Raw genomic sequence first — 127023 nt, forward strand, 5'->3', positions numbered from 1 at the left:
AGGTGCAGGTGTGGATGTGCCTGCGGCGCAGGCGTGCAGCTGGAGGGCGCCGCGCCGCAGAAGGAGCTGTGCTCTTCCGACTCCTATCCGGTGGGTGTGAATGGAAGCTGGGAACGGAAAGGAAGTGGAAGCTGGAGGCAGTCACCTGATGCAGCGAGAAGCCGGGAAGAGCATGGCGTCTGAAACCGGGCAGGGTGTTCCTGAACATGGCAGTCCACCCCACAGGCATTTCACTTTTTTAGTTCTTCCTCTACAGAACTTAGATGGACACAAAATTTCGTGGATACATGCGGCCCTACATTCTACGTATCTGACAATTTTTGTAGAATTTTTGGTGAACATTTCGATCGCCAATTCGAAGTTAAATATAGAACGGAGGGTGGACGGTATTTGAAATACCGTCCACCCCGTGAAAATTTCTCCTTTTCATTTCTTCATCTGCAGAATTTATTTGGAAATGAAATTTGGTGGAGACACGATTCCAATCATTATCCATCCCTGTCCATTTTTGTAGAATTTTTTGTGAGTATTTGGGTCGCCGATTTGAAGTCCGAAATCGAAGAACATTGGGGTGGTCTGTTTTTCAGACAACGACCACCCCCTCTTTTAAGCTCTTCATCATGTACGGTGCTTATTTGAGCATGAAATTCCAAGGGATGAGGCACCTATGTTCTCCCATCATCTTCCAACGATTTTTGCAGAGCTTCCGGTGGAGCGCGATCGCCGATCGGGTCGCAGTTGCAGACGAGTGGTGGGTGGCCATGGCTCCGGCGGTGCCGGGCAGCAGTAGACTGGGGGAGGCATCGCAGACGAGTGGGTGGTCGATCTTTGGTGGAGTAAAGCCAAGTGATTCCAGCACTTGTGCGGCTATGGCGGCGCGCGTCGCGTTTCTGTTCCCACCATGCCAGCCTCTGCGCGAGCGCACCAGCTGCACGGCTACTGTGTCCAGGCAGTGCCTGCGGTCTGCCGTCCTCGCCGACGGCGCGCTCGCGATCGGTCACGACGGCGAGGCATCACCGCACTGGCACACATTGTTCCCGGTCATATACGCTCTCTTCCTCCTCCCGCTACCCAGTTTCCTCCCTCGATTCAGCTTTAGCTCCAGTCCTCCACTGTCCGCTCGGCCTGCTTGCTGCCGAGAGCTTGCACGGCCGCTGGCGAACTGATTTGACCATGGAATTGGATTTTGGCACAACGATGATGGGATGCCGAAATCCTACTCCTACTGATGTTTTTTCTAGATTTGTTGGTGGAGATTTCGATTCGAGGGATGAGAACGATGGAACCAGGGGGTGGACGGTATCCGTCCACCCCACGGGCATTTCTCCATTTTAGTTCTTCATCTACATAATTTATTTGTCCATGAAATTTCGTAGAGGCATGCAGCCCTGCACTGTCCATCTCTAACCATTTTTTTAGAATTCTTTTGTGAACATTCAGATCGCCAATTTGAAGTTCATTGTAGAAAGGGGGTGGACGGTATTTGAAATACCGTCCACCCCACGGACATTTCTCTTTTTTAATTTCATCATCTACAGTATTTATTTGGCCACGAAATTTCGGGGATGCACGCGACCAATCATTCTCCATCTCTATCCATTTTTTGTAGAATTTTCGGTGAGTATTTGGGTCGCCAATTTGAAGTCCAAAATAGAAGAACACGGGGTGGTCTCTGCTCTGTATTTCAGAAAACGATCACCCCACGACCACTTCTCGTTTCTAAGCTCTTCATTCATATACAGAGCTTATCTGGGAATGAAACTCCATGCATGGGTCGACGCATCCCTGCTCGGCCATCATCTTCCAACCATTTTTTTGCAGAGCTTCCGGTGGTGATCGGTGACGAGCGGTGGCCATGGCTTCGGCTGTGGCGGGCTGAAGGAGGCCGGGAGAGGGTTTGCAGACGAGTGGTCGATCTTTGGAGGAGTAAAGCAAAATGATTCCAGCATTTCATTCAGGTGATGGTGGATTTTACATGCCCAATCAATTCATAAGGAAGTGTCAGATGATGATCAGCATGAATGTTTTTGGCGAGGAACTGGAGGTTCACGTTGGAAGGAAGGAGCTAACGGTCCGACGATTCTTCTGTTTGGAAACGAAAGGATCGAGCCTGACATGCATGGAGTTGGCTCCTCGCGGTGTGAGTGCCGCCGGGAGAATGGCGGCGAGTTATCCGCGGCCGGCTGCGCCCGACGATCTCGGCGGCCGGCGGCGATCGTGTGCACGACGTCGGCTCGGCATTACGCGGACGGGTGGGCCATCTGAGAGCAACGGCCCCACATGACAGCGTACCCTCCTCTTTTTTTTTTTGAAAAACAGGCAGTAGCACTGCCAAATCATATAAGAAGGAGAAGCAGAGGTTCAAACAAAGCTAGTTAACTATTACATAAATCTGAAAAACTCAAGCTAACTGAAACTAAAACTGAAAAAAGAAAACTAATCATAGAGATTACAGTACACTCGGTACCCCCGTAGCAGATTGCCGCAAGCCGATTTCCTCCTTGATGAGAGCCACAACTCGAGTTGCAGGCAGTGAAGCTCCCTCGAAAATCCTTCGATTTCTCTCCTTCCAAATATTTCAAACTGTATACATTAGTAGAGCAGCTGCGACCCTGCGTTCCTTCTTTGGCAAATGCATTAGCAAATTCCTCCACCAATCTTCAATCTGCAGCCCTTGCTCAGGCACTCGCACAAGCCCTCCTGACCAGTCCTCCATGAGTGTCCAAACCTCTCTCGCATAAACACATCCTAGACAAAGATGAATCCCCGTCTCCTGTTCCTGATCGCATAATTTGCACACCGGGTCACAAGGCCAATTCCTTTTGATCAATTTGTCAGCCGTGAGAATCTTGGTTTGTATTAAAAGCCAAGAAAAAAACTTGTGTTTCCCTTCAGCTTGTGCCTTCCATAAGTCATTCCCATTATAAGTACTATAGGAACCATTGAATTGAGCCAGGTATGCCGATTTGGAAGTGTAAATCCCATCTGCAGTCCAACGCCATCGAATTTCATCAGTTCCGTCAGTCAGCTGCACTTGCTGAACCAAGTCCCAAAGTATCACAAACTCTGCCATTTCTTGCACCGTGGTCATACGCCATAGCCCTCTTGTCCACTTCTGATCTTGTAGTTCTTCTTTTACCTTTCTATGCTTTCTCCATGCTAGCTTATACAGCCCAGGAGCTATGTCAATTGGTGCTCGTCCATCTAGCCAAGAGGAGTGCCAGAAAGATGCTTTGCACCCGTCTCCGATTCACGTTGGAAGGAAGGAGCTAACGGTCCGACGATTCTTCTGTTTGGAAACGAAAGGATCGAGCCTGACATGCATGGAGTTGGCTCCTCGAGGTGTGAGTGCGGCCGGGAGAATGGCGGCGAGTCATCCGCGGCCGGCTGCGCCCGACGATCTCGGCTATCACGGGTATCTTGGTCGGAGGAGGAAAAAAAAAATGGAATTGTCCATGGGCTACCCTCCAAACAAAGACAGAGGAAACAAACAAAGAAAATCCTTGGGCTAAATACAAAAAGGTGGCTGCAGAAAGCATGGAAAAGAGTGAGTCAGTGAGACCGATCAGTGACAAAAAGGAGACTAATCCATCCAATAATTCCGAAAGGCGGCCCTGGCAGGGTCGCTGCCATGATGAGCAGGACTAAGCATGGAACGGGACCTGGCCACCATGATTCGCCATCGTCATTGTCGGGCCTCTGATCCTCCTTTGGCCTGCAGCACTTGCCAATGGTGGCCCTCCGTAGAAAGCAGGAACCTCCCAGCCATCCGTTCGCCGGCTGCTACCGGCAGTATAGTGCAGATAGCAGCGCTACTGCTGCAATCTGCATCATGGGATATCGAGAGATGGATCGCGACAACGACGATTCGTCAATGATGGATCGGGCTGCCGATGTGGATCCATCGATCGAGCTTACTTTGACGTTCCTCTTTTCGATCCTCCGTTCGATTATTTCAGCTTGGCTGGGGGTGAGATCTTTGGTGGGCTAAAAGCGAATGATTGGAGCACTTTGGGCGATCATAGGTTTCGCAGGACCAGTCTGCAACTCTGCACAGTATACTAAGCAAGTGTCAAGTCAGGCAGTAACATGTGTTTTCAGAGTGCAATCCCTGTCGTATGTCTATTCGTTAGCCGGGTCAGAAACTAGGGTAAATTAGTCTCATTTCTTTTTTTTCCTTTTGAGATTCTAGTAATAGGTTATTGCACAGTGAAGGCATGGCGATGATAAACCTGCAAACTCGCGATTCAGTCAGGAAGTGGAATGTGGTGTGTAGGGATGAAGTGGGAGTGCAGGAAATGGCTCTGAACCCAACGACATCTAGTTAGTAGCATCCGGTGGCGATCCAAGTGTATGCTGTCGGTTGCACGTCAAGCTTGGTAGTTGGTAGACCTTGCGATCTCTCAAATCCTTGCCGTGGCCAAAACAAAACACTCCTGAAACATTGAACGAAAGCAAGCGCTGGCTGCAGGTTCAGAAAGAAGGACGGTAGGGAACTGCAGATCGCGGCAAGGAGCACCCTGACGATTTCTGCAGCTTGCCTGCGTCCAGAGTTCCAGACGCCTGAACACCTCACGCGGTCACGGCTGCCGCCGCCGTCGGCTCGCTCGCTAATTCCTACCGAGGCAGCAAGCTTCACCAGCGCCTGTGCACCCGCGCGCCCAATGCTACCCATTTTCAGTGGAGACTAGCGCCCGTCGGCACCAGACATTTCACTTTTTTAGTTCTTACTCTACAGAACTTATTTGGCCACAAAATTTCGTGGATACATGCGGCAATACATTCTCCATGTCTGACCATTTTTGTAGAATTTTTGGTGAACATTTCGATCGCCAATTCGAAGTTCAATATGGAACGGAGGGTGGACGGTATTTGAAATACCGTCCACCCCGTGGAAATTTCACTTTTTTATTTCTTCATCTACAGAATTTATTTGGAAACGAAATTTGGTGGAGATACGCTTCCGTTCATTCTCCATCTCTGTCCATTTTTTTAGAATTTTCTGTGAGTATTTGGGTTGCCGATTAGAAGTCCGAAATGGAAGAACATTGGGGTGGTCTGTATTTCAGAGTTCAGACAACGACCACCCCCTCTTTTAAGCTCTTCATCTGTACTTATTTGAGCACGAAATCCCAAGGGATGAGGCTCCTCTATTCTCCCATCATCTTCCAACGATTTTTGCAGAGCTTTCGGCGGCGATCGGGTTGCAGTTGCAGACGAGTGGTGGGTGGCCATGGCTCTGGCTGTGCCGGGCAGCAGGAGGCCTGGGGAGGAATCGCAGAAGAGCGGGTGATCGATCTTTGGTGGGCAAAAGCCAAGTGATTCCAGGTCCAGCACTTGTGCGGCTATGGCGGCGCGCGTCGCGTGTCTGTTCTCAACCATGCCAGCCTCTGCGCGAGCGCACCAGCACGGGGCACGGCTACTGTGTCCAGACTCCGGACGCGCGCGGTCACGCCTGCTTGCGGTCTGCCGTCCTCGCCATCGGCGCGCTCTCGATCGGTCACGACGGCGAGGCATCACCGCTCCGGCGCTTGCTCCGGCCACCACCGCGCGCGCACAATGTTCCCGGCCATATGCGCTCTCTTCCTCCTCCAGCTACCCAGTTTCCTCCCTCGATTCAGCTTCAGCTCCAGTCCTGCGCTGCCCCCGCTCGGCCTGCTTGCTGCCGAGAGCTTGCACGGCCGCTGGCGAACTGATTTGACCATGGAATTGTAATTGGGCACAACGATGATGGGACGCCGAAATCCTACTCCTACTGATGTTTTTCTAGATTTCTTGGTGGAGATTTCGATTGGATGGGTGAGATTTGCGCCCGCCAGTGCCGGAACAATGGAACCAAGGGGTGGATGGTGTTTGAAATACCGTCCACCCCACGGGCATTTCTCCATTTTAGTTCTTCCTCTACATAATTTATTTGTCCATGAAATTTCTTGGAGGCATGCGGCCCTGTACTGTACATCTCTGATCATTTTTGTAGAATTTTTTTGTGAACATTTAGATCACCAGTTTGAAGTTCAATATAGAACGGGGGTGGACGGTATTTGAAATACCGTCCACCCCACGGACATTTCTCTTTTTTTTATTTCATCATCTACAGTATTTATTTGGCGACGAAATTTCGTGGATGCACGCGACCAATCATTCTCCATCTCTATCCATTTTTTGTAGAATTTTCGGTGAGTATTTGGGTCGCCGATTTGAAGTCCAAAATAGAAGAACACGGGGTGGTCTCTGCTATGTATTTCAGATAACGATCACCCCACGACCACTTCTCGTTCCTAAGCTCTTCATTCATGTACAGAGCTTATCTGGGTATGAAACTCCATGCATGGGACGACGCATCGCCCATCATCTCCCAACCATGGTGACTAGCGGTGGGCGGTGGCCATGGCTCCGGCAGTCCGGCTGTGCCGGGCTGCAGGACGCCGGGAGAGGGTTTGCAGACGAGTGGTCCATCTTTGGAGGAGTAAAGCAAAATTATTCCAGCACTTTCAGGTGATGGTGGATTTCACATGGCCAATCAATTCATAACTCATAAGGAAGGAAGTGTCAGATGATGATCAGCATGAATGTTTTTGGCGAGGAACTGGAGATTCACGTTGGAAGGAAGGAGCTAACGGTCCGACGATTCTTCTGTTTCGAAACGAAAGGAACGAGCCTGACATGCATAGAGTTGGCTCCTCGCGGTGTGAGTCGGCGGCCGAAAGGATAGCGGCGGTCACCCACAGCCGGGTGCGCCCGACGATCTCGGCGGACGGCGGCGATCGTGTGCCCGACGTCCGATCTGCGTTACGCGGACGGGTGGGCCATCTGAGAGCAACGGCCCCACACGACAGCGTACTCTCCTCTTTTTTTTTGAGGAGCGTGCCCTCCTTATCGGTCGTTTGTTTGCAGGCCCAAGCTAGTTGTGCAGCCCATGTTGAGGGGAGGACTGCTAACGGGCTCCAAACTGGTTTGTTGGGCCAAAAGTTACAATTGGCTGGCTCCAAGCGATGACAAACGCTCTGTTCCATTTTTTTTTTCAGGTGTCACTATATGTTCCAGTGCCTTCGTTTAAAAAAAACAATAAAAGAAATGTTCCATTGTCTGAATCGACGATGCCTTGAATTTCTTCCAATCATGGCCACATGCATGCCTCAACGGCTGCCGATCGAGCACGTCTCGTGTCCTTAGAGCTGGGTCGGTAAATCAGAATCATTTCTTTCGAGATTCTGGTAATAGATTGCTGTGCTGTACAGTGAAAGGCATAGGCATGACGATGGTAAACCTAACGATGTTCCATCATTTGCGATTCAGTCAGGATCTATCTGACTGTTTGGTAGCCTCCAATCCTTGTTTCGTCCGTCGCATTGTTTAGCTTTAGCACGTAATTCAGTAATTCATCTTTCAGTATGACGGTAGAGGAGTTACGGCTAGAACAATATTCCTGAAACACTGAACGGAGGGAAAGTAAAGCAAGCGATGCGGATTCAGAAAGAAAACGGGATAGGACAGAAAGATTGCGGCACGGAGCAAGTCTAAATGAAGTGTTTAGATGCCAAAAAAATTTTGGCATCCGTGTTTAGATGCCAAATTTTTTTGGCAAAAACATCACATCAAACATTCGGATACATGCATGAAATACTAAATGAATTTATTTATAATTTTTTTTGCACGAATGGGTTGTAAATCGCGAGACAAATCTAATGAGTCTACTTAATCCATAATTTGTAACAGTGATGTCATTCGCTAATTATAGATTAATTATAGATTAAGTAGACTCATTAGATTCATCCCGCGATTTACAATCTATTTGTGTAAAAATTTTTATAAATAGATTTTATTTAGTAAACCGAAATAGTAAGATTCCATTCCAAACACACGGGTTCCCGCGTCGCCTCGCTATCACGGGCAGGATTCACAATTTTGGCGGGATTTCACCGAATTTCGGTGAAATTTTTCGTTTTCGGACTACACCGGGAAGCGAATTTCGGTCCGGAAAATGTGTGATTTCGATTTCAAATTCAAAAATATGAAAGTCAAATTTTGGTAAAAAAAACCAAATTCGGAACAGTAAAAACGAAATTGTGAACCTGATCACGGGTCACGGCCTTCGCGCTGCATCCCTCGCGAGCTCCCTTGGAGTTTGTGTTGTGTGCGCTGCCGCCGTGAGCATCTGGAAGCTCGGCCGGACTGCCACATCCCGAACCCGAGGCCGACGAAGCTCATCGCCGGGTGGTCCCTGCAGGCGAGCTGCAGGGCCTCGTCGAACGACTGCGCCCAGCCCAGGTAGCTGTAGTTGGTCCTGTCCTGTGCCGCGCCCGCTTCGTTCTCCTCGGCGGCCATGGTGATCGAGCGCGTGGAGTCGGCCAGGGCCTCAAGGTTGGCGCGGATCGCATTTGCCTGCCGGATTTTGATGCTGCTGGCAGCTTTAAAATCTGACTTGCGCGGATCCCAAGCTGCGACGACTACAGTAACAAATTGAAATACTGGCCCTGTTCGTTGTGCTGGTGTTGGAAGCTGCTGCTGGAGTGGTGTGAGAAAAAATTACTGTTGGCTGGCTGGTGACAAGAGGCTGCTGCTGAAGTTGTGTGAGAGAAAAACACTACTGGTTGGCTGGAAGCTGCTGGAGCAAAAATTATCTGTCAACGGAAGTCCACACGCTCCACTGTTGGATTGGAGCTAGCAATGCAAAGCCAGGACAGAAGTGGCCTCGCTCTCTGCCGCCTCTTCGGCGACGGGTGGTGCGTGCTGCCGGGCCGAGGTTGGGTGCCGCCGCGCAGTTGCGGCGGTGCCTGCCCGTACGAGAGATCCGGTGAGCACCTTGATCTGCCCCCATCTTGACCATGGAGACCGACGCGCGTCTCGCCTTCCCAAACATGGCAGCAGCCTCTTGGCACGCGCACTAGCTCAATCGTCTGTTCCTAGACGCCAGACAAGAACGCCTGCCACGGTCTGCGGTGGCAGCCAGCTTTCCTCGCCGTCGGGGAGCTAGCTAGCTCACGGTCACGACGAGCCAGCAGCTCCACCGGCGCCGGAATGCTGGCACCAGCACTACTAGAAAAATCTAGAGCTCTTAGTACCGGTTGAAAACAAGCTTTAATACCGGTTCTCCAACCGGTGCTAGTAAAGTGAGACCAATGGTGTCTGGCTATGTCACCGGGTAAATCACCCGGTACCTAAAACCTCTTTTGGTATCGGTTGGAAGGCCGCTACGCCCGTTCCCCCTCTCGTCCTCTCCCGTTCCGTTCCTTGCACTCTCTTTTGTTCCCCTCCCATCCTCCACTAGCAATATAGAGATTCATTTGAAAGAATCAACCACCAAATATTGAATCGATTCAAACAAAATACTCATGGATCCGACAAATCATTCAAAGAATCGTTCACAAAATAGATACAATTCATACAATCTCATAAAATAGATACAATCCATGGTGAAGAGCCCCGTCGCCGACGAGTTCGACCTCTCCGGCCTCGCCCTCCGGTCCGTCATGACCGCTGCCGCGCCGCTGGCCCCGGACCTCCTCACCTTGTTCCAGAACAAGTTCCCGGGGGTGCAGGTGGAGGAGGCGTACCGGCTGACGGAGCACAGCTGCATCACGCTGACCCACGCCGGTGGCGGCGACCCGCACAAGGGCCCCGTCCAGATCGCCAAGAAGAACTCGGTCGGGTTCATCCTACCCAACCTAGAGGTGAAGTTCATCGACACGAACACGGGCCGGTCCCTGCCCAAGAACACGCCCGGGGGAGGTCTGCGTCCGGAGCCAGGCCGTGATGCAGGGCTACTACAGGCAGAAGGAGGAGACGGAGCGCACCATCGATGGCAAGGGGTGGCTCCACACCGGCGACATCGGGTACATCGACGACGACGGCCTGCGCGCCCCTCCGCAGCGGCGGCGGCGGCGGCCCGTGCGCCCCTCCGCGGCGGCCAGAGATAAGGTGGGAGAGATGAGAGGTACAAAATGAGAGATGAGAGATGAGAGATGAGAGAGATGAGAGAATGAGGGATGGGAGAGATGAGAGGTACAGAATGAGTGGCCAGGGACTTAAAATATCAAGGAGCGAGAGTGGGCGACGGCTATTGGTATCGGCCGGTTATTTCAACCGGTGCTAATAGCCATGTTTTTAGTCCCGATGCATGTTATCACCCGGTACTAAATTATCTTTCCTTCATTGGTCCCAGGGCAGTGGTACCGCCCGGTGCTGATACTTAATCATTGGTATCAAATTTCGCTATGACCCGGTATCAAAAGTTCTCTCTAGACACCTTGAGCCATCGGTCCAGGCTAAAAGTAACGACTGCAAATGCAGCCGGTACTGATACTCATATCAGTACCGGTTGCAATTGCAACTGGTACTTTTAGACTGGACCAAAGGCATGTTTTCTAGTAGTGCAGCCACCAGGGGTGGACGGTACTTGAAAATTGAAATACCGTCCAAGCGTTCACCCCACGGAAATTTCTCTTTTTTTGGTTCTTCGTCTACAGAAGAATATTGGGGAAAGTTAAATCTCACTTGAGTAATTTGGAGGCACTCATCACTCGAATTTTTTTCTTCCTCATATACACCTTCTTCTCTAACTCCGGCGAGCAATTCCGGCGAGGTTAGGGTTCGGGTTAGGGTTCCGGGTTGCTGGGGGGCGTGCTGCTCACCACCGGCCTTAGAAGGAGGGACGGGGGTGGCAGGCCGGCCCGGCGGTGGTGGTGGGCGCGGGGGCGGCGAGGCCGGTGGCGCCACCGGCCTGGGCGGCGGAGGACGCCGGTTGGGCGGGGTCGGGCTGGGGCGATGGCTGCGGGAGGCGGCGGCGCGGCGGCGGGAGGGGCCTGCGCGGCGGCCGGCGCGGGCGTGCTAGGGCTGCACCGGAGCTCCGGCGTGCGGGCTGCGTGCGCAGGAGCTCCGGCGCAGCCCTAGCGCGCCCGCGCCGGGGGGTGGCGGCGGGGCTTGGCGACGGGCGGGGCTAGGCGGCGTGGAAGGGGAGAAGCTGGAGGTAGAAGATGAAGGGAGGTAGAAGATGAAGGAGAGCCCTTGGATTTTAATCCAGTGGTCCAAAAAATTGAGTGAGAAGATGTAATATTTCACTCAAGTGAGGGATAGACACTCCCCAAGATGGCCGAGAATTTCTTGGAGACATGCGGATCTACATGCTCCATCTCTGTACATTTTTATGGAATTTTTGGTGAAGATCTGCACCGCGATTTGTAGCTCCAATATAGAACGCACCCCCATGGACATTTATCTTTTTCAGTTCTTCCGCTACATAATTTATTTGGGTTTGAAATTTCGTGGAGACATGCGCCCTTAGAGCAACTCCAACCCACCCCTCTTCCGACCTCCTATACTTCATTTAGGAGAGAGAAACGAAAAAAATGCCTCCAACCCATCTCTCATCGGGTTCCTAAGGATAAGAGACCTCTCATCCGAGAGCTCCAACCTCCTACATCTAGGAGCCCCGGTTTGGACCTCCATCCGAGGCGAGGAGCAACGGCCGCCCCCTTCCCGCGCTAGCACGGACACCACTCATGCCAGGCGCGCCTCCTCTCCCGTCGTCTCCATCCAATTTTTTAGTGCACAAAGTGGATCTAGGGTGAGAGCGGAGGGTCGGCGGTGGTGGCGGCTGGCTGCGCCTGCCTGTAACACCCGGTTTATAAAAGGACATAAACCGAGCAATCATATACGTGCCAGGATCAAGTCACACATATATACAACAGAATGAACAGTATATCACAGCACATATCATGTAAAAAGATATAATAAAGTGAGTACGAATGTTATTTATTACATTAATGACAAAATCTCTGATACAGTGGAAGCGTAAAATACATATACGAAGTCTCTCGGAAGCTGGGCACCACAGGGACGTCGACTGGGAGACGAACGCCTAGAAGTCCTGGTACTCCTGCTAGCTCCGGGTGAACTCCCTTGCGTCGGCAAGAACTGAACAGCAGTAGAGTATCCCCAAAAGAATAAGAGGAAAAAGTGTAGAGGAGGCAAGGTACGAGTACACAACTCGTACTCAACAAGTATAACACAAACTATGAGGCTCGAAGGTTGGCTGACTCGACTGCATTAGCTTTTAATCTTGGCAAAATTTTATTAAAGCTAATTACTATAAGTGGATGAATTACCGTAAACCCAGTTGCATAGTAATTAATCAAATTTTATTTATGATACTACTAAGAACCAAACCAAACCAACCACCCGAGGAAACCCTCATAACCAAAGGAAGATAACCCCACTAATCAAAAGGAGGATCTGGGCCGCTCATGACCGTGAGCACGGCTAGTATACCAGTTTTACACTCTACAGAGGTTGCACATCTTTACCCACAAGTCGTGAGCTACGCTAGTTGTTCATCACACTTCCTTAGGTGAGATGGCTAGCAAACTCACTACGAAGCCTTTACAAAGAATCTCGTTGGTAAGGAATAACCGCGAGGGTGGATCAGCGACTATGGAGCAGGTCTAGTGGGCGTCAAGACACAGGTGCACAGACCAAGCACAGACGAGGCCACTCAGTACGAGGGTCATAGAAGCTTACCTCCCCTGCCCCACAGGTAAGTTACTCCAAACCAAAAAGACCTAATTATTACACCAAGACCGTCTCATTCCAGTCTTGTGGTTGCGCAGTTGTCCCAGGTTGTCGCTCTAATGACGTACGGTCCTTATGGAGAGTAGCTAGCACAAAACATAGTGCGAGCCCCCTAAACCAAATTTCTAGAAAAACTAATTTTTAACGAGTCGTGAGCCACTCAAACGGGCCACTCCCAGAATTAAGTTGCATATACCATTAATCAAATTAATTAAAAAGGACCAAGTGTGTTATAGCGTGGCAACCTAGCACAACTAATCAAAATGTAGCCCAAGGGATATATAAAGGATATAAAGTGGCTAGGAAAGTCCTTATGGGCATACAGTATTAAAATGCAGTATGAAAATATATTTAAAAGTGACAGGTGGTGTTCATGTTATACTTGCCTTCCTCAAAGTTCTCCTGCTGCTCAAACTGCTCTGAAGACAGTGGCTGCTCCGGGTACTGGTACTCCTCCGAAGGATCAACGTCTACTCACGATCGCAACGCCAAAACAAGTCCAGCACATACACATACATGCAAATAAAGGCAAACACTAAGAAATAGTACAACAATACATAAAAACAACAAACAAAACTAAGCTAGAACTATTCTACGCGTTACAACGATCGCGTGGACATAAATAACGCCTAAAACGGAGCTAGAACGTGAAAACTACGCTTAAAACAAGATCTAGAGGCTTAACTGTAAGAAAAACAGAGTTTCTGGGGGGTTTTCTGCAAAAACCAGGGACTAAAATGTAAAAACCGAAAAGATATAGGGGCTAACGCGTGAAAAGGTCAGGGGTGGACGGTGGGTTCTATATTTAAAAAGCTCAGGGGCCTAAACATAAAAAAACAGGGGCGGTTTGGAATTATTTTTGAAAGCTTCTGGACCGCGGGTTGATTTCGATGAAAGACAGGGATTCTTTAACAAATGCGCCAGGCCGAATCGGTATCTACGCGCGTGGGCCGTTGGATCTTGATCTAGTGGCTCAGATCTGATGGAAACTCGATCTAATCTTGCGCATCCACTCTTGATCGGACAGCTCAGTGCTAGGGTTGCGAGGGGGCGGCGGCGCGAGTCGCCGAGCTTGAGTCTCCGCGGCGGCGCTTCACCGTAAGCTCGTCGGAGAGGGCGGCCTAGGCGCTACAGGGGGTCTTTTGGCCTAGGGTTTGGTGCAAAAGGAAGCGCTCGACATGCGTAAACCACTGGGGCACTCAAGGAGGTGGTACGGGGCTGGGACAAAGGTCCTCGCCGACAAGGGCAGCTCGGCGCGGCCGGAGTTCACCGGCGTGAGTCGTGTAGGCTATTCTGGGCACGGGTCAGGGCCTACAAACTAGCGCAAAAGGATCCGTGGCTCGGGAGGTGCTCACCAGGGCGCGAAATTGGGTAGGGCGGCCGTGCAAGGGCGGCGGCGTCGATGGCGAGCGGCGGCGCACGGACGGAGATCGAGGAGGAGGCGATGCAGAGGGAGCCCGGGTGCCTGGACCCCTCGGATCGACGTGCGGTGCTCCTGCGAAGCCGGTGGGGGGGTCAGAGGGACCCGAGGGCCGACGGCGGCGAGAAATCGGGGTGGCGGAAGTGCTCACCGGCGGCGGCGCTCCTGGCGGAATTTGACGAGATCCGGGCTGGGGTCGAGGGACAATGCTGCGGAGAGACTCCAGGCGGCGAGGGAGTGCTGCTGCGCTGCTTGGCCGGGGCTCCGGTGTGGCAGAGCGGTGTGGCCGCAGCGACGCAGGGTCCTTTTCACGGCGGAGCGGTGCGGGCACGGCGAATTAGGTTTTGGGGCGGCGCTGGCGTGGAGAATGAAGTACAGAGGGGTGCGGGCGGTACTTATAGGGCGGCGGAGCGTCCTTGGCGTGCGCGCCCGGGATGGAAACCTCGCCGGGGATCTCGGCGTGACAGTTGCGCGAGCGGAGGGCGCGGAGGGGATGAAGCTGCCAGGTGGGGTCGCTTGGTCAGTGAACGGAGGGACGACGCGCAGCGAGCGCGCGGGCGAACGGAGTGCGGGAAAGGGCCGGTGCACGAGAGCTGGGCCGAGTGCGGCGCTGGGTCAGCGCGGTGGAAGCTGGGCCGTGGGTGTGGGCCGCGCGGGAAGGGGCGCTGGGCCGCGCAGGTGGCTGGGCCGGTGCAGTAGAGAGGAAGAGGAGGAGGAGGCGGACTGGGCTGAGCAGAGGGGTTGGGCTGGAAACTGGGTTTGGGTTTTCTATTTTCTTTCCTCTTTTCTATTTCAAACCAAACTCAAACTCTTTGAATTCAAACTTGAATTTGAATTCAACCCTAGCACTCAAACAAATAAAACAATGCACCAGCATGAATGCAACAACGAGTTTAACCTAAAAAAAATTAATTACTTGTGAGAGAAAATTAATTTAAATGCAAGTCTAAGCATATAAAACCTTAGAGAATTAAATAAAACCAATTAAATTTATTATTAAATGCTGAAGTTTAAATTAGGGTGTTACACTGCCCCACACTCCACATCGTTTTTTGCGCGCCTAGGATGGATGTCGAGAGGTCTGGGACGGAGGGAGGGGCCGATTCCGGCCACCCCGCGGGCTCTGCGCCGCCCGCCATGGTTCGCGTCACAGGGAGGAGGAGGAGGAAGAGAGGTCAGCGAGGGAGGCCGTGGAGGGACCTGTGCTATGATGTGGCGCTGCCTGCTGTACCATTCGTGAAGGGGAGGCGCTGCCTGCTGTGCCATTTGCGGAAGTATTTAACAGGCCATACCATCCAACCGTCGATTGACCGACTAATATGGTCAATTGACCGATTGATACCGTCAATTGAACTCACCCCCTCAACTGACCGATTGATACCGTCAATGACCAATTGATACAGTCAATGACCAATTGATACCGTCAACGTGGCTTGGCTTGAATTTGGATCACAACTCAACATTTAATTAAGTTATTCTGGTGATGCTTCATACTAAATTATATATTTTATTGGATGACAAGAGTACATGAGAAGGGTAGAACCAAACTAGTTAAATAACTAATACATGTCACCGTCACATGGAAATATAGTCGTTGTGAATAGTACCATCCAAAACACGATCCTCGGAAAATGGGCCGTTCGAAAAATAGTTGTTTGAAGTCTAGTCATTGCAAAATAAACCGTACAAAAATAAAATGGTAATTCAAAATAATCCTCGTGGTAGTTACTTGATATGAATAAAGAATGAGGGAGTTGGAGATATAAGAGTACGTATAAGAGGTCTGTTGGAGTTCATTGTGAAATAAGAGAGAAACAGGATGAGAGACTCTCATATGAGTGGAATAGGAGGCCAAAAATAGGAGGTGGGTTGGAGTTGCTGTTACATCCTTCTTATCTGTACATTTTTGTAGAATTTTCGGTGAACATTTGGATCGTCGATTTTAGCTCATAGTATACAACGGGGGTGCTCGGTGTTTCAGATAACAACCACGCACCCCAGGAGGCCAGCAGGCCATTGCACTTCTCTCCGATCCTAAATTTAGAACTCAGAATCTGGGTGACATGAAAGAATCGAATTCGAGTCGGCATGCATCTGTCCCTGCTGCATGAGCCCTCACCTCAAGAGAAGACAAGAAGCAACCAGGACAGGATCACAGGAGTGCTGACGACCCGACTGCTGCCTGCCCGTATAGGACACGGATGCATGGTGTAACATCCCTGACCGCTGGGCCCCGCCTGTCATCTCCTCGTTTCCTCTCGAAGCTCTCGGACCGCTCCCGTGCTCAAATCGGCCACGGCACCGCTCGTGCCGCGCGTCCTCGCCAGTGCCGTCCGCATCCCTCTCACTCGCTCGCTCGTTCGCCGCTACGCGTACGCGCTCGCCCTCCGGCCGCTCTAGCGCGCGCCGTCGCCCATGCCGTCACCACGCGCCTGCGCGCCGCGGCGCCGCTGCCTGCGCCGCGCCGGCCGGCCACGCGGGTCGCGCGCCCCAACTCCGCCTGGCCGTGCCGGTGCTCGCTCCGCCTCCCTACGCCGCGGCAGCGCTTGTGCGCAGCACGCCGCCGCTCGCGCCGTACGCCATGGCCGCCGCCCCCACTTGAGCCGTCGTGGAGCTTCCCCTTCCAGCCTTCCTCGACCCTGACTAACCACGGGAACGGATTCCCCTTGATTCCGCGAAACTCCCGAGCCCCGCCGCCACCGCCCAAGGCCATCGGCCCGCCACCGCCGCCGCACCTATTGCCGCCGGCCGCCCCTGCGCCGTGGAGCCGCCTCTCCACCTCATTCCGGCCCGATTCGATTCCCAAACTAGCTCCACCTCGCCTCCCTGAATCTCCCAGACCCGGCCGTCGCCTCCTAGCGCCGCCGGACCGCCGCCGCCAGCGAGCAGAGCCGCCGCCGACCGCCAGCTGCCGCTGCCCCGCCGCCTCCGGCCGTCCCAGCCCGCGCCAAGACCGCCCCGAGGTAGCTCTCGACCTCCTCTAGCTTTTCCCCCACCCTAGCCCTCGCCGCCGGCGAGCGAGCTCGCCGGAATCCGGCTGCCAAGCGCCGTCCTCCCCTGTTTCTCAGACCAGGGGCTTCGTGCGTGAATAGGTAAAAGTGCAGGGGGTTTTCTGCGAAGTCTATGACTCATTTGAATAGTTCTTAATAGTGCCATGCAATTCTAGAAAAGTTCAGGGACTTTGATGTAAAGTGTCTTTTCCTTTATTGCATATATTAGTTGTTAACTTCTAAAATTCGTATAAAATCATAGAAAAATTAGAAAAATACAAACTAAAATTTGTTGGATTCCTTGTTCTATGATCTACAACTTTCCTTACAGGTTGATCTTCAATTTCTAAATAGTTTTTGCTCTAATTTAAATATTACTTTAAGTGGTTGTAAACTTTGAAAATTCATAGTAAATCATGGAAAAATCATAAAAAGCAAAATAAAGATGTTTTGGAATCCTTATAAGTAGGTCCACACAGTAGATATAAAATCTTATATGCTTTAGTAGAAAAATATTATTTTAGATATTTATCTATGTTTGTTAGGGTTAAATTCATATCATAGCTATGTTGCTCCTTTTATGGTAGGTTAGTCATGTGATGCATGTGCTGTGGTAGAAGTTTCAGATTTATTAGTGCACATGTGCATGAGTTATTGATTTAAACTTATTTAGTGCTTAATAAATAGTTATGAATAATAGAAAGGTGTAAAAATAGAAAATGTGTTAAACTTGTTTAATGCCTAGTAAATTATAGTTTGATCCATAAGTGATGAAACTTGTTTTGTTATGCTCCTCATGCCTAGATCTATGCTTTGGGTAGATAATATGCTATGTTTTAATTTAATGTTTTGTTGGAAATCAATAATGGCTTGTTAATGTTTCATGCGGTTAATTTGTATTAATTCCTTAAATGACATGGTAGCAATTCAAATGCCTTGGTAATTTTATGGTAAACCAATTATAATGTTTATAGTTTATGGTAAGAATTTGGTGTATGATGGATGCATGCTACTTGAGTTATCTTATAACTTTGTAATGTATCTGTTGGTTAATCCAATTAGGTTGACGTGCAGTCCTATACTTGTTGTTTCTAATTGTTTTGGTGTATGGCAATATGATCTTGCTTTGGCTTGTTAGAACTAGTTTCCATTAAGTGTCTAATCTGATAGTGAAACAATTTGATCATGTCTAGCTTATTGGTTGTATGAGGTGCTTGTCTTGCTTGCCCTTTTTGATGCATCCTCTATTGTTTTTCCATGCATTTATGCATATGCATTGTTGCACTTCATTTAGGTACGCTAGATGTACACGTATGGACGTGAAGCACACGGTGTTGGAGCTAAACCCCAAGACAGTGTTTGGTGGACATCTCCAGAAGATGGGAGGACCAGCTAGAGCAGCTGAAGACCCGGCCCAAGGTCGGAAGGGCCCAAGGCCTTGCTAGGAATAACACTAACTTAGTGTTACTCACAGACAAGCCCCGGAGCATAACCTATTATTTTAATTTATAAAATATTATATATATTTACTTGATTATGCATTAAGTTTCTAGGCATTGAATGAAACCCTAGTTGTATGATCCCTAGGTTCCATTGGTCGAAATACTAGTATGTGTAGGTCGGTAGCCTTACCATGCTAAAAATAGAATTCGGTAGAAGTCGAGTAATTTCCTATTACTCACGAGATACAGGATGTCTTTATGATTTGATTATATGGAATATTGGAATATGGAGGAAAGGAAAGGAATTGGAGACCGGGCATGAACTGTCTAGCCCCGTCTGTGTCGATTGAGGACCGTACCGTTGTTGACCCTGCTGATCATGTTTGAATTGTACTAACCGCATGCCGGGAGTAGGAGATAGTCGAAACCGGTAAGCCTAGTACTGCCTCGTTTCGAAAGTACAGAACTTCATCACCACCCCTTAGGGCGAGTCGAGTAGTCGCGGAGAATTGGGATGCATGTATTTACTTTTGGTGGTCTCTCGTTGAGCTCGGCTGACTATATGTAGATGGGGCGGTTCTGTAGTTCGAAGTGGGGAGGGGAATGGTTGGCTCATATAGTTCGACGGGGCATATGCGTGCTTTGTTTGTTAGGTCTACCTTGCAAGGTTAAATCGAATCGATTCGCCGTCAGTCGCTCTCGGACATGAGTACCTTGATCTCCGAGTCACATCGTAGTAATGAGATGGAATATGAATGATATATGATGATGATTACTGTGAATTATTATTTAGTGCTCCACCATGTTTGCTCTAGTTGTTATGCAAATGTTAGCTGATGGTTAGGTTAAAGATAATCTTGAGCTAAAATATTGAAAGTAAGGACTCACTTTTAGCTGATTTTCCGCAAAGCAAACCAACAGCCAAAAGCCTTACATGTCTAGATAATGGGCTACGTATACCCATAGTCGGATAAGTCTTGCTGAGTATTAGTATACTCAGGATTTGTTGTTTACCTTGTTTAAGGTATAGAAGCTAACCAGGATTAACATCGGTGGGCTCGATGTGACGTCCTCACGTTTTCGTAGTTGTCGTTTTGTTTTATTGGTTCTTAATTAAACTTTCTTCTCTCAGGTTATATTTTCTTCCGCTGCTATCATTTATTTTATGTAAATTCTAAAGTTAAAACTATTTTTGTAAATATTTATGTTGATATTTATTTTATAAAGTTGTATCATGCTGGTACCGTCTACGCTCGCCGTCGTGCGAGACTTCTGGTGTGTTTCGGTCGGCCTGTGGGTTGGAAACAGACTGTCAGGCTACACTTAATTAAGCTAATACGCCTGATGTGTTCAAATGATGATCATTACGCTTAATTAAGCATTTTAACTTAGCGGTTCTGTCACACATGGTATGTCTTTCTTGCCAAACAACGCAGCTTCAGAGTTCAGATCAGTCTCCAATATAATTCTCCATGCGTATGTACAGCAGCATGATGCCTGTCGTCAACGTGTACTTTGACAGTGTCGATATTGATTGTATGGACGATATATGTGCATCCAAATTAATGGCAGTTTTCATTTAGTTTGGCAGCTCTACTTGATTGTGAAAGAGAAAGGCGTACTGAATGATGATTATTGTGACATCTTATGCTTTCTACTATCCAAATTATGGCAGCTAGCTACAAGGAGTACTACTGGACGCTGATTAGTGGCTAGGGATTTCCTGTTAAGTATTCTACAGTAAGAGGTGAAGCGCATGTCCCAAGGACACATGCAGCCTACACATCATGCATGCATGATGCACCAATATGGCCGTTGTACAAAGGGAGCAGAACTAGAAACAGAAAGAGAAGAAGAGACAAAATTAAAAAACTGCAAGAATAGTAGCTTGAGACTTGAGTTGTCATCCTTTGAGGCTATGTATGATACAAGTCAGTACCATAGTTGAAATCATATTTGAAAAGCACTTTCATGTGATGTGGATTAATTTATGGTCATGATCGAGCTATATCACATAGTAGATGCCGATGGCCAAAATGCAGCATTGGCGGCTGCAATGAATCAAACCGTGCGTTATATATTATTCCATTTTGAAATGGAAAGAGCACGAGAAAGCATCCTTTTGAGAAACAAAAATGGATGATTCTATGGAGACAAATAAACTTACTAGAGGTCTGACAAGTGACCATGCCATGCAGCAAAAATATGTATCCTTTTTTCTGAAACAAGGAGTAGATGCAGAGAGCAAAACTGCAAAAGGGGATGATGAAATAAGGAGTAGATACAGAGAGCAAAACTGCAAATGTGTTCGACATAGCAAGAGAATCTTTAGGGATTTGGAGGCATTGGGAACATCGTTATATTCCGCTAGCTCTAGCACGCATTAACATATAGCTAAGTCTCCAAAGGTGTACTAAGCATCTCGAGTTCTCGACACAAAAAATAATAAGCACGGTACAGCATGCATTTGGGGAAGCTAGAGTTCATCAAGGCTAAAGGCTTCCAACAGGAAGCAGCTCAGACCTAGCTGATTGAATAGCAACAGCAAGGTTACACAAACATCAATGCATCGGTGTCAATGCCTGAACAATATAACTTCTATATCCCACTCCTATTCTGACATACAAATACTAATAAAATATTCCAAAGAAATCAGGCTTCAAGTACTAAATTATACTACACCCTTTATGTTTCCAAGAAGTGGACAAGATCTGCAAGCATCTCTGGCTTTTACGTTCTCTGGAGGAGTAACATCCCAATAATTAGATACTATGGTTTCGTAAAAGCTAGGAAATTATGCATGACAAGCGCTTGTAGATTGTGTTCTATGTACAAATTCATGGTTAGTTGCAAACAGCACACAAACTAGTATATATCAAACGGTTATCTTGATCATTTTCTTAAGCAAGACCAAAGCATGAACAGTTTCTTTAACACATCTTAATTAGCTTAATTTCACTGCTGGTTCTCTAGAATGACTCGAGAAATATTTCACCAATGCAAAGAAGATAAGAATGCGCATGCCATAAAGTGGAATAGGTGAATAATTTAATTCAATAATACTAGGAGAGGAAGCATTAGAACAAACCCCACTTGCACAATGCACAGTGTAGTTGGGTTGCCTCTAGATCTACATGTGCTGCAGGTATAGCAAAAAAAAAACATGATGTTCATTTCTTTCACCGTGGTTCGACGCATGGTTAATTACTATTGAAAACTCCATTGCTCTACAAAGAGAACACAATAGAGGAATAATGGTTCTTAATAAACTACTTGGACATAAATAAATCCTTGATATGTCCTTATTCGTCTAAGCTAAAGCCTCATGGTAATGTAGATACAGAGCTGAGAAGGGAGTTCTAGAGTATAGAAGTAAACAAAAGTTTCAGAAAAAGAAAAAAAAAGAGCAGTTGGGTTTCCAGAACTTTGTAGGAAACAAAGAGAGAGATACTGACTGAAGCAAATAAAGGATTTAAAGCTGGATATATACACACCTCCAACCATCAGAGATTCAGAGGAAGGATTAGCATGCATGGGATGGGAGGGAAGCAGATGTATATATGGCCTCTAATCAGGTGATGATGATGGCAACTTTTTCCTCCCTCTCCCAGGAGTCATCAAAGGCTAATTATTGCCAGGGAAAGAGAGGGAGAGAAGATCCCCCACATGAGCTAGCCATGGGTATGTGTGCAACTGGCCACTGGTCAGTCATGCAGTCATGCCCACCCATCATTACACCAATCTGCATCTCATGCAACCTCTTCACCATGCCACACCCAGCCACAAGATCTACCCACATATACGACCAACAAAAAACTGCAGATAAGGGGGAAAACAAGCGCAATATCATATTTATTCAGCAGATTAATTAGCTTGCTCGATTCAGATGTGGAAGCTGCAGCAAGACGAGCTCTGATGGGGGCAGAGGGCATGGGGAGGCAGGGAGCCCATCCTTTTGGGGGGAATGAAGCCTGGTCCGAGATCTACACCCGTCTCCTCTCACCCCTGCCCATCTCCTCTTCATCTCCAAGAGAGAGGAAGCGATCGAGATGGAGGAGAAAGGGGCAGGTCAGAGAAAGAGCGGCGCCCCCGAGCCAGACAACATTCCCCTCAAAGACGAAAAGGCTCCCTGATCTCTCTCTCTATCTCTAGCTAGCCAACTTTTCCTTGATCTCTCTCACATCTTCTTGATCCTACCTGCTGTACTCCTCATCTCCTCTCATCACTTCTCTCTCAGCTTTATTTCCTGGCCTTTTTGGGGTATGAGCGAGATGAAGGGGGGAAGAGGAGGGTGTGTATATATGGAGGACGGAGTAGCTAGGCATGCTGAATGGCCACAGGACGAAGGGAAATTGCCCAGGAGGCACGGCTGGTTCCTAGGGGGAGCTGTCTGGCCGGGCGGCAGTACCGCGCCTGTGCTGGACGACTGGGGAAGAGAAGAGAAGAGGTGGACCTCTGTCCTGCCCACAAGAATTGCTACCTTCACCTACCCACCCCGGCCTACTCTCCCTGCTTTTCCTCATCTGCAGTGTGACAACCTAGATGTGCCAAACTTTTTGTACTAGCACCACCGTACCACTGCCATTTTGCTTGGGCATGGTTTAGTTGCGAAATTCAAAATTCCAAATCTATCACATCAAAAGAGAATTTTATACGCATAGAGTATTAAATCTAGATTAAATAAAAAATAAATTACATAGTTTGCTTGTAAATTGCGATACAAATTTAATAAGTCTAATTAGGCTATGATTAGACATTAAATTGCTACATCAATATATTGTTAGAGAAGAGAACGAAGGGGATAGAGATTTATATATAGATATAGTAGACATCGATAAAACATAGTAAATTAAGTAAATTTACAATGCGAGCAAACAAAAGGGTGAATTTACCTTGAATTTGTTAAGAACATTGTAATGTATATATTTTGATGTATGGTATTAATATTAAAAAAATTGACTCCAAGCAATCTAAGTAGGCATTGTTTTGGAGGCAATTGTTGAGGTACCAATTTAATTATAATCCAATCTTGATATTTCTCTCCCCCTAAAAACCCTTGTCGTTGGAATTTGGAATAGATACAATAACAACAGTTTACTATGTATCACTCTATAACTTTTGTGTCCTAACTTCTGATCGACAAAATAGATTATTTCAGTTCTCTTTTTCATGTTCTTTTTTCTTAAAAAATGATCCCAAGGAGCAAAAACACAAAAATTGTAAGCTAGCTAGCTAGCCTGTTTCCCTCCTGCTTAACAATCAGATTTGTGCCTGTTGAATTCTTTGTGTCCCTTCAATTGGTTGGAGTCCAAGCAGCAAAATTGTTGCGCAAGCATAAACAACATGGGTAGAGATCAGATGTATATAGTAGAGGTTTTAGTCGTACACATACCCCATATAGTTTGAGTTTTTTTCCCTACAAATCAAGGAGTCAGTAGTGCAACTATTTATTTAATCCTTTTTTAAAAAAATTATTGATTCTGAAAATAATGGCCCTCATCTTTAGAAGCATAAACGGCATGCCCTGAAAGCCAAGTCATTGTCTAGGCGATCAAATACACAGCCCTAGTCAAGATTGAAAAAGGCATTCTTTTTTATAAATTTTATAAAATAAGATCCAAAAAGGGCACCTCTATGCACCTTTTCTCAGCCTAGAAGAAAGGCCTCCGGTGCTCCTACGACTACTACATTTCTTTCAACACCCATGCTGCCCCCACATGTCAGGCTCAAAGCCAGCAATTATATACTAGCACGCAGGAGAACATGCACCCACGACACCCGAAACGCCTTTCCCCTCCCTCCTTTTTCATCGTTCATCCGGTTTCCTTCCTGTTCAGACACAAGTTCAAATTTGTTGAAGCACATGATTGCTTGAGAGAGAGAGAGAGAGAGAGAGAGAGAGAGAGAGAGAGAGAGAGAGAGAGAGAGAGAGAGAGAGAAGGGGTACTCATCAGTCGTACGGGGCGTGGGGGCCTGGCCGGCTGGTCTTGCCTGCTTGTTGGCAAGAAGACGAGGCCGGACTAGTAGACATGACGGATCAGGGATTCAGAGCAGCAGCAGGAGGACACCATGGCCGCTAGCAATACACTCCTCCTTCCTCCTCAGGCAGATGCAGCGGCGCAATGAAAACAGCACCCGGCTCTCCGTCCTCAGCTGGCCGACCGATGTGATTGTGACCACGAGGCAGTCGTCGTCGTCGTCCATGCCGCGCGCGCGCGGCCGCCGGGCCCCGTACGTCGCCGCCGCCCCAAAGAATCAAGACTCTTCTTCTTCTACGCAAGTCCGCACGCATACGCGTCCACTGGCGCGCGCATCTCCCTCATCCTGACTTCTGACGACGCGCCGAAAATTTTGATGACGACGAGCTGAGAGAGAGAGCGCGCGCCTGCTGAGACTGATGTGTGCATGCTACGTGACCCTGCCTGCAGGCTGTGTTCAGCTGCTGGTCATCATTCTAGCACTGCTTGTGGCTGCTGAGTTGACGATTCCTTCCATGATCAGGTAGGAGTATCTACGTCAATATATGTTTCTACTTTCAGAGGGGGGAAAACAGAAATAGCGTGTGCAGCTCCTGAAACATCAAACATTTGTTCTTGTAAAAGCTTGGTAGCAGAGGATGCAGAATTCAGGTAGCAATGACCCAACCAACTCATGAACAAACGTTGCAATAATATGCATATAACGTGTGCATGTAGTTTTAAAAAAAAATTGAAGCCTGTAAATATTATACGACATAATGATACTGAAATGATGATTATGCTAGTACTACTTATTTATTCATCAGGATGAGAGGGGATGGGATATCTAGACATGCATGCTTTCGAGAATGTCTGCACTACATGTTGTTTGGCATAATCAGAAGAAGAGGTTCATAGAGAAGAGAGTTGGCATAGGCCCATACCGGTTACCGGGGGAGGACTAATAATTGTCATGTGGCCCCAAGATCCGTGCGTGATGTGTAAGCTCAAGAGCCAGACATGTTTGCAACTTCTTCTCCTTTTTTCCGTTTTGGAAATCCAATTAATAAAAACTAGCCTATCAACCCGTGCTCCCGCACGGGCTAATTAAAATTAATATAAAAATAAGGTTAATAATTATAATTACGTATCTCACGCTCTTTTTCATCGATTAAATATTCTAACACATACACTAAAATATATATTTATTATTATTATTTAGTTACAAGAGATTTCATTTTGCATCCCACCTCCACATGTATTCGATATATATATTTAGTTGAACTATTTGTTTGTGAATTGGTAGTCTTATCTTTTCCATCATACATAAATACATGGTGACACATCGTGGGTAGTATTTTATATAAACAATAATATTATTAATGATATAAATTATAATTTAGATTTTTATATTGATACTTTAATGTTTTATTATAATTATATAATTTAAATTCAGATATAGGAGTAATTTAACTTCTAATAATGATATAATTGGATAATTTGTATGCAAATTTAGGGGGCTATTTGTATTATAATGGCATAGGTGGGTAATTTAGATACATATTTAGGGGATTACTTTAATCTATTTTCATAATAGCAGAGTTGGGTAATTTATAGGAAAGATAACAGATCTGATGACTATTATAATTAGAATTGTTAGATTGATGGTCAGAAGTTTCTGATTTTTGTGAGAATTTATAGGATTTCTTTATTTTTTTAGAGTGTCCACATAGAATCCTAAGTGGCTTCATGTGGAGACTTCAAATGAGCCTCCAATTATGATTTTTGTGAGAATTTAGAGCAACTCCAACAGATTGATTTTCTCCTTTTTTCTTTCCACTTTTTAGCCATGAAGGGGATTTAGGGGAAAAATTTTAGCTCCAACAGATTGATTTTCTCTTTTCCCCTTTCCTCTTTCCCCTATATTTCCCTCCCCTCTCCCCTTTTTAAAGGGGAATTCCATCTTCTCTCTTTCTATCTATTATTTCCTAGCCACAAGATCCACATGCATGAGAAGATCCTGACCACTCATGAATTAAAGGGGAAAGAGAAAAATTAATCTGTTGGAGCACATCTCTCCAATAAACTAAAATTGTGATGGAGGATTCCCCTATAAGATGAGAAAGGGAAAATGATAAAATCAATCTGTTGGAGTTGCTCTTATAGGATTTTTTTTATTTTTTTAAAGTGTCCAACTAGGATCCTAGGTGGCTTTATGTGGAGACTTCAAAGAAGCCTCCAATTAGTAATATTAAGAAGCAGTAAACTAATAACGACGCAATGACTCAAGCCGCGTGCTTGTTGCCATGAGACACGGGCGGTACACTGTTTGCTATAGCCGCCACAGCATCAAGCAAGCGATGTATAGGAGGGGATGGAGCTCTCGTTCTCGCCTCTCGCGTCGTGCTCAGAAACAGCCTCCAGCCTCCTGCTTGTTTCCCACCCACGCACAGTCCTTGTCGCCGACAGAGATTGGCCGACTGCTGGTGTTGGAGAGAGAGATGGATGGCCACACTAGCAACGGTGAAAAAACGGCGCATGCAGCCGCCCCATCTGCCGGCCAGCAGCCAAAGATGCAGCCGCAGCTTCATGTGTACATGCGGCACTAGTCAAGGTAGCAGGTAATTTAACGTGCACGACCAAGACTACTTGCGATCGGGTTCTTTTTTTTTCTCTCGCAAAAAGTGTGGTCAAGGCATCCAACTCTGCCACGACGACATTTCATTCAGATTCAACTGTTGTGCCGACTCTGGTCTGCTGGCGACTCGCTGCCGACACACCAATTAACTAACATCTGATTCTGATATGATCTCTGCCGACCCACCAATATTAGCGATTATGACATTGAGTACGTAAGTTAAGGGTGCAAATTGGTGATCTTAGATGCACCTCCAACATTCTATAGTTCAAAATTAATTTTATACTAATTTTTTAGAATGAAATATGATTTTAAAAAATAGTATAAAATTTTGAATTAAAAAAATTAGAGGTGCACATAAAAATCACTAATTAACACCTCTATCGTAAGCTCCAACACTGCATATCCCTAACCCTAACCGTTGTGCAATTACCAATGTCCTGCGGCACAACGAATACACGTCACTGAATTACTTGCTGGTCATCGTTCGTAGCACCAAACATTCCTGAGCTCTGAGCACTTCATGTTTTTTTTTAAAAAAAAAGTATCTGCAACACACGAGAAAGAGCTTGTAAACGGTTGTCTTCCTGGGCTGGGCTTGGGCCTGCGTCTCCAGATGATGACGTGACAATTCGATTCGGCTCCGGTGTGGGCTTCTTGCTGGGATTGAAATGCGGCCTGGTGCTGAAAACTGACAGCGAGTGAACTGAAACCATTTTTTTTTAAGGACAAACTGAAATCCTACTAGTCAAACCTCTCCTATCTCCCAGGCACTCTAATCCACAACGCAACCCAGTAGAGGATGCAGACGGTCGGAAATGATCGGTAAAAAATTTCACCACTTTCACTTTCACAATTTTTATCGAAAACAAAAATGATATGATATTATTGGAAACGAAAACAGCATCGGTATCACGGTAATTTCGAAAACGAAAATATACGATCGGGACAACATCGATAACGATCGAAACCTACCAAAAAGATATTTTCAAAAATGATAAATATGTCAAATCATAGAGCACAGCTCTAACCATATGACTTGACACATTTCGTGCACAAATACTTATAGTTAAGATGTTAATCCGAATATCCATCTATCCATGACATGTATCTCATTTCATCGGTGGAGAATCTAGCCCGACAATACAGAGGGGGCTCATGTAGGAGAGGAGAAGGAGAGGAGAGGAGAGAGAAAGGAAAATGGAAAAAAAAAAAAAAGAGGAAAAAGGGGAAAGGGAGAGGGAGAGTGTGTGTTGGCGATATTCGCGCGGCCACTGCGGCCTGGTCGGCGCGCCGCGCGTCGCTGCGGACGACGCACTCGGAGCGAGGAGAAAAAGAGAGACGGGACAACGGTTGGATCGGGTGTCGGGTCAGGAAAAGGTTTCGGGGAAATAGGGTTTGGACAGGAAGGATTGAGCTCAACAACGAATAAAATTTTGAAAATTATTTTTTTAGCGTGTGATTTGATTTGGTAAATTTTTGGTATGTTACAGACTCCCAGCTGGGGAGCGCACCCGCCGGGGTTCGAGCCCGGGCACCTGCACGCTGGCGCGCGGACCCTCTGGGGCGCGTTCCCAGGCCGCCTCTGGTGGCACCGGCTGGCCCCTCTGTGGCCTTGCCTAGTGAAAAAAAAATCATAGTACTATAAATTCAGGTTGTTAGGTTGTGATTCAAGGTTCAGGGCAGATGAGTCCAGACTCTCTACAAATATAGATATGATATTCTAACAATATAGATAGCAGGGAGCTGGCATTGTACGTGAATACGGTATTTCTATCGGTAAAATATGGTACAATATTTCGAAAATATGATAATTCTCGATAATTGTTTTTATTTTTGTTTAACCTTAAAGTCGATAAAATCTCAAAAACAATTCTCGAAAATTGGAAATTACCATTTTCATTTTCATCCACCAGAAGCATCCGACCGTCCCCCAAAGCCAGGGAAAGCAAGCAGAGGAACCCAACCCAAACCCCTCCTCCAAGCAGGCAAGCACTCAACCCCGACCCCGAGCAATCGCGTCGCCGCTCGCGCCCCTAATCCATCCATCCACCCGGACCCAGCCCTACCCCCTACTTCCTTTCCCCCCCTCCGTCCGTGAACGAATCAATCCCCCCGGCCCCGCGAATCCTTCTTCCGCCGCAAGCCGGAGGCAAAATCGGGTTCCTCGGCCGCCGCCCGGCGCGGAGCAGCAGCGGCGGCGCCAGCGGCGCGATGAGGTCGTCGGACTCGTCGCGGTTCGTGCAGGAGCTCGTGCTCTACGCCGCCAGCGCCGCGCTCAGCTGCCTCGTCCTCTTCGCCGGCCTCCGCCAGCTCGACCCCAACCGCGCCGCCTCCCAGAAGGCCGCGCAGCAGAAGAAGGAGATCGCCAGGCGCCTCGGCCGCCCGCTCGTCTCCACCACGCCCTACGAGGTTCGTTCCTTGCCTTCTCCCCCCGATCCGCATCCGCCCCCATCTAGGGTTCAACCTCAACCGCTGCTCCGCTCCAATCCGTCGCCCCGTCCCACAAAGCCCCCAAATCAAACCCAGCCCGATCCCTTAATGCTTGCTTCCCCGTCGCAGGATGTGATTGCGTGCGACGTCATCAACCCCGACAGCATCGACGTCGAGTTCGACTCCATCGGCGGCCTCGACCACGTCAACAGCGCTCTACGAGCTCGTCATCCTGCCCCTGCGCCGCCCGGAGCTCTTCGCCTTCGGCAAGCTCCTCAGCCCCAGAAGGGCGTGCTCCTCTATGGCCCGCCCGGCACCGGGAAGACAATGCTCGCCAAGGCCATCGCCAGGGAGTCCGGCGCAGTCTTCATCAATGTCAGGATTTCCAATCTCATGAGCAAGTGGTTTGGGGATGCGCAGAAGCTCGGTAAGGCGACGGTTCTAGTGTTAACCGTACGCACTATTCTTGTTTTATCTGTCCACTTCAAACTTGCTAGTTTAAGAATAGATGCCAGTTTTGCTGTTTTATTTTTTCCGGTGGGTATGTGATGTGCTGATGTCGGCATGTTATTGCTGTGGCAGTTGCGGCTATGTTTAGCCTTGCCCACAAGCTCCAGCCTGCTATTATCTTCATCGATGAGGTTGATAGTTTCTTGGGGCAGCGACGCACAACAGACCATGAAGCCATGACTAATATGAAGACGGAGTTCATGTCCCTCTGGGATGGCTTCACCACTGATCGTGAGTGCTCTTATTCATCACCTGCTGCCATGAAAGCATCGCATAGATTAATCTTATGGATGCATATAGAACTAAATACTTACCCTGTGAAGATTCTTTATGAATGCACAAGAAGCATAATCACAATTTAGTAGTAAACTGTTACTCCCTCCATATCACTTTTAGATGTCGTTTTGGACATGATTTACAATACCAAGGCGTGATTAATTAGAAGGTAGTATTCCCTGTCTGCCCATATTAAATTGACTCTTCTGCCAACTTTGATCAGAAATTCGTTCTGATCTAAATGGCTAGAGTGGACTGCCCCGATGTAGGAGGCCGACGGTTCGATTCCTTCAACCACTATTTTTGCTGCGCGTGGAGATTTGCTTGACACAGGAATTTTTTATTCGCATGCACAATGCTGGTGACCAGCTTGGGCAGGCGAGCAGCCGGAGCCGAGGAGGCGAGCAGCATGCATGGCTTCATTTCCCCATGCGCTTTTTCTTTCCGAGGGCGGCGGGCTGGCGGCAGAGCTTCGTTCCCAGCAGGATGTGCTTCGCTGGTAGGGGTAAAGTCGTCCAACGGCACCTCGAAAGAGTAGAACGACTTCTATTTCTACCTATCTATAAACAGCCTAAAACGACATGTAAAACTGATATGGAGGGAGTACTATATAAATAAATTTGATAACCAAAACTATCTAAGGTTATTTCCTTAAGAAAAATAATTATGCCTAATTGTCATGTTATTTACGAGCCTCCTGAAAGCATTCAACCACAATTTTAGTGACATATTTTCACTAGCGTTTCAGTTGTTAACAAATCCAACCTCTGTCTATGTATATGCTTCCAAATGATTTAGTGCATTTTTGCCTGCAAATTACATTGAATCAAGGGGCAGACTTACATTGTGTTGACCAGGGGCACGTGCCTCCTATGTTTTAAGCTTTATATAATAGATGTGCTTGTAAGATTGCATGCGCTGCCACCGAATGTTGTCCTGAACTCCTGATTGGTCGACATCAAAGATGAAGCTAGGCTGTATTGTATGTAATGAGCAAAGGAATTGAGCAGCGTGTGTCCTTAGCCCTCTTCCTCATGTGCTCGAGGCCTATGTCTCGAACATTAAGTCTGGCATTGTTTCAGTTTGAGTACCCCTTTGTATATATACTGATAAAGTCTGTCCAAATCTGTACTCAGTGTCGGAGCCAGTAGGGGGACTGGCAGGGGGCTTGACTCCCTCATGATCCTATTTTTTTTCTATTGAACCCTTAATCTTAAGAAGAATTTTTAAGGAATGAATCTGTGGTGTTTGTTCTTTGAATTAGCTTAGCTCCCCCCTTAATCATATTACCTAGCTCCATCACCGTCTGCCTTTAATTAAATCCAGTAACATTCTCAAAACAAATGCTGTAGCAGCACGGATACGGATACGCGTATCGGTATCGGAAGGATACGGATACGCGGATACGACAATTTCCTAAAAAACCCGATATGCGGATACGTTTTACTATTTTTTTAAATAAATAAATAATGGCACATATTAAGTTTAAAAGCAGTAAATTACCTTGCAAGAAATTCTAGGAACTAAAATGTGAGGGAATAAGTTTTTAGGTACTAGATTGTGAGAAAATTGAAGTTATAGGGACTATATTGAGAGAAAAAAGAAGTTTCAGGGATCAAAATGCGTTACAACTTCATATATTCATATGTCCTATAATAATTAAAAATATAAGGGGTAAAATGAAAAGAACCAATCCTTATCTCTTACTATCTCTTAGACGAGTGGTGCTGGCGTGCTGCTCTGTTTTCTCCCGGCCTGCCCATCGTCTTCTCTCTCTCTCTCTCTCTCATAGTCACAAAGTTCTTGGGTCGACCGGGTCGAGGAACGGGGGGTCGAGGGTCGTCATTTTATAAAATTGTGGTATGAAGGGGGTATACATCTATGGAACGATAAATTATTATGTGGGACGCGACCCTGATTCATCGGGGTCGATATCTTCGGGTCGATAAAGACAAAAACTATATATGTGCTATTAATGAAGAAACTAATCTGCACAAGCATATAAGAAACATATAAAAGAGTACATTTAGACCATGCTACACGTACTCAGCTCATTGTCTAACAAAACCACACCAATCCACTGTCCTTAACCTCCTTATCCCAATTAAATCTGCTAGCAATGGGGCTGCGACCCTTTCAAACCGGGACACGATCCAACCTTGAATGGGACACTGACCCTCTTCGACCCCGACCCTCGAATCGGAACGACGTTCCCGGGTCGAGGAGCATCGACCCCGAATCCTGTGACTATGCTCTCTCTCTCTCCCCGCCAGCCCCGCGTCATGGAGCCTCCCCCCCCTCCCTCACCGATCTCTCAGTCCCCCCTCCTCCCCCGCTGCCTCCCTCTCCCTCTTCCTCCTCTCCGCTGGCGCGGCGTTCGCCGCCGCCGCGATCTCCCCCTCCCTGAAACACTGCCATACCCTCCTCTGGCACTCGGCGCGGACGGCCGCGAGCAGAGCGGCGCGGGCGGAGCGGCGGAGGCCCGGGAAGAGCGGCGCATGTGGGTGCGCATGGCCATGGGAGGAGCGGAGAGAGCACGTGGTTGGCGGGCGAGCGGAGCAGCGCGGGCGGACTTGAGCGGCGGGCGCAGCGGTGCCGGCGAGCAGTGGACGGAGGCTCGTCGGCATAATCGTGCGCGCGTGGGTCGGTCGAGCCAGATACGTATCGGCTCGCTGATCCAATATCACGAAAATAATAAAAATTCGGATACTCCGAGGATACGTATCTAAGAGCGAAAAAAAAATCTCCGTATACGTAACGTATCGGATACGCATACCGCTGCCTTAGTGGCGTATCCATGTTACAGGAGATAGCAATGACCCCTTAACGAGCACAACCAGTCACTAGTTGCCTCTGATGTTGAGCATATAATATATCTTGTTAAAATTATATGTACCAAAAAAAGCTAATGTGCTTTTTGGGATATCAGTATAGAGTTTATGTAACAAGCCAACGCGCCTGTGGCGCAGTGGTGTGCCCTCCCGTCGTGGAGGCCACCCGCCCGGGTTCGATTCCCAGTCTGGGATCGCTCGGGTGTGGCACCTGGGATTTTCCCCAGAGGGGTACCGGGATGCGTGTGTGCGTGCGCGGGTATAGGTGTGTGGTGTGTGTGCATGTGTAAGCCCCGGCAGGCGCGTCCTCGGACTTCCCCGCAGCCCATCTGCGTTGAGCGCGCGGTCAGCGTGGGTGCCCAACTGAGTTCTTACTTGATTCCCCAGTGCTCCTGGGTGCTTTAAAAAAAAGAGTTTATGTAACAATTGGGCGACTTCACAAAGAAAATAAGGAGAATATAGTGCAATAGTAATATATATTTATAAGAAATTAAGAACTGATTTCAGGGAAAATGGTAGCCCATTAATGGCCAGTTCCTTATATGGTTTTTGACCTGTTGCTGTCTTGCTGTTTTTTCTCTGTTCATTGATTTTAATTCATCTTTTCATTTTTTTTGGTTGATGTGTATCCTGGAACAAGCAAGGATGTTTGATTGTAAGTTTTGTCTGGGTTTGGGGTGCATGCCATAGTTTACTTAATCTATCTGACACCAATGCGGCTACGCCTTGCTAGGATTCATATCGATGGTCTATGGCTGGTCACGGGATGCTTTCAATGTACAGAGAGCATCCACTTGCTTCCATGAGAAGAACATGTTCATAATCTGCTTTTTTCACTCATTATTGTTTAGTAGTTCTCCTGATGAGATTATTGTTGTTACTACTACTGTTATTGATATTGGGATTTCCGTAAGTCACACATGTATGGGATACTAACCATAACCAATGCCGGTGTCATAGGAAGCGTGTTTTCAAAAGTTCTAGATGCTGAAAGGATGTTACTTCAGAGAAACTATAACTAATAACATGGTAGCCTTTGCCTTATGGCATGCTTTCTAGGTGAATTTCTACATGAACTATTGGGGAACCACATTACGCTATTTTTGGAAAAGGATTGTTACTGCATATGGATATAGAAATGTTTACTGTACAAATTTACTGAGCAATATTTAATTACATACATATGCCTTTTGCAGAGAATGCTCGTGTGATGGTCCTTGCTGCTACAAACAGGCCTTCTGAGTTAGATGAGGCCATCCTCAGGCGCTTTACACAGATATTTGAAATTGGAATTCCTGTTCAGAGTGAAAGGAGCAAGATACTTCAGGTTGTATTGAAGGGTGAAAATGTTGAGCCAGGTATTGATTATGATCACATTGCAAGATTGTGTGAGGGCTTTACTGGATCAGATATCCTAGAATTGTGCAAGCAGGCAGCATTCTACCCTATCAGGGAGCTGTTGGATAGTGAGAAAAATGGGAGGAACATAGATGTGAGTCTTTTATTTCCACTCAGTTTGTTGGTATACAAGATTTCACACTGTTGTTTATAACATTTGTTTCCACTTCTGATAGTAAGTTAACAACCGTAGTGCTAAATTAGGGTACGTATTGACTTCTGATAATTCAATAGTATTTGCTACAGTCATTTTAACATATCTTCTGTAGCATTTTTCTTGAGTGACAATTAGTATCATCAACATACCAGTCCAACAAATTTGCTACAGTCAGTTTAACATATCTTCTGTAGCATTTTTCTTGAGTGACAATTAGTACCGTTAACATACCAGTTCAACAAATTCGCTACAATCAGTTTAACACAACTTCTATTGACCTAGTATGTTGCATTCATGGATAAAATTTAGATAGTATTGCCATTTGGACCTCTCGCTACCTGATTTGGTAATAAGAGCTGTGCTGTATATGCATCTGTGCAAACTGGTGAAGTTGATTTAGAGTTAACTTAGAAAGGCTTCTTCAACCATCTCACATTGGATCTGATTCGTGACGTCCTACCTCTGTTTCAGAAACCTAGACCATTGAGACAATCAGACTTGGAGAGAGCCCTATCAACATCTAGAAAGGGCAAGAAGGCTGCAAGCTCAGAGCTACAGTCACCCTTGTGGGTTCGGCCCTCGGATTCAGAAGACGATCAGGTACAGAGCGCAATTTTTGAGATATCTAAGCTGATGTCTCGAATAGTTCAGAACAGTCAGTCAGAATCAGAACCGCAAGAGCCTTCTTCACCTTAATCTAATCCTTTTGCTAGATCTCGTGAAAATCTGCAGTGGAGTAAACACAAGCATTACCTCGATTTCGTTAGGTTTTCTTGTGCAGCTTGCAAAGGTTCATCACATGTATTAGTTCCTTTTCGCGTGGCGAGGCTGCACTGGTTTTTGAAGCAAATTGCAGCTGGCAAAGTGGCAAGTTTGCACTGATGTTTAAGTTGATTCAGAATTCTATGTGCCCGGCCAAAAACTATAACTATCAGAACTCCATGGTTGTCTGGCTGAAGTACTGTTTTGTTTGCCTTGTATTTTTAAACAGTTTTAGGGTAGTCAATATACATAATGAAGAAAGGGCTCTTCCATTCCAGGTCCACAAGTAGTGCCCTTCGGTTTATCTGATTCTATCACTCACATGCCTTTAATCTCTGTCAAGGAAGTTCATTTCAGAGCATAAACTGTTCGACACCTGCCATCAGTACTATGACAAAGCAATCCCGTGTTCACTATCTTTTGTTCTTGTGATCCGTTGCAAGCAGATTTTCACATGCTTGTCCAAACTTGAGACTACTTTGTGTGTGTGAAAGAACAGCCCTGCACGGCTGCACCACGCCATTGATTATTACGAGCACGAGCAGCTGCTTGCTCGCCTCAAGGCGCTCGTCTCCATGATGGACATCTCTTCAGCGAGCGAGAGCTTAGTGCCCTTGAGCATCAGCACGTCCGCGCCACCGTGCCCGCGGCCGTCGGCGCTGGCCGCCTCGTCCCCCAGCGGCCTCCTGGACACGTTGGCGTGGATCTCCTCGAGCAGCCTGAGGAAGGCGCGCTCGACGTTCTCCCCGCTGAGTGCGGACGCCTCCGAGAAGAAGAGCCCCTGCTCCTCGGCGAAGGCGGCCGCCTCGTCTGCGGCCACCGCGCGTCCGGCGGCCAGGTCGGCCTTGTTGCCGATGAGCATGACGACGATGGACTTGTCGGCGTGGGCGCGGAGCTCGTCGACCCAGCGCGCGGCGTGCTCGAAGGTGTGGCGCCTGGTGACGTCGTAGACGAGCATGGCCCCCAGCGCGCCCCGGTAGTAGGCGCTGGTGACCGCCCTGTAGCGCTCCTGGCCGGCGGTGTCCCAAATCTGGGCCTTGACGCGCCGCCGGGCGATGTCGACGGTGCGCGTCTGGAACTCGATGCCGATGGTGGACTTGGAGTCGAGGAAGAACTCGTCGCGGGTGAAGCGCCCCAGCAGCTGCGTCTTCCCCACCGCCGAGTCGCCGATCACCACGATCTTGAACACGTAGTCCTCCTCCATTGCTAGGCGCACCCGCAGGCGAGCTGCAGCAACAATGGCTTGGCTTCTCCCGAGCGAGAAGTTCTCTAGCTAGCTCTTGCTAAGTATAAGCTCGTTACATGTCTCGTCTGACACCCGATCTGCGCGTGTGTGCATAAATATTTGTGCTGGTGACACAAGGAGCAGAGTGGTTGGGAGGGCAATGAGGAGAAGTTGCTCTCAGCTCCTCCTATTGGAGGTGCCCATCAGCATCTTCCATAATGGAGACTGCTGCTGACTGGCAGAGACGAAAGGGGTTCTTCTTGTTGATAACCTGTTGCTAATTACTGCCACCAATCCTGTTTGTGTACGTTTGTCCTAGTGCCCTACAGTGAGTTTGGTTCATATGGCACTTTTCTCTTTCGGCATTCATTCATCCATCCTAAGAAAGACTAAAACTTGTACCATGGCTTAGGTTAACTAGATAGGCACGTGCAAATGCAATGCTTCTTTTTCCAAGGTTTTCTTTCTGACGCATTCGTATTTTTTTAACAGCGTTCATTAAAGGTTATCAGAAAATTTAAAACAAAAACCTCATCCTCTCCATCAGATCAACGTCGTGTGAACCACTTACTCTGTCACTCAATCCCCATCGAGTTCGATTTTGCTAGAAATATATATTAATGACGGTGGAAAGATAATACAATTCAAAATGAGTGTGTTCAGTTAGTTTATGCTTAAGAGATTGAGCAGAAGATATTTCTCTCTAGCATATGCAAGCACAGGAATCGGACGGATAGACAGGGATATGCAGACATCGTGGATCACGCAACCCTTACCTACTCGCTGATCGCATGACGCTAGCCAAAGCAGTTAGGTTATCAAGTGGACCAGAAGAATTGATGAAGTTTATTGGTTGAGAGGTATGGGTTCTGTCTGCTTTAGAACACACCGATCGAGCTGTGCAAATCCCCAACTGCTACGCCCAACACGTCATACGCAGTTCCCCTCTGATTACGTCTCAAATATTCTACTCAGCCTGATGTGGTTGTCACTATGCATAATCTCGTCACAGGGTTAAGTATTCCTTGTTGGTTGCAGGCAGTTGATCTGACCTCATTTAGAATCTTAATTATGCTTATGCTACCTGAACTTTCTGCCTGAAGCAAGCTAGTAGCTTTCTTTTCAGGGATTCAGCTGCCAATCCAACACCAATGTGATGTTCAGATGTGTAGGTTGATGCTCAGCCATGCTCATAGCAGCTTTGGAGGTGATCGATCTTGTGGCACCATTAGTAGAAAATGCTGGTACAATATTCTAGGGATCAAGAGTTTCCATATGATAACAATCAATGGCAATTATACAAAGCCTAACATCACCCAGTCCTTACAAGATGCAGCACCAGCAGAGTCCAAGCATGAACGAGCTTACTATACTACAGCCGGTTAACGCAACGTTTCTGAAGAACATACTATCTGCTACAGCAGCAACTAGTAGGCGTGGCGCGCGGGAGGCGGCAGCAGGTGGTCGCAGATGGCGGCGAACTCGGCCAAGGCCTCGGCGACCATCCCGGCCTTGCCCTTGCCGACGAGCATCCTCACCAGCGCCGCCACCCGCGCGTCCAGCTCCTCGTCCTCCTCGGAGCTTGCTCTGTCTCCGTGCCGGCGGGACAGCAGCGCGCGCGCGTTGCGTGCGGCCCGGCGCAGCGTGCCCGCGCGCGCGCACGCGTCGGCCAGCGCGGCCGCGTACCCCGTGGCGGCGCGGCTGGAGCAAGCGGGCGCGGCGGACGACGCCGAGCGCGCCGGCGACAGGGGCCGCGCGGCGAGACTCAGGCGCGGGGCGGCGGGAGCCGGAGCCTTGGGCGGCGCCGCGGCGGCGGCGGAGGAGTGGCGCCTGGGCGGGAGCGCGCGGTGGTGGTTGAGGTGGGGCGGCGGGAGCGTGGCGGGGAGCGGGAGCGCGACGGCCGCGTCCATTGGCGCGACGAGGAGGAGGAGACGACAGGAGTGGCCGGAGCTCAGCCCGGAGGGAAACGAGTGGCTGGCCACGCTTGTTCTTTGTCTATTTTGTTTGGGATTTTCCTCTCCCCGTGTGCCGGCGTGCTCCACGCCACGGATAGGGACGGTGCGGTGGACGAGGCGGACACGCACACGGCGGGCCGGCTGTGGCTTGGACCCGGCGCCGGCGGTGTGGTGGACTGGAACTGGAGGCGACGTGGACGACGGCGGAGAGCGGTGGGCCGCGGCGGCAAGCGCGACATTAAAGCACACGAAATGCCGTGGGCTGGTTTTCATGGGCCTTCCAGAGAGGATAGCCCACCGGAACGTCCTCTCTCTGCCGACCGGTTTTTAGCCCTAAATAAATCCTGATGCTACTAAATTGGTCTGGCAGCGGCAGGTCAATTACAAGCTGTGCCCATGCCGTCCACTTCCTGCCCTGCGTATTAGCGCCGGTGACTTGAGTGATTAAATTTTAGTACTCCCTCCGTTTTAAATTATAAGTCATTCCAAAAATCTTGAATAGTCAAAGTTTTTTAAGTTTGACCAAATTTATATAGCAACATAATAATATTTATGATACCAATTAAGTATCATTAGATTCTTTGTTAGCTACATTTTCATAGTATATCTATTTGACGTTATAAATCTTTGTGTTTCTCTCTATAATTTTGGTCAAACTTTAAGATGGTTTGATTCTCCAAGATTCTTAGAATGACTTATAATTTGGAACGGGGGGAGTACATATTAATGCTTATTTGTATGTTAACGTTTTTAAATCTTATCTAAAGTTTAGATCATCTTATTAGCACTTCCGTTTTTTTTTTTGAAGAAATAGCACTTCCATTCGGATGAGCTAGTGCCAGTAGCTCTTTCACCTATTATACATTTCAATTTCACACGGAATATTATCTTATTTTATAAAAAGAAAAGCTGCAAGGTCCAAAACTGCAGCAGATCTAGTCAGAGAAGGCTCAACTGTTTTGCAGTTGCAGTAGCACCATACCATCGTTCAGCTAGCTTCTGCATGTCTCTAGGGACAAGCAATCAGCTGCAAATGGCTGGGGAATCTGGACAGGCCTGTCCACGAAAAAAAAGGGCATGTCCAGACACGGAGATAATGAAATGATTTATTGTCAGTTCAATAGTTACTCTCCTGACTCATCTCTGCTGCTTTCCAAAGGATGGAAAGATGATCATTTGATTTTCTGATTATTATTCATTAAGTCATGTCGATCGATCAAGTTGCCGGTGCAGGTTATTAGAAAGCTTAGATTAATCCCCCCAGGCACGCGCCGCCAACAGGTTCCACGACACTGCCCAAGTGCCCATGCTCTCCTACCCTACCACCACCCATGGTTTTGTACGCGACCCAGCATGGCAGGCCGCGCGTGCAGACAAGCCGGGCACGCACATATAAACCTCCCCCTCCTGGTCCTGGGACAGCTCCGTCTACCAAACCATGGAGAGGGCAGTGTAGCCAGAGCGAGTCCTCGACACGTGAGTGCAAGGATTGGAGCTCGACGACCATGCTGCTATAGCTGCCTTTGGTAGAGATATATAGGTGCTGCTCGGCGGTGCCGGTGCCGGAGACGATGGGGGAGCTGGAGGAGGAGCGGTACGTGCAGGTGGCGTCGAGGTTCTTCCGGGTGAAGCCGCGCGGAGGCGGCGCCAATCTCCACTACCTCGGGTCGTGCTTCCTCTGCAAGGAGAGCATCGCCTGCAACCGCGACATCTTCATGTACAAGTACGCGCGCGCAAGCATGGCATCATCGTCTTTCCGGCGATTCCTCCCTTTCCGTCCCGTAGCTTAGTGTTGATCGATCTGCTGCCTGCAGGGGGGACGCCGCGTTCTGCAGCGACGACTGCAGGCAGGAGCAGATGGACATGGACGAGGCGCTGCAGTCCGTGGCGCGGCGCCACCGCCTCCTGCGCGCGCCGCCGCCGCCGCCGTCGTCCTCGCCGGCAGCTGATGCGGCGTCAAGGCCGCCGGCGATGCGCCGCCGCCCGACCATCGCCAACCTCGCGGCGCGCAATCCCCCCGTAGCCGCAAGCTAGGTGGCTGGTGTCGATCAGCAGGTCCGCGCGCGTCGATGGATCAGGCCGTGAGGGCGTAGTCGCAGGATCAGTACAGTAGGTGATCGTCTTCTGTTCTGCCTCGATCATCGATCATCTCAGTTTGCAGTCAAGCGCAGAAATTAGCAAGCAGGATCAGTACGGGAATCCTTGTAGGCATGTAGGTCAGTAGGTGCTGTTCTCTGGGGATCCTGAGGGCATGCTTGGATGATTGATTTCATCCGCATGATGTCTTGATGAAGGAGAGAGAGGAGGGAAGAAAATTGAACAGATGAGCAGTTGAATAACACTAGGCAGAGATCTAGCAGAGCAGGAATAACCAAACTACCTATGGACATCAACTCTTTGTGATGACCTATCTCCATGTACAAATTGAAAAGATTAGTACCGCTGCCATGTGCATTCCTCTTCGTTCATGAGCTTCCTCACATCATCCCCTCGTCATTGTTCCTGCACTTTTTTCTTCCCGAGATATGAGTTCAGACGTCGACAGATGAGAAATTCAGGATTGAGGTGCCACGGCATGCACACTTATCCCTTCAGTTACTAGCCTGCTGAGCAACCCTAACCTTGTCCAAAATCACTTTGTACTACCTGTCTAACTTTTTCAGGGCTTATGTTGCAAGATTCAGACGCCTGATCTTTTCAGCCTTCACTTCCGTCTTCTGATGCTCTGGGCAAGTGTGCATATCTTTACTTTCAGATGACTAACCGTAGAGGCCGTCAATTTCTGTGACAAAAGAGGCTAAAATAATTCTTCTTTTTTTTCTGCTCAAGTGGCTGCAGTACAAAAGGCTTTGTACATGTACATCATGTTACATATTGTTGACACAGAATCACGCCAACACACTCGAATGCGCTAGAACGCGCAGGAGATCATCAAAACGATCTGAACCAGCGATGCCCTGTGGGACCGGTCTGACCGGTTCCACAGACCGGTCTAACCGGTGTTGAGCAGAGAACCACGAAGACCTAGAAACGCGAGCTCGGGAGGGACCACGTCGGAGCTTATATGGCTAGGGTTGCTCTGAGGTCGGCAGGCCACTCAGAACGTCTTCAAACGTCGTCGAGACGAAAGAAGAAAGCAATCTAGGGTTGGAAAAGACTAGGGTTTGAGAGATAAAAAGTAATGTGATATTTTGATTGATTCGATTGGGAATACCTCAATCGGCCTTAGCCTTTATATTTATAGGCCGGGGAAGTCGTACCCCTCTCCAAGTCGGTTTATACAAGAATTTCCAAAAATGAAGTATACTCGGATTACAACTGGACAGCAGACCGGTCGGCCTCTGAATTGACAGAATTGGCTGTCAACATATGCCCCCCTACTTTTTTGTGAGTTTCACAAGCCAAAAAGCAAGAACTATCCTGATGTACATGTTTTACACAGAGCATACAGGTCTAAAAAATAAAACTAAGGGCGATATCCAATACCGGCCATCTTCGTCCTCATGCACTTTGCCATATGCTAGGATAGAACTTCTTCAAGTACCTCCCATTGATAGCCCTTGGTAGACGCTCACCTTGCACCGTCTCCACCATATACGAATTTCCGGAGATAACTTTAATAATCTTGTATGGACCCTCCCAACTTGGCGACCATTTGCCAAACTTGTTGCTTTTCATCCCAAGAGGCAAAATTGTCTTCCAAACCAGATCCCCAACCTAAAAAGATTTAAATTTTACCTTTTTGTTGTAAGCTCTGGCTACCCGAAGCTTGTCTTTCTCAATCTCCTTCAAAGCCTTCAAACGTTTGTCGGTCACCTCATCAATATTATCCATCATCAAATCATGGTAATCAACAGCGGAGAGGTCATTTTGCTTTGCCAATCTATATGCATCCAGATTTACCTCAACGGGTAAAACGGCCTCTTGACCATACACAAACTCAAAAGGAGTAACCTTAGTAGCACCATGTCTAGATACACGATGAGCCCACAATGCTTCGGATAACACTTCATGCCACCTCTTAGGATTTTCTTGTATCTTCTTCTTGACAAGTTTGATCAAAATCTTATTACTAGACTCGGCCTGCCCATTGGCCTGAGTATAGTATGGAGATGAATTGAACAACTTAATCTTGTAAGATTCGGCAAAGACACACACCTCTTTTGATATAAATGAAGAACCTTGATCCGTTGTCAAAGTTTGTGGAATGCCGAATCTATGAATAATATGCTCAGTAATAAACTCAATTACCTCCTTATGTGTCATATTCTTCAAAGGAACCGCTTCGGTCCATTTAGTGAAATAATCCGTAGCAACCAACATGAAGCGATGCCCCTTTGAAGATGGATGATTAATTTGTCCAATGAAATCCAACCCCCAACCTCGGAACGGCCATGGTTTAATAATAGGATGCATCAACGCAGCAGGCACCAATTGTAAATCACCAAACCGCTGACATTCTTCACATCCTTTATAGTACTTGAAACAATCGGATAGCATGGTGGGCCAATAGAAACCGGCTCTTCTAAGTAACCACTTAATCTTGGTAGCCGATTGATGAGTACCACAAATACCTTCATGAACCTCACCCATAGCAACCCGAGCCTGATCCGAGTCTAAACACTTGAGAAGCAAATCTTCGGCAGTTCGACGATAAAGTTCATCGTCAATTAAAACGTACTTGAAAGCCAAACACCGAATATTTCTCTCTGCACCACGACCAGGATCTCTCAAATACGATATAAGAGGAACCCTCCAATCCTGGGCTTTGGCCGAGACAATTGAATCATATTTTTGGCCGAATCAAAACCAACAGCTGCATCACCGGTCGGACCAGTCTCTGGACCGGTCAGACCGGTCTGGGCGGTCAGACCGGTTTTGCTGACCGGTCGGACTGGTGCGTCTAGAACCAGACACTCGGCTTTCGTTTGCATCGGCTTGCGAATGTTGAAATATTTTCTCGTAATATTATAGCTAGATGCTTGCTGAGCTAGAGTATTTGCTTTTCCATTCTCTTCCCTCGGAATATGTTTGATAATAAATTCATCGAAGAAAGAAATAATATCGAGGCATTTATCAAGATATACATTTAGAGAACCATTATAGCACTGGCATACCTTAGATACTTGCTGCACCACCAGAAGAGAATCTCCAAAGGCTTCAACATGTTTCACGCCCATGGATTGCAAGAATTCCAAGCCAAATAGAAGAGCCTCAAATTCAACTTGGTTATTTGTGTACTCTTTTTCCAATCGGTTTGAAAATTCAAAAACAGCACCATTCGGAGAAATAAGAACAGCACCAATCCCTTGACCATCATCACAAACCGATCCATCAAAGTACAACTTCCATGGTGTGCAAGTAAAATAGCCAACTTCTAGATTATGCTTGTCATTAATCCGATGCTCAACAATAAAATCCGCTACAATTTGGCCTCTCATAGATTTTAAAGGTTCACAAGCCAAATCATATTGAACCAAAGCATAAGCCCACTTGCCGATTCTACCACTCAAAATCGGTTTTTGGAACATATATTTGATCACATCGGTTTGACATACTACTATGCAAGTACTAGATAGTAGATAATGCCTTAATTTGGTACAAGCATAATAAAGAGACAAACACAACTTCTCAATAAATGTATACCACGTCTCCGCATCAATAAGTCGTCGGCTTAAATATGTAATGATATACTCCTTCCCTTCAGTTTATTGAGTCAAAATAGCCTCAATAACCTTGTCTTCAGCAGCCACATAAAGTCTGAAAGGTACTCCTCTCCTAGGTGCTTTGAGTACGGGTGGCGAAGACAAATAAATCTTGATCTTCTCAAACGCTTCTTGTTGTTTTGCCCCCCCCAAGTAAATTCGGTTTCATCTTTTAACCGAAGAATAAGAGTAAAAGCATCGATCTTCCCGGACAAGTTAGACATAAACCTTCTCAAGAAATTTACCTTGCCCAAGAACTTCTGTAAATCCTTCTTGCATGTAGGGGCTTCAACCTTCCTCATGGCTTCAATTCTTTTAGGATCAACCTCAATTCCCTTCTCATGAATAATAAAGCCAAGAAACTTTCCAGCCGATACACCAAAAGCACATTTGAGTGGATTCTTCTTCAAACCATACCGGCGCATCCTCTCAAGAGCAAGTCTCAAATCGGCTAAATGATGATCCAAACCGGCCGATTTAATGACAATATCATCAATGTACACCTCCAAGATGACACCAAGCAAATCATGGAAGATTAAATTCATAGCTCTTTGATAAGTAGCACCCGCATTTTTCAAACCAAAAGTCATAACAACCCACTCAAACAAACCGACAAATCCTGGACATCTAAAGGCCGTTTTAGATATATCTTCTTCGGCCATGAATATTTGATTGTAACCGGCGTTACCATCAAGAAAACTAATGACACGATGTCCGGAAGCCTCATTGATCAACATATCGGCTACAGGCATAGGATATTCATCCTTGGGAGTAGCTTTATTAAGATCTCTAAAATCAATGCACACTCTAATTTTCCCCGAATCCATTTTCCTCAACGGGCACAATATTAGAGATCCCATCAGCATAACGACAAGACCGAATAAATCCAGCATCAAGTAAACGATTAATTTCAGTTTTAATTCGGTCATAAATAATGGGACTGAAATGCCTAACCGGTTGTTTATAAGGTCTAAAACCGGCTTTAATCGGTAAACGATGCTCAACAAGATCACGACTTAAACCGGGCATTTCATGATACTCCCAAGCAAAACAATCAACATATTCTTTCAACAAATTAACTAAATCAGCTTTATATTCAACTGATAAACTTTTGTTTACCTAGGTCGGCCTAGGAATAGTTCCATCACCAATGTCTACCTTTTCTAAAGGATCGGCCGATGTAAACCCTTGGTCCAGCTTATCTAGATCATCAGAATCTTCAATGGCTTCACACATATCGTTCGTACGCGCCCGACATTGATCTAGCCTCTGCTGCAGCCACTCTGCATTAGACCGGTCTGACCGGTCGGGAGGTCCGATCTGACCGGTCGGTCCTGTGCGCCGAACGGGACTGGACCGGTCTGATCGGTCGACACAAGCAGTCTGTCCGGTCGCTTCTGGAGCTTATGTTGTTCTCATCTTATTTACATTAAATGATTCAGCCGATTATTCATCGGCTTTAGTATAGCAGAAACAAAACCATCCTTAGTGCAACTGATCAAATCATAATCGGACAGATCCACGCCCGATAAACACTTAACGTTGTCGTGTGCACTAATAGAATCTGAATCGGCTAAAGCGACAAAGGATGAAGTGTCCCCATGGACAATCTCAACCTCATCGCCGATCCACTGGACAAGAAACTGATGCAAGGTAGAAGGAATGCACTGATTTGCATGTATCCAATCCCTCCCAAGAATCAAATTGTAATTACATTGCACCTCCGAGACGAAGAAGCCTGTAGCAAGCGTCTTACTCCCAATGATAAGCTCCATGGAAGCAACTCCCTTGGCGCTAAGGGGCTCGCTTCCGCTAACACCACTGACCGTCATGTTCGCCTTGATTAAGTCCTCATCTTGGCCACCGAGTTTCTTGTACAACGAGTAGGGCATAAGATTTACAATGGCCCTACAATCCACTAGCATGCGAGTCACCGGCTTTCCGTTGATGTGTCCCCTCATGTAAAGAGCCTTGAGGTGGTTGTCCTTCTTGCTTGGCTTCTGGAACACAGCTTCACGGGGCCCAAACTGAAGATGCGGCAAATCCTCTTCCGGAACCACGAAGTAATCCGAAGACAAGTGCACCACATTAATCTCCAAGTTGGTGCACTCCGGAGACGCTTCATAATCCACCAATTCCTCGTCTTCTGTTGTCAGAGGAACTGCTGGAGCTTCGTCTACAGAAGTAACCGAAACAGGCGGTGCCGATTTGGCTGCTGGCTCTGCAGTAGGCTCGACCGGTCTGACCGGTCGGCTGCGGCGGTCCGACCGATCTAGCTGGCTGATCAGCTATCTTGATCTTCCAAACCTTGCTCTGAGGTAACATGGGCCTGTATCTGTTGAAGCCCTCATCCCTTATCCTCTCTTTCTCCTGCTCCTTTTCTTTGTTGCGAAGGCACTGCAATTTCCTCTTCTGTGTATGAGTTAAACCCGAAGGGCACCACCTAGTCTGATGGTACTTATCTGCTGCGCTCTTGCTGCTACCGGCCTCATGATCATTGGCCATGACCGGCTTTTGTGAAGGAACCTCAACCAATTTCCCTATGTCCATCGGCTTTTTGCCCGTATCCTTTATGGGCACCTTGACTTCACCGATTTGAACAACATCGGTTTTAGCCTTATCTGGATCAGCAATAGGCTTCTACTCCTCTTTCTTTTCCTTGATGCGATACTCGAGTCTTGGAACAGGAACCTGGCCCGGCCTCTGGTGAGACCGGTCTGACCGGTCAGAGGTGACCGGTCTGACCGGTGCAGCCTGCTGCACTGGACCAGATTGGCGTGGTCCCAATCGGTCGTGCACGGGCACCCTGGAGCTTTCCCCTTGATAATGTGGAGGATAAGGCATCGGGAAACACTGCATCCATATCCCTTCATGCTCCCATGCCGGATTTGTTGCACTTGACACCGGTGGCACCCATGGCATGGTAGCATACATCTTCTAGGGAGGATACATTGTGACAACATCACCTCTGCGCCTGCTAGATTCCCTCCTTGGAGACACTGGACGATCTTGGCGCAGTGACGATCGCGGTCTCTTTTTTAGCGGCCGATTGTTTTGAACAACCTTTGTGTACTTGTTCAACAACTGGTTGAAGGTGGGCTTCTGATTAGCAATTCTTCCCTACACCTTCACCTCGTTGGTCTTCCAAATACCCACTTCCTGACGCTTTGGCTTGAAAGTCCGGGGACGGTCACCAGAGTGGTCTGACCGGCTAGAGGAACCGGTCGGACCGGTCTAACCGGTCCGACCGGTCGTGCCTGATCAGCAGACCGATTTTCTGGTGGAGAGCTTCCTTGTCCCCCGAGTCTGGGATTTCTGACTATGATCTTCAGAGTATCCTTGCCATCATCAGTCTTCTCCTTGATGACTTCCCGAGCAAGGATTTTGTCACTTGTATCCATCGGTCTTGGATCACCGATGACAACATTCTTCCCCTTAGCTCTTTCGGCTTGTTCCGGCCGAATGAGCACCTTTGGATTGTTCAATTCCAGCATATGAACAGGGAAAGGAGCTTTGTCAATTTGCACCTCAAAAAGTAACAATCGTCATTCATTAATGGCCGATTGTACCTGTCGACAAAAAACATTACAATCATTAGTAGCATGAGATGTAGAGTTATACTACTTACAATATGCATGTCGTTTAAGTTCGTCGGGAGATGGAATAACATGTGACAATCGGATGTTACCATTCTTAAGCAATTCATCAAAAATCCGATCACACTTAGAAACATCAAAAGTAAATTTCAGCTCCTCTTGCCGATTCTTTTGAATCGGCTTGAGAGACGGAACTAAACCGGGTTTGGCCTTTGATGGCCAAACAAACTCAGCAGCATATACTTCCTTTCTATCATCATCCGAACTATCTGAACCATGATCAAGAATATGTGTGTGGGACCGATGAGGCTTGAAAGTATCTTTGTCATTTTTAAGTTTAAACTCTAAACCCATGACTTTGACTTGCAAGAAATTCACAGTATGATATTCAAAGCCCACGAGTTTCTCTTTCAAATAAGAACGTAAACCATTAAACGCCAAATCTGCCAAATCTTTTTCGGAAATTGTCAAACTAAAACACTGATTTTTAGTTTCTTTAAATCTTTTGAAATAATCCGAAGAAGATTCATCACGTCCTTGCTTAATCGATGTTAAGTCCAACAATTTTGCTTCGGTTTCCCTACTAAAGAAGTGATCATGAAACTTATGCTCCAACTGAGCCCAATTGCGAATAGAATTAGGAGCAATTGAGGAAAACCAAGAGAAAGCCGTTCCAGTCAAAGATAAAGAAAATAAACGCACACGCAAAGCATTATTGAAATCGGCTTCTTCCAACTATAAGACATATTGACTAACGTGTTCCCAAGTCGTACGAGAATCATTACCATTAAATTTAGTAAACTCAGGAATACGCCAACCAGCAGGAAAAGGGGTAAAATCAAACTCGGCGGGATAAGGTTTTTGATACAAACGCGTAGTACCCATATCCACCCCAAGCTTACTTTTAATCGCATTTGCCAGATCCTCTTTGAACTTAAGGAGATCGGCCTGATAGTGCTGGCTGGTATAAAACTCAGAAAAACGATGTGCATTAGAATTTCCATGCGCCATCGTCTGTGAAGATGTCGGGATCGGTCCTTGGTTAGGTCCAGATCCTCGTGACCCTCCCGCTACAGTAGTAGTGCGAGGTGGTGTATACAGTGACAATTCATTAGTTCGGCTAGGGGCAGCCGAACCTAGAATTGTCTCGAGAGGCGTCGGTGACGGTACTGAGTAACCGGTCTGACCGGTTTGATAACCTGTCTGACCGGTCTGTGGGACCGGTCCGGCTGGTGCTGTGTGCACGGTCGACGGTGGCGGGGTTTGCCCTGAGAATGAGTTCAGCGGCGTACCATAGAGTGATTGAGATGTGAACTCAGGGGTAGCCGAACTCGGATCTAATGAGTTAGGATATGACATGGGTTGTTTACCTTTAAGCGCGTCAACATCACTACTCAATTTAATTAAAACATCACCCGCAACAGCTTGTGCAGCAATAATCTTTTGATCCATCATGAATGACATTCTATCAAGCATATCAGAGGGAGAGAGGCTTACATTGGGGATCTCCTCAATCTTATCCTTGTTAAGCTTGAGAGTTGGCAGTACGAACTCCTCCACCCTCTTAACGAGGCCACCATGATCCTTCTTGAAGCCCTTCAAGAATTGTGCCTTGACGTGCTCCTCCACAAGAAGGTAGGCCTTGCGCTCCTCTTCGGTGAGCTCCTCCATTGTAGCCGTGATGATGTTTTCCTTATCGATCTCTGAAGAGCTCATCTTCTTCAAGGAGTAGATTAGACCGGTTTTAAAACCAGATTAATTTTTCCCCAGCGGAGTCGCCAAAAAGTGTGTTGACACAGAATCGTGCCAACACACTCGAATGCGCTAGAACGCGCAGGAGATCGTCAAAACAATCTGAACCAGCGATGCCCTGGCGGACCGGTCTGACCGGTTCCACAGACTGGTCTGACCGGTGTGGAGCAGAGAACCGCAAAGACCTAGAAATGCGAGCTCGGGAGGGACCCTGTCAGAGATTGCGCGGCTAGGGTTGCTCTGAGGTCGGCAGGCCACTCAGAATGTCTTCAAACGTCGTCGAGACGAAAGAAGAAAGCAATCTAGGGTTGGAAAAGACTAGGGTTTGAGAGATAAAAAGTAATGCGATATTTTGATTGATTCGATTGGGAATACCTCAATCGGCCTTAGCCTTTATATTTATAGGCCGAGGAAGTCGTACACCTCTCTAAGTCGGTTTATACAAGAATTTCCAAAAACGAAGTCTACTCGGATTACAACTAGACGGACCGGTCTGACCGGTCGGCCCGACCGGTCAGACCGGTCAGCCTCTTAACTGCCAGAATTGGCTGTCAACACGTACCTTCGCTTTGCAGCAACCACAGGCACAGGAAAGATGCTGGCTAGTCATTTTTGTCTTTGGAAAAGAAAAGCAACAGTCCACGACGACTAATAAGTAGTAACAGTCAAGGACCTTGGCAGAACAGGTGTGAATGTTTCCCAGTTGCCCAGCTTTTCTTTCCCTTGACATCATCCTCTCTGCAGTGATCATTAGAGCACCACAATTTTTTTTTAAACGGAACCGACGGGAGAGCTGGCCGTTGTATTAATAAGAAGAGAGAAAGCTCAGAGGCTACAGTACTGTACAGGAAAATTTGTAACTTTTACAAGAATCAGTCAAAACTCACACATCAAAGCTCACAATTTCGGATGTTATGATTTACAAACGAAATCAGCAACTTTGTACCAGGATGATCCAGGTTGAATATAGTGAGCAAATGAGCAGACATGTATGAGCAAGTGGGAGTAACTATCATGGACACCAAAACCACACCCATTTGCACTACTTTTTCCTGTTTTCCAGGGCCCAAATTTACAATAAAATCACAGGAAACCCAAAAATCAGTCACTATACCCCACAGATATATTCTAGTGACTCATGAGTGGAGCCAATGAATGCCCAACACAAAGTACAACGAAAAACCAAAGCCCTAACTGCAATAGGCCTTCAATTTCAAGTCGTTGCAATGTACGAGAACCTGTCGTGATCTGATCGACAATGAATGCTTCGGGGCTGGACTAGAAATTTAATGTGATGTTAACAACTTAACATGCGAATATTGCAATTATATGATGCCGCTGGAGATATTCCAACTTCCAGGTGCTGGAGCGTGACAGACAGCAAGAAAAGGGCAAGCAAGTCATGGGCCCTTTTGCTTCCTGACCTTGCTCACCACCATGAGAAGGACAAGAGGGCCGGCCTATCGAGCTTGGCACAAGTGCTTGCAAGGGGAAGGAGTGAAGGGTGCACATCACAGACAGGTGGAAAGGCTCATTTTCTAATCTTCTGCAACAAAGTGTGCTAACCTTTTGGTTGGTTTTGCTCCATTACCACCTCAAGAGAGGGACGTATATGAGAGCTCCCAGATCCACCAGTCTCATTCTGAAATTCTACTGTTAAAAAAACACGGCCGGAGGGGTGAACGGACCCCCACTGTTGTTTTTCATTAAGAGGAAGCAACACGGCTTCTCCCGGCCGCGGAAAAATTCCCAAATCCTGGCCCATGCTCGTGAGGGCCAAGCTTTACGGCGAGCACAGTGAGAGGATTTTTTTACCCACGGGCGGAAATTCGTCCCAACTGGGATTCGAACTCGCAACCTCGTGGGGACGACCATACCTCAGCTCCTCTAACCAACTAGACTAGAGGAGCTTTGGTCTGAAATTCTACTGTTACGAGAAAAAAAAACAGATCCAGATAATATCAATTGGTATGTACATGTAATTCTGTACTCAACTAGGATCATTTTAGAGTATACAAAAAGAACTAGGATCATTATGATACATGCCAGAAACATAAGGATAAAAGTTAAAAAGAAAAAAAGGAAGACAGAACGCTATACTCTGCAACAATCTGATCCTATTCTGCTCCAGTTTTTAGTCCTGCTCAATCCTCAAGTGAAAGATGGTAAGGAGCACCTCAGTCAGAGTGGCAGCTTTCAGGCAAGTCAAAGTTGTCTGATTTTGTTCAAAAAGTGCATCTAATCGATTACTGAATTATCCAAGAAGCATACAGCGAACTGAGCTTCTGTAGTCAGGAAGGATAACTCGAGGTCTGCTCAGGCGTTCTCGGTGGCCTACGCCAGCCGGTTCATGGAGAGACCCACCACCCAAGCATCTGGCGGCCGTGAAACGAGTGCCGGGCACCATCAACTATGGCAGCCACTACCCGTGGAAGACAGGAGGTCCACCATGACAGTCCTCCGCATGAACGCCCGCCGCATCAACTAATTTGTAAGTTGCCAAACTCGATATTTTGGGGAGTAAAAAATGACAAATTCTTAGAGATGCTTTAAGAATGGAACTCCGCTACTCCCTGACGCCTCCCGTCCCCACCCCTTGCCGTTCGGCCAGCCATCCTGGCTCCCAGCGTCCATCCAGCCCCTCAAAGACGAAATGGCCCACCAGTCACTCCCTCTCCCTCTCTCTCTAGCTACCCAATTTTTCCTTCTCTCTCACGCACCTTTCAGTTCAGAAGCAAACGCTCAAATACAATGCGCATACAGATTCTTGATCCTACCAATCTCACTTCTTCCTAGCTTTATTTTCTGACCTTATATGAGCGGGATGGAGGGAGACGAGAGGAGAGAAGGGTTTATATGGAGTATGAGAAGCTCTTGATTTGATTAGGAGTAGGGTCTGAGTCATGGTGGACCTTGCTACCATTCACCTACCTCGCTGTCCTACCATTACCATGGCTCCGAGTACGTTGCTCAGTTTAATTGGATTGGAATCTCCAGTAATTGGGTCCCTGTTTGTGCAGCCAATCACAAAGAAAACAAATGTAAAAAAAGAGGAAAAAGACACGATGGTTTCTTTAGGTTTTCCAGAAGAAGACGTAATGATATGAGCCCAATAATAAGTTAATAACGTGAATGAACTAATCACATATCAGCAGTTCTGCTATATATCTGTGAAGACATCTGCGCAACATATCGTTAATAAGGGAAAGAACGGGTATTCTCGCCACAAACCCAGCAATATCATCTTCCGTTTCTTTAAATTCAAAATGTGGCCTCAGTAAAACAGAAACCCTCCAAACATAAGTATAGCTGCATCTTACAATCTTTCTCCTTGGCGAACACTTCTAATTGCCAACCAGATCATTCATGATGAACACACAATCTTGTTCTTGGCACTGCAGACCTGGATCTGCATTAAAGAAAACCACCGCATAAGTCCATGTAAACCCTTATTAACTCAGTTGGCCTGTGCTATTTGTGAGAGAGAGGAAACATCATGGGGATATGAACAAGGTTGAACAGAACCTAACATGATGAACATCAAACATCCTCATTAACTTCTAGAATTGGGATGCCCATAGTGCTAACACCAGTGCCACAACAATCATCAACAGCAGCCACCTTACCACCTTAGTTCTTTGGTTATCTTACCACCTTAGAGCTAGTGCTAACACCAGTGCCACAACAATCATCAACAGCAGCCACCTTACCACCTTAGTTCTTTGGTTATCTTACCACCTTAGAGCTACATATGGCTCCAATTACTCCCATGCTTGCCCTAACATTACTGTCCTGCCAAATTCAATTTTCCATTTATGTAGCTCTTTGGTGCAAGAAAAAAAAATGTTATCTTTTACTGCTGGTGGTCTCCAGTGCTTGAAAACTCTACCAGTCAATTAGTTCAAATCAATATGAAATCCTATTGCTTGATGGCAAATATCAGTTTCCAATCAACCACCAACCGTAGCTGATTGGTCACTGAATATTACTGTGGTAGTGAATTCTGCCTGCCATGGCTTCAAGACAGGGCAGTGCGCCAGCCAGAAATTAGGTTCCCAAGGACAACGCCGGGCTGTCTAGACATCACATTATAGCAAGTTCCCTTCATCTGAAATATTAACATGAAACCATGGGATATGTCTACATAGTGTTAAAAAAGAAAAAAAATGAGCCACACTCCAACAGCAAGGATCAATATAGGCAAAATTGGCCTGAGGACACCGTTAAAACATGGATTTTGCTAGTTGCCACTAAAAAATGATGTCTTTGCTACAACACATTATAAATCTATGGTAATTTGGTGTAGGACACTCTATCTATTATTATACTCGTTTTTAATAGGAAGCCATGCAAAATGACGATTATACCCCTTATCTCAATTCCTTCCACCCCAAAATACACCTGCAGCCGCTCCTCTGCTGGCTCCGGCGATCCCCGGCGGCCGCCCCTCTCCTGCTCTGACGACCTATTCCCGACCACGTTGCAGAGGGCGTTCGGCATTGGGGCCGCACTCGTCCGTGCGGCACCCAGAGCCGTGCCACTCAGGGGCGGCAGCCAGAGCCCCGTCCACCTGCACAGAACGGACCGACGATCAGTGTCGCGCCCATCCGCGGCGGGTTCGCACAGGCCGGCGCCTGCAAACTACTACCGAAGACGCCGCCTACATGTTTGTGCTGCGGCTGCTCTCTGGGCTACTTGGATCAAGAATCAAACGATAGGCTTGCCGCTTGCGGTTGCAGGATAGTTCGTCTTTCAGAATTGAATTTCTTCTTTCTTTGCAAAACGAGACCAAAGTTTTTGCAGCGTGACCTGCCCGGATTTCAATTTCCCCTTGGAAAACCTACATCTCGTGCCCGGTTGCAACAAGCCAAGCGATAGACCTTGACTTGCCTAGTGCACAAGAACAAGAAGCAATCTGCATCAGTGTCCAACTAGTCAACACAAACCTATAGAAATTCAGTAGCATCAGGATAGCAACACCTGGTGGCAGTAAGCCTCGTCCCTAGAGTTCAAGTGGCCTCCCTGTGCTCGTCTGCTCATTTCGTACTCCGTTCCCTGTGCTCCTCTGGCGGTCGGCGTCGTCGCCTGCCGAGGGCCAGGCCTGCTGCAGGGAGCCAGCGAGTCCGATAGATGTGATTTGGGCTAGGAAGGAAAGGAGATAGAGAGGCAAGGGCATAATCATCATTTTTGTGTGGCTGCTGATTAAAAATGAATATAATATGAGGCATAGTGTCCAGCAGCAAATTACCACTGAATTGTAGTATGTTGTAGCTAAGCCAACCTTTTTTAATGGCTTGTGGCAAAAGCCACCTTTTTTCAGTGTCCAGCAGCCAATTTTGCCATCAATATACTGTCTAACTGTCCCCTCAACCAAACTAAATAGATGTTCAAGCTGAATTGCACATTTTGGAGGGGGCAAAAGTAGCAAAACTAACAGTCGATAAAAAAACATCTCCAAGACTGGTTACTCCATCTACCTTACAAGATCCACAAACAAAATTGACCACATTTAGAGTGGGGAAGGAGCATACCATACTATGGCTTGGAATTAGCATCGGGTTCAGAGGAAGTGGTCGAGGTGGTGGTGGACTTGCGGAGCTCGTCTATGATGCCACCAAGCTCTCGCCGCGCGGACTCCCTCCCAAACATGAAGCCATACCTGCAGCAAAAACAACAGGTGTCAGGTGTGGGAGATCTAACATGCTCAGAGCGAGAGTTCGCAGGAGATACTGGATTATATATCAGGCTCTGTTAGCACTTACCAGCAGGAAACGGCGGAGAAGACTCCAGCTGCCGCTACCGTCTGCAGCAGCGTCAGCTTCTTCGCCTGCATCGCCCGCTGGGAGGCAACCAGGGGCGGGCATAGGATTTGAGTTTTGGGTATTCAAAATTTTCGAAGGGAGAAATTTTTTAGGCAGCCTAAAGTGTATATTCATGACACATAATTAATTATATTAATTATTAAAATCATAGCACTTATCATAACATAACTTGAAATTGTTCGACACAGAGATAATAGATGTTTAATGATCAACATATCCAAGTTGCAACATATAAAATAAATAGATGGTAAAACAGCAAAATGATTTTTTTTTAAAAAAAAGCTTACAAATTTCAATTTGTAGGTTAAATTTTCGATTCTTATAGCCTTGAAAATAAGAGATGATGTCCTAATCCATAGCTTGCAAGAAGGGTTCCCTTTCAATGAATGTGACCAAACATCTAAGTATTAAGCTTCAATTTTACCCAATTTCAATGTAATTGCTCTACATTGTCACAAATTAACAAGTAATTGCTAATCAAAATTGCACACTGCTCATCATCTGCTTCACTGCTTGCTCACCTTTCTTTTCTCCGAATCGTTGAAGAAATGGAAGAGCTGAAGAGGAAGCAAAGCAAACAGGGGCGCTGCGGCTGCGTCTCCTGGCCTGCGCGCGCAGCTGCGCCGCCGCCGGTCAAGCTGCAGTGTGGTCGTGTGGCCCTCTGAGCCAGGTGCCCAGGTCTGCAGGCGCCGCCGCCCCCGACCCACGAGCCGGCGAGCCCGACCGCACAGGCAACGCCGCGCGCGTTGCGCCACCGCCTGGCTCCGAGCCCGACCGCGGGCCGCAACCGTTGCCTGGCCGCCGCGCGCCTCTGGTGCTGCCGTGTGCTGGGCCGCCGCGCGCCGCCGCTAGGGTTAGTAGGGGTGGGGGCCTGGGGGCAGTCGGTCTAGTGCTCTGGTCGAATGGGAATTGGGGGAACGGGGAAGCACCAGGAAAGGAAAGGGAGTCGAGTTGGGCCTGGAGGAGTGGGAGGTGGAGTATTCAGCCCAAGAAACAAAATATGACTGAAAAGCCTGTTTTAAGATGCTATTTTCATATTTTATGACACATACATATGCTATACATTGTACCTATAATTTTTTTTCTAAAATTTTTTGGGTATTCAATGAATACACATGGAGGGCAGGCTTGCTTGCGGGTTTTATCCAAGCCCACGGCCCATCTATGGAATGTATGAGCCTTCTGGCTTTTTGCTGGGCTTTTGTATGTCTATCGAATTTCTATCCATTGGATTTTTTTTCCCTTACATAAAACTGACTTGTTCATGCACTTTCTAGGGAACATACTGGCTCCAATTTTGAAGTTAGCTGTAGCGAAATGAAGATCAAGAGTTGTTGATCGGCACTACATTTTTCTATCTGCTATGGATGGCCATTTAGTTTGTGAATTGGTTATTGAATTAAAATTTTAATGCAAATTTTATTTAAGGATGTAACAGTTTGTTGTAGTCTGTTCGGCTGGCTTGTCAGCTAATCAGCCGGCAGTGCTTTTCTTCTACACTAAATCAGCACCAGCCACCAGCCACAGCTAAGGGTGGTAATGGGCCATGGCCCTAGTGGCCTCTTCACAGCCCAATAAGGCCCTTCAATTTTTTAGTTCAAAATTGTATATGATTAGAGCCCGGTTTTTTTGGAGCCCGATTCTTTGATTTTCTAGTTCAAAATGTTGGGCCTTTACCACCCTGGGCACAGCCAGCCGAGCCGAATGAGCGAAGTGTAGATTGACTCTTCTTCATGGAGGAAGTTGAGGCCGGAATATTTGTTTTCATTGTAAAAAAAACAAGAACAAGAAGAGGCGGAGAATAGAAGACGATGGCTGTACTTGAAAAATTGATTGTTGCGACACTGGACGTCCTTTCTGATAGAGAAATTGTCTGTTTTACACATGAACTTCTTCTATTTTACATTTGCGTGTTGAAATCATCAGTCTTTAATATATGTAATCCTTTCCGACAGAGAAATTGTCTGTTTCAAACCTGAACTTCTTCTATTTTGGTGCGCTTATGGCCTCTATATAATAAGGTAATCTTCTATACACACACAAACTTGAATTTGGAAAACGCCCTACGCACACCGTAATATTCCGGCGCCGGTCTTTCAGTCCCCCAACGCCGTCGTCACCTCTTGGCCGACGGCGGTGGCCTGCCATCGCCTCCTTTCTTGTCGGCGGGCGGCGGCGGGGGCTCCATCTGCAGCACCCGCTCGAGCTCCTCGACGACGTCCCTCATCGCCGGCCGCTCCTTGGGGTTCTTGCCGAGGCACCGGTCGGCGAGCCTGGCCACCTCGCGCGCGGCGGCCAGCGGGTACCGCCCGCCCAGCCGCGGGTCCATGATGGCCCGGAACCCGCCGCCGTCCGGCGGGTGCCGCCGCACCCACGCCAGCAGCTTCTGCTCCTCCGCCGGGCGGCTCCGCTCCAGCGACCGCCGCCCCGTCAGGATCTCGTACAGCACCACGCCGAAGCTCCACACGTCGCTCTTCGTCGTCAGGTGCCCCGTCTCGATGTAGTCCGGCGCCGCGTACCCGTGCGTCCCAACCACCTGAGCCATCGTCCATGATCCACCACCAGCCAGTCAGTTCAGATCGACAGATGCAATGCAAGGAACGTCATGGCACTGGCACACAAGCTGCGAACTGACACGAGTTTCGGCAATCGCATTGGCCGGTTGACCACTCGTATACTCACCGCCGTGGAGACGTGCGTTTTCCCTTCGGTCGGCCCTTCCCTTGCCAGGCCAAAATCCGATAGTTTTGGCTTGAATTCGGTGTCGAGAAGAATGTTGGATGCTTTAAAATCCCTGTAGATCACCTGCCACACCAAAAGGCCGTGGATCAGATATTGATCACTTACTAGTCTGTGTGTTAATGCAGTGTCGAACATGGTATGGTTCGGAGTTTCAGAGAATGTATTTATCCTGCAGACTACAGTTTGATCGGTTCAGTCAGACATTCAGAGAATGCCCTTTTTATTAGCAAAAAGAGTGCATTTTTGGTTTTTATGCAGAAAGAACAATGCTTTTGGGGGAACCTGAACTTCCGGCACTCCTTCATGGAGATAATCCAGGCCCCTTGCAGCGCCTATCATGATCTGGAGCCTCAATCTCCATGAAAGGGGAGGATGAGCTCGGTTGAACAGGTGGTCATCCAAGGTCTTGTTGGGCATGAACTCGTAGACCAGCAGCCTGTGCTTGCCTGCTTCTGAATCCACTGCGCAGTAGCCGATCAGCTTTACGAGATTCGGGTGCTCAAGAACACCCAGGAATTGGACTTCAGCCAGCCACTGCTTGTGACCCTGAAATCAGAAAAAACAAACTTTTAAACTGCTATTAAAAAATAATTAGAAAAAAAAGGTTGAACCCAACAGTTCAATGCTTGAAAATTTTGAATTTTTTCTGTCCTTGGATCTAATTATTGCCATGATCAGACTTGGGTAGTGTTTAAAGCGTGATGCTGATCTATATGATTTAATAGGTTGACTTGTGATGCCATATTGACTAATTTTCACGTGGTTTGTTCTATGATTCCCACTGAAGTTGACATCAGTGGTGTCCTTGTCCGGTTGGTTGGACCAATATTCTCTTAATCTCTTTGAAGCTGTCCAGGCCAATATTTATGTGTTTAGGATTGTCATGAAGCTCGTATTATCTAATGGTTTCACTGCAAACCAACAATCTTCTGAGTTTTGTTTTAGGCCTTGATCCACATGAGGGCACCTAAAGTCTCGATGATGCTGTTACTTCTCGGCAGTTTGTGGACGCAAAGAAAACATTGATTTAAAATCAGTAACCATAAATGACAAATCCATGTCTATACACCAGCTTGTGGTCTTGAGAAATGACAACAGGTCTTGTGGACAACAGCTCTTGAAGAAATGAAGAGTAAAAAGCCTGATAACACTTGACAATTCTTTTTTTACAAGATGAGGTCCGAAAAAACTGTAAATTTCTAAGGATTCCATCAAAACACTACACAGATACTCTGCCACAGTGTGATCAAATACTATGATTAATCGTCACAAAATTCAAGCTTTCTGGTGAACATACTCGATATAGCATTAGAAATCGAATCCCAAAATGCAGCATGGCATGAATAATTTTGGGTAAAAAAAAGGAGGAAAAGGCGAGAATAGAGGAGATGCGAGGAGGCAAACTGACCTGAAGGCTGCGCTGGTTGAGGCGCTTGACGGCGAGGACGACGCGGCCGCCGCCGGCGGAGCGGAAGAAAGCGCGGTAGACGGAGCCGAAGCCGCCCTCGCCGACCTTGAGCGCGCGGCTGAAGCCGTTGGTGGCGCTCTGGAGCTCGTCGAGGTCGAACACCCGCAGCCGCTGCGCGCCCCGCTCCTCGGACAGCTCCTGGATGCTCCTGGTGGGCGTGGACGCCGACGCGGACGAGGCCTTGCTCCTCTGCCCGCCGCCACCGGAGGAGTCGGACGCCGGGGGCGACTTGGCCGGCGCCGTCTTGGCGCCGGCGGCCGGCTGGCTCTTGGACCTGCCCTTGCCGCTCCTGAAGGCGAAGCACCCCATCTGGTGACAGACAGGAACGATGGCAGATTAATTAAGCCGGAGAAGAGAGGAGCATGCAAATTTCATCAAGAGAAGAGAAAGGGAAGGGGAGAGGGGGGAAAATGGAGAAGCGGGTCGCTGTACTGTACCAGTGAGAAATCGTTCAAAAATGGGAGAGCTTCACCTAATTCAGCAGACCGTGAAGAGGACAGATGAAGAACTGCGAAAAAAGAGAGGATTTTGGGGGGAGGGAGGAAGAAATGCTATGGTTGCCCATGGGAGAGGGACAAGAGCATGTTGATTGGAGCCAGCAGGGAGCCCTGTCGATTGAAGCTCATAGCAGAGGAGACGAGGAGAGACGAAGAAGGAAAGGAAGGGGATTAGCCGATTAGGGAAGGAAGCGGCGGCCCTGGAGGTAGAAGCCCTGTGGGTTGAACGGGAAGGAAGTAGAAGCTTTGCTTTGACCAAGAAGGCAACTTGCAAGGAAATGAGCCTGCGCACACGTGGTGGTAAAATATGAGAAGATGACGGAGACGGGAGTGGCGCGGATGAGATCATGTGAGGCTGCTTATCAATATTCTCTACTACAGTCTACATACAGTTTGTCCACATCCATTCATCTTTTATATATCTACTGACCATATATATTATTCAGCAACCCAACAATCATCTCATTTTTTCCTTTTTTCTTGTTTTCTCTCTTTCCTTCCCCTTCCTCTTCTCCGTGCTCCCCTGTCTCTGCCCCTCCCCTGCGGCGCACGGGCAGCCGGCGGCGAGCGCGCGCGGGAGGCGGGCGGCCGACGAGCTGCGAGCGCGTGGCGGGCGGGCGTGCAGCGAGCGCGCGGCTCCTATGGCGGCGTCGAGCTCCGCTGGCGCCTCGAGCTCCTCCCTCCTCCCTCCTCCTACCTCGCCGCGCCGAAGCCCCTCCCTCCTCCCTCGCCGCTTCGGCGTCCGTGGCGGCCAAGGCGAGGCGCGGCGTCCACGGCGAGCGCGGCGTCCACGGCGAGGCGCGACGTCCACGGCGAGCTCCGCGCCCACGGCGAGCTCCACGGCGGCGGCGCGGCCGCCCTCTCCCTTCCCTCGGCGTTCGCGCAGGCCGGCCCTCTCCGGCGGCAGATCGGGAGCTCGGGCTCCGGCAGCGGCGGACGCGCGGCGGGCCGGTGAGCCGTGGGGGCGCCGCGGCGGACGCGCGTCGGCCCTCGACGGCAGCGGCGGCCCGGCGCCCGGCCATCCCCTTCTCTCCCTCCTTCCTGCTCACGGCTCTGCTCGACTCGATCCGAGGTCCGGCGGCGGTCCGGCGAGCTCTGCTCGGGCGAAGGGTCGCCGGAGGAGGCGGCGCGGCGTGCAGGGCTGGCGGCGGTGACGGCGGCTCTGCTCGTTGCCGCGGGCGAGCGCGAGCAGGTGCGGAGCACGCATTGGGAGCCGAGCCCAGGCCACGTCAGCAGATTGCGGAGGCCCTCTACTTCCGCTCGGAATACCGGAGCAGCGGCCTTCCACAATTATTCAGTAGGCTGTAGAGTATGCCGCTGCAGCACTTCTTTACGGCATCGCGCACTGCAGGGGATGGGGCGGGATCGCGCGGGCGTGGACTGGGGAGATGGAGGGAGGAAGGGAGATCGGAATCGAATCATACCTCGTCGTCGTCGTCGTCGTCGGCCGGGCCTCGTGGCTTGGGGATCGGATGGGATGCGCTCCTCCGCGATGGCCAAGATATATATGCACGCACACCGCCACACAGCGGACGGCGAGGGCTCCTGCTCAGCAGCCTCGGCTGCCGGCCTGCCGCCCAGTGTGAAGACGAGTGTGCCGTCCAAGGAAGGGACAGTCAGTGATTTCTTTTCTTGTTCTTTCTGCAATTTCACACTAGAGTGCCTTTTGTTTTTCCGGTGCCAAAAAAAAAACAAATTGCTTTTGTGCATCAAAACCCAACAGCTCCCCTTCCATGCGCCTGCATAGCTTCTTCATGAAGAAGTCTCCTATTTTCTCTTCAGATAGCTATTTTCACTTCAGATAGCTGCGACCAAATTCTTGTCCAATATATTTTATCCCTGCTTCTTTCCTCGAGCAAAATATTTGCTTGGTCAAAAACTCAAAAGCTTGGCTGTTGGTGGCTAGCACTTCTGCTTCCCTTTTTCTTTTTCAGGCGAATCAAAAGGCAGTCAAAAGAAAGTTGCTGCTGCTGGCTGCGATTTGAAAGCCCCGGCCATGCAACCAAAGTGGCATTTCAACGAAATAAACCAAAAGTCATCAGTGTTCATCAGGATTTACGATTCGAGTGTCGGTAAGAAAGTAAAGCAGACTCGATCTCCTCTAGCACCGTGATCTGCGGATTGAAACCGGCCAAGGAACGGCGGCGTCGCGTGGTGAAAGCTTTCGACCTCTTCGTGGGATGAGATCATGAGAATGAGATAGTAGGCCGTAGGTGACTGCACTCGCCTGCCGCGGCGAGGAAGTCGCAACGGCCAGCGGAATTCAGCTCTCTCGCTGACCTCGGTGGCACCAACTTCATTGCAGCTTACGAACCCACGTTGAAACGCGGTGCATGTTTCATGCCACGTGGTCCATCCCTGCTAGTAATAAGCATGGTAAAAATAAGCTTTTTGAGAGCTGTAAAAAAGTGGCTCTAGCCTCTAGAGGCAAGTATCTGAAAACCCCTTACCTTGTAGCTGTAACTGAGCTTTTCCTTCTTCTTTTTCCAGGTGATGCTGAATTCAACTAATTCCCCAGCTGAACTCCCCTGGAGTGCACTGCACACACTACATCCATCTTCATTGTTCTTCATCGCACACAAGAGCAGCCGTGTGCCCGTGTCGCACACAGTACATCCAATCCTGATGCCATGGTCATCAAGAGCAGCCGTGTCGTCGTGCCGCGAAATTTCCACGATCCAAACGTCTTGTTAATACCCGTTGAGAATCCTGAAACGTACCCCCGTGCTGCCGTGCAAGTTGCCGCCAGAGACCATGCCGGTGGCGCCCCCAGTCTCCGGTGGCGAATTGATCGGTTTGACTTGGATGGGAATCTGTTCAACCCAGTGCAACCCATGCACCCAATCACTTGAGATGATGAGGTGGCTTGGAGAAAGAATAGGACAAGACAGCCAGGGTTTTCCGTTCTGTTTCTTCAGACAGGTCACTGTCACACCCCATGACGACCTGCTTTTCCTTCCTTCATGTAAAAAACAGGTTCAGAGCAAGTGGCGAAGCTGTGAGCTCATTCATACCGGAAGCAGCAAGAGAGCACATCAGAGTGAGAGGGGAGACTTGTTTAGTGGGAAGATTAGTGCTAGAGGTGCGGAATTAGGAGTGGTAAAGTGGTCAAAGACGAAGAAGAACAGGTGACCCTGCCTTGTTTCAGAGGCTGAAAGAATATTACTGATGGAAACAGACAGATGAGCCGACAGACGTGTTGACCTGTGGTCTTGGCAGCACTAGTAACCGAGCGTGCTGCCTGCTAATCAACGAGGTGGTGGGTTGATTAGGCGGGGAATCAAGTGAAGAGGGCCACCGACTAAACAAGGGGTGTGCAATGGTGGGTTCCACCGAGGACGACGACTGAACTGAGCTCCCCTTCAATGGTTGGCACCTTTCTCCACGTCCTTTGCCTTGTTTCTTTTCTTCCCTCCTTGGATAAACTGTGCAAATGATAGTTGTAGGCGAGTCCACTTGGACTTTGGATCATACAGTACAGCTTACACCGTGTATGAGCAAGAATTGACAGCTGCTGCCAACCAAATTTGGAGGTCAGGCCACAATCCTAAAAGATTGCATGCCTAGAAACCTTTGACAGGAAAATGATCTACAATACTTTTCACTGGCTTTATCCCCCAAAAAAACTCTTTCACGCTAAATGGGTTGGGGGGGGGGATAGGGGCATGATGCAAGACCAAAGCCATCATGATTCTTGAGCAAGCCTTAAGCTCAGCCACATCAATAAATTATCCAGATATTACATCACAAGATAGTATATATCAAGTGGGTATTTCTGCTTGCAGAGTAGCAATTCAGGTATGCAATGTCTGCATAATCCATATTATCTTGGTTTCATAAGACTGGTAACTTGTATACAGATGTGAAGGTTACAGAGAACATGGTTCGGAGCTGGTTCTCGCAAAACATAAAAGGCCTGCCACAAGAATAAGAACATACACATACTGTGCCCGCCAGATTGTATCCCATGAGATAGAATTACAACACTATGCCACATGACAGGGGCGGCGTCTCGCAGACAGTAGATACAACAGACTTCCCAAGGAGCCTCATCAATTTTTTACACAAGTATGGAATTATCACTTGTCTTCTATCTCAACAGCCTCCTGCTTACCGGTGGTGCAAGTCCTGGGATGTTGGGAATATCCTTGTTGTGTGGGTTTACAATCTGCCAATGGAACAGTATGAACATCATGCATCAATAGTCACTATAACCAAATAAGCCTGAAAATCTCGTGTGCATTTTTTCTGTCGTCATATATGATTTTTTGTTGGCTATTTGACTTATTTCTTAGCCATTACTGTTCAATGTCATTTCTGTTTGGACCCTGCTCCAAATTTCTTCATGCCCCCTACCGTTCATTTTTCTTGTTTTGGGGGATGGATGTTGTTTCTGCATTAGTTTACATGTGTATTTTTTATCCACATAGAATGATAGAAGGAAAAAGTTATTGGATGCAGTTTACAGAATCAAAAGGTAGTCTGGTGCACATATGGTTGGATGGTCTGATATTCTAGCCTCGTTATCTCTAAGTTTCTTAACTAGTGTGTTAGTATTCCAATCCCAGACAATCATGACCTCTACTTGACCCACTTCATTTCCACAGGAACTAAGGGACCTTTGTGGACGAATTCATTTTCCACTCATTTCTGTAAACTTCACATCAAAAAAAAAGAAGGAAAAAAAGGATAAAGTGGTAAAATCATGTAAAGGAGGCCTCTACTTGTAGAATTTCCCACTTTGGTCGAGTACGTCAGAATATCGGATATAGATATGTAATACGCCAATTAATACAATTAACAGTTGAGTGAACAAATCTCTGAAGAACCTGAGTGCTCACCTTAACAACAATTACTGCTATGACTCCAGCAACAATGAGAAAAAGCATGGCCATGATGCAGCGATCAGTTGCAACCTAATTTAAAAGAAGTAAGATAGATGAGAACTCCAAATAAATTAAAAACTGGTGTTGCAAGATAAATTTACCTGTCTACCAATTTCTTTCACCAATTGCGATGCCTTTTTAATGGAGAAATGGATGGAGTCCAGCTCATTAATAACTCTGCTCATTTGCTCTGTCTGATGAAGATGAAATAACCAAAAGTGACTTTTCTAACCCTAATTGAGCGGCATAATATAACACTTGGCTGCTTTCAATACATAAGAAAAGCGACTTGCCTGAGCTTTCAAGGCAGCTGCAGTTTCTGTGCCTACATTAATGGTCTCTTGGACAGTCTACAAAATAGATTAAAAAAAGGCATCAAGAAGCAATGAAATGAACACTGCTGCTATGAGGGCATGAGCACAGCAATTGGTGGAGGACTTGAGAGTCCAATCCAATAAAACAAATTGTTCTCTATAAGCTAAAATCATTGAGACGTTGATATATTGAGGACTTCAGCAGCAGATTCAATTCCAAACTTAGAACAGAGTGCCGATTCTTGAGAGAAAAAGGCTTCTATATCTTTATACATAACAGCTGAATACAAGAATGTCTCCTCGTCTTCAAAAAATGGAAAAGGGAAGATGAAGAGGGGCAACACAGCAATGTCAGCATCTTAGCATCAAAATGAGAAACAAAGATCTTAATAGGATCATATAGGGATGAAGAATCTATCTCACTGAGGGCAGATTTCTCAACTTACTAATGCAAGAATGCAAAATCAACAGGTGTCCTAGGAACATAATGGTACAAGTTGAGATGTAGGTCATAAATAAGCACTGCCACACGAGAAATTAACCTGTTTAGATCGTGCGATAGCTTGATCAGTTTCATCCACTAGTTGATTGCCTTGATCCATTAACTGCTGGTTTGTCATATCTGCGGGGTAAAGAAAAAGGCTCAGTATATCCAAGCCAGTGATGCCAGAGGTTTGTTTCTTTCAAAGCTTTCAATTGCATATTTCCTTAGTTTTTTAACATAAAAGAGATCATACTATGTGCGCCTATAGGGGCTTGTGACATTGTCACTTACTTGATGCTAGCAGGACATTTTCTTCACCATAGCCATCTTCAACACTAGGACCATCAAAAAGATCAATTCGTTTGTTTTCACTAGCATATCTGCAATCCAAATGATCTTTGATGTAAGTATCACGAAATGTTACCAAAACTAGAGATGCATTCTTCAAAGTTTATACGAAAGATAATTAAGATGCAATGAGATAGATCAACACTCACTGTTTCTTAAGAGCAACATAAGAGTTTAATTCTTTGATCTACAAAACAAGACAAACTCTCGTTTAGTGAAACTTAGAGAATCAGACCAAGGTGTATAAATTCACATAGATTGAAACAATTTACAGTTATAATACCATTGACTGCTTTCTGTCATGCAGCATTTTTGCAGTCTCCGGGTCCGTACGCCCTGCCTCATCTTTGCTAACTCGCTCAAAGTCTTTGATAAGTCTAGAACCACATAAAAAAGAGCAAACTGTCAGCTTTCATGGAGCTACTCTACAACACCAGAATTAAGAAACCAGATATCAGTTTTCCTACAAACTATAGTTTGGCCCCCATTACTGTGATTCAAAATACAGAAATTGCAGAATCATCAACAGCAGAAATACTGGAAGCAGATAGACACAGTGCAGTATATTGGTTAAGAAATACATAAATGATTGCTACAGAAAAAAAAAACTAAATTGATGTGGGTGCGGGGTAAGTAGTGCCGCACTGCCACTTCTCTACTTCATGCAAGCGAGGTGTTTGTGTTTAACCTTTCCATCTGCCATATTCTATTTAGGGGATGTTGCTAAAAGCTACATAGTACAGGAAGGGGAGTGAAAGAGACTGAATAACCTTTTGCAATCTCGCATCTTATCAGTAAGCTCCTCAAGCTGCCTGCTGCGGCGGTTGGCATCCTTGATCTTGTCCAGCTTCTGGAACCCATTCCTGTAGACAAATTAAGCAACGCATCAGACCATCAGTTCAGTCACATTATGTTACCATTACTACAGAGGTCAATTGCAGACGCGCAGCCATCAGGAAAAAGAACGATTTTTCCCCTCTACAGGTCTATAGCTTGATCTCCAAACTTTTGCACCGCTCCCGAAATCGCAGCAAGCAAACTGACTAACTGAGATCTAACGAGCATTCGTGGACAACATGAGCAAACTACAAGCAACCAAAATCGCAGCAAGTCGAATTGTTTGAGCTTACTGCAATGCTCGGAGGATATCGCCGATCTGTCCGTCGATCTCGGCCAGCTCCTCGTTGACCGACGCCAAATCCATGTCCTCCTCCTCCTGGGCAACTGCACCAGCAACCGAGCCCCACAGGGAAAGCGAAATCCAAACAGAAAGCAGGATCAGGCCCCCCGTCCCCTTGAGGTCCCAGCCAAACCCCACGAGAGCTGGATCGATGGGGCCGGCGGCGGCTTGGCAGCGGCGGCAGGGACCCCAATGCGGGTTAGGTGGTGAGCCCTGGTTGGATTCGCCGGGCGCAGATCGAGAGGGGTGATCCCGCGCCCGCCCGGGGTGAGGGAGACGGAGGCGGAGGCGGAGGCGATGTGGTCTCCGACAGGGTGCTGTCGGAGGCACGCCGCCCTTGCTTGACCTTTTTGTTTGGTTTTGCTTTCGCTTCACGGAGGATCTTCCTCGTTGGATACACATCGTCATTCTGTCCGTACGATCGCCATCCAATGCTGCAGCCTGCAGATCAGCTGGTCACTTGAGGCAACTCATGGCAAAATGGTTAGCAGAAATGGATGTTTGATCCAGAATGCCGGATGCTTTGCTTTTTTATACAAACTGATTTGAATTCAGTAGAAATGACAGCAGCAAATTCCTATTTCTAATATGAGTACATTATCGCCTGATAAGCCTTTGCAACATCAACGAGAATTTACCCAAACTGTGAGAAAAATGCGTTTAGCTCCTTGAGATAAAAAGAAAAATGTTTCTTAGTTCTCGCATACCCTTTTCTTTATCAGTTTGGGCGCCGTTGACTCGAGAGATTTACTCTATGAGGATTAAGGATGAATTCGGATCGGATACGGATGAAATCGGATTCGAATGTCACTTTTTATCACATTTTTATCCGGATACGAATGCGAATGCGGATCTCATTGGATACGAATACAAAACGGATAATTCGAATCCGGATATCTTCTCGATTTAAAACATAGAGCTATCACGAGTATCAGTTTATTTTATCAATAATTTTATAGTAGATCAAAATCATTATACAAGTAGGGAGTAAAGGATTAGAAGATAGCTAATAAAAAAAGAATATAATTATCTATGTATAGCTTTATATTAAATATATAATACTAATTTTAAAGGTAAAATAAATAAATACTTAATAATCAAGATATATAAAAAAGATTTTATAATTAAATAAATAAATAATTTGACTAGTATAAAATAATTTTAATCATGAAATAAATATATTAAATAGTTAAAGTTAATTTTTATATCATGACTAATTTTAATAAATATATTATTAGTTATCTAGCTTTCTAAATAATTTAAATAGTGTATATCATTAAATAATTAGGTATAAAGATAAGTTTAAGATTGTCTCACTAGTTACTTTTTCTTTGCGGATACGAACGGATATAGATGTGATCGGATATTCCTCGAATAAGAATATGGAATCGGATAGAGAAAAGTTCTCAAAATCGGATTCGGATGCATCCATATGACATTCATATTAAAATCGAATACAAATACGGATATCCATATTTACATTTTAAGTGAATACGAATACTAATAATTCGGATGTTCAGCCATCCAGATCCATCCTTAATGAGGATGAAGTGATGAACATGGGTTGTTGGAAGGTACCAATCCAGTTTATCATGAGCTCAGACGGTCAGACCAAACAACCCGATATTCAGGGGTTTCCCTTGACCATTGTATCATAACTAGTCAAACTGAAACGATGTTTGGGTACAAGGAGTGCCTATAATTGCACTAGGAGTGCCTATAATTGCAATTAGCTAGTCTCGTAGACTTAGTAGTTCTTACGTTGATGCCGCGATGAACATTATATATTTGCTGTGTTTGCTTGGCTGTAGCTGATGGCTAATGCTAATTTGTTATGAGAGAACAGTACTGCTGACTGGCTGGATGGTAGCTGATGGCTAATGCTGATTTAGTATGAGAGAACAGCACTGCTGGTTACTGCTGGCTGGTTGGCTGACAAGCCAAGTGAACACAGCTTGGTGAAACCATCTTCTTATTCGTAGTTTTTGAATTCATGACCAATTCAAAGGCAAGTTACTTTTGTTTATACTCATAATACGAATCAAGGGAAGTGATGTAACATGTATGTAAAAAAGTACTCTAAACTTATGATTAGAGATTTTTCAAAGAAAGTTCGTCAGGTCAGTCTGGTGTCACTGTCATTGTCTTGTGAAAATCCACTAAACTCTAACCGTTCACGAGGCGCCAGATATTTCTTATCAAATTCATGAAAGTAGATTTAAATCTTCAAACAAAGCAGATGTTTTACCATGAAAACCGGGGGACAAAAAAAAACACTTTTTCGCCATTTTTCCATCAGCGTGCGCCTGATACTCTGATGCTCCATCCACTGGCAGCGCCGTTGCAGCCACCCAAACCCCATCAACAGAACGGCGGCAAACTCCAGAGACCCGACGACGACCATCTCCGCCATGAAGCACCTCCTCCTCCCCTCCCCTCTCCCGCTCCTCCTCCACCGCCCATCCAAGCCCCTTCTCCTACACCCTCGCCGCCGCCTCGGCTGCATCTCCCCCGCCGCGTCCGACGGCAGCTCTGGCGAGCCTACAACCGCCGCATCGGAGCCTGCCACGGACACTGTCACACCGGCCGCTGCCCCCTCCAGCGGAAAGCCCACCGGCATCAAGAACCGCCTCAAGGCGAGGAACCAGGCCCGCCGGTTCCAGCTTGATGCCCCGCCGGAGGAGGTGACGCCGAAGAAGAAGGCGTCGGCGTCGGCTGCGGCGCCGAGGAGGGAGAAGCAGCGGGAGCGGAAGGGGTGGGAGGAGATGAGCCTGGCCGAGAAGGCCGTCGAGCTCTACGTCGGGGAGAAGGGGCTGCTCTTCTGGCTCAACAAGTTCGCCTACGCCTCCATCTTTATCATGGTCGGCGCCTGGATCCTGTTCCGCTTCGTCGGCCCGTCGCTCGGGCTCTACCAGCTCGACGCCCCGCCGCTGCCGCCAACCGCCGTGTTCGGCGGCTCGCCGTGACACGGACACGGGTGAGAGTGTCGGCTGCGTGTTCTTGCAGTGCAGAGTGGAGTACTCTAGGTAGCTTAACGTAGTGGATTGTGGATAAGATATATGAGAAAGATTGGGGAAGAAGGGGACGCAAATTTAAGAAAGCATGGCTGGTTTTGATTCGGTAATGTGTGCCTTGTTACCACAATTGGAGGAATGGATTGCGCTTGTGTAGTTTTGGATTAAAAGTTCAATCTTTTGCTGTCAATTTTGAACTGAGGATGCAAAGATCTTGTAGCTAGGCATAGCATGATAGCAGTAGCACCTCTTACTGGCTACTGCATCCTGAATTCCTGATTTATATGTGCAATGCAAACCTGTTTGGTTTTGTGTAGACAAGTGATTAATTTCGATATGCTTTGGGTACAATGCTTCATGTGATCAGAAGGTCATCCTGCTGCTATTCTTGTCAGTAAAACAGAGGGGGAAAATCAGAAATGATTTTGAGATTAAGAGCCAATTATGGACAACAAATGGACAAAGTAATTCCCAGTGATTTCTATTCTCTTATACAAACCTCTGAATGCTCCCATGCTAATTTCTAATACAACACCCTAAAACCCACTGATCAGTTTGACATCAGCACTTCCATAGCATCTAGCAACTGATCATATAGTCAGAAGAATGGGACATATATTAGTCGCATCACAGGGGGATGGATCTACATGGGTCAGTCAGAAAGAAACTGTTGGCCAATAGACCGGATCATGACAAGGATTGCGCCACTGAGGAGGTGGAGACGAGGCCGGCGAGCAAGCCGACGATGAGCGCGCTGTTGTCCGTCGTCGCCTCGTTCTGCCTCACGTTCTCCCTGTCGTCGATGAAGGAGTCGTTCTTGAATGGCCCGCCCACCAGCGCGCCCGTGGCGACGTTCGGGTTGGGCTTGGGCGACTTGAGCCACTCCTGGCCGTCGCAGCCGGTGTCGACGTCGGCGGGGATGGACGCGCCACGGTGGTGCACCCGCTGGGGGTAGCTGTCGCCGTAGCCGACGAGGTAGCTCAGCTTCATCGGGTTGTCGCCGAGGACGTAGTCAGCCTGCTCGAGATTGATGTGAACGAAATTGTAAATTGGCATTTCTCTGAAGATTGTTGATCAGTTTTCATCTCTGAAGATAGCCATTTCTCTGAACAGTTTCTGTTCTGTATCAGTGATGAGCGAGGTTGTCGGTGTTACCTGGGACTTGGCGAATTTGCGCAGGTCGGCAGCCTTGAAGCTCTTCCCGCTGCAGGTCAGCTCCGTCTTCCCCGACGCCGACATGTAGTCGCTGTAGACGGCGGCGAGGAACGCGGAGGCAACAGGGTGCTGGAGGGAGTTCCACTCGGCTACATACAGCAACCCCCCTGCACAATTGCACATTGCATCAGAGATCAGTCTGACTGACCATTTAGCAATTTTACTTTGTCACAGACTGAAACATTCTGCTTCTCCGATGATCTAATTTAATCTCACAGGTAGTAACTGCCAACCTTCTGTTCTGAAAGCAGCCGTGTCAGACTCCGGCAGGAGAATGCACATGACGGCGTCGGCAGTGTCCTTGTAGGACCCAAGGCCCTCATCTTGAGCAACGTCAGATCCTTCTGGCGCAAAGAAGCTTACCCTTGACAAGAGAACCTACAATCCAATGCAAATGTTGCAAAAGTTTCAAATCAGAATGAAGTCACATAGTCTGGAAATTCCATGAACGAACTGTGGCACATGCATTACCTCGGTGCCAGCACGCTTGTCGTCCCAGCTGAAGTACCTCGGGTTCCCGAGGTCGCCGTACTCCTCGCCGTTCTTGCCGGTGGCGTAGCTCAGGTAGCTGTGGTTGCCGGTGGCGTGGTACAGCCAGCTCGCCGCCCACAGGAGCTCGTCCTGGTACGTCGTGGAGTTGTAGTAGGCGCTGAGCTCCGGGAAGGTCCGCGTGTAGGAGCCCCGGTGCTTGTCGGCGAAGGCGAACAGCCGCTCGGCGTGGTCGAGGAGGGACGACGAGTACGTCCCGTTGATGGGCTTGTACACCAGCGACGCCGCGGCCATGGCGGCCGCGGTCTCCGCGGCCACGTCGCTGCCGGGGGATTTCGTGGTGATCTTGGTGAGGGGTCTCTTCTCGGCCATTGTCTCCGGACGTTCCCAGCACTTGTGGTCTGCTTTGGGGTCACCCACCTGATGATGATCACCAGCAGGAGATCAAATCTGACTTTCAGAATTGGTTCAGTGGAATCTTGGATCATCACATGCATGGGGAGTTCTGAATCTTGGATCAAGGCAACTAGAGGAAACCGATCGACACGCATTGGAATTGAACAAGATCGACCACCTGAGGATCGATGATGGGAATGCAAGATCACCTGGATGTACAGGACGTCGTCGGAGGGGTGCGCGTTGATGAGGAAATCCATGATCCACCCCAGCGCGTCCATGGCCGCGTCGCGCTGCTTGGCGGCGCCCATGGCGGCGCCGTACTCGAGGACGGACCAGGACAGCATGGTGCCCGTGAAGGCCAGCGTGAAGCCGAACTTCATGTGGTCGCCGGCGTCGTACATTCCCCTTGGAAAGGTCCAGCTTGGCCTCCTTGCCGTCGTCCAGCGCCGAGTCCCCTCGCCACGGGATCTCATTCTTCACCAGCCTCCCGGCTTCATCGGTCGAGACATGCATGCATGACGAGCAACAGCCATTTTAGATGGCATGCGGTTTAATTGGCAAGGATTGTGAGGTCGATCGGCATGGATCGGCACCTACATTTCTGGACCTGGAAGAACTGGAGGGCGACGGCGAGGGCCTCGGCGTACTTGGGGTCCGGCACGCCGGGGAGGGGGAAGACCTGGCCGCCGTTCCTGTAGCGGATGAACACGACGGTGGCCGTGACGGCGAGCGCGACCAGCGTCAGCAGCAGCAGCCAGCAGCAGCACCGCACGCTGCAGCCGCAGCAGCGCGCCATTGATCGATCGCTCACGGTCACGGAGCTCCCGCCGCCGGATTCAGAGGCGCGCCGCGGGAGGAGTAGCACGAACACCAGCGGCCATCCGCGGCCGGCGGCGATCCCCTCGGAGTCGGGCGTCGTCGCATCAACCGATCGAGTCGAGAATTAAACGAGGAAATTGAACGGCGTGCTTGCAACCAACGGCGTGGCTGCGTGTCGATGCAACCAACGGCGGGCGCAGACGTGCCGCCGGCAATGGCGTCGGTTGGTGTGCGGTGGAGGGGAGTTAGAGGCTGGCCATGACCGTCTCGCCTCGGATCAGTTGCGGTTCCTTTTTATGGGCACATCGGAACGGGATGGCCGAGCTTGCAGTTACGCAGGAAATTGGACACCTAGACGAGTCAAGCAACACTTGATCACAAAAAAAAAACTCGCGCGGTATGATTATTAAGATCCATAATTCATCATAAGATTGAGATTAACAGTTGATCAGTTGTTTTTCTTTCTAGTTGACTTACTTATTTTTGGTTACTCAATTTTTTCATGTTAACTATAGTCAGTCTCAGTACACAATTTCATGACACTGCTACCAAAATTTAATAACTATACCGACTGAGTTTCATAGGATTGAAATTTCTCTCGTACCATGAAACTTACTTATTTTTTCTTACGATATCAACAAAATTAATGACGTGACATAGAATTTAATATTATAAAATCTCCATTGAAATGGGCTATGCACGCACTCCTACAGTAAAAGAACCTATCTTAAAATTGAACCTATCTCCACAATAAAGCTGAAAATGCATCCGCCATGAACCATAAAATCGATATAGGGTATATATATATGTCCTACCACCATCAACCTAATCAACTAACACCAGTCGCAATCTCTTAACTTTTTTTCCCCATATCGTGATTGAATGATAAGTGAATAGAGCATGCAACCATAACCTTTTTTTTTTGTCTTGCCATGCACTACCATTTCTATCTTTTGCCCCGGCTAAACGAGAAGCCTCCTTATTGTCCAAAATCCTCTAGCGAAAACTCTAATTTGCTTAATTTCATAAGGTAGCCGGAGAAAAATTAAAGACGACGATACAAATTTCCAACCAAATCTACAGGTGCAAGCGAACTGAGCATCTATAGGTGCTCATCTATATTTTTGTGTGTATAGGTGCTCATCTATATTTAAGTCTATGATAGGTGCTCGCATTTTCGACTAACTATTATTTTAATTCTATCTTCATTAATCTATAGACCCATGGATCTAGTCTTGATGGTGTCATTTTTTAACCATAATTTTTGTGTATCTACGTGAATCACACAGGCAAGATAATAAGACAAGCGCGTTCTAAAAAATAAAATAAAATAATGCATCCAGGAAAAGTCCATTTTACATGTCATCATGGGCCAGGAGGGGCCCAGAGACTGACGCACGCACCAAATCAAAAGATAGCCAATCAAAACAGGATGAAATTTCCCTCAACAAGGGTGGAGGAAAAAAAAAGAAGAAGAGGAGACAGAAGAAAGGAGCAAGCAAAACCCAATCCAGGGATTTGGTGGGTAAGCAAAAGGAAGGGGAAGGCGACGACGTCGACGATGAGAAGCAAGTAGCCGCCGCCAAGCCGGACCACGGGCGAAGAAAGCAAAGCCTAACCACAGCCCACCGCGGCGGCGCCTACCCGATCCGTCGCCGCCGGCACCGCCTCCGGTCGGAAGGTACGGCTCGCCGAACCCCCTCTCCATTCCTCGCTCAAATCCATCCGATTCCTCGCCCGCAGGTCGAATTTCGTTGCCGAGTGCTCAGATTCGATTTCAAATGCGTCCGCGTTTGGTTTCCCCTCATTTCCAGGGGCTCCATGGAGCAGCGTGCGGCCCCCGATCGGAGCGACGCCCCGGCCGGGGAGCGCGAGTGGCGGGAGGAGCTGCGGCAGCAGCAGTCCCAGGTGGACGCGCTGCGGGAGCGGCTCGTGGAGGTGAAGGTCGGGATGCGGTGCGCCGAGGGCGACTCCCGGAGGGAGCTGGACCACCTGTGCCGCAGGGTCAAGACCATCGCCACGCTGCTGGCGTACCTCAAGTCCAAGGCCAGGATCATGGCCATACCCCACCTCGCGCACACCTCCTGCGGGATCAGGCTCCAGGAGGGCATCGGGTACATCGACAGGCACGGCGTGCCGCTGGCAGATTGGCCCAAGGGCGCCGAGCCCGTGGCCTGCGGGGGGAGTTCCGACGACAGGATGGCGGTGGAGAGCAGCGCCGCTCCTGAGCATGGCGATGCCGTTGTGGGGGATGTGGATGTGGACGACATTCTCAAGTCCATCCGTGTGGTGACGAATGTGATGGAGTCGCTTGTGAAGAGAGTGATTGTTGCTGAATCCGAAGCTGCTAACGAGAAGGAGAAGGTGAGGATGGGGTTGGAAGAGCTCAGGAGGAAGACTTTGCAGGTCGAGACCATGTCGGCGAAGGTCGAGGAGATGGAGAAGTTCGCTGTGGGTACGAATGGGATGCTGAATGAGATGAGGCAGAGGATTGAAGATATGGTGCTGGAGACCACTCGGCAGAGGCAGCGCGCTGCTGAAAACGAGCAGGAGCTTAGTCGGGTGAAGCAGGATTTCGAGTCGCTGAGAACTTATGTTAGCACTCTTGTTAGTGTCAGAGAAACTCTTCTCTCATCAGAGAAGCAATTCGAAACTATGGAGAAACTTTTTGACAGGTACTTTTGCACCCTGTTATGCGTTCTTAATTACTGTTCCTTTTATGAGTGCATGGTGAAAAATTCATGTTGCGTGACATATCTTCTGTATTCTGTTAAAAATGACTTGAAGAGATGGTCTGATGATGGAAAACATATAGAAAAAAAATTAATATTCTAAATCTCAAGCACAAAGGCATGGCATTATGGCAACTCATTCATTACATTTAATTCTCACAACATATAATTTTAAGCATAAAGACACACAGCACAGATGGTAGGATGTGTTTCTGCACAGAATGCTTTTACTGTTTCCATCCTTCGATGCTTTAGTGACTCATAAGGCCTGGAGTAGTGCAGAAAAACTCACAAAATGTTTCTAATAGTCAGCTACTATCAAAAAGTCAGCCTGTTGATTTTATTAATGGCACTGCATTAACAGTACTTTCTTTCAAGTGTACAATGCTATCGCTATATAATTCTTAATATCTTGTAATTTGTATTTGGGATGAGTTCTGGCAGCTGCCCAGGGCGCTTTCTACTGTTAAGAACTCCATCTTAATACCCTGTCATTTAGTTTCAAAAAAAAAACCCAGTCATTTGCTAAGTAATAAGTATGCTTGTTAAGGCACTGAAATCATCTGGTCTGTTTTGAATTAAGCATTCAAATGCTATCTTCAGCAGACTGATCTCCATCGCATATCCTCACCATTTTCTCCACTATCGATAATTTCTCATGGTATTGTATGCGAGATTCACCTAAAGTTGATGCTTGCGTTGAATCCAGTTAATTGTCATGCAATCTTTGAATAAAATTGATACTCATTGGTCTGATATATACTGTTGTCAACATTCAGATAAATAATATAATGTGGTAGTACATCCTTGCTCCAATTTTTCTATTATCTTGAGAAGATATTTTTAAAAAAATAATGGTTCAATAATTAAGAAGATGCACACCTAAATGGATACAGAATTAAATGATTGAGTCTAACAGCCTGATTAGGTTTGTATCTGTACCAAAACTCTTGCTTCTTTCTGAACCTGATAGGTCTTTCAGTTTCAGTCTGACATTTAATAAGGTTCTTGGTGTTTGTGTACTCTCAAAACTGGACATCTAGTTGAGAAAATGCCATGGGAGGTAAAAAAACATAGTAGAAATCACATTTTAGGGGAGAAGAAATATGCTTTGTCCATTGTCCTCTATCCATTTGCGTGCTCGTCTTCTTCTTCTTCTTCTTCTTCTTCTAATTGATACAGGTATAGTCAGTTTGTTGCGGTCATAAAATTGTTCAGAGAAGTATGGTGAAATCTTCCTCCAACCTCGTGAAAGAAAGGTCCATTGGTCTTGTTGCATGCATGAACAATTTTGTAGATATGATATGGTGGAGAGAGCATGCGTTGGTACCTGGTAGTCTTCATACTGTTAGTCTTTACTACGTATTGATAATATCTTTGGCAAATATTTAGGAGCTGGCCAGGCAAGTCTATTTATACACCATTTTGAAGTCTCCAAATTCTGATTCTTTACCAAATCTGACATCGGCTAACTTGTTTCGTGAGCAGGCTAGTTGCCAAGACTAATCAGCTTGAGACTGAGAAAGCTCAGAAAGAAGCTGAAGTGCAGAAGGTGATGGAGGAGAACGTGAGGCTCCGTGCCATGCTGGACAAGAAGGAGGCACAGCTCCAGGCGATGAGTGAGCAGTGCAAGTTCATGGCGCTGAACCACCACAACTAGCTGGCGATGGGCCCGAGGCGGCTGCAGTCTCGCCCTACTGATGTACCTTACAAACTACAATTGCATTGTTGTGATAGAGAAAGAAGAAAGAAAGAACAGATGCCGTGGGATAACTCGGCGCTGCGCTGTCTGAGTTCCAGGGCTGTAATTCATGATGCAAACAATTGCTCCCCTTAGGTTTGAGTAGTCCGCTGAATTGTAACTGACATTTGTTTCATGATGAAGGTGTGTAGAATACTGGACACGATCTGTCCAATTTCGCAAGCTTACTGTGATATCGTTGTGCTTGCTTTAACCGGATATTCTGTTTTGAGAGGGTGCTGCGAACGACGACTCGGAGATGATACTGCTGGACATGCTGCAGTGAATCTGAGCATTGCTGCAGTGTTTTTTTTTTACCTTTACGAATTTCCAGCAGTAAGGTTGAAACGTAGGCATTCTGTTTGGTGCTTTTGATATCGATGCTTTTCTGTGTTCTTTACTGTACTCGCACACGCAGCTGTATCACAATTTTAATTGACAGTGCTATGTGGGCCCACCTGTCACTGTCAGGGGATTTACACTTACTAGGTTTATACCCATGCGTTGCTATGGGATAACAAAACTTTTATATAAAAATATATAGATCGCATGATAAGATTATAATATTTTGAAATTAAATACCAACGTTAAAGTGACCTTTAATCCAATAAAATAAAGTTCCTGAAATAAACACAATCACGGAGGGCACGGTATGATAAGTCGTTTCATATTAGATCGACACATTCATTCCAGAACATGTTAGTAATCTTATCAGTAAGCACTCAATATTTTGCAAGCACCACGATGAGCAACAAGGGCACGGTATGATCCGTTATGGAATGAATTTAATATTGCTTCTGAATCTCAGAGAAATCATTGGCCCTTTGAGTTAACGCTACCCAACTCGCATGAAATGAATTCAGAGCTATATCATAAAAAACTCAGCTCTGAAAATCTCTCTAACACACCAGCTTTGGGAGTTTCAGCAACCTACAAAATTAAATAAGAAATCTACCCATTAGAAATACAGAAAGTGTGAGTGTTTTTGGCACTCTAAAATCAGAATATAAGCTCTTTTTGTGCCAAGCTTGGCCTGATGCATTAGATAGGAGCATGGCAGTAGCAAGGTCAAGAGCTAACTCAAGGACCAGCACAACACATATTCTCAAGCTGAAAAATGCAAAGCACCTGAAAAAACTAAACTGCATCCCTGGAATTTGCAAAACCAGAGCACCTATAAAGTTGTAAGCACCATTCTTCCATCAGCTTACCACTTTCTATCTCGACGTGGTTGGTCATGTGTGCGCAAGGAAGGGAGCATTACATCAGTAAAAGAAGTTGCAAGTGGAATGCAAACAGATAACAATAAGGACACTCATCATACCTGCTGTGCATCATGAGCAACTCAAGCTCAGCATGTAAGATTATGCAGAGTTTTCATGAAAATTTGTGAGAGTGCGTTATACACCTTTCAATCGTATTCCTTGTTCATAAAAATCTTATAAGAGAAATGTATGCAGGAGTTAGCACAGTAGACTGGCTGACAGTGTAACTGCCAGTTATAAGCAGACCAACAGTTTAACGGAGACAATTCCCAACAATAACATTTTTTTAAAGGAACAAGTTGTATGTAGTAATTGTATTAAAAGTAGAACTACCTTTCTCTTTGATTTTACAAGCAGACTATTTCAGAAAACTTTTCTCCACTACATCATGGTCTGCTAATCAATTTACCATTGAATCTTTATTACTCCTCAGTCCTCACAACTTGGTATGCTAACAAAGTAAAGGTGCGCCCTGTTAGTTGCAACTACAGTTCATTTTCCCCTACTTTTGTATATGAACATGAGCATCTCACAGTACATTTGAGTAGCCAAAATTACATATATTGAGGCAAGGCATTGTGCTCCCATCCAAAAAGGTGTTTTCCACTTCAGTCTCGATTACATACTTGCTTGGTAGAAAGGTAGGCACAACATAGAGCAATTTAATAAACAGACCAGTAAAGTACTAAAACATGGGTGATCAACATACTTTATATGGTAACAATATAGTAGTAATAATGGAACTAAAAAATAGATTTTGAAGAGTACCATGGAAGTAGTTTGGCATCTACAGCAGCTCGTCATTGCCTCGCACCAGTGCCACCACTGCTTGACCCACCACCAAGCCTCCACTGCTGAAACACACCATGAGGAAGCAAGGTTATTAACTCTCTAAATTTTTGAGAATCGTAGAGCAGACCGGGACGTTAATTTGGCATCAGGAACTAAGAACTGCAGCACGTACAGAAAAGACATAATTTCCAATTCTAACTACTAAACTAAGTGATCAGTCAGTAGATGGATAGGAGAAAAGCTTCCGTCCAGAAATGATTTTTGGAACAAACCACACTAAACCTGATGTTTATCTTCTATTATCCTGCCACCAGTACGGATGTTGAAGCTGACCAGAGAGAAACATACATGATATGTAATTAACAGTAATGAAGGCACACATTCAAACATAGAAGCTAGATAGCTATGCTATCCTATCCACACTTTACCTCCGAGCGGCACCAACACCATGAACCTTGGCACAGGAGCCTGAGCCTGAGCATATAGGGGGGGGGGGGGGGGGGGGCAAATCCAGCCGGATCATACTCCTGCAACTACTGTGGAGTGATAAAACCACATTGTACACCAACCTGCCATGTCAAAGCATGCATTATAACCTCAAAGTTGATAATCTGATGGGCAGGAATTTGTGTAATATACAGCTGCCAATACAAGTAATGTATATTTTCATAGACTGAATCAAACTACGTGCCCTGTGCTCCATCCGAAAATATGTGTTTACTACATTGTAGTCTTTCATCCGACAACATGTACATGCATTGTACTCCGTCAGACATGTATGAACTTTTCTCTGAATGGTTATATTTCTCTGAGTTACTAAGCTGGTAACAGAAAAAGATGGGGACAGGGCAATAACTGAACTTGGGAGAATTTTTTTCGCGACCCTGAACTTGGGAGAATGGCAGCTGTTTGTCCGTGTGCTCTTTCACTAAGCAGCCTTGCAGTGCCTTTTTCACATCACAACCTTCACTGCATATCGGATCAAGATATTATTTCTGCTACGGTTTGGTGGAAATGGGGGAATATAAAGTTGGGCAAAGTATAACGAAAAGATTGAACATCCGGCACCACTGTTAAATTAATACTCCTATTTACCTACACAAATTAACTGGACAAGACAAAACACAGCACAAAGCCACCGTTGCCCCTGTTAAATTGAACATCAGGCACCACTGTTAAATTGAAAGAAAATTGAATATCGGGCACCACTGTGAAATTAATACTCCTATTTACCTACGCAAATTAATTTGACAACACAAAACACAGAACAAAGCCTTGCGTGCGCAGCGCACTACGGACCTCATGGATGTCGGAGATGGTGACGCGCGGTGAGCGGGCCATTGGCGGTGGCCCCTCTCTTGGCCTCCTCCCTATTCGCTGCTCTCTGATCTGGCCGGAGCTCCTCCCATCCATGGCGCGGATCTTGTTGGCGACGGCGATGGCAGGTCCCAATCTCATTGAAAGCGGCGATCCACTGCAGCGGAGCAGTAGGTCCTTTCCTGGCGTCACCGGCGGTGGCGCTACATCAGGCACAGTGAGTAGCCGGATCGGTTGAGGGCTGGACGTACGATGGAGGACGAAAGACAGATTCGTGTCGTCGATCTGGTGGAGATGGTCGCGGAAGAACACGGGGATGACGGTGGCCATAGAACGCGGCGACGGCAAAACTGTGACGACACGAATCACGGTGCCACCGCGGTCTCCGTAGGGCGCCGGGGGCGGCGCGGCGACGTGAGGCCGGGGACGACGGATGGAGACGACGGGAACTGCGTGGCCGCGCGCGACGGCGCGGTGGCGCGACGTCTGGCAGGGGACCGATGTAATCGTGGACGGTCTAGGGGCACAGGACGGAGCGGCGGCGGCGCGATGGGCTAGGCATTGAATGGCGCGGCCAGCTCGCGATTGAATGGGGGAAAAGCGCGGAATTACTGGAGACTGACGCGGGCGGGTGGGGGGGCGTGCGCGATGCGAAGGATCGGACGACGGGAATCCTCCCGAGGCCGGACGACGAAGGAGAGGGGTGCGATCGGACGACGGGAATTGGCCCGAGGCCGGATGACGATAGACCAGAAGCGCGACCGGTCGAAGGGGAACCAAAACGGAAAAAACGTCATAGTAGTAGGTTTATACCCGTGCGTTGCTACGAGAAGTATGAGACGTAGGAAGTAAAAGATCAAGTGTAAAAGAATAAATCTGCCAACAAATAACAGTAATCGTATATAACGTTGTTGTTGTTACAAAAAATATTAAACCTGTAAGTACACCACTATCACCAAAATTCAATTAAATATACAAACAAATATATCGCAAATTTTAATTTGTATCCCTTCTTATGATGCGGCTAAAATAATCTTTTACGTTTGCAAGAAAATAGTTTTTTATAACAATTCACGTCTGACGCCGACAAATCAATGATGAAGTTCTCAGACACATAAGTATACATCCATATGTGATTGATAGTAACAATTAATAAAGAAACCATATTTTTTTTCATAAAGTAGTATACTCACCGTAACAATTTCTGTGTTATCGATACTCTTCCGCAAGGCATGTACTGCAGAACCAGGTAGCCCGTAGAATACCTGCGGCAACTTTCCTATCAGCCATATTGTATAGAATAATCTGTAATATAAAATAATTAACAGGCATAGTCAGTAGTCCACATGATGCATAATTTATTTTTCAAAAAAATAAAAAAGTTAGTGATATAGTATGTTATAAAAACATATATAATTATCCGTTACAAAGAATTGTAGATTCATAAAATGCTTTTGACATCACCTGTTATAATAATTCGACCTTTGGTACATACGAACTGCATAATAACAAACAACTAGATTTCAACATTATGCCTTTATCCATCCGTAATATCTCTTGCAAATCTTTTATAGTTAATATAATATCGTAAGGTTAGCTTCGCACCCAACGCTTCTAATAAATGAGTAGCATCGATGCCAAATTAATTCTAATAGTCTATACTGATAGGCAGTGGCGGAGCCAGCCCTGAGACCTAGGAGGGGCCGGGCAAGTTCAACGGCCGGCACTAAGTGCTTAGATTTTTTTTTTCTCTGAACATCACCGTCGCTAGCCATGAAAATGTTCAAAACTAACCGATGCAGTCATGTGTGCAAAATAAAAAGAGAGAGAGTTGAACCATGGTTTTATAGATATTTGGGCTGTAATTGAGCTTCACAATCGACAGGGATTAACTAGCCTAGCAGAAACACATTCCATGTAGCTTATTTTGGACTGTATTTCTTTCCCAAGATGATGCATTGCTGCTTGTGATTGTGTCTGCAGCCTACGACCTGAATGCTTTGCACAGAGGAGGGGGGGCATGGCCCAGGTTGGCCTACATGTAGCTCCGCCCATGCTGATAGGCAAAATCATGATTCAGTACTATACATGGCTGTGAAAGAGCGTGATGACAGCTCATACCCCTCGTGATGTCCTGCGTTAGCATTAGCGTGAGCAATAGGGCCATCTGCAGTACCATTAGCATTAGCATTAGCAATAAGACCATCTGCAGTAGATTTAAAAAGGGCTTCAGATGGCAACAAAACTAAACTGGGTCGTCGGCTAAGAAAATGTATCAAGATTGGTATGCACAAAATCAGATATACCTGGTTCATTCTTCTTGTTGCTTGCACTACATTTCTTCCTCTTATACGCCTCACATTACTTCCTGTTCCGTTGCTCTCTTTGACCATCATCTGTCATAGAGGCAGAACGGACTCTATTCCGTTCTCTTCTATGAGACTATGATCACGCACATCATCAACCATCTGGTCCTTACACACATGCATAATTATGAGGTGATAAAAGAAGAGAAATCAAAAAGCGAATTATCAACGTCCGGAATTGTGAACCGAATAAATAATAGTACCAATGTTATTGTTGAGAGGACCCATCTGCACGCACAAGCATTCATCAGACAAATGCAGGCCCGTGAGATCGGTAAAACACCAGTTAGGGAGGAAGGCATACGAAACTTACATAGTTAGATCGCAGCTGCCTTGGAACGTGGAACGCGAGTTAGGGCGTGCTCCGGCGCGGCGACGGTTTGCGAAGCGTGCGGAGAGGCGTCGGGGACGGTGGAGAGTGCCTGCCATAGAACGTGGAGCGCGGGTGACGGTCGTGCGACAGCGTTCTCCGGCCCGGCGCCAGCTTGCGGAGAGCCCGCCGGAGCGACGGCGTATGACGGGCTTGCGGATAGCGCGCGCCGGCATGCGGGGAGCCCGCCGACAGGCCGAGCGCGGGTGGCAGCCGTGCGATGGCGTGCACCGGCCCTGCGACGTCGTTCTCTTGCCCGACGACGGCTTGCAAAGATCGCCGGGGACAACAGCGACGAAATGGCGACGGCGTTCTCGGCAGCGACAAAGCTAGATCGACGGGCCGCTAAAGGAAAATAGTGTTTACTGCCGTGTCCCGTGAAGGGAATATGTCAGGCTTCCGTGATTTCCGGCAATCTCAAACTAATTGGGAGCGAGGGGTGAGGGGATTCAAACGGCGACTGTAGATGCGGATAGATTTCAAATCAGCGAGGAGGACGACGGGGCGACGTACGACGTACGAAGGGGAAGACGAAGGAAAAAAAAGTGATCTTAGTAAAAAAAAAAGTGATCTTAGTCTCTTTTTAGTAGTAGAGATAGATATAGAGATATAGAGAAGAAAAGAAAAGAGAGAGCACGAATAACTTATCCTCTGAGCGTGCCAAAACAAATCCGATGTGAAGGAAAACCCAAGCCCAAAGCCAAAAACGAAAAAGCCAGCGGCTGCGACGGCTTCCTACTGCGTGGACCTCGTGCTGCTCACGCCTCGACTCCACCTAGCTACTTGTACCCGCGCGCACCCGTCCCCCCGCGCAGAGAAATCCGCACGCAAACACAGCCTCGCGCGAGCCCCTCCGATCCGAGATCTGGTCCGGCCAGCCATGGCGATTAGGGTTTGGCTCCCCGCCCTCCTCCTCGCCTTCCTCCTCGCCGCCTCCCCCTTCACCCAAGGTAACACCAGCGCGGGCGGTCTCCACCTCACCCCTCTCTCTCTCTTCCTGCCACCCAGATCCGCTCCGGGGACCTCCCGCCCTTCGGGAATTCCGCGCCGTGGCAGCGCTAGATCCGTGCGCGTCGCTTCTCCTTGGCGCGGAAATGGATCTGATCGAGCTTCGTGGGGTTGGGCCGGAGCAGATTGGGACTTGGGGCGGGCTCAGGTGGGGTAGATCGGTGGTTTTGGAGGGGGTTTGGAGGCGTTGGTCGGATGTAGAGGTGGGGGCCCTAGACGCGACGGGTCGCGGTCTTGGGGAGGATTGGTTGGTATGATGTAACTTTCTCTAGTGCACGCATCTATGTTTGCATGTTGGTCTAGCTAATCATCTGAGGACTAGCTGTTACTGAATTGATTGGAAATTGTACGAGATTTCATACTGGCACGCCAGCAGTAATTTTTCACTGGGTTAAATTTTGGAAAATAGCACTATTTTTTTTAATCCAGACCAACTCCAACAAGTGCTTACAGAAGTAGGATGTATTAATACCTTGGTCGTTATGTACAATAGGCAATTTATATTGAGTTGTGTGGGTTTCTATTCCAAGCACGCATACTAATGTAGTCTCCACATTGCATATCTTTTAATCAGCCAGGTTAAGTTTCTATAAGTATTTTCTCACTGACCTACGTACTGCATGTCTTTTAATCCGCTAGGATAAGTTTTCTATAAGTATTTTCTCTAATTGACCTACTGACATCTTATGCTAGAAGCTCAAAGTCGATTTCATTGCTAGTGTTAAAATGTATCTCTTATTGCTGTAAGGATGCCTTATCCTGTTGCACGACCTAACATGGCTAGCATGTGATCTCTTCCTGAAATTTTTGGGACCTATTGAGTTGGCTAATCGAGTAGGTTTTATTTTGTGTACATTGTTCAACTTATATTTCCTATTCTCCGTTTCCACAATTGAGACTCTGTATGCACTCTTCTTTCCTAAACTATCTGTTTACACTGAATTTAATTTTCCTTCCCTTCTTACAGTTGCTAGAGCTCAGTCGGAGGAAGATGCTGCTACAGCTGAGGTTGTCGAAGGGGCTGATTTAGGAATTGTGGGTGATGATACTCAGGTTTCCAGTGATGGACCTTTGAGTCCTGCTCCTGGTGTAGAGACAGTATGTGTATTCCCCAAAAATGCTGGCAAAAGTGAGTACATTTCAAAGTATTATACGTTATAGAAACCGAATCAATTCATTGGCTTCTCAGAAATGATTCCATTCATATCTGTAGCATGCGATGTTCATTTAACATTTACATGTTCTAGGGCAGCTGATTTTGTTGAATATCTGGATATTAAATCAGTAACCAAATAATGCATCCCCCTTTTTTTTTACTTTGTTGCAGTTGTACCAGCAGGTGAAGAAACTGAATTACTCGTTGGCCTGCAAAATGAGGGTAAAAATAATCTCTCCTTCCATTAGTGGTGGGACTTGGGCTACATCTATTTACGTACAATTTGTTTAGTGAATGTTTCATGCTCATATGTTTGTGCATTCTTTGCTTTGTGTATTAGCTCATTGGAAGTACTTGTTCATTTGGGGGTAGCATGCAGTTCTGAAATCGTTTCAATTCAATGAGTGCTCTATCCTGCTAGTTTGTATATAAGCTGTGTAATCCTCATGTTTGTTCTCACCAATTGAAAGAAATTTGGATTATGTTGGACTAGATGGAGACAATAGATTGTAGCTGTAACACATCCTTGGCCCTTGACAGCACCACTTCGAGTTTTCTTTGGCAACAGATGCTTCTATACTGTTGACAAATTGAATTGGGTACTCTTGTTTCATTTTATATTAGATGCTTGGTCCAATTGGTTTAATGCATGTTTGTTTGCAGCTAGAAGAAAAGCTAATTACTGCGGACGGTAGTCTTACACCGTTTGCTTACTTGTATTTACAGGTGAATCAACTTTGAATGTTGTTGCTGTCCATTCAACTCTCCATCTTCCTTATGACCATCGTATGTATGGCCAGAACCTTACTGTTCAGGTGAAGATATGGGTTCCTTATTGTTTATCATCTTTTATTCTAGCTGAAGTAGCCATGTCTGGTGGATATATGCATTATCAAACCATCAACCCAGTTACCATATATTAAGTTTTGATTGCTTGAGAGATGTAAATAGGGGACAGAGGACTCCTATGCTTTGTTAGGACCTCCTGTTCTTGCTTTGTGGTTGTTTCCTTGAATTGATGTGTGGTGCGAAGGCTCTCAGTGATTTAGGGTGGGTTTGGGGTGCATTGGAGTGGTGTGCATTTTGTTGGCCATGCACCACTTTTTGTTCTTAAGAATAACAAAAAGCTCTCATGTGTGTTCGATAAGACAAAAATGTAGGGAGTTTGCTATTGCTTTGTTGATTTTCCTTCAGCTCTATAGTTGCTCTGGATCACTTGCATATCTTGACTATACAAAAGGGAAGAGGGCATCCACTGAATGGGTCTTGTACTCTGATTGGGGGTAGGGGTGGTTGGGTTGTTTGGGTGTATCCAGACTCCATAGCTGGAGGTGGGAGATGTGGGAAGAGGGTGGGGGTGTCAGGTGTGAAAGCCAGTCAAAGTATGTAGTCTTTCTAAGATCTGCTCATTTGCTACTGTTGAATTAAGTTGCATAATAGGAATGGAGGTGTAGAATAAGACTTAGAGAGGGTCCTTGGGTGAGGTCGAGAGTGTGGACAAGTTAGGCTCATAGTTAGATAGCATATTTCTTAAAATACAATATTAATAACTTTGTTATTTCATGTTTTCTTTGTACAGAAATTCTTCAATGCATCAGTTCCTGTTTCTGTGCAAGCAACTTTCCCGTATACATTCGTTGTGAGCAAGTTCTTGCAGGTGTGTTAATTTCTCTCCTACCATTGCCAGTCTAAGTCTATGATGATTATATTTTTTTTACCTTGAAATAACTAGTGAATGATGATGCTCATTTAAACTGTGAAGACTAATGCTTTATGCTCTTGCAGCCTGGAGCCTATGATCTAGTTGGTTACATAGTGTATGAGATTGATCAGCACCCTTACCAGAATGTATTCTACAATGGCACGATCGAGGTTGTTGAGGCTGGAGGCTTACTCAGCGTGGAGTCTGTTTTCCTTATTACCCTTGGTATTGCACTTCTTGGTCTCTTTGGATTGTGGGCATATGGCCAGGTTCAGCAGCTGTCGAAGGTAATCCTGCTTGCAGTCTTCGAAATTTCCTTTACTTGGGGAAATTATGTTCCTTCTGTAAACATGAGCTGTTCAGCATTCAATAAACCATAAACCATGGTGAACTGGTAATTCAGACTTTTTTTGTGATTTACCTGAGTCTAGTCAATAAGAATTTTCCATTACCGGTGTTCATTCTAGGACTGGAGTACTCATACAGACTCCAGCACATACACTAAATTCCTGTGGTGCGTCATGTGCTTTTAGTTCTCCGCTTGCAGAGTACAGTATCTTTTTCTCGTCAACTTAATTTGGCGATGATTAATGCAAACCCACTTCTGTTGTAATTACCACTTGTCTTTGGGGTCGTATATTTTTTCCTCAGCAACTTGCTTCTTGGTTGTAGAAAACAAAGAAGGCCCCCAAGGTGGAGCTCGGAACTGGAACAACTGATGCCAACATTGATGAGTGGCTGGAGGTATGTTTCTGCTGATGAAATTTGTTCTTGGAAATTAGAACCATGTCAAGGACGGACGCCCATTCCTGTTTTACCTTGCAGGGCACTTCGTTTGCACAGAAAAGCAAATCCAAGAAGAAGCAGACCTGAGGCTCCTGAGTCTAGTTAATCATTTGAGCATCTAGAATGAGGCAAGTGAGGGTAGCACCTCATAATCACAAGTGACTTTTGCAGAAGATAGATGGGGAGGAAGGTATTGAAAAGTGTAGTTTCATGGTCGCACATCTTTGTTAACACCATTTTCGGCCTTGTTGTGTACTTTACATGGAAACGTTTCTTCAAACAAAATTTTGTTCGAAAAGGTATATGCTATCGCTGCTGGGATTTCTGATCATATTTGAACTGTTAGCTGCCAAATTTAACTTTTTTATATTGTTAGCACCCTAGAATTTTCTGAGCATGGATAGTTGTTGCTTCAATGCTTTCTTTCGCTTCCACTGGAAAGGCGTCTGGATTTCTAGAAATGGGATGGGCTCGGTCTGTGTGCGCCGTGTCGTCTGGGCTGGAGATATTTGCCAGTGTTTTTATTTTTAATAACCTATGAACATCTCTCTCTGCCTCCTCATTCTCTCTCTCTCTCATAGACGAGGCTGCTTTTAAGGATGAAAACGGCGTACGTATTTCTATATTTATCCCGCTTGTTTTCGTATTTACAAAAAAAATATGGAAATAGGACGGGAAGGGAGTGTGTGTATCCTATCTGTATTTGCGGGATCCCGTTTTAAGCCGGAATAATCTCGTATTTATGAAATTCGGGAAAAATAAATAAATAGGCATATCATATATTCTCTCATGTTTCTCAACGTCAATACATATATTTCACAATATAATCGTAGGAAACAAGAAATATAATCGTAGGAAACAAGAAATATTAATAATATTTTTGAAAAATAGCTTGTGTAAATGAGTGTCTAGTGTTATATTCATGCAAAATGAGCGGTGATTACATAATAATGCATTCAACCGTTATATCCTGTTTTCGTTCCCGTACTCGGCTATTCTGCTTCCGCTCTCGTTTTTCGTAATAAAAAATAAAAACGGAAATGATTGAGAGGTTTTCCCGTGGTTGAGGGTTTTCCGTCCGTTCCCGTTCTATTCTAGTGCTTTGAGCCTGCGAACGACGTGGTGGATGTAGGATTGTAGGCATGTAGCAAAGGCATTGGATGGCATTTCTTCACGGAAAAAAAAATCGTATTCAGCTGCTGGCTGCTGCAAAATGCGAACCAACCGCCGTGCACCATCGCCCCATGAATGTCACTTGCGGAGAACTCTGGCCTTGCTTACCGGATCAAACAAACGTGTATCATGTATGTAGTACCAAACCTGAAGCCATGTTCGCTTCAATTCAACAATTCGTAAGCAGGATACAAATGTCGTCATCTGCCTCAGCGTCCCCTCACCAAAATTCAATTCGAAACCCTTTGTACAGCTTTTTTTTTTCAAAACCCTTTGTACGCAGACCAAACCGCGCTCCAGAGCAACAAAGGAACGGGAGAAAAAAAAAGGTAAATTCTGATCAAAGAAGAAATACAGGCAGGTTCAAGAGCCTCATGCAAACAACAGTGTATGCGATGGGGGGATTAGGCATCAGAGTCATGGAAGACGATCAACACGGCAGGCCCTCGTGGAGCCGGCTTCTGTTTCGTAAGCAGGATAAACATGTCGTCATCTGCCGCATCTTCCCCCCAGGAAATCATTATCAAATCAAATCAAACCCAAGGATGAATTCACGGGGGAAAAAATAGATGGGCACCACTGTCCCAGAAAGGACATGGAAAAAAACACGCAAGTTGAACCCCCCACCCACCTGGCCACCCACCCAAAAAAAAAAACGCGCAAGTGGGGGGATAGAAATAGAAGAGAGGAAACAGAGGCGCAGGTTGGTGATTAGATTACTGCAACTGCAAACTTGGTTGGCTGAAACTAAACATTCGAGATCGCCGAAGAAGAAAAACATAAAGAAAGCAGGGTGACGAAATGGAACGAGCAGCCGGCGGCGGCGGCGGCGACGGAGAGAGGTGTGGGCTGTGGCGGCCTGCGCGGTATTTATGGATGAGGATTGCTAGGGTTGAGTGCCCTCGGCCTCTCGATTGTGCAGGTGGGACACCTGGATCACCCGCCAGCCGTCCGATCCGCAACGGCAGTCGGCCGCTTCCGTTTCACAACGGAGATCACCTGGCCCACCACCGTGCACGCCCTGTCAACCTGGCATTCTCGCCAGACAAATCAGATTGACAGTAACATTCCCCCTCATCAAATAAATACCCCCAGCCAAGCGCACCGCTAAACATTATACACAAGTCTACTCCCTCTGTCCAAATTGTAGATTGTTTTGACAAATCAAAATACATAATTTTTGCTATGTATCTAGATAAACATTATATCGAGATACATAGTAACAAATATGTATCTAAATTTGTTAAAACAACCTATAATTTGAAACGGAGTGAATAGCAATCATCAGGTATGCTCATGGTTATGGGAAACCAGTACAATTTCTCAACACCACCCGGAGAAAAGGTTTGGCAGCATATTTTACAAGGGAGACCGCGATGGATGCAGAGATCTCATTCTATATTTACAATGTCCAAAGGACTGGATTGCATTCATCCCAAACAATCAACTACAGCGCTGTCACGCTTTGCTTTAGTGTACACATAATGCCTGCAGAACAGAAGCGCCCTACGCCTATGGGTTTTTTTTTTTTTGAAAACTGACTATGGGGGTTCCGCCCATCGAGATTGCCTCTTTCAACTTCCCGCATCACATGAAAATAATGTTCTGACAAAGAAAGCAGTGAATACGCATAGCAGCACCGAGGTCAATCTGACTGTTGCAGTGCACAAGTAGACACGCGTTCAGGTTGCTAAGCGCAAGGATGCTTGTTCTTGAGAAAATGACCACGAATGCTTCTGCTGCTGAGTGACGACAGCTACTTGTGCTGAGTGAGAACGTCGCTGCAGTACTTCTTGAAATTTTGGCACTCATCGGCCAGGAAGTCACTGCAAAATTCAACAGGATCTTAAAAAAAGATTATCCAAGGGCAACATGGATGTATTACAGATAGACCATGGTCTTACTAGATTCGTTCAACCATTTCTGCCTGATCCCATCTAGGACTCCAGGGATAATCATTTATTGGGGGTGATGTAATAGGTGCCCCATCGGCATTACAGTGCTGCAGAGGAATCAGGGAGGCAGACGCCATTCCACAGTATCAAAATCTTCATTATTTGCTTAATAGCATGTGAGTGGTAAAAGATATATAGGTGGCTCCATGGCTCTTATCACAAGATAAAACTATTCCAACACCCAAGCAAATTATTAAGTGACAAAAAAAGGGTAAGTTTCAAGGCCTGTCTAGTATGTAAAGAGAATTTTTCATGATATGTCAGAACTACATGTTTGCTTCTTGTGTTCATTTTCAGAACAACCAAACATAACCACAAAGGTGGTGACATGGAATAAATAAAGCCTGAAACAGACAATGACTACAGTGACAAAAAAAAGTAAAATGTTAAAAATTCATATCTAGAAGTTCTGAAATTTTCTGAGGAAAAATCAGGCAAGAAGAAGAAAGGGCGAAATACATGCATGTAAATTTTTAAGACCAAACTCAACTTCTTTTTATGAGATATGACATTCACAAATCACAAAGAAAGGGTGAAGAAAAAGACCAAAACAGTGTATGTGCTCTATTTTTGTCTTTCGTTTAACAGTTTGCTGATTTCATATTACAAAGTTGAGTATGGTTCTGATATTTTAGAAGATGGTTTTCCTAAAATAACATAAAAGGTGCCAGCTTCACTATGCGATTGTATCAAAATTCAATTCTACTACTCAATCCTATATGCAGGAAGCACTACAACTTACAAAAAATGAGGCCTCTGATCAACCAAGTAATTACAATTTACAAATAAGCATAGCTATTCAGGAGTCAAATAGTGACCTGAGAACTCTGCAATGTGAGGATAGGTTGTTGCTTTGGGAACTGAAGGGGGATGGCAAAGTGTACCTGCAGCATCACAATGTGTTCCTTGTCACTTGTTAATGAATTAGTTCACAATTATAGGCTAAGATGAAACAATAAAAAGGATGATGCAAATTGCTAACAAAAAAAATCTGTTTAAGTAAAGAAAGCAAATTTATTCAAGATGTGGCATTAAACAGTTCACAACATGCAAGGTCAAGAGGAAATGAAGGAAAAGGCACTCCACAAACATACAGCTGCTAATGGCTCCAGCATAAAAATTGTGGAAATGCATCAGCACCAACGTTCTGAATGTTTGTGACCCGTGACTGAATACCACAAATGACATACAGCATTGTGGTGCTATTCCACGAGAATGAATATTGTTTCTAGAAGCGTGTCCCATTTTCTTCTCAGATGCCAGGTTTTGTTTTCTTTTACTAATTCTGCATTAATCTGATTGGTTTAATGTGTCCACTTATTTAAAACAATTTGCAGTCACTATGTGCGAAGTGGAAGGGAGACTAATTTTTTTCTCTGACTATCGCCATGGAATAGAAAAGAACAAAAGAGTATTAGGCTCATGCATTCTGTGACATACCAGAAATGTGAAAACTCCTGAAATGGAAAGCACTGTAGCCCTCCTGCAAAAGATCTGATGCACAGATGTATCGTTAGGAATGGTTAAATGCACAATTATGTAAGGAAAAACCAGTTATGTATAAATACCGGATCAGCCTCTATTGGTCTCCCAAAGGTAGGAACCAGTGCCTCGATAAAACGTCTTCTGGCACCAATTGAAGCTGATGCCTCAACAACCTTCAGTACAATTATCAAAGTTAATGTAGCAACAAGAACCATTAAAAACGCACAGATAATCCCCAACTTCATGTGTTTCATGACATCCCATAGCCATCAGCTAGGCTATGCGATGGTAACCATGAGAGAGAGAGAGAGTGGGCAGAGGGAGAAGCTTTAGGCATTATCGCCAGGCCAGTCATTGTCCTAGTAAATGAGCTCATAAAGCAGAGGAAGGAGCCTGCCTCCCTGGCTCACTCCCTCGGAATTGTGGCAATCATGCACGGCTTAACTAATTAATAAATGCTTGAACATTATTTGGTAAATGAAAAGCCCAAAGGTTTTATACAACCAAGCACTTGAAGCATTACAAAGAGTTGAAATGCAACTAGACAGCACAAAAAGCACATGTAGATGCAGTCAGGTTTACAGCTGCCATCCAAATAATAGAAGACCTATTGTTTTTCCGCTCCATTTTTTCTTCAGTTGCAGTTTCCCCTCACTTTCCGAAAGACCATAGTCATAACGAAACTTGAACACTCAGATTTTAACGCAAAAATGGATTTTTAACGCAACCGAAACAGAGTAAATGTTTTACAATAGTCTAATCGAACCTAGATGCCATGGCACCGATAAGGTGATCAGTCAAGATTAGTCATCGATTAGGCCGATTAGTCGAGCCTAGTCGTCTGTATAGTCTTCCCATACATCCAGGACCGATATGATATGTATACTATACAGAACATAGTATATAGCAAGCATCAACACCACAAATTTTGGCAGGAGCTCCTGGGCAGCGGGTATCTCCTGGCAGCGGGGAGGCATGGAGCTCCTGGGCAGTGGGTACCTCCTGGCAGCGGGTAGGCATGGAGCTCCTGGGCATTTCCTTGGCGACGGCGGCGTGCCCCTGGGAGGCTAGATGCACCAGCAGACGCGCCTTTGGGAGGGCGGCGACACAAATTTTGGTAGGCGGCGGCGCGTATTTTGGAGAGAGGACGGCGGCGCGTCCGCGCGTGTGTTCTAGAAGGGGTTTTGGGGGTGAGGTGGCTTGGCAACACCTGCAGCTGTGAGATATATACCCAAAACCTAATGGGCCTAATTGCCAGCCCAGTAGCCCACCACCCACTGGCCGAGACCCATCATCTCAAATTTGATCGTTTTCAAGTCTAACTGGATGACTAATCACGGTTAGTCGACGACTAGGTTTCTAGTCGCTGGCCCTTATCGGTGGCAAGGGAGCGATAAGCCCAACTAGCGATTAGTCGGACGACTAGAAAACATTATAAGACAACCTGTAGATATTGTGTAATCCCCATTCCCCATGCGTTAACTCATATGCATGGAGTTGACATGAAATGGCATGGAAAATGCAAAACAACATCAGCTTGGCTTACCAGCAGGTTAAGACTTTCTTCTAAGGCAGGAAGATACTCCGCCAAACACCTGCATATGATATGATTGACCAAGGAGAGTTCAGTCATCTTTTGCTTCTTTTCAAGAAATATTGTAATAAATGGGGGATGCAAAGACATAACAAGTGTGTTATGCGTCAAAACATGGTATGCAAAAAGATAACACAGAAGGCAAGATAATCTTCATCTAGCGGCATGAAAAGTTGACTTACATCCCATTTGACCATGGAGGGAGTTTCACATCCTCAACTGAGAAAAGTGATTTCAAATCCGGTGTTGAGATTAGTTTGAGTCGTGGAGCAGAAGGAACAGAAGAGTAACTTGAACTTCTACTGATTGGAAAAATGACCTGCACAACAAACAGGCAATATGGTTTTCAAGTTCACAAAAAGCTCCTATTCCATCGGCTTGTCCAAATTATAGAAAGACAAAATGAAAGGAGATGGCTAGCACTATTCATTATCAAGGCTACTGCTATAATCAAATGTCCATGCCTGCATCCATGGAACCAGTGGCTTTAGAGGTTAACCTGTAGATGGATCTTTTGAGGTAATCTCCAAGGACAGCCTGGCACCAGTTTGTTGAAGTCAAAGTCGACGTCCAAAAGTGGTACAGCAAATTTCACCTCGTCTGGCTGCAAAATACAACAAATACCAGGTGAGAGTACATAACAATTTTCATGAAAAAGAAACGGATGTGGAAACTGGTAAACTTGCCCTATCAGCGGAAGGTACCATGCAGACTTCAATCCCCTGTTCGATAGAGAATTTCGAGAAGTCATTACTCATCCAATTTATTTAATAAAAAAATTGAACTAGTTGGAAGCGCAATTGGTAATAAGTCATTCAAGCCACTTAACCTTCGGCACATATTTAAGACCCTTTCTGTTTCTCACTCACTACTGCAACCATACCATATAAAGGCTGGTTGAAGAATAACATATAGACCTTACATTTAGATATATGGCGCATTAATCTAATATCTCAATGCCACTTAACGTGAACATGTGCAAGTGTGTTACCTCCTTAGAGAGAACTGTACTTAATTCAAACGTCACCCTTGCATCATCCACCTTGTCAACCTGCTTCTTGTGGTATTCAATGTACAATTCCCTGCACCGAACAAAATTTGAATGAAATATTATTGAAAGAAACTTTGGCACCAAAAGTACCAGGAGTATCCCAACATGCTTCCGCCACCAACAAGAGCATCTCATGATATGAATTTCTTCCCAACCACGTATACCCGACTAACTATGGTTCATAAGTAAAAATTTGACAAAGCATATGCTCATTCGATCCCAAGGCTGACAGAAAGCGAAGACACCAACATCCATCCCAAAACCCTCTTCATAAACATAGTTACAGCATCGCCCCATGTTTGCAATCCACAGTTAGTGTACTATGTAATGATGATGATGACACCATAGGGTTAGACAGCTCGAGAAGCAAGAAAAACCTCACCGGAGCTCATGCACGAGAGCAAAGAGTCCACTGGGATCGCGGTAATCCCAGCGTGCCAAGCAGCTCTTGTCATTTCCAGCGTCGGCGTAATCAATCAGCGGCTGGAACCCCTCGTCTTCCGGCCCGAACACCACGTCGGGCGCCACCTTGGGAGACAAGGCATTATACACGAAATCCCCTGCGGTAGCGGAAATTAGAGCCGCGGGATCCAAAGCCCGAACCCTAGAAGCATCATCAGAGGCTTAGAGCGAGGGAGCCTTACAGTGGACGTAGTCGAGGCAGAAGGGGATGGAGAGCGTGAATCGATCGGAGTGGCGGCCGTTGCGGCAGCCGGACCAGATCTGTCCCACCTGCAAGCGAGCGAAGTGAGACGGGGAGCGGCGAGGCGAGGCGAGACGATGAAGAGCGGGGGCGAAGCGGATATACCCTGATGGGAAGCTTGGAGTGCGAGAGTAGGTAGCTGAGCTGCGCGGCGACGAGGGGCGCGAGCGGGGGCGCCGAGGTGGACGCCGGCGCTGCGGGATCGGCTGACGGAGACATCGCCGCCGGCGGATGTGGCTGGACGGACTCGACACAGGCAACCAACTTTATATTTTCCTCGCTTGGTCTGTCTGGGGGTTTTGGAAGAGGAAAAATGGTCGAGCAACAGGGCTGCATTTTGGGCCCGGTTGATATTTCAAGGTTTGCTAATTTAAACCCAGCACTAGTATGCCACTAGATACTCGTTCCATTTCTTTCTACCATTTCGTTAGGATTCCAAAAAAAAAAGTAACATGAGAACCATCTCAGCTCTAGCTGATTCAACATAGTTTATGGAGATTTTTTTTATGAAAATTTGTGGAGAATTCGAGTGTAGCCGTGTGGGAAACAATCGATAGATAGCACATGAAAGATCTGTTCCGGAAGGTTTTAACCTAGCCGGCTAACTGTACTGTACATGGACCGTGTCCAAATCGACGTTCTGCTGTCAGAAGCTGAAGCTGAAGCTGCTGCGACGAATGAATCCAGCCTAGTATAACATGCAACATCGGAGTGTGCAGGTTTTTTTTTCCCAATAATATTTTTAGGAAGCAAACAGCTAAGTCAAAGCAATTGTGATTTGGATAGGAGTATGCTTAAGATATGTTTTGAAGGATTTATTGTGGCTTTGGCTTTATTTATTTTGCGTAAAATGAAATACTGCAATGTGAAGGTGTTTTATAAATAGAAAGCTAAAAGTGAGAGAGGTTTCCGTGTGCTGGTTAAAAGCCGCGCCCCTTCCACTCTCTTCTCGATGCTACAGTAGAGAGAGGAGGCGAAAAGAGAGGCGACCGCCTTCGGGGTCGATCCCGTCGGCTCCCCTGCCTCTCCGGCGACCACGCCGGTGCCGGAGAGGGAGGGGAGCCGGGGGATTCGATTGCCAGCCGTGTATAGGGTAGACTTCTTGTAGTATAGGCCTAGGGTTTGCTCGCCGTCGACCTTGACGGTGGAGCTTAGGTTTCCGGCGATGGTGGCGTGGCCTTCCCGCCGGCGAATAAAGCTTCTGCATGACCTTTCCGACGACGACGGCGTGGTCGCTCGTCTCGGTGAGGTGGTTGCTTTTGGATTTTGTCTTCTCTCCTTCGCCTTTTGTGGATCGGGGCCCCTCTTCGTCTCCGTTGGCGTGGCTGGCGGCACTGGAGGTTTTCCTTTTCTCGGAGGTGAATGTTTGAGAGCTCTGGTCCATTCTCGTGCCTTGGGGATGGATCTTTTGTGCTCCCCCGGGAGCCGCTTTTTCCGGGCTGCCGGATTTCCCTTCCGGTCGGTTGGCTTCGATGCTTTCTTGGCGAGCCGATGCGGATTTGCTGCTGGGCTACTGCTGCTCGTCGGTGGTGATGCCAACTTTACCGTTTTGCATCTTCTTGGGTTGCTGTTCTTGGTCGATCTGATGCAGGGGTGCTCTGGTTCGCATGGGAGTTGGCGTGATTGGGTTGTTGGACAGGGAAGATTGACGACCGACGTTCTTTCACCGAGGATCTCATGCGGTTTACCATTTGATGTCGCTTCCCTGGTCTGGTTGCGAGGCGCGGATGATGATGCTGCGTGCTGGAGTGCTGCTTCTCGGATGAAGAAGAAACACAACTGGGAAGATCAAAGGAAGAAGAAGAGGGTCTTGGTTGTAATTTCTAAATTTCGTAGGGACCCTTTTGCAAAAAGGGGAAGCACCGTACTTGATCATGTTTTCATGTTAATGTAATGCTATCCTTTCTCGCAAAAAAAAAGCTAAAAGTGAGAGAGACAGAAGGTGACCAAACTCGGGATGAATGCTCTCATTCCATAAACTTCCTCCTTATCCCTCCTCCTCATCATGTTAGCAAAATTAATGATGCAACATGAAATATAGAGTAAAATACATGAATAGCCATTATATATACTTGTTAGCGTGATTCAATTAGGTCATCATATTTTGAAAAGTGTAGATCCCGGTTACTAAAGTTGTTCGACTCTATTGATATGCAGCTCGTTCGGCTGGCTGGGGCTTGAGTGGCTGGCCGGTGGGACCGGGAGAGGTCTGCCAGCTGCGCCAGCGACCAGCCCAGCCACCAGCCCAGCCGAATCAACACATCCGAACAGGGCGATAGTCATCATTACCTTCTAGCCATACGTATTTGGATGATGTGGCGTCCAAGTGGAGTTTTTTCTTGTGTGAATAGCTCCCCTATCATTTGAATTATTTGAGTCACGTAAGCTATAATCTCAACCCTCTGAAGCTATGTGGTCCAGCATTCTTGTTTTCCCATAGCTGCTGCTCTTCGGTCGCTGTCACACCCGCCGGCAATGTAAGTTGCCGGTAAATTACGACTGTTTCGATCTTATCCGTAATGTTAGAGAATAGGGGTAATTATGAGCTGTTGTGATGCCTCAAATAAGAGGGAGTAATTTGCAAAAATAACTCCACGTAGAACACCACGTCATCCACGTGTATGCCCAGAGAGATAATGATCGTCTGAGTCAAGCGACTTTAGTGGCAAAAATTTGCCACTTTTCAAAACACGATGGCTAAATTGAAACACACTAACAAGTATAATTATTATTCAAGTATTTTAATTTTACTCTAGAATTTAATAATATAAAATTCTTTATAAAACTTCCATTAAGAGGAGGCAGCCTACTACTCTACGTAGATAAGGGGCCTGGTTTGGGCCTTTAGGGAGTCTGGCCCGAAGAGACCAGAAAAGAACTGCCAGGGATTTGGCAAAGCCCGCCTCAAGTCGCTTGGGGCCGGCCCAAAATGGTTCGGCGAACACCACCCCCCGTGGGGTTTTTTTTTGGGGGGGGGGGGGGGGGGCGGCTCCAGGCGCCGCGCCAGTCCCCGCCCGCGGCACGGCGACGCCGCCGGCAGCTCCGCTGCACGCGGCCTCCGGGAGGCCGGCGGAGGAGCTCCAGGAGGGGGCGGGCGCTGCTACCACGCTCGACGCCGAGCGGCCGGCCGGACTCCCCACGCAGCATGGGCCCGGGCGGAAGAGGGGGAGGGAGGCAGCGTGGAAGCCGGCCCGGAAGGCAAGGGCGACGCCGGCTGCAGCATCTCTGCTCCCTCCCAAATTGCTGTGTGCTCCCCGGTGCCGGCCACCATCGAAATTCCAGCAAGGTATATCACTATGCCGTCAAGTGCCTGAATTGTTCAGTACTTTTATACTTTGACTTGCCGATGATATACATCAGTGCTTGAGCTGTTCCAGTCTTGCAATGACAAACTTAAGGTGTAATTATTTTCTGGATCACACCGTTTAACAAGTTCTTAGAGCTGTACCGTATGTGGGCACATACTGATGCTTGATTCACTTATTTCTATGATTGTTTGCGCACGCACATATACAGATAGGTGCAAAATTTTTTAATTGCAAGTCAAGTGCTTGGGAAAAATCTGAAAGAATCACTGCAGCTGACATACAAGAGCCTGGTTGAAACTCAAGTCTGGGTGCAGCTGGTTTGAACTGATCTATTTTTAGCTTATCTTGCTTCTTTTAGCACTCCCTTGGAAATCATAAGATCTAAGGTGCCAAAGTACCAGCTGCATAGATACTTGCAATTACAGGTCGACATAGGTTTCCTTGACTCAAATTTGCATTGTTTTCATACACCTATAGGACGTGGATCACTCAAGCGTGATGCTGTCTGAATGCATTGTGTTTGGCTTCCCTGAAAATTATATCTATCATCAATAATATAGGTGTGAGGTAGAAACATAATATTTTGAATTATTATGATGTGGAAAGAGTAAAATGCACTGGGGGTCCGTAAACTAGTTGACCTGTTTAGTTTAGATTCATGAATTTCGAAAATGCATTTTTAGATCCACGATCTATTCAAGTGTGTCACTTGAGGTCCAAAATGCCTTTGACCGGCGTTGACTGGTTACGTGGACAGTCACGTCTGATCCTACGTGGTCAGCGCGTGCCAAGGCCGCGCACGGCATGCACGGCGCAGCTCGGCCGGCGCCGAGCGGCGAGGCGGCGAGGGAGGCGAGCGGGGCTGGGATGGCGCGCGCATGGGTCGTGCGGTGGTGCGGTGAGCCTCACCTGTCGGGCACAGGGCGCATAACAGCGGCGAGGAGGCAGCCCGACGGAGGCCGGCGAGGAGTAAGGATGGCAATGAGTACCCGAAACCCGATGGTTTTTTACTCTATTAGGATATAGGTATGGGTCAACTTCTCAACCCGTGGATTTGTTAATGGGCAAAAATTCAGACCCATCGGGTTCACGGGTTCGGGTTTGGGACTACAATACCCGAACCCGTAAACCCATGGGTTTTTTTAACCCGGTCTAGCATATGCAAAAGCATCTCATAAAAGCCCATAACACCTTAAATTGCCTCAAACGGCCTGGCCCATTTACCGTCGAATAAAAGGCCGCCGGGCATCCTCAAACCCAAACCCTTCTCACTCTCCTGGTCTCTCCCCCGCCCCCTTCTCCCTAGCGGCGGCGCATCTGGCGAACTCGCAATTTGCGGCCGAGCGCTCGAGCCCCGAGCGGACGTGCTGCGTGCATCGCGGTCCCGGCGAACCCGGCCACCTACAGTCCTGTTCGCACCCATGCCAACAGCCGCCCCCCGCCGCCCCGGTCCTGCTGTGCATAGCATCGTCGTCCGGCGTCCCTCTGCACGGCGTTGCCGTCCGGCTCCTACCCCTCACTCTCCTGCGGTACCTGCCCTTTCCCTAACCGCAACCTTTTGGTCTTGTCTAGTGATGATGTGGTGTGTTTCCAATATTTTTTCCTTTCCTTTACTATTCTCAGATTAAATTACTAATTACTATGTCGTATGTGCTAATGCAGGAACTTGCAATTTAAGGGCATGTTAAAGAGTTTCAGGTGGTGGTGCCCCTTTTGGTGCAAGGAACAAGTATTCAAGGAACTCATCACGAGTTGAAGTGTTGAACAATTGATAACTGAATGTCTGAAATCCGAACTTGGTAGTTTCAATGTTGGGTTAATGTATGTGAACTAATGTCATGCACTCAGTCCTGTTATTTTCATTTTTGTTGCATGCATTACGCCTATATGTAACTAGCATTTTACTGGTGCACGGTTACTTCAGTGGCTCAGCCTGTGCTTGTTGTTAACGGGCACGGGCGGGTGGGCGACCCGAGACCCGAGCGGGCACGGGTTTGGGCTTAGAAGTGAACCCGTGATGGGCATGTGTTTTTTAACGGGTTTCATTCTGTCTTCACGGGTACGGGTTTGGGTTGGCAAAACCCGACGGGTCTGTGCCCGTTGCCAACCCTAGCGAGGAGGAGGGCGAACGGGCGCCGGTGTGGGGGTATGGTGAGCCTCACCGGCCGAGCGCAGGAGAAGGGGGGAGGACGGAGGCCGGCGCAGCTCGCCGTCGCCGTCGCGGAGCTTGAGGGGCGCGGAGCCGAGGAGAGCTCGTCCGGGGCCCCTGCTCCTCCGATACGCCGCTGTTGGGGTAGGGAGAAGGCGTGGGGGAGCAGGGGCGGGCGGCGGAGTGCGCAACGACGGTGGAGGGCTTGAGCTCCACCGCTCCCTCCTCCGTGCGCCGGCGAGGGCTCGAGTTCCGGGCGGCCCGCGCCATGGCTGAGTTCGCCCCAGCACAGGTGGCCACCGATGGAGCGGCGCCGGCGGGCCTTGCGGAGGCGGACGAGCAGGGCCCCACCCCCGACGGCGCCGGCCCATCCCTCCCCACGCCTTTTCCCTCCCCGACGGCGGCGTATCGGAGGAGCAGGGGCCCGGCCGAGTTCTCCTCGGCTCCGCGCCCCTCAAGCTCCGCGGCGGTGACGGCGAGCTGCGCCGGCCTCCGTCCTCATCCCTTCTCCGGCGCGCCCTCCTCCGACCACGCGCGCCACGGGGCCGCGCCGCCATCCCCTGCTCCCTCCTCGCCGCTCCTTGCCGCACCACCGCGATAACCGCCTCCGCCGCGACAATTTTCTCCTTCTCCTCGCCATCGAGCTTCACCACCACCTGCTCCATGTCTGTGCACCACCGGAAGCCGAAGCCGAGCCTAGGTGAGCGCCTAATCAGCGATTTCGCCATCGCCGCCGCTGGCTGAGCTCTGGCGACCCCACGCCTCACTGCCGTCAGCATAGCTCCGACCTCCTTCCTCTTCCTTTTTGCACGCACCGTATTCGCCTTGCCATGCCAGTGCTCTTCATATAGATAAAGGCGCCGCTCCGGCCGTAGGCTCGCCGGAACGCAACTCGTCGTTGACGCGCTCGCCGCCACGCCGCCATGCGTGCGGCCAGCTCGCTCTGCTTCACGCCGCTGCCGCAAAAACGCTAGATTGGGCTTCGCCCCGTTGCCGCGATGCTCATGCGCACCACGCCGGACCTCGCCATCACCGGGAACGGCGAGGCCGCCACCGCACTGCGCCGCGATAGCTGCCACGCATCGTCAGGGCGATCGGCGAGCTCCAGCCTCGGCGTGGGCAGCGCGCGGCTCGGCGCGGACCCGAGCGGCTCCCAGAGCTCTGGCGGTGCGGGCGGCGCGGACTCCTCGTCAGGCGGCAGCTTCCTCCCCCTTTTCCCTCTCCCTCGTGCGCGGCCGTGGCGTTGCGCTGAGCACGCGTGGCGGCCAACAACCACGTTGGATCAGACGTGGCTGTTCACGTAACCAGTCGACGCCGGTCAAAGGCATTTTGGATCTCAAGTGACACACTTGAATAGATCGTGGATCTAAAAATGCATTTTCGAAGTTCATGGACCTAAACAGAATATGTCAACTAGTTTAAGGACCCCAATGCATTTTACTCATGTGGAAAATAGAGCTATAATTTGTTCACATGCACAAGTGAAGAGGAATAGAAGGTAATGGGTTATTGGGGCCTAACAATGCTGAAAAAGGTATCGGGTATCTGCTGGGACAACAAGTAGTGCAATGGATCGACAGCTGCGTCGATACTGGAGTGTTGCATCACTTGGTTAATTTGAAGTCTTGTGTAATACTTTAGTTGAACTGATGGCTGTTCGTTTCAATTTCTTAGCATGTAATGTGGCCTCTGGCCTGAAGTCCGGAACAATGTGTGCTGCGTTGTGATTTAATTTCCAAATAAACTGTGGTCTGTGATGTACTTGTGTCTCAGATTAGCTAAGATTAGCTGTTGAAACTTCTTTGCCATAAGTGAAAACACATCTGCTTTACATAGTTTGCATCATTAAATAACCAGTTTTAATTGTTTTTTATCGTAGCAGGGAGGCGGTGAACCACCATCAGGGAGGCAGGGAGGACCATTGAGGATCTTTTGGCATAGCAGAGGAATTTGTGATTTGAGTTTGCTGGCTCTGTGAACAGGTCTCTTCAGATCATGTATAACATTTGGATGGACGAAGCTGAGATAGATGCCGAGATTAAAGCACAAAAAGAAGCCGAAATGCAGGAGCTGAAAGTACAGAAAGAAGCTCAACTGCAGAAGGTGATGAAGGAGAACGTGAGGCTACTTTGCATTGTTGATAAGGAGGCACAGCTCCAGCCGATGAGTGAGCAGTGCAAGTTTCTGGCACAGCAGATGCCGTGGGATAACTCATGCTGCTTCCTTAACTCCGCTCCCAGGGCTCTAAATTCTTCATGCAGATATTCATTTCCTTAGATGTGCTGGAGTTAAAAGTCCGATACATCATGTCCTAAAAATGTGTATCTCGCGGTTGGGGATGATGCATATTATGTTTTCTGAAATATAACAAGTCGTTACTACTATATATATGTGATGAAAAAAAATCTAAGGCTAAGAGGCCTTTGACTGACATATTTTGGAGTTGTAATTTCAACTTTCAACAAGGCATGACCAGGTGATTTGCGCTAATATGTGCCCCAAGTCTTTATCATCATCATTACTTCTACTTATAATTTTGAGTGCCAAATACCCATGTTCACTTCCGTAGGACTAGCTTGGGAAACTAGCTTGAGGACATCTTCCCAGCACCAGTTTGGCAAGGTTTAAAGTCCAGAAGTGAGTCAGGAACTTCACCTCATCTGACTACATAGGGAGGTAACACTTGCAGTAAAAGAGAATAAACATCAATTTTCACGGAAAATAATGGTTGCAGTGATCATCAAACGTAATCCTATCAGTGGATGGCGCCAGACATGCTTCAATCCTCAGTTCAACATGCTGACCCCCAAAATCATTTCTCAACCAACAAACTCCATTGAATAATTGAGCTAATTGGGAAACCAGTAGGCCATAAGAAAATCATGTGCATGGATTCAATCCCTCGGTGCCATTGAATGGGCAAATGCAGCAGGGCATTGCATCCCTTCTGAGCTTAATAGGGAAACCATTCAGTTCGAAACTTAATGCATATGTGATACTATGCAGACGACAGCTGGATACATCAATCTTCACTACTGAGCTTAAGTTAAAGACGAAACATCTATACAAACTACAACATGCAGGCATGCCTTTGGACGAACAAGGGATTAACAAGTCTTATCCTATCCTGGATATAAAATAAAATTCACAAATTTACAGGTTCCTATGTACAATTTGAAAAATGGCAGATGAAATCTCCTCAACCAAAACTGCCAGAATGTTGGCACTGTCAAGGTTCCCTCCGTGATTCGCTTTCTTCTTCTTCTTCTTCTTCTTCTTCTTCTTCTTCTTCTTCTTCTTCTTCTTCTTCTTCTTCTTTTTTTTTTTTGCAAAGTCTATCAGTTTCTTCTACAACCAAAGTAGAACAAATGTATTGTCATACTGGGGCAGGTGAATTTTGCAGAGCTGCAAAGTAGTCCTCTTCGACATTCTTCAGTAGATTGTCGCTGCTTAAGCTGATACACCATGATATGGATCCCTTATCCAAAGGCCAAGGCAACAAAGCTGAAATCAAGGGGAAAGTTTTGCTCAGTTCAAACCTTGTGATATCAATAACATCAGTCCAAATAAGCTTCTGGTCAGCAAAGTAAGTGGAGCATGTTTATCTGATAAAAATTTCAAGGAAAATGAATGCTAACTTAGGGCCGTCACTGATTAAGCAATAATTTCGTAAATTTATTAACTGATAAAGCACAGATCTTAGCAAACTTTTTGGTGGCATAAAATTTTGCGCTCTCTTAGAAAACTTTACTGTTTCTTTCATGAAATTGGAGGCTTAGTAGTTCTTGACAAACAAAGGGACGTACCGACTCAAGCATGATATATTTTACAAGAAAAGAAAAAATGAGCTAAATGACTAACCTGCAGAATTGTTGGCTCCCTCTTCTGCTGTGTGCAACAAAATTGTCCCAGAGAGAATTGTTATTAGGCCACATAATTCCGAAGCAATACTACTTAAGCTTTGACCAGCCCAATCCTACAATTCATAATTTTATAGCAAGCCAGTAAGTTGCAAACAAGGCCCAGTTCAGCTTAATTAACTAAACAATTAGGATTAGCTTTTACCTTGAACATAATTCCACTCGCCACTATTGTAAGGGTCGTAAACATTACATAATAAATAGGAGAAACAATAGCTAAATTAAATGTATCCAATGCCTGCAAAAGTAGAAGGAAGTCAGCATAACCCGAAAACTGAGATATACCTGCAATGATCAGAAACATACTAGACCAAGTGAAAATCAGCTTGTAGCTCGTTGCAGATAACAAATCTTTTAAGTTGTCAGCATACAGAAGTATAATCACTGGTGAAATAACAGGAAAAAGATGGGGATACCTTGTTGAGGTAGTTTATTTGAGAAACCCCACAGATAATTGCAACCATAAGAAAAAACCACGTGTATGGATAAGCAGCCTGATTCACTCCATCCAATGTAAGCTTTATGGCAACACCGATGGCCTTGATGCTAACAACCTACAAAGTAAGAAAATTCAGTAACTACATATTCCTGCAGTTAGAGTTAGACTGTGCATCTGCTACTCAAAACACGCTTACCGTTAGCGACCCCATTGAGGAGCAGATGCCCAGATATACTAGGATATTAGTCTGACCATATCGAGGTTCAAAGAAGAGTACTAGCGTTCCCACAAGTAACATTGTTGTCATTGCATATGCTAGAAATCCTGCCCATGGTTGGCACCACCAGAGTATGGACTATGGAGTGAGTCTTTAAGAAATGCAGCTGCAACTAACAGTTGTGTACGATTGGGTGCAATTACCGACCTGGTTGAGTAGCTAGGTTCCAGATTTCTTTAACAGAGTTAGGCATATGCTCTTCCGGAGCATGCATAACAACAACAACTGAACCTACTATGCACGATACACAGCCAAGGACCCCGAGCTTCTCAAGTCGCTCCTTCAGCACAAAGTGTGCCAACACTGAACTGCCCAATTTCAGGAAAGAAAAACATATGTCAAGCTCAAGCATAGAAGGTTGTAAGACAGCATAGACTATCAGCTTTTGTACGGAAATTCACCTCACTATTATGCTTAATGCTCCAAGAGGAGTCACAAGCACAGCTGGCGCGAATATATAAGCAACAAAGTTTGCAACCTCCCCAAGCAGCACTTGCGAAGGTCAACACTAAGGAAAATCAGTTGGATGCTAAAGTTTAAATTCACACAGTAAATTTTACGTGGAACGTGCTTACTTGTGGTCATTCCAGCCCACCACAGAGGCTCGGAAAGGTAAGTGTAGCCTCCGCCACCTGTAAGGCAGAAGAGATGAGCCTGGTAAGCTGAAATTGAAAAAAAACTCCCTCGCTTGTCCCATGTCCAAAGCATAATTGGGGTCCGGCCTTTCTCACGGGTAACAGGCCACTATGTATGGGTGGGGCAGGGGTTCGGGGGTTTTCTAGACTTGCGTGAGAAGGTCTTCGTCTTAGTGTAATGCCGTGGGGGCGGTCTCCCCCCACAGGTCTAGTTTTTTTTTCTGGTAAGCTGAAATTGAAGGACGATGACCATGAAACACAATACACGCTCAGCAGCAGAACTCCTACCTGCCGTTTTTTTTTTTAAAAAAAGATAGATTGAAACAAGTAAAAACCCAGACATAATTAACGACCAGTCAGCACAGCGATAGAGGAAATATCAGAGGTAGGAGTATCGAATCGACTCCATATAGGCAACTCGATCCGCACGAATTTAATCACATCTAAAAGACAGAGACAACCTGACGACCCAAACGCTCATCATGTCCACAGGTTTCTGGCCTGACTCGGCCTCTTCTGTCAAGATCTAGAATCAGCGCAGCCGCCCCAATCGCGCTGACATTTTCAGGTCAAATCGTGGACCGCCACGCCACGGCATTTTCAGGTCGCGATGTATGTAATCGCTGGGATCCAAGTGCCATGGCGTCAAATCATCCCGCTGAATTGACCAAAGCAGGCGGCACAGTAGAATTGAATCGCATCGGATCAGGCCGGCGGGTTGGCCTGTTACAGCTGTGCGTTGGCGCAAATCATATCAGAGGAACGCAATGTAGGTTCAGGATGACCGGTAGGCCGGGGAACGAACAGATCGGTCAGAGGATTGGAGGGCCGCGGGCGGATCCTAGCAAACCAAATCCTGGGAGGGCAGGGCAGGGCAGGGCGTGCGGTAGCACGTACCTGCGCGTGCGCCGCACTTGGCGGCGCGGCGGAGGCCGATCTTCTTGAGGATGAAGCTGACGCCGATGAAGGCGCTGGAGGCGACGGCGAGCGCCAGGCCCTTGGCGTTGTCCGACACCTCCATCATCGTCGCTGGCGCCGAATCCGAGCCCAATCCTCCCTCCCTGTAGCGGCGGCTAGCGGGCAGGAGGATGGGGGCAGGCAGACGGCAGAGCGAGCGGAATCCCTTCCTCCCCTCCCGCCTCCAACTCCAAAATTTGAAGGGAAGAGGAGGGAGCCGGGACCAGGATGGGGGGCCGGCCGGCGCCTCGTCCTCTCTTGCTTGCTGGCTGGTGCGGTCGTGGCGGCCCTTGCTATTCTCCGCTGCGGCCTCGGTTGCCGGCCGGTCGTTTGGTTGGTTGGCGTTGGCTTGGCCCCTTCCTTGCGGCCAATCAGCGACGAGGAGGAAAGCGCACGGGTGCTTCGGCTGACGTGCGGGCCAGGACGTATGGTGGGACCTGAATGTCAGCCCCCGTAGGGTGGAGGACCACACGACACCACCTGGACGACGACGGAGCAGCTGGATCCGGGGTGGCGGGGCGGCACGGGCGACGCTTGCATGTGGCGCGACCGACGGGCCGGCGACGCGCATCAGAAAATCTCAACCGGCTGGGCCTGGGCCTGGGCCTGGGCCGGCCGGCTTTCCCTCATCGATTCATCCGAGTCTTGTGCCAGATCCATTGGAACGATCCTAGTAAGGTCGCGTTTAGGTGGTGTTTAGTTTTCAAATTTTTTCCTACAGTATCTGTCACGTCAAATCTTCGAACATATATATGGAGTATTAAATGTATCTGTCACATCAAATCTTCGAACATATATATGGAGTATTAAATGTAGTTGAAAAAACAACTAATTACATAGTTTAACTAATTCTTACGAGACAAATCTTTTAAACCTAATTAGTCCATGATTGGACATTAATTTTCAAATAACAACAAAATGTGCTACAGTATCAAAACGCAAACTTTTTCGCGAACTAAACACCTGGCAAAAAAGTTTGTGCAGTACAATCCCATCAAATTTTCAGACACATACATAAAACATTAAATGATTTTCGGACACATGCATGAAACATTAAATATAGTTAAGAACATAACTAATTACACAGTTAAACTGATTAGGACGAGATGAATTTTTTAAACCTAATAACAATGAAACATTCTACGGTACCCCAATCCAAACCCAAACATCTGTCTGCAATGTGTTGCGTGCAACTTTTGTTGAGCAATGGCTGCTGTTTTTTTGAGCAACTTGGCCAGGCCAGTGTGACAATAAACGCATAAACGATCACCTTGTACTGGAAAGACAAGAGCGTGACACGTGTCCTGAGGAGGAGTGCAGGAGGCCAATGACTTGGTCCCCGGCCAACGAAGCTCGGCGGCAGCCGGGCACCCCGTGCACATGCATCCCAAGTCTGATCTGAAACGAAGCGTTGAAAAATAAATTGCGTCCCGTCCCGTCTCTTTCGTCGGCGTCGAATGGAATGATCCGTCCATTTCTATAGGTCAATTGTGCACAGCTCGGTAGCCTCTCACGCTATCCACGATAGCAAAAAATTTTTACAGTATTCGATGATGAATCTGCTGCTGACATTCACCCCACCCGCACAGTACTGTAGCGGTAAATATCTTCGCGTCCGGAGTCTTCTTCCTCGTCCCCGACGCCTCTCCAGTCTCCGCTGCGGCACTACCTTGCGGCCGAGGAGGCCGACGCTCGTGTCGGCGAGGCGGCGAAGACGCTACTCTCGAGAAGTGGCGCCGGCTCTGGCGTCGGCATCGGCGAGGGATACGAGCACCTTGAGCGCGACCCCGCAAGCAGCCGGCCAGCGCCCAGCGCACTCCCCTTTCCCACACTCTTCACGATGGCGAAGAGGGCAAGGCGGCCGGGCGCGCCTCCCTCAGCCCCTCCCCTCCTCGACCTCCCTTCCCCTCTTCTCATGCCTCCCCAAAGGCGGCTGGTCGCACCTCCCTCAGCCCCTCGCCTCCCCGAGCTCCCTTCCCCAGTCCCCTCTCCTCCTGTGTCGCCAACGTCCACGAGCCTCACCGGCCGGCCGGCCGCGTTGGCCCGCCCGCCCGATGGGGTTGGTGCGTGGCGGCGCGGCTCCGGCCACGGGGTGCGTTAACGCGGCTGCCCGCGGCGGCCTGGTCGAAGCCGCTGCAGCTGTAGGGCGCGGCCGGCGGCGCGGCGAGGAAGCCATGGCCGTGGCCATGGTGCCCCCCTCCCCCCTCTCCCCCAGCTACTGCGCGCAGGAGAGGAGTTGCTGCCTCATGAAGATCCTGCGGCAGAGCTTCTGGCGGTGCGGCCCTTGTGCTTCTGGAACTAGTAGAAGATGTTCGTGCCCTCCATGCGACCGTAGCAGGCTAGGTGCGCCGTGATCTATTGATGTGCGACGCGCCGCCCCGGTACATCTCCTCCAACATCATGAGCTGCTCCGGCGTCAGGCACCAGCGCGTCGACCCTGCCACCATTGGCTGCTACGGCTGGTGCTACTGCGATGCCATGTTGTCGTCTACCTATAGCCAACTCCTATACTTGGCTCTCTACATACTATACTAGGAATCTTGCTGCTCTTCTAGGGTTTTATTTCGTCTTTAAATATCTTTAACCTATGGCATTTTTATGTTTCCAGCAGTGCTTCATTGTTGGTTACTGCAGCTGGGCCGGCCGCTACTGTCACTGCTGCTTCACCTTTCGGCGCTGGTAATTTAACCATCGATAGATCTATATTGTTCCATGCTTTTGCTCTTAGGTTCCAGCACTATTTTTTTTGCAGATCTAATATCTAGTTGTTTACTCCATACTACATTGTGCCCTCCTGTACCCGCAGATTTATCTGTTGCGATTATTAGTATTCCAGCTCTGCTATCAGTTCTTCGATTCCATGTGTACAGCTACTCTTAACAAAGTGTGGTAGATTAATGCATTTCTTAAATCGGTTGTTTACTTAAATAGTACTGCTTAGTTCAGCTGTGACTGCGATTATTGCTTCCGATTGTTGTTTTAATTTGGGCAGCTGGAATAGTGGAATGTAAAGTGCCCTCCTTTTACTTTGGTTACCATAAACTGAATTATCCTTATTGAACTTATGGTGCTTCCGTTTTGTCATATTTCTTCTTATTTTAGTTTGGCGACTACATAAAAAAGTGCCTTTCCTATTACTTTGCTTACCGTGAAGATGAATTAGTCTCTTCTTTTGCTTTCATTTCTGCACGGATTGCTACGGGTCATGGGGGTATAATAAGAACCTATCTAGGTTTCTTATGTAGAGGTGTCACGTTGCTCTGAATCTAAAGTTCCGGTATCAGAGGTTGCAGAGGAGGGATCAGTCTTGCAAAAATGTTCTGAAGTGATCATCTTTTGTCAATTTTATTGACGGAACATGCCACAACATATCTACATTTAGAACCATCTATTTTTCTCTTGCCCAAATTTTATGGATCTTAGTTCTATGCTGCAGCTCTTGTGCTGCAAGTACAATGTAACATCCTTTAAACCCACTGCAGCCCTGTAGACCTGTGCTATTTTCCTAGAAAGTAGAAACTGTCAAGGTAATGAACTTTTTGTTTCACCTAAGACATAGCTCCTGATAGTAGCTAATTTTAGAACCACCTATTTCTCTCTTCCCCAGATCTTATCGATCTTAGTTCTATGGTACAAGTTTTATGCTAGTACTGTTGTAATCTTCTTTAAACCCACTGCGACATTATAGACATGTGCTTTTTTCCTAGAAACTGATAAGATAATAAACTATTCGTTTTACCTAAGACATACCTTCTGATACTAGCTATGCTACTGTTTAAGTTCTTTGATTGTACCTGTAGTATCTTTGTGGCTTATTTATTCACTTTGTGTCTTGCCACCCTTTTTTCACATGGAGGATATTCGTACAAATTATTTACTTAGCAATAAGTCTTCTCGAATTGCTGATCTCTTCCAGAACAACTACCACCTGTTTGGTATGTTACTACTTCTACCTCAACCTATTCTTAATTTACCTTTCACTATATGTTTCCCTAAGCAGTAGCGGACAGACATTGTAAATTAAAGATGCCTACTGGGGTTGCTTAATGTTCTAGATTGCAGATTAATTCATGCATAAACAGCATTTACAGACCGAGGTCATTACAATTAATTTTAATGTGATCGTTAATGTCATGGTGTTTGTCCTGGCGTTTAATTTGATTTACTGATGAAATTTGTTTACTTAATACTTGGCAGGGCATATTGAAATTGATGTTAGGTTTACTGCACATATACACTTTAGCTAAAAAAAGGTGCCCTCTGGTTCAGCTTCTGTCTTCCCGGAACAAGAACACAAGGGTCTTCGCCCTTTAGTTTTTTTTAATTTGAGATCACTGGCTTAAGACGGAAGCATAATTTTTTGTCAATCGAGTGAATTCTAAAGCATCACAAATAAACGAGCAGACCTTGGGTGAGTCTCATTTCAATCATGCCTTGCTTGCTTTAGAGCTTCAGGCTGTAGCCTCATGCATCTCAGAGATGAATTGTTTTATGTTTATTTAGAATTTTGAGATTCAGCAAGAGCCACGGTACCTATTGGTTCCGCTTGACCAAATTATGAAAGGGACGATGTGAGTTCATGCTACATGAAGCTAAATGTCAATATAGGATCCTTAACCCTTATAATTTTTTTTTGATATGCTCTTTGCTACTTTCTGCATGCTACATCATTGCCTATAGTTTAGAATTCAAATCAATGTAATCTGGATGCAAGTTATACATACTTTTTCTTGAATTCTTTCATACACGGAGACCATATCACTGCTTGGCAGTTGGTCCTTTTTTCTTTCATACTGAAGCTAACAGAATTATTAACCACTCACTTCCCAATTTTTTTTGCTGGTATCATATTTTCATGTTATTTATGAGATTCCTATTACCTGACATGTTCTCCCAATAGGATAGCCAAAGAAGATTTGCCTGTTTAGCATTAGATTATTTTGCATACTGCCTAAGTTAATTTTTTTTGTGTAAAACGATTGCAATACTACTTCTGACCATATATCATATTATAAGGTAAGAATGCCACAACTTCCGAGGTGGTCCTGCTACTACATGGAAAGATAACCAACACCAATTTGAAGCTATGCCATGGCTAAATGGTAAGGATTATACAAATACTAATTGTGTACATAGACAAAAAAGAAGCATACTTTCCCACTAACTCTTTCCTTACATATACCTCTCATCCTTGCAGGAACAACCCAGTCATCATATCAACATAACAGAGCAGCCTTCCACGGTTCCACCACAAATGGCACCGCTTCAAGTGCACCAACAATGGCTGCCACCCAGATGAATGCAGCTGTACAGAACACTGCTGACAAAACCTTCGCATAACTGTGTAACCAAACCATGGATGCAGAAACTGGAATTTATTTTCCCAACATAGATTCATCCTTTTCACCTTCATTTGAGGTAGCAGCTCCATTCCTTGCCCCTTCTATCAATATTCTAGCTGCATTCACAATTGCATTCACAATTAAAGAGGTACGCAGAGATTTCGGCCGTATGATCACAACCCTACACAACCGCACCTCTCATATGGCACCTATTTTCCAAACAATTGATAACCTACGTATCTGCCAAGCTCCCACCTATACCAATTCAACCTCAATTATTTTCTAGCCATCAAACTAACCAAGCAAGACCATTCAAAAAAAAGATGGAGCTGCTTCTGCAAAATATTTCATATAGACTTCTAGCCACCCTCATCTCACCAACACCAATATGGACCATCGTACTTTGGATATGTGTGCCTAATTTAAGAGGTCCATTCACCTTAAGAGTCCAATACTCTTTTCTGCTGCAATTATTTATGCCATGCATATTATACAATGGATCATCTGCACCTACCTCCGTACCTTGGAAGCTGAAACCGATTTATCACTAATTGGAATTAAATTGCAATGGATTGCAGGTTAGAAGCAGCACAAGCATCCCAGGGACTTCACAATTACCACCGCCTGTTCCAGGAAACATGATATTCAGTAGCACTTCTGTATTAACATGTAATTATGTATTCTGTGTGAACAAATAATTGTGCTGCACCATATGCCTATTAACATTTCCAGCTGTCGCATTTATGCTATATTTATACGTGTTAATGATACACTACCTTAATCTAATGAAGCCTAAGCACGCCAAGGCGCGCCCAAAGTACTCGTGTGATGTCCAAGCGGCGAAGCAAACGAGCAGGGCAGCCAGGGAGAGGGTTCATTCGCGATTGCTTGTGCGCGCGCGCACGCGGCTCAGACGTACGTCGAGCCGTTATGCTCATCAACCGGTACGCTAATAATAAGCTGCTTTAGCTTCTGGCCTGTTTATTTCCGCTTCTCTCAGCCATACTTAGGGCTGTGTTTGGGACAGCGGTGGCGACGCTTAAACACGATAAGCGGAAAAAATCCCGCCGAACGCCTCGCGTCAGACGCGCGTTTGTCCAACGCCTGCAACGCAAAACACGGATCTTTGAACTGCGCGGAGGAAAATCGGAGAAGCGAGCTCCGAGCTGCGTTCGCGTTTAAGCGACGCGCTGCTGGTGCCCGCGGTCCCAAACATGGCCTTAGATTATAAGTAAAGCGAAGATTTTCTCGTTTCACGTAGCTCAAATATCTGAAGCGACTTACCACAGAAACAAAAATAAACGAGACGTTTGTTGGGATTATCGTTTATTTTTACTGATCATAAGTTGATTATAATCGAAAACAAACGGAGCCTCTACCTACCTAGTTAATGGCGTCAACATGTACGTGCACGAGAATTTTGTTGTTGGGGGTCAGCCGCGGTACGTAGTGAATCTTGCATCGACTAGCAGACCACCATTCGCAATGTGGCGTGGTCCAATCAAAAAAGTTAAATGAATTATAATTCATGATCAAGGGAGTATACACGAGACGAGACAACTAACAATTTATTTCCTCAAATTAGTCTAAGTTTGACCAACTTTTTAGAGAGTAGTATTAATATCGAACTCATCAAATAAGTAAATTATGAAAATATACTTCATCATGAATCTAATCATTCTCATTTGACATTCCAAATGTCATTACTCTTGTCTATAAATTTGATCAAATTTGAAACAGTTTGACTTAGAACAAATCGAAATATCTTACATTTCAGAACGGAGGAGTACGCATTATTCCAATGTATGCATCGTCGAAGAGTTCGAGAGGAAATATTACTATTGGTTGTTGGCTTGACTGCTGAATTGACATACCCACGCGCGTGCGTGCGGACAGGGTTCACCGTTTCGGTCGGAAAGACCGAAATTTCGGTATTTTTTCCCGTTTTCGCTACTCACCGGGAAGCGAATTTCGGTCCGGAAAGTGGGTGATTTCGGTTTCAAATTCAAAAATATGAAAGTCAAAATTTGGTAAAAAAACGAAATTCGGAACAGTAAAAACGAAATGGTGAACCTGCTTGCGGATAAACTGGCCGGCCGGCTCTATGTTTTTTCCCATGCATGCATCATGCATGTGCTTCGGAATACTAGTACTCCTACGTAAAGCGCGTCGTCTGAATATTTTGTAGCACAAGTTACGTTTCAGATGCCAGAGCGATTGATGATGCGCTGCTGACCGGCCCATTCAAAACGTACTACTACCTCTCTCTCCCAAAATATGAGTATTTATTGACTTCTGCTGAACATGTTTGACAATTCGTCTTATTTAAAAAATTTATAAAAATATTATTTATATTGTTATGATATATTTTATCATTGTATATATTTGAAGTATATCTTAATTATTTTTATTTTTTCTCAATTTTTTTAATAAAACGAATGGTCAAACATGATCGCAAAAATCAACAAAATCATCGGACCAACTCCCATGCCGCGTACAATCATTATTGCTGCTTATCTTACTGACCAACTGCCTTGTTTGGTTTTATAGAATTCTAGAAATAGTAATACTTTAACTACTAATTACTATATTAAATAAAGATAGTTTATAAAATTAATTTCATAATCCTGCTTTAGGAACCCTGACGAATCTAATAAAGCCTTTGACCGCGTGATTAGAAAATTGTTATTTAGTATCATTATAGCTAATTATGAATTAATTACTGTTATTATATTCATCATGAAAAATTACACTCATCCCTGAAGAGATTTTGCAAATAGAATTTATTTAGCTCTTCATGCGGATCTTAGAAGACGTATTCTAGAGTTCGTATTCTAGAGTTTCTAGAATGGAAACCAAACAAGGCGAAAGGCAAATGTTGGTTCATTAATAAGAAACATGGCAGAGCCAAATGATTACGAGGACATCATATCCGGGATTATCATCAGAGCATAATATCATGGTGATCGATCAGTATCCCTCCTCCAATCGCCATCCACCACGTCGGTCACCGGTCGCTGCCACGTCGATCGGCCCCCTCCCGGCGGCGACTCCGAGCTGACCGACGTTGCTCGGAAGCAACAGCGACGCGCTTTGACCTGCTGCTTGACCGGGGCCGGGGCGCTCGACGATCGATGATGCAACGCCAACGCACTCTCCGACGCCGTGCCGGACCGGCGCCGGCGGTCGCTCTCGTCTCGCCGCGGCCTGCACGGCGTGGCAACTCTGTAAATCCGCACGCCCGGCCGCAGTGTGCACCAGGGGCGGGCCTGCTATTGATGCATGGGTATTCAATTGAATACCTAAAAATTTGTGAACAAAAAATATATATACATAGTATACAACATGTATATGTATAAAAAAATAGAAAATAAGAGTATGTCTAAAAGAATTCTTAAATCCTAGTCTCTAACTTTTTTACGTATTTTTATATCCTAGTCTCTAACTCTCTATATATCCTTACGTAGAGGGTCATCTTAAATATTACTTCGTCATGTATATATTATAGTGTACCCACGGCAGTTTCCATATACCAGATATCCTATTGTTTGAACTTCGACATATTAGGAAACGTGACTCACGAGGTTGAAGGATGAAGGTCTAAGATCCGGTTTTAAAATGGCAAGTATTTGGGATAGGGTGTGGATTTTTATTTTCAGATCCGAGAACGGAGAAAGATGATTTAGGATAGATGTTGCTACCTTGAGGGATTGGTTTTAGAGAACTTTTGGAGAGAGATTTTCCACTAAAAATACTAAATCTGTAATTAGAATAGTCTTTAGAGTGTATTTTGGAGATGATCTAACATCACAAAATAGATTTTCCAATCTCATGTTGCCTCTTGGGCTCAAATGGCCTACTTCCCCTCCTCTAAGTCCAACCGCGACTCCCAACTGGCACCGACTACAGGTCCCTAGTTCTCTATCCATCCCGATTCCAATTCTCCTTCCCGCTTAGCCGCGTTTTTTCCACTTCCGATTAACGGCAGCAAACTCTAACAGTACGGCAGGCGATGACTGCCGGCGATGAGATGCGAGCGGCCTGCGGCTTTGGAAACTGCGCAATGCACATTGGGGGCCAAAATTTTTTTTATCTTTTGAAAATGTTGAATATCCAAATTCTAAATCCTGGGCCACCCCTGCTGTGCACGTTCCAACTTTCAAACAGTGCCGGGCGCCCGGCCTGTTCGGCTGGCTGGGCTGGCCAGCTCCAGCCGCTGGCGCTGATTCCTATTACGAGACGAATTACTGTAGCAACAAATATATATCAAATGGCAACAACTATTGCTCATACTATTATGCCTAAGCTTGTTGCAATATATATATTTTACTTCTTAAGGTCCCATGCTGGTGAGAGGGGAGGAAGGTGAGAGAGAAGAAAAATAATATTTTTACTTCTTAAGGTTACCTTTATGCAACATTTCAGTTGCCTTCGTCCCCATGGTCCCGTTCAGTTCGTGATTTTGGGATGAAAAATTATTATAGCACAGTTTGTTGTTACTTAACAAATAATGTCCAATCATAAGCTAATTAAACTTGAAAGAGTCATCTCGTACTAATCAGTTAGACTGTATAATTAGTTATTTTTTCAACTATATTTAATACTCCATACATGTGTTCGAAAATTCGATATGACAGTTATTGTAGCAAACTTTTTGGAAAGTGAACGGGCCCTAAAAGTGGAGCTATTTTGGATTAGAGTTGTACCCTTGGGCCTTCGCAATGATAATAGCTTGTGCTAACTACATAGTCTACTGATATGAAGGTGCAAGATAAATTTAAAACTATTTTATACTATTAGACCTACACATTCCTTTTACATATTTTTGAGCTACATGAATAAGATTAATTATTTATTGTGTTGCTAGTGACTACTCTCTCCTATTTTTTTCTTACCCTATCACATCTAGTCTAGCTAGCTAAGGCCTTGTTTGGTTCCAGGGATTTTTTTAAGGCCCTGGAACTTTTTAGTATTTAGAAGTATTAAATAAAGGTTAATTATAAAACTAACTGCAGAACTCTGGGACTAAATTGCGAGACGAATATAATGAGGTATATTATTCTATGATTAGCGGATAGTTACTGTAGCATCAATGTAACAAATTATGAATTAATTAGGCTCATTAGATTCGTCTCGCGAATTAGCACTCAGCTGTTAAAAAACATTTATAAACAGATTTTATTTAATATTATAAAAAAGTAAGATTTTTTTTTTAATGTGAATAGGGAGTTATAAAAAAAATTCTGGAACCAAACAAGACCTAAATAGATAACGCCTCAACGTGCAGACGGTACGGTGGCTGTGAGACTGTGTTGTCGCGCTGAGGTGGCACGGTGCGAGACGCGACATGCCCGCGCCGCGAGCTGGATGAAAAAAAGGGCTGGTGGTCAAACACATGGTCTCGCACGCAATGCTTGACCGGATTAAATGAAACAAACACTTTGTTTGCTGGGTTGGAGTTGGATCTGGTGGCTGGAGTTGTGTGGGAGAAAAATACTATTGATTGGTTAGTGGCTGGAAGCTGATGCTGGAGTGGTGTGAGAGAAAAACACTATTGAGCTGAAAGCTGCTGGAGCTGATGAACATAGTGAAAAACGACACGATGGTCGATGGATTGGATAAAGTGCTTGGGGATTTCGTACGCGTGGTGCGTGCCAGGACAGTGTCTGGGTCAATTATTCCAGCTCATCTCTTTACCTGTTTTCTTCGAGTGTTGAACTCATCTTTTATTTAATTCGTTTCCCGTCGGGCTAGCTTCTAGCAGCCAAGTACGGAGATGTTTAAGATTTTCACACGGCTCGGTTTGAATTTAGAGTATTTCCCCGTTATAAATTATAAATTGTAGGTTGTTTTGGTAAATCTAGATCTATAAAATTTTCTATGCATATAAATAAAAACAATATATGCTATATAAATCACTTTCGTATGCAAACTATAAAAACTCTAATCTAAACTATTGGATTAACATCCAAGGGGCATAGGGGATGGGATAATTTTACAATCTGGACCCGTCCTTGGATTGGGTAATCACACTTTTACAAATCCCCCCTCCCACCCTCTTGCGCACCTCTCTTTAGATGTTGATCCGATGGCTCAGATTGAAGTTTCCATAATTTGCATACGAATGTGGTTTGCATAGTATACATTACCATAAATAAATACTATATTTAGATACATAATAAAAAAATATGTATCTAAATTTATCGAAATCGGCCAACAATTTGAAATGGAGAAATTACCGTGCCTAAAGCTGGCGAGTCGAAACAAAACGCCTTGTCCACATTGCACGGATCAGATGTAGAATGTCATAATAATAACTAATAACGATGACCTAGATGTGTTTAATTGGTGAAAAAGTTTGGTTTTTGGTACTGTAGCATATTTCGTTGTTATTTGACAAATAATATTTAATTATAAACTAATTAGGTTTAAAAGATTCAGCTCGTGCGAATCAGTTAGACTGTGTAATTAGTTATTTTTTAACTGCATTTAATGCTCTATATATGTGTCCAAAGATTTGATGTGCCGAGTACTATGCAATTTTTTTTTGGAAAATAAACAGAGCCAAAGTTTCGTTGAAAAAAAAGAGAGAATAGCCCATGGGTCATGGGCGCAGTAGTGAACACCGCACGTCCGCACGTGTTGTTTTTGATTGACCGAAAAAAAAAACGCGGGTCAAAGTTTACGGTTGTGATTGGAGGAAGCCAAATCCAACTCCAGCAGACAGCAGTGCGGTGCTAACATTTTTTTAACCATGACTCCAGTCTGTCATTACAAAAGCCACAGTAAAAAGAATGCTCATCCTACGTGCTAGTAGTAAAAGTGGATTGAAGTTTGCTTGAACACTAGGAAAAAATTGTTTATAGCTTTGCACAGTAGTAAAAGGGAAACCACCTGACCGGGTAAAAAAGCTGGAGGTGAGAGTGTAGAAAGGGAAGGGGAAGGAGGAGGACAAGGGAAGGGGAAAGGAGAGGAGACCACCGGTGGAGGGAGGACGACGAGACGGGATGAGATGTTGAGGACGGCGACAAGCGAGGGACGGAACGAGTCAAAGGTTGCGTACGGCGACAAGACGAACAGGGAGATGAGACGGGACGGGACGGGAGGCCACACCACACACGCTACGCCACCGCCACGCCATCTGGCTGGCCATGGAACAAAAGCAAGCCGAGGAGAGGAGAGGAGAGGACCCGACCAACACCAACCCAACCCCAAACCCCAAACCCGAGCCAACCTCCATTCCACTACTCCTCTTCAGCGATTTCTTGCTCCGTTCCAATTTCAGTTGCGCCTTCAAACCTGCGACCCCACCAACTCCGCCTCGCCGGATACAGGACGACGACGAGGAAGCCGAGCAAGTTGCCCGCGCCCCTGGGGTATCTGTCCGACTGACTGACTGCCCGGCAGCCGGGAGAGTTCGGCCATGGGGGGCGTCTGCTCCAGGGGGTTCCCCGAGGAGCCGCCGCCGCGGTCGGTCGCCGACGCCCACGTCGCGCGCCGCGCCCGCTACGGGCCCGGGGACTTCGACTCCGGCGAGCTCGCCATCCCGCCGCCCAAGCCGCACCCGCCGCACAAGGTACATATATATACACTTCTTCGATTGCACAAGCTCTGCCCTCTCATGCATGCCCCCTCCTATCTTCCACTCTCTCCATCAATCTTCCTCCCCGCGGCTTCACGGTTCATCTCGCACCTGCGATCCACCTGCGCTACTGCTGCAAAATCCTGACAGCTTCGAGGGGAAGGGAAGAGCATGACGTCACTCACGCCCGGGCTTGTCTGCGGACCCTTCTGATTTGTTGGCTGACCAGTTCGTCGTCAGAGTTCTCAGCCAACCAACCAATTCACGCACAACACGTACGTGCTACCGGAAGGTTCGCGCTCCAAAATTTGCTCTCCAGTCTGCTTAGCAAGTTGCTGCGTCGTCTTAGTTACCGTGATCAGACTGCGAAGCTGAAGCTGATTCCTGCTCCATTCAGCTGGGTGAAGCTCTCCACGCTAGCTGACAGCTGCTTCCTTCGGAAATTTTGGTTGAGGCAAGGCGGTGGGTGGGCGTATCAGACTATTTCAGTATCTGATGCCAAATCTGCATGTGCTCGTTTAGGCAGGGCAGGGTAAGGAGAGGGAAACAGAAACAACAAGGAAAGCCAACAAAATTTTTAAAAAAGGGGTGCACAAATCTGCATGTCGGCATATAATGCAGTCAAGCTTGGCGGCCTCCCTTTGCATATTCTAAGGATTGTCCTTGAATGATTCTCTTCTTTTACTGGGATAAGTGAAGGAACAGCCGTGCTTAATCTACATTGAGGTTGCTGTCACCAAAACTGCAAAAGTCTACTATCTCGACTGGTCAAGCCTGTGACCCGAAATGTGAACTTGTATCTCCATGGCTACTGACCGCGTTCTTCACGCAGCTTGGAGAATCTGACAAATTATGCCTCTTACTCTTCCAACGGCATAAAACTTGGCAGCTTTGATTTGTAGTTAGGAGATATAGCTCTGGATGTGCTAGGAGTTTGTCAAAGTACAAAAACATGTGACAAGGGCAAATAATTCTTACTGCATGTCACTGTCAAGATATTGATATTTTGATGACAAGTGACTAGGCAAATGAGCTTGACTGCAATATCATAGTTGGCAAAAACTAGGCTACAGGATACTAAGCCAGCAGGTCAAGGAAATTCACTATAGCTGGTTATCATTGGGTACATTTCCGTTGTCTGCTACCATTCCTTCCTAGTCTACTACGCTACTCTGATCGGGACAGTTACCATCAAGGATAATCTTTCTATTCCACAGTAATCACACTATAGCAATGGAATAGCTTTAAGGAGTGCATATCCTTCTATATCCTGACATATCCAGCTCATTCAATACTTAATGTTTCAATTGAGTTGCATAAGCTTCATACATATATTTGAAAAGTAGTGTACGTTGTTTCATAGTTTTGAACATTTCAGACCAGAATAACACTTTTAAAAGCATATCTTTCTTTATTTTTCATGAATCACTGCTGATATTCTGTTTCTTAAAGGGGTGATGTATTCAACCTTTTCTTCGCTGTGTTTTGTGCTATAGCCAGTTATCGTTCTATTGTTAGCTGAAATCGTAAAACTAAGATACGTAAAACTAAGATACGTAAAACTAAGATATTAACACATGAGAACATAGCAGTAGGTTTTTTCATATGAACTCTGACATACTAAGTTCTGCCAGGTATCAGAAACAGGTACATTTTTGGGAAGAGCTAGCATAGCTGGTCTGGAAAAGGCTGTTGAGGTGTTAGATACCCTCGGGAGCAGCATGACAAGTTTGAATCATGGCAGTGGCTTTCTCTCTGGGGGAACGAACCGGGGAAATAAAGTCTGTATTTTAGCATTTGAAGTCGCAAATACAATAGCTAAAGCTTCTAGTTTATGGATGTCATGCTCTGATGAGAGTATAAAAGAGCTTAAGGAAGAGATTTTGCATTCAGATGGAGTGCGGATATTGGTTTCCTCAAATACCAGTGAGCTGTTGCAAATTGCTGCTGTTGATAAAAGGTATGACTGTATGGTTCAAAGTTGCTTTGAAATTCTTATTTGCTGATATAGTCAAAATTGTGGCTGACATGGACTTGAAAAATGGAACCCACCAGGGAAGAACTTGCCATCTTTTCAAGAGAAGTGATACGGTTTGGCAACCTCTGTAAAGATCCTATATGGCATAACTTGGGACGATATTTCGACAAGTACGCCCCTGAAAAGTATGCTTGCTTTGAGATGCCGCTATCTGCAATCATATTAGCACTTCATGTTCTCTGAATTACTTTGATATGCAGGTTAACGACAGATAATATACCTCAGGATCATTCCAAGGAGAATATGGATGCTACTGTCCAGAATTTGATTAATTTGGCACAAAACACTTCTGTATGTATGCTGTAAAGAATTCTTATATGTTGGCTTTACTGTCCTGATAGATGCTTGAAATTTATAATACTTCTTATTTTTTATATGCACGAAACACTGTTGTTTTAGATTTCCACCATTTGATTTATTGATTAACTTAAAATACAGTTCTGAAACTCAACCTAGAAATACAGTTCTGAGAGTGGTGGTACCATCATGCTATGTTTTGTCAATCGTGAATCTAATGCTTATCAAACAAATAACTGCAGGAGCTCTACCATGAACTGCACGCTCTGGACAGATTTGAGCAAGATTTTAAAAGGAAATTTCATGAAGAGGAGTCTGTGCCAGCGGCCAGACGAGGTACAATCAGCCAGATGCCTTTTCTTAACAGTGCCAATAGATGCTACAATGCAAATTTTCGGCCTTTTCTCATTAGCTTGTCTAGAAATAGTGATTTTTTACAGTTCTGTGAACAATTGCTTGAGTAATTCACATTAAAAAGAGTACTCCATTAAAAATAAAGGGAAATGAACTCTTATGTGGTTTTAGTGCAAACATTTTTCCTGTGGATCTCTCTTTGATAAAAAAATTATAATTTCTACTAATTCTCACCTTTTTTAATACTAAATGAACCAGCTCGTGGCAGCCACTGATAAATAGACTGATTACCAAGCATTGGCTAGGAGGTAGGATTCACATGGGAAACCAGGGAATAACATCCACATGTTTCGGATAATGAACTACAAGAAATGTTTCTGACACTCCTAACCATGTTTATTGGAAAGATTTTGAAAGTTCCTTAAAATGCATGAAAAGATATAAGCATTCCTTCACAGTAAAAAAAAGATATATGCATTGTTTTTTCACAATACGAGTTGTTATACACTCATGTACAAAAATTTCTATCATAGGATGTAATTGCATTTTCTTTGTTTTTCTTGCAGAGAGCATTATGATATTGCATAGTGAACTAAAGCGCCAAAGGAAGATCGTGAAAAATCTGAAGAAGAAATCCTTGTGGTCCAAGACTTTGGAAGAGGTAATATTCCAACCATATTTGCTTAGTTATTTTATAGTTTGTACTATAACTTTGAGTCGGTTAGTCTATATTTGTTAGCATTGATAAGCTAATGAAACATTTCTTTGCCCTCGACCCTCTTTTGAAGAATGCTGACAATGCATTCCCGCTAACTGCAGGTTGTGGAAAAACTTGTGGACATTGTAATATTTTTGCATAAACAAATCCGAGATTCATTTGATGAAGCTGGTAAGTATACTACAATTATGTTGTTTTTTTGTTTATGAAAAATGTATGGAATAATATCCTAGTTCATGCAGGAACCAACTTCTTCGATTCCGAGCATACTCAGAACAAAAGGCTAGGTTCCTGCGGTCTGGCTCTACATTATGCTAACATCATCAATCAAATTGAAAATATAGTAAGTTGCTCTGATAAGCCATGCGATGTCTATTTATTTCTTCTTGATGTTCCGCTTTCATTGTATATAATGGCATGGCAGCAAATCTCCATACGTTGTCTTGTTCATCCAGAATATTGCGAACTATCTCTCTGTCCCTTAGCAACAATGTACTAGTACCGACACCGTTGTGCATACGCTGAGCATACATTTTCAAACTTAGCCGGCTATTGATTATGCTTCGTTTATAAAAGGGGAATTACATACTCAAACTATCATGTGTACCTACATATGCAGGTTTCTCGGCCCCTCTCTCTTCCTCCTAGTTCTAGAGACAATTTGTACCATGGTCTGCCAAAAACAGTAAAGTCAGCTCTGCGATCACGATTGCAATCATATGACTCCAAAGAAGAGGTTTGTCTTTTTATAAAATGTTCAGTGGTTCTCTTTTTTTCCTCAAATGACATGCAAAGATCCGATTTGACTGCTTTTTTTTTGCAGCCATTCCTGTGCACTAATAAATTTGTTCCATTGGTGCAGCGTACGGTAGCTCAAATCAAAGCTGAAATGCAGAAAACTCTTCGCTGGCTTCTGCCGATAGCAGAAAATACACTAAGGTGTGTTGAGCTTGTTTTGAGTTATTCCGACAGTCTGACTTGGATATGTAGTGCTTTGTCCTAACAATTAGATCCCTTGACTCATTGACCAGAGCACACCAAGGGTTTGGATGGGTTGGCGAATGGGCAAACGTTGGGTTAGTGTTAAATCAACAAGTCATGATTCCGTTGTCACCGTTCATAAACCATTTGGATTCCCATCAAGAATATAGCATAACATATATGCTTCTTACAGGGGCGACATGAGCAAGAAATCAGGTTCCCAGAACAGCATCGCCCGCATCCAGACGCTGCATCACGCCGACAAGGCGAAGACAGAGCAATACATCCTCGAGCTGGTGGTGCTGCTCCACCATCTGGTGGTCCAGGTGAAGAACCGCGGCTACGGGAGCAAATCAACCAAGCACGAGCGGTCCCGATCCAACAAGGGGCTGGGCCTGCAACCGGAGACCAGGCTCACCACATCTCCCGTGAACAATGGCACCGCCCTGAGCCCGTTGTCGGACTGCGAGCGCACGGCCCTGGACCACCTGAGCTTCAAGAGGACGAGCTACGGGAGGAGCCAGAGCTGCGAGCCCCCGCCCGACAGAGGGGTCAAGGTGCACCGGAGCTGGGACTCGTGCCGGAGCCAGGGCAGCTCGCCGGCGAGGGAGTTCGGCAGGAACCCGGGCCTGGACCGTGACACGGCGAGGGACCTTGATGTAATCGATGGCTTGGATAGAGATAGACTGACTTCGTACTCCCACCCGTCACCCCCAGCGTTTTGCTAGATGGTGCTGTATATTAGTAGGTGCTGATTCTTTTGCTGCTGCTTTGCCCGGCTCATCGTATATCTTTGTATATGTGTGATATGTCTATGTAGTATATATTATCGTAGCCTATATCTCCCTTTTCAAAATATATGATTTCGTATTGTAGCTTGCGATCGATTGGAAATATATATAGAAAGCGAGATCACAAAGCCCTTGGGAGGAAAATATAGTTTTGCTTGAATTATTTGAATCTAACCACAAAATGTTTTGAATTGTGCGAGAGTTGTTTTCTTCAGCACGACTCAGCATCTGTGTGTTGCTTCTGTTGTGAAGCTACAAATCTTCTTTGCTGACTTGTGTTGGACCGGGAATAATATCCGTGGATCATTGCTTGTGTTGGGGGTCACCGTCTCGGATAACGGAGGTTGTCCGAAGCTGCATAACGGGGGCTAAAGGTCCTGAAGGTCGCCGAAGACCGGAGGTTACCTTTTACCCCGAAGGTCAGATGACGCGTCCGAAGGTTTCCGAAAGAAACCGAAGGTTACTAGAGCCTGAAGGTGACCCCGTCCGCCGAAGGTCCCCAGGAGACACCGAAGATTCAGGAAAGCGAGCGAAGGTCAACCGCTGATCCGAAGGTTACATCAAAGCTTCAGAGTAGCGTCTCGATTACGAATCGGATAGGGTAGACAATTTGTACACTCCAACCTGTATGAAATGACTTACGGCCCCGAATATTCGCAGAATATTCCGGGCAGGTAGGGGCATTATGGTCATTATGTAACAAAGGTTAGGGATATAAATACCCCCTAACCTATTTGTGCTGGACACG

At 46.5% G+C, this 127023-nt stretch overlaps 13 protein-coding genes, 3 long non-coding RNA genes and 2 pseudogenes across 31 annotated transcripts; 8 read left to right on the forward strand and 10 right to left on the reverse strand.

Moving 5' to 3' along the window:
• Positions 1-29002: 29002 nt before the first annotated feature.
• LOC120668810 lies at positions 29003-35667 on the forward strand (annotated as a pseudogene). The gene is made up of 5 exons (XR_005672579.1): positions 29003-29426; positions 29577-29874; positions 30030-30188; positions 34261-34556; positions 35091-35667. The product of XR_005672579.1 is annotated as an outer mitochondrial transmembrane helix translocase-like (transcript).
• A 98-nt stretch (positions 35668-35765) lies between these two features.
• Positions 35766-36829, reverse strand: LOC120668812 (ras-related protein RABA3-like). The gene has a single exon (XM_039948607.1). It carries the CDS (start codon positions 36583-36585, stop codon positions 35911-35913), a length of 675 nt encoding a protein of 224 aa, XP_039804541.1. The 5' UTR covers positions 36586-36829; the 3' UTR covers positions 35766-35910.
• Positions 36830-37834: 1005 nt separating this feature from the next.
• Positions 37835-38702, reverse strand: LOC120668811 (cuticle protein 16.5). The gene has a single exon (XM_039948606.1). The coding sequence runs from the start codon at positions 38514-38516 to the stop codon at positions 38034-38036; it is 483 nt and encodes a 160-aa protein (XP_039804540.1). The 5' UTR covers positions 38517-38702; the 3' UTR covers positions 37835-38033.
• Positions 38703-39931: 1229 nt separating this feature from the next.
• LOC120668814 (FCS-Like Zinc finger 2-like) lies at positions 39932-41029 on the forward strand. The gene is made up of 2 exons (XM_039948608.1): positions 39932-40284; positions 40376-41029. Exons 1-2 carry the CDS (start codon positions 40133-40135, stop codon positions 40593-40595), a joined length of 372 nt encoding a protein of 123 aa, XP_039804542.1. The 5' UTR covers positions 39932-40132; the 3' UTR covers positions 40596-41029.
• Positions 41030-52710: 11681 nt separating this feature from the next.
• On the reverse strand, positions 52711-56345 carry LOC120668816. 8 transcript variants are annotated; one of them, XR_005672583.1, is made up of 6 exons: positions 55958-56345; positions 55377-55453; positions 54863-55273; positions 54595-54756; positions 53982-54504; positions 52714-53023 (listed from the first exon to the last, which is right to left on the reverse strand). XR_005672583.1 is itself a non-coding variant. In XM_039948609.1 (4 exons), exons 2-3 carry the CDS (start codon positions 55445-55447, stop codon positions 55150-55152), a joined length of 195 nt encoding a protein of 64 aa, XP_039804543.1. In that variant the 5' UTR covers positions 55448-55453; positions 55958-56341; the 3' UTR covers positions 52711-53023; positions 55146-55149. The 8 variants fall into 8 exon arrangements, 2 of the variants coding, with proteins under 2 accessions (XP_039804543.1, XP_039804544.1); XR_005672582.1 differs by having other exon boundaries at positions 54595-54715; positions 55146-55273; positions 55958-56344; XR_005672584.1 differs by having other exon boundaries at positions 54595-54718; positions 55146-55273; positions 55958-56344.
• A 920-nt stretch (positions 56346-57265) lies between these two features.
• Positions 57266-60484, reverse strand: LOC120668817 (probable serine/threonine-protein kinase PBL19). The gene is made up of 5 exons (XM_039948611.1): positions 60084-60484; positions 59587-59955; positions 58461-58724; positions 58119-58241; positions 57266-57972 (listed from the first exon to the last, which is right to left on the reverse strand). The coding sequence occupies exons 2-5, from the start codon at positions 59953-59955 to the stop codon at positions 57553-57555; spliced, it is 1176 nt and encodes a 391-aa protein (XP_039804545.1). The 5' UTR covers positions 60084-60484; the 3' UTR covers positions 57266-57552.
• An 800-nt stretch (positions 60485-61284) lies between these two features.
• LOC120668819 lies at positions 61285-64343 on the forward strand. The gene is made up of 2 exons (XR_005672588.1): positions 61285-62519; positions 62634-64343. It is a non-coding gene; the product is annotated as an uncharacterized LOC120668819 (long non-coding RNA).
• LOC120668818 (novel plant SNARE 11-like) lies at positions 63916-67812 on the reverse strand. Its single transcript, XM_039948612.1, has 10 exons — positions 67306-67812; positions 66946-67038; positions 66459-66552; positions 66325-66362; positions 66119-66207; positions 65886-65965; positions 65323-65379; positions 65131-65223; positions 64985-65059; positions 63916-64311 (listed from the first exon to the last, which is right to left on the reverse strand). The coding sequence occupies exons 1-10, from the start codon at positions 67761-67763 to the stop codon at positions 64234-64236; spliced, it is 1155 nt and encodes a 384-aa protein (XP_039804546.1). The 5' UTR covers positions 67764-67812; the 3' UTR covers positions 63916-64233.
• A 1841-nt stretch (positions 67813-69653) lies between these two features.
• On the forward strand, positions 69654-70690 carry LOC120668821. Its single transcript, XM_039948613.1, has one exon. It carries the CDS (start codon positions 69767-69769, stop codon positions 70319-70321), a length of 555 nt encoding a protein of 184 aa, XP_039804547.1. The 5' UTR covers positions 69654-69766; the 3' UTR covers positions 70322-70690.
• A 126-nt stretch (positions 70691-70816) lies between these two features.
• On the reverse strand, positions 70817-73268 carry LOC120668820 (annotated as a pseudogene).
• Positions 73269-74745: 1477 nt separating this feature from the next.
• LOC120668823 lies at positions 74746-77952 on the forward strand. The gene is made up of 3 exons (XM_039948614.1): positions 74746-74972; positions 75106-75966; positions 77512-77952. Exons 2-3 carry the CDS (start codon positions 75113-75115, stop codon positions 77681-77683), a joined length of 1026 nt encoding a protein of 341 aa, XP_039804548.1. The 5' UTR covers positions 74746-74972; positions 75106-75112; the 3' UTR covers positions 77684-77952.
• A 468-nt stretch (positions 77953-78420) lies between these two features.
• Positions 78421-80300, reverse strand: LOC120668824. Its single transcript, XR_005672589.1, has 2 exons — positions 79798-80300; positions 78421-78694 (listed from the first exon to the last, which is right to left on the reverse strand). It is a non-coding gene; the product is annotated as an uncharacterized LOC120668824 (long non-coding RNA).
• A 12-nt stretch (positions 80301-80312) lies between these two features.
• LOC120668825 lies at positions 80313-81673 on the reverse strand. The gene is made up of 2 exons (XM_039948615.1): positions 81121-81673; positions 80313-80390 (listed from the first exon to the last, which is right to left on the reverse strand). Exons 1-2 carry the CDS (start codon positions 81466-81468, stop codon positions 80355-80357), a joined length of 384 nt encoding a protein of 127 aa, XP_039804549.1. The 5' UTR covers positions 81469-81673; the 3' UTR covers positions 80313-80354.
• A 2896-nt stretch (positions 81674-84569) lies between these two features.
• On the forward strand, positions 84570-88859 carry LOC120668826 (translocon-associated protein subunit alpha-like). Its single transcript, XM_039948617.1, has 8 exons — positions 84570-84824; positions 85850-86011; positions 86210-86260; positions 86765-86853; positions 87618-87695; positions 87824-88027; positions 88413-88484; positions 88566-88859. Exons 1-8 carry the CDS (start codon positions 84755-84757, stop codon positions 88611-88613), a joined length of 774 nt encoding a protein of 257 aa, XP_039804551.1. The 5' UTR covers positions 84570-84754; the 3' UTR covers positions 88614-88859.
• A 2131-nt stretch (positions 88860-90990) lies between these two features.
• On the reverse strand, positions 90991-96782 carry LOC120668827 (BRISC and BRCA1-A complex member 2-like). Its single transcript, XM_039948618.1, has 13 exons — positions 96593-96782; positions 96429-96516; positions 96167-96344; positions 95725-95815; positions 95420-95455; positions 95233-95337; positions 94916-95052; positions 94686-94734; positions 93223-93312; positions 93095-93148; positions 92473-92538; positions 91604-91701; positions 90991-91525 (listed from the first exon to the last, which is right to left on the reverse strand). Exons 1-13 carry the CDS (start codon positions 96704-96706, stop codon positions 91456-91458), a joined length of 1176 nt encoding a protein of 391 aa, XP_039804552.1. The 5' UTR covers positions 96707-96782; the 3' UTR covers positions 90991-91455.
• Positions 96783-99471: 2689 nt separating this feature from the next.
• LOC120668829 lies at positions 99472-104434 on the forward strand. 2 transcript variants are annotated; one of them, XR_005672594.1, is made up of 3 exons: positions 99472-99773; positions 101458-101616; positions 103824-104434. It is a non-coding gene; the product is annotated as an uncharacterized LOC120668829 (long non-coding RNA). The 2 variants fall into 2 exon arrangements; XR_005672595.1 differs by having other exon boundaries at positions 103827-104434.
• Positions 104435-104855: 421 nt separating this feature from the next.
• LOC120668828 (probable magnesium transporter NIPA6) lies at positions 104856-108479 on the reverse strand. Of its 4 annotated transcripts, none has more exons than XR_005672591.1 (10): positions 108113-108479; positions 107156-107212; positions 106982-107072; positions 106728-106888; positions 106500-106627; positions 106281-106418; positions 106010-106102; positions 105806-105920; positions 105267-105448; positions 104856-105223 (listed from the first exon to the last, which is right to left on the reverse strand). XR_005672591.1 is itself a non-coding variant. In XM_039948619.1 (9 exons), exons 1-9 carry the CDS (start codon positions 108237-108239, stop codon positions 105321-105323), a joined length of 1038 nt encoding a protein of 345 aa, XP_039804553.1. In that variant the 5' UTR covers positions 108240-108479; the 3' UTR covers positions 104856-105320. The 4 variants fall into 4 exon arrangements, 1 of the variants encoding a protein (XP_039804553.1); XR_005672592.1 differs by having other exon boundaries at positions 104856-105226; positions 105266-105448; XR_005672593.1 differs by having other exon boundaries at positions 104856-105211; positions 105264-105448.
• Positions 108480-120663: 12184 nt separating this feature from the next.
• On the forward strand, positions 120664-126419 carry LOC120668832 (protein PSK SIMULATOR 2-like). 4 transcript variants are annotated; one of them, XM_039948626.1, is made up of 12 exons: positions 120664-121090; positions 122731-123056; positions 123152-123244; positions 123335-123425; positions 123674-123767; positions 124352-124446; positions 124605-124674; positions 124746-124846; positions 125123-125239; positions 125327-125442; positions 125535-125579; positions 125678-126419. In XM_039948626.1, the coding sequence occupies exons 1-12, from the start codon at positions 120938-120940 to the stop codon at positions 126210-126212; spliced, it is 1836 nt and encodes a 611-aa protein (XP_039804560.1). In that variant the 5' UTR covers positions 120664-120937; the 3' UTR covers positions 126213-126419. The 4 variants fall into 4 exon arrangements, with proteins under 4 accessions (XP_039804560.1, XP_039804559.1, XP_039804563.1 ...); XM_039948625.1 differs by having other exon boundaries at positions 120665-121090; positions 123152-123259; XM_039948629.1 differs by having other exon boundaries at positions 120668-121090; positions 125366-125442.
• Positions 126420-127023: the final 604 nt, after the last annotated feature.

The sequence above is a fragment of the Panicum virgatum genome, chromosome 4N (assembly GCF_016808335.1).
Source record: "Panicum virgatum strain AP13 chromosome 4N, P.virgatum_v5, whole genome shotgun sequence".
In the NCBI taxonomy this organism is placed as follows: domain Eukaryota; kingdom Viridiplantae; phylum Streptophyta; class Magnoliopsida; order Poales; family Poaceae; genus Panicum; species Panicum virgatum.

Coding starts and splice junctions, on each gene's coding strand:
- LOC120668812 (XM_039948607.1), bottom strand. CDS start 36,585: ATGGAGGAGGACTACGTGTTCAAGATCGTGGTGATCGGCGACTCGGCG.
- LOC120668811 (XM_039948606.1), bottom strand. CDS start 38,516: ATGGACGCGGCCGTCGCGCTCCCGCTCCCCGCCACGCTCCCGCCGCCC.
- LOC120668814 (XM_039948608.1), top strand. CDS start 40,133: ATGGGGGAGCTGGAGGAGGAGCGGTACGTGCAGGTGGCGTCGAGGTTC. Junction 40,285..40,375: donor CGCGACATCTTCATGTACAA/GTACGCGCGCGC, acceptor TGCTGCCTGCAG/GGGGGACGCCGCGTTCTGCA.
- LOC120668816 (XM_039948609.1), bottom strand. CDS start 55,447: ATGCAGGCGAAGAAGCTGACGCTGCTGCAGACGGTAGCGGCAGCTGGA. Junction 55,274..55,376: donor TTCTCCGCCGTTTCCTGCTG/GTAAGTGCTAAC, acceptor TTTTTGCTGCAG/GTATGGCTTCATGTTTGGGA.
- LOC120668817 (XM_039948611.1), bottom strand. CDS start 59,955: ATGGGGTGCTTCGCCTTCAGGAGCGGCAAGGGCAGGTCCAAGAGCCAG. Junction 58,725..59,586: donor TCAACCAGCGCAGCCTTCAG/GTCAGTTTGCCT, acceptor TTCTGATTTCAG/GGTCACAAGCAGTGGCTGGC. Junction 58,242..58,460: donor AAGGAGTGCCGGAAGTTCAG/GTTCCCCCAAAA, acceptor TTGGTGTGGCAG/GTGATCTACAGGGATTTTAA.
- LOC120668818 (XM_039948612.1), bottom strand. CDS start 67,763: ATGACGATGTGTATCCAACGAGGAAGATCCTCCGTGAAGCGAAAGCAA. Junction 65,966..66,118: donor AAATGTCCTGCTAGCATCAA/GTAAGTGACAAT, acceptor TTTACCCCGCAG/ATATGACAAACCAGCAGTTA. Junction 65,060..65,130: donor TGAAAGAAATTGGTAGACAG/GTAAATTTATCT, acceptor CTTTTAAATTAG/GTTGCAACTGATCGCTGCAT.
- LOC120668821 (XM_039948613.1), top strand. CDS start 69,767: ATGAAGCACCTCCTCCTCCCCTCCCCTCTCCCGCTCCTCCTCCACCGC.
- LOC120668823 (XM_039948614.1), top strand. CDS start 75,113: ATGGAGCAGCGTGCGGCCCCCGATCGGAGCGACGCCCCGGCCGGGGAG. Junction 75,967..77,511: donor ATGGAGAAACTTTTTGACAG/GTACTTTTGCAC, acceptor TTTCGTGAGCAG/GCTAGTTGCCAAGACTAATC.
- LOC120668825 (XM_039948615.1), bottom strand. CDS start 81,468: ATGGCCACCGTCATCCCCGTGTTCTTCCGCGACCATCTCCACCAGATC. Junction 80,391..81,120: donor CCATCTCCGACATCCATGAG/GTCCGTAGTGCG, acceptor TTGACATGGCAG/GTTGGTGTACAATGTGGTTT.
- LOC120668826 (XM_039948617.1), top strand. CDS start 84,755: ATGGCGATTAGGGTTTGGCTCCCCGCCCTCCTCCTCGCCTTCCTCCTC. Junction 86,261..86,764: donor CGTTGGCCTGCAAAATGAGG/GTAAAAATAATC, acceptor TTGTATTTACAG/GTGAATCAACTTTGAATGTT. Junction 88,485..88,565: donor ACATTGATGAGTGGCTGGAG/GTATGTTTCTGC, acceptor TTTACCTTGCAG/GGCACTTCGTTTGCACAGAA.
- LOC120668827 (XM_039948618.1), bottom strand. CDS start 96,706: ATGTCTCCGTCAGCCGATCCCGCAGCGCCGGCGTCCACCTCGGCGCCC. Junction 93,149..93,222: donor GACCAATAGAGGCTGATCCG/GTATTTATACAT, acceptor TCTGTGCATCAG/ATCTTTTGCAGGAGGGCTAC. Junction 92,539..93,094: donor CAGGAGTTTTCACATTTCTG/GTATGTCACAGA, acceptor GTGATGCTGCAG/GTACACTTTGCCATCCCCCT.
- LOC120668828 (XM_039948619.1), bottom strand. CDS start 108,239: ATGATGGAGGTGTCGGACAACGCCAAGGGCCTGGCGCTCGCCGTCGCC. Junction 107,213..108,112: donor CAAGTGCGGCGCACGCGCAG/GTACGTGCTACC, acceptor TCTGCCTTACAG/GTGGCGGAGGCTACACTTAC. Junction 105,449..105,805: donor GGGAGCCAACAATTCTGCAG/GTTAGTCATTTA, acceptor CCTTGATTTCAG/CTTTGTTGCCTTGGCCTTTG.
- LOC120668832 (XM_039948625.1), top strand. CDS start 120,938: ATGGGGGGCGTCTGCTCCAGGGGGTTCCCCGAGGAGCCGCCGCCGCGG. Junction 123,057..123,151: donor ATTGCTGCTGTTGATAAAAG/GTATGACTGTAT, acceptor GGAACCCACCAG/GGAAGAACTTGCCATCTTTT. Junction 124,675..124,745: donor AGATTCATTTGATGAAGCTG/GTAAGTATACTA, acceptor TAGTTCATGCAG/GAACCAACTTCTTCGATTCC.